Below are 144,179 nucleotides of genomic sequence, written 5' to 3' on the forward strand. Positions count from 1 at the left end.
AAAAAGTTGATGAAAATAGCTAACTTTTTATGTCAGTGAAGATTTGGTAAAATGGGTATCAGATCAGTTTACTTCCAGTAAAATGTAAATTGGAAAAATACATGTGTGAGTGTATGCTCACTCGCTTCAGTTGTGTCTGACTCTGTGTGACCCTATGGACTGTAGCACCCCCCACCCCCATCCCCAGGCCCCTCTGTCCATGGGGATTCTCCAGCCAAGAATTCTGGGATAGTTTGCTATGCCCTCCTCCAGGGGATCTTCCTGACCCAGGGATCGAACTTGCGTCTCTTATGTCTCTTGCATTGGCAGGCGGGTTCTTTACTACTAGCACCACTTGGGAAGTTACGCCATAATTTAATATGCAGTATAAATCTATAAAATGAACTACCTAAGCACCAAAATAAGTGGGGTCTAAATATGTTCACCTTATGAAAGCAGTCTGGGCAGGGAAAAATAGATCTGGTCTATTATCCCTGATTTTATGCAATCTGCCTCTCTTTATGCCATCTCAAGAGATGCTCTTGTTTCTGAAAGGCCTGCCACAGTGTTGATTTGCATTGAGCTGGCTGCAGTCAAATAAACTCCCCAGGATTCTGCCACAGGAACGGCTAGAAAGTCAAGCCTTGACTGTCCTCCCTTACCTTGATGACAGAGTCCCTGACAGCAAAGCGAGGGTTACATCAAATTGGGTTGACTTGCTTGGTTCTTGAGGGAGGGAGAGACCTAGAGGGAAAGGTGCCAGGAATGCTCAGAGGAACAGAGGAGCTGCAGGAAGCACTTTATTTGTGTTCCTCTGGGCAACAGGAACCCAGGGGAGAAGCTGTATATACAACACAACATTTGTAGCCAACTAACACATGTCTCTTTTTTTTAAATCATTTCTGAAAAGCAATAAGCAAAGGGAGAATAAGCTTTGCACTCAATTTTTAAGATACTTTGAAAATCTCCAATCCAAAGCAAAAGAATGCTAAACTGAAGCTTTGTGCTAAAGGCCCTATCTCCCCGGAGCCTCCCTTCCTCTCCCTATCTTCTAATCCTCATTTCCGGGAGGTCATTTTAATTAGCAGGCTGTCATGGTGACTCAGCCTGCTGCTTCACAGACAGGAAGTGAGCCGACTCCCCTGGACCCATTCATCATGCAAAGGCACTTTACTCTGTAGAAAAATGCACACCAGTGAGCTGGCCCTGCCTTGGGAATTGCCACTGTGGTGGTTGTACTGTATCAACCCCACCTGCCTCGGAGTGCTTTCTTTCGTCTTTTGCACCTTCTTACCTGGCAGTTAGCCTCCTCCCCTCTATGGCAGATTTTTCATATCCTCTTCTTTACTGGTCCGTTTTGATCTCAGATCCTAGGATCTAGAGATCTTAACCATGAGAGAGACCTTCTGGAATGTGCAGCTAATACTTTTTGTTTTAGGAGCTAAGGTTTCAATGAAACTACCCAGGTCGTTGGGACAAAGCTCTCAGGGCAGTTCTCTGAAGTTGCATGCTGGGGTTTAGGGGAGTCAGGGAGCATGCAGCTCATAGATAAAGTGACTGTATGTCTAAGCCCACTGTGACCTCAAAAATTCTGACCCATTGTTACCGAAGGTGCATTTATCTTTTGTTTTGTGTGTGTTGATGGTATGGTTTTGGGTCAGCAAATATGGACACTGCATTTCTAAAACAGTAAACAACTGTGGCCTAGTCTAAAAGGTAGCCACCTATAGTAACTGCACAACTTAGAACAGTAAAGGGGCTGGAAAGCACTGACTAGAGAGGAGATACGGGGGTTTTCTCTTCCTGTGAGGGTCTCTGTGTTGTGGAAATTAGCATCTGTACTCATCTGGTCTGAGTCTCCTATTTTGTTCCTGAGCCTTAAGCTGAAGGCTCACAATTGATTTTCAAATGGTAAAAAGGAAAATCGATGATGAAATTTCTCATTTTTCCCCCCTTCCCTTTCACCAGCTTATACATGTTCTCACAGTCATTATCTTGGAAACTAGAAAAGGGTGATTAATTTCATGGCCCAGCAGAAAATGCATGCTCTTGCCACCACAAGACCTCCCTGGATTCCACATCCTTAAAAAGAGTTTGAAGGGTCTTTGTGGTTCACTGAGCTCTTCTTGTCCCCTTTGCCGTTGGGGTGGTTGCTGGCCGGGCCCCGCAGGAGTGAGTGCTTGTAGGAAGGGGGTTTTCCTTTCCTGCAAAGGGGGAGATAACAGAAAGAGAGAAGAAAGACAGCACATATACACACTGCACTGGAATCATCTGTGTGTATGTCTATCTCCCCCACTGGACTGTGGGCCGTGAGTCCACCACTGGACTAGAAGCGGTGGCCTTGGCTGCCTCATCCAGACATCTCAGGAGCCCAGCCCAAGGCCTGACTGAATGAACGACTCTTAGATGAATGGATGGCTTGGGTTGGATCATTCTGGTTCTGAAGAAAACCTAACTCCCCTATGGTTGTAATACTTCCACATTTCTACCTTGATTCTAACTCATTCTATCCATTTCACGATGGGCTGCGGATGAACACAGAGACGAGCTGTAGATCGGCAGAGCCAGGGGCTTCATGCCCTTCGGGACCATCATGGGCTCCAGAGTCCCTCTATATTTCTCAGCATAACCTAATTATGGCGTTTCATGGTGGGACTGACTCCCCTACAAGCTTGGGGGCTCTCCAAAGGCAGAGATGTGTCTATTTTACCTCTGTATCTCAGTGCTCAGCACCCAATGTAATACCCTTAACGTTACTCTTCAACAGTTGTTCACTTTCTGTTCTGCTCCTGGTGAGCAGGAACCAAGTTTTATCCATGTTTGCGTTTTTCTTCATATGGGGCCTTCTTCATTACATTTTGAGTAATAAATTGATGTGCCATTCATTCAAGCATTGGACTATGATTTATATGCAGTGGAAAGACAGGCCAATCCAGAAAGAAGTGAACCGAATTCTCAGGCCAGCTATATGTGAGAGGTATAACCTTGAGCAAGTTACTTGAATTCTCTGAGCTTCGTTTACAAAACGAGGACAAAATATTCCAATTTCAGGGTGATGTGACATTAAATGAGACGCTTTAAATAAACACACCTAGTGTCTTCCTTTCCCTACTGTAACTTACAAAGGCATGCTGCTACGTGCTAGGTATGGTCCAATGGCCTCTGGAGGTGACAGAGGTGAATCAGACATTGATGTTGCCCTCAGGCTGCTTACGGTGTAGTAGAGGTCATAGTTGTGTGAAATAACTACGCAAAATAATAAATAACTACAACTCCTGGCAGCAAATGGTAACGCCACAAATATGGGAATCTCTTGGGCTGTTAGATTTAGGATTCAAGAAGTGACTTCTTAAAACCCATGCTGCTCTGATTCTGGATGATCATTTCCTTCATTGCTGATGAGTCATGAATAGGGTAAAGACAAGACCAGGTGGCAGCATACAAAAAGGGACACCTCGCCCTCATGCAGCTCCTCAACCAGGAAAACTCACAGACTAAGATTCCACGCTCCTGAAAGACCTTGCTAACACAGCAAGATCATCTAGCATGGCTGAGATACGTCTAAGTCTTAATACCCAATAACGGCCTGGAACACACACTCGGAATGCCATTTACAGGCGATGTGATCTTGAAGAAGACCTTTCTCTTCTCTGGCCCCTGTTTCTTCTTTTGTAAAATAGTAGCGCCCATGTCCTTCCTGCATTCTAGGCTTTGGTGAATGAGGGTTGGGGAAGAGCTTTGCCCATTACAAGGTGTCATTCACGTGTCACTGAGAGAGTGGATCTTTATTCCCAAAGGAAGCATGGGAACCAAGATGGATTTGTTTCTTTGGAGGGGAAAGAGGGTGTGCAAGCCCGAGTATGATCACAGGTGGGGTGGTCCCAGGTAGATGGCGTGCATGGGGAGCAGGGTGTGTGATAGCCAGGGAGGAGGGTGGACATGCAAAATGACTGTGGGGTCCTTACAGAGGCAAAAACATCCACAGCTCCAGATGGGGGCACAGAGAGAGGCATCAGAAGCAAACCTCTCACCTACGGGCCCCACAGAGCAACTCTTCCTCCTACAGGGCCTTCTTCCAACTATCTAGACTCCCTCCTGTGGAAAGCCGACTCCCACAGCATTTTGGGCTTCATCTCTCAGCATGCCATTTTCTGGGGAGTTATCTGCCCAGCTGTTTTTCTCATAGGACTGTTAGTTTGATGCATCTGATTTTTCTCCATAATTCCTGAATAGTATAAAGTATGGCTTAAGGATTGTTTGATGAATTAAATGAACTGTTAGTCCCATCTTTACCATTTCTACTGTCCTCAACATCCAGCCCTGTCATTACCTTAGAATGTGCCATTTCAGCTTCTGCTTCCTGCCTTCTATGCCATTTCCCCCAATCTGAAATGCCCCTCTTTCCTCCATTTGAATTCTACGTGTCCCTGGAAACCAAGTTTAAGCCCCACTTCCTCCATGAAGCCTTCCTTGGATACTCCTGATGACTGCCAAATGTTTGCCAGTAGTTGTGGGAGAGTAATTTCTGGTGGGGTCTCACTTTTCTATAACACGAAGGTGTTGAAGTGGATGATTCTTAGGGGATGCTTCAGTTCTACTATTTCGTAACTCATATATTCAGAGCTTATGTCAGACTTACTCCCAACTAGGCCTTGAATGTGCACTGAGGATCCAGGAGTGATAAAATAGTTCCTTAAGGAGCAATCCATCTAGCGGTGGAGTCAGACACACAAAGATGCTATGACAATATGCTATGGGATGTACCATGCAGACGTGTGTGCAAAATGCAGTTAGGGGTTCAGCAGAGAGAAGGAGCTCTATCTCCAGCGGAGAACAAGGACCAAGAAACAGGGGTGCAATATCCAGACTGGGCTTTGAAAGATAAGCTGGCACTCTCCACCTAGAGACAGACAGGGAGAACATTCCAGGAAGAGGGAAAAGGATGAACAGGGAGCAATGACTTCCTTACTTGGGGTATAAAGTGGTAGCAAACAGGTAGGGTGGAGACGGTGCTCACAGGGAAAGGTGTGTGCTAGGAAGCTGCATATGAAGTTTTCAATGAAGGCCAGGGCTTTGACCAGCAGGAGGCGGAATTGAAACATTACTGAAGATAATGGAGGAACCATGGAGGTTTTTGGAAGAGGGCACGAGGTGCTAGGTAGCTGAGCACATTTATACGTTACTTGGTATTGTTTGTGATCTTTGCATGTGGACATGCCTTCTCCTCTGTGAATCTGGGCTCCTGATGGGCAAACATTATCTATGTTCCCCCAGCATCACGTTCAGGGCCTGCCACTTAGTGGGCTCCGGTGAGATGCAGAGCTGATGATTCCCCCCCTGCACACAGGCGCGCATCCAAACCCCACCGTGGAGGCAGCCCTCACTGTCACTGAGCTGAGCCCACCTCACACTCAGAGGCCTGCCCACGCTCTGTGCTCAGCTTCATCTCCCCAGAGTCTCACCTGGCCTGTTCATCTTCCTTGTCTAATTTGTATCCACCTTGATGGGACATTTTGTGTCCCTGTGGTTGAGATAAGAGTGGGGTCTCAGCTCGGGTCATCGCTGCCATGTCCCTGAGCCTAGACTCTCAGGCCCACAGCTTGTCTCTTCCCCCTTCAAGGGACCTCCTCAGGGACGCTGACAGCCTCCTGCCAGCACATGGGTAGAAACTGACAGAGTATAATTATCCATCGAGATGAGAGAAAACAAAGATTAATTCTGAGTCAAAACATGTAATTTGCCTTTGAAACTAGAACTGCTCTTTCATGTATGTTATTCAATGCTTGGGTGGAAAATAATACAAAAATGGGGATGCAGTAAAGTCCCAAATCAGAGCAGTGTATCCTCCTGAGATTCATGTTTTCAAGAGTTGCTGACAAATTGAGATCTAGGTGATATTCAAAGTTTGATGAGGGGGAGATGTGGGGATTGGAGAGGGTGTTTATTCTATTTTTCTTGGGTTAAGGGTGGGTGCCTTTACTGTGAATCCTCAAGGCTGTGAACTCTGAGGAAGAAGTCCTTCAGCTCTTCTCTAATGAGGGATCCAAAGCTCAGGGCAACGGGGGTTCCATGAGCAGGGCCCTGAACTCCCCTGTAACCTTTAGGCCCAGTTTCAGGGTCCTGCCTCCCCTATCTTGAGGAACTCTTCACTAACTGATGCTCAGAGCATGAGGCTGGGGATAGGGATGGTGGGGCCGGGCTACCTGGCCCTGCCTGTGGCCAGTCCTGTCCACTCCCGGGGCCTTGGAGGCCGTATCTGCACACGGCGATCGTTACTCTGCGGATATCAGCACTGACAGTGCGACATGCAAAATACAGTGGGAAAGGATCAAGTTAATTTATTCAGGCTGACAGAGGACCTGAAAGATACAATCCCCAAATTAACTTGTAAATGGGATTCTATGAATTCTTTCGAGTGTATAAAAGTGAAGTCGCTCAGTCATGTCCGACTCTTTGTGACCCCAGGGACTGTAGCCTGCCAGGCTCCTCCATCCGTGGGATTTTCCGAGCAAGAATACTGGAGAAGGTTGCCATTTCCTTCCCCAGGGGATCTTCCCGACCCAGGGATTGAATCTTGGTCTCCCCCACTGCAGGCAGACTCTTTTCCGTCTGAGCCACCAGGGAAGCCACCAAATGCACCTTCTAAAGGCTAATCCACCAGGATGGGGGTGAACAACTGAGAGCATAAGTTTATAAAACTTTAAATTTTTAAGAACTTAACCCCACCAGAATGACTTCCAAGGATTAACTGAGCACCTTCGTCTAGAGGTGAGCTCCTCAAGGTCAGGGTCATGCTTTAATCATTTATTCATTCAAGCATCCCCTTCCCCACTAGGGATTTGGCATAAAGTGTTATTTTCCTAAGTGAATGAATGAAAGGATATATAGATGCGTGCATGCTCCATACAGCCAAGGAGAACAGAGAAGGAAAAGACATGCTCCTTCTAAAGGCTAATCCACCAGGATGGGGGTGAACAACTGAGCTAGAGTACATTGTGGTGCAGACTCCTCGTGGAGCTGGGGCTCAGAGAGGAGGGACTCCCAGCTGGATGGGATGTGGGTTCTGAGAGATCAGCCAGCCCAACTAGATAAATCCAGGGACTTGCCCTAGGCTGTGATGAGCTGTCTGGAAACCTGGGCCTGCAGCACAGAAACCCCAGGAGATGGAAACATTCATTGAGCACCTCCTGGCTGCCAGGCACCAGACCATGCTTGTATCTAATCTTTAAAACCACTCTTAGAGGTTGCCATTATTACCCTCACTTTAGGAAGGCAGAAAAAGGTTTCACAAAGCCAGGAAATCTGTCTCACATCCCACGAGCTTGAGACAGAATTTGAACCTACACTGACAGTGAGAAAGGCTTCCTGCTGGGGGTAGAGCTTAGCTGGACCTCAGTCCAGATTTGGAATAATAAATGCCTAGGATCAAATCCTGCCTCTACAAAATGTCTTTGACCTCAGGAAATTTTCTTTACCTTTCTGTGCTTCCTTTTCCTCATTTGTAATATGAGGAAGAAAACATCTATGAGGAATGAATAAGACCATGTACAAAAAGTACTTGGCTTAGAAAATAACAGTGATTAACATTGTTTTTGTTAATAACAGATTAGGGAGGAAGGTGCATCAGTACAAAGGCCCTGAGACAGCAAAGCATTTGGCCAAGGTCATGGGCAAGTTCAGTGGGAAGATTTGGTCTGGCAGGAACCTTTTAAGTTGATACCATTAAGTCCTTCAAGGAGGCTGGACCACTAGGCAAGTAGGAGATGAGTTCAAGGCATAGGGTGAGGCCAGCACATCCCAGATGCCACTGGGTGTCCCTGCCCAAGTGCTCACTGGGCTCATAGCCAGCAGGCATGGGAATGCCCAGCACTCTGGGCTCTGGTCCAGCGCTCAGGAAGGACACTCATCACCTGACCTTCTCTCTTCACCAGCCCAAAAAGCTGACCACGGCAGAGGACCTGAGGGGAAGCTTCTCAGAGGTGTGTCCTCTAAGCACTGAGCCTTTGCATCTTGACGGCAGGGAACTATCATATGTACAAGGTACATACATGCCTGGCACTTCAACATGTGCCAGGGTTCTCTAACATCTCTTAATAGTCTTATGAGTGAGAACCACTGTCCCCACTTTACAGATGATGAAACTGAAGGATCAGAGGCCTTATGAGACCCAATGATACAGGAATCCTGGAGGTTGAGGTGTCAGATGCAGTAGCACATGGATGTACCCAGACCAGCTTGGGACAGTGGCTGGACTCAGCCTCCCAGCAACTCCCAGTCCTGTGGCTTCCCATGTCAGATCCAGAAATGTGACCACCCCCTCACTGTCTCACCCCATAGTGATAGCCCCAACTCAGGAAACTGTGCTGTGAAGCTCTTCGGCCCCTACAGTCTCTGCGGCAGGGCTGGGATCATCTTTCTCATGCTGCCCAGGGCCAGACAGAGGCTAAAGGAAGCTGCCCCTGAACAAGAAGCCAGTTAAGCAGGACACAAGCTCTGCTCAGCACTTACCGCAGCCTTGGCATGGGGATCGCCACTTTCTCGACCATGGGGTTCAGCCGATAATAATCCAAAAATGTTCTCGCCACATTCCGCCCCAGCTTCATGTCTGCGAGGGCGGGTGTTAAGGAGCAACTCTGGACTAGTAAGAAAAATGACCACAGTGACAAACAGCATCTCCCCTCACTCTTCTATGCGTTGTATGTACTGGCTTCTTGATTTTCACAAATCCTTAGATATTAGATGCTATTATTTTCCCTTTTTTCCCAGGTGAGAAAATTGAGATGAAGGGAAGTTCAATAATATGCTCAAGGTCATAGAACCTGGAAGGAGTCTTACTCTGAAGCCTGTGTTCAGAGACTTTAGAACCTACTGCGTTCTTTTGAGAATCACTGGGCTTCCATGGTTTGACAATCAGGTGGCTCAGCGGGAGGCAGATAAGCAAGACCCAAGGGCAAGAGACCTTCTGTTGTATAGAGACCAGGGCCTGCTTGACCTTCAGGGATTAGTCATCTCCCTTGGTAACCTTGGGGACAATGATAAAACCTTCTCACCCTAAATAGTATCCCTGGTCCGCCTTGAGGTCTACCAATAATGAATCCTTAGGGTAAGCACTTGTGACCTGGTAAATACAAACTTCCCAGGGAAGGGGAAAGGGTCAATTCCATATTGACCAGTAACACTTTAGTATAAATTAGCACAACAGTCATCTATTCAACAACATGGAACATAGGCTCTGTGCATTATAGTTCATAGGTCTGGACCTTCACATGAGCTATTTCCTCTGCCTCACTTTTCTTCAGCTAATTTGTAACCATCGGCTTTCCAGTTAGCTGATGTCTCTTTAGTAAGGCACAATGCTCTTCTCCCAGGACTATGACTGGTGCTCTTGCCCTCTGCTCCTGTGGCTTCTGAACTGACTTCATTCAAAGCACTTATCTTTTATCTCATGTCCCCCAGCTCTGAACATCCAAACCATCACCAACTCTTACCCAGGGGAACTTCTTCCCCAGGCCCCTGCTGTCTTCCTAGAAAAGGCCAGCATCATCTTTTCCTTGAATTGCCGTCATCCTGTCCTAATGGCCTCCCAGCCATGACGCTGCCTGCTTCTGCTCCATTTTCTATAAAGTTGCTGGTGGGGTGGGGTGAAAGGGTAGTTGTTCTAAAGCACAGATCTGCCCAAGTCATCCAACTGAGAAAAACCCTTCAGTGGCTCCCAGTTGCTTTTAAAATTCAAATTTGGAACTCGATTTACTGGGTCCTTTGTAATTGGGTCTCAGCTTCGTGCTTGCTGCCTCCTGCCTTCCACCCCTCGGCCTTTACGTTCCAGTGATACTGAGCTTCCTTCACCTCCAGGCCGTTGCCCATTCCACTCCATCTTCTCAGACCACTCTCCCCTTTGCCCACAGGCCTTACGGGGCCAACGCACCTTCTCAGCCTCCAGACACCTCCGTTTAGTTGTCACTTCACTGGGACCATCTCGGCCACTACTCTGTCCGGGGTCATGGAGCGGGCCAGCATATGTGAAACAGTCAAGCAAGTTCTCACCCCTCACTTCGAGGTGTCTCCAGGCTGGGTTCAGACACGGCCCTGGACATGAACACCATGAACACCAGCATTTATGAAGCCCTTGCTGTGTGTCTGGTACTGCACTGACCCTTCCACGTCATTATAAACAACCCAGGGAGGAAGGAATTCCTATCTCCTTTTTGCTTTTGGAAGTTAAGAAACCTGTCCAAAGCTAAAAACTGCCAGTGGTAGACTTGAGACTCCAATCTGGGACTTTTTGATTCCAGAGCAGTGAACTTTCTGCCACTCTGGGTGGTTGCCCAACTGGAAGGCACCTTTTCTGTCAAGGGCTGAGGCACCCCAGGCCAGTGCCTGGTGGGAGAAGGGAAAACACCAGGTGAGTTGTTTACGACAGTGAGATCTGCGGCTGCCAGCTGCTTTCTTCCTCTGCTTGTGACCGCCCTTCTTTAAAAAGTTCACAACTTGAAAAGCCCTGGTGTTGGGCATGGGCTTTCTGACCAGTGGACCCCAGAGGTAACCTCACTGCCAAGGCCTGCAGAGGTGGCTGCCCACCTCAGTTCAGTCAGGCTCCAGGTGGCTTGAGGAAACTGAATCACCACTATGTGCGTCGACAGTAAGAGCTACAGGGGCGCAGAGGCAGGGAGAGGTCCCCGTGGACCAGGCTGAAAGGCTGTAGCAGGAGTTTTGGAGCCAAACGCATCTAATTCTAATCCTGGCTTGGCCACATGCTGTGTGTGGCCAATGACACTTTCCAAAGATGTCTGCCCAGTGTCTCCCGTCTCACCTGCCATCCTGTGATGTGATCTGACACCCCTTCCACCGGGAGGTGGAGTCTGTATCCCCTCTCTTTGAGTCTGGGTGGGCTTATAACTTACTTGCTACCTAAGGAATGCCAAGAGTGACACTGTTCAGGAAAGCAGGTGTAACTCTCACCTTGCCTGCTGGAATGCCCCAGCTGGGGTTCTGAACCTCCAGCGAGCAGTCTGACTGCCCTGAGGCCATCCTGCTCTGGGGAAGCCCAAAGCCAGCTCACAGAGGGTCTGCAGGCAGAGGCCCTGAGATTTTGGGGAAAGGCTACTTCAGAGAAAGACTCCTGGCCAGCCCACTGCCCCTCCAGCACTCTGCCGCTCCAGCTCCAGTCAGTATCTCACTGTTACTGCATCAAAGATGCCAAGCCAGACCCACTCAGCCGAACCCTTTCTAAATTTCTGACCCACAGAAAACAAGAGAGAATAACTATGGTTTTAAACATTAACTTTGGGGAAATTCATTATGTAGCAGAGGAGAGCAAGAACACCACGTGACCTTGCAGAAGTTCTCCCATCTCCCCGAACCTTCTTTCCTCACCCGTAAAACATGAGTACGATGCCTGCCTTGCAGGTTGTGGTGGTGAGATAAGCAACCAACCCATGACTGCTGACTAAGTAAGTGCATGAATGTGGCCAGAGGGAAGCCCTGAACCCTTTCTCTAGACCTGCAGTGACAGCCACACTCACTCAGCCCTGGAGCAACCCTAGGAGATCTCCCTGTAGGTCAATTCTCCTGAGCTCTATAAGGCAGAGGAGTTGGGCTGTTGCAGTCAAATGCCGACTGTGAGGTGTTGATCATTTCAGACAAGCTGTTTAAAAGACAGTGTTTTGAATGTGGGAATTGTCTGAGACAACCCTGTTTCTTTCTTACATATTCCCTAAGCCCTGAGAGCCTCGCTCCAGGTTATTCACTGCACTGGCCCTGCTGGAGCCAAGAAATGGGACGTGGGTGGGAGGAGGGAAGAGATTGATTGAACATTTTCAATTAAAACAGGCTGTCTTTGAACAAAGATTTAAGATCCAGGCAAGGAGAAAGCAATAACTCTCTTGGCTGGAACCTTCTCTAATATATTGCAGAATTAAGAGAGAAAAAAATTGGGGTGAAAACTCCCAACCCTTCACTGCCAACAAAAACCTCAGAACGGCCTATATGTTCAAAATGTCATTCTCCTCAGATTCTTCTGTCGCTCCTGATGGGTTTCTAGCCAAGAGCAGGAGCAGACAGCAGGGGGATCAGGACCCTGGAGTCAGAGAAACAGGAGTTGGCTGGAGTTGTCCGAAACTCAGACTGACTAGGTGACTTTAAAGTAAAGGGTGGGTGTCAATAGCTCCAGTACATGGTGGGACCCTTTAACAAGTAACGAGGGTTGGCTTATTCACATTCGTTTGTTCATTCATTCATTCTAATTTTGGGGGTTCCTCCCACGTGTGTACTGCTATGAAGAAGGGCTGAGCCTAGGTTAGATAAAGAGGAATTAGACACAGTCTAGAAGAGGCAAAGACTCTGATGCTGGGAAGGATTGAGGGCAAGAGGAGAAGTGGGTGGCAGAGGAGGAGATGGCTGGATGATATCACTGATTCAGCAGACATGAGGCTGAACAAACTCCAGGAGATAGTGAAGGACAGGGAAGCCTGGCATGCTGCAGTTCATGGGGTGGCAAAGAGTCGGACATGGCTTAGTGACTGAACAGCAACAGGAATACGACCCTAACATATCCCAAACAGCTGCGTTACCAAACAGGCTGTTGCCCGGTCACCTTCACAAAAGCAACTACCGTGTTTTTCCGGCACACCCTGTGCACCGTACAGTGTAGTTATTTACTATCGATAATCCCCGCCACATCCCTGTGAGGCCAAAGCATAATTTGACACATCTTTTATAGGAAACTGAAAAAAGGAGAGTTTGCATAATTGACCCAGCGTCTCGTGGCTAGAAAGTGATAGAAGTGGCATACGAACCTGACTGTCTTTTTAACACCATGCATGTTTTCTCCTTTCATGAGTGTGGTCATAAATTCAAACACAAATTCTGTGGGCATATGGCAGATTTAATTCCAAGTGGAGGAATTGTGAAAGGCTTCAAGGAAGTGGACTATAGCAAAGATTTGAAGGACAAAGACAAATCTGAAATGGGGAAGAAGAGATAAATGAGCATCAGTACAAGTGGGGAGTGTGGCTGTGGGCCACGATTCTGTGCCAGAAATAAGACAGAGAAGGGCCCGCAGGCCCAAGGAGCTAAAGTGTAGAGGGGAGGTAGGTCTGCAATGGGTAGGCTGGCGACAGATTAGTGAAGGCTCTGAATGTCAAATTATGGAATTTAAACTTCTTTTCTGTTGGCAATAAAAACCAGAGTGTATATATTGTATTCATCATCTGTTCACTCAATCTATGCTTGTTGATCACCTAGTATATTTAACTTCTCTAGAAGGCATGGGATATACTTTGCTTAAAAACAAACAAAAAACAACCAACCAAGACAACAATTCTTAAATCTATACGCAGAAACAGTAAAAAAAAAAAGAATAAGAAAATTAAAAAAATCCTAAATAAATACATAATTGTGGTTTTAATAGTGCTAGGAAGAAAATGCAGAGTCTATAACTGAGGGCAATGTGGGTGCTGCCTTAGAGAAGGGGTATGGGCAGGCTTCTGCAAACTGAGAGTGGGCAGTGGGTAAGCGTCTATGAAGGAGGAAGGGTGGGTGGGAACAGTCCTTGGGTGGGAGAGAGGGGCTGAGAGAGGGCTGGTGTGGAGAGGCAGGCAGGGGCTAGATACTGTGGCACCTTATGCTGGGTCACCTGAAGGAATCTGGATTTTCTAAGTGAATGGGAAGAGTCTAAGTGAATGAGGAATTTTAGGCAGGAAAATGAGATGATCTGATTTAGAATTTTAAAAGGTCATTGTTTTGCTAAAAAATAAGAAAGCACGAGTGGGAGCAAGCACATCAGCCAGGTGACTACAGTGTTGGTCCAGGGGAAAGAGGGGACCCTGGAACAGGACAAGCACAGTAGAGGTGGAGGATAGGTCCTTGAGGGAAGAACTAGCAGGACCTGCTGACAGCCTGAAAGAGAAGATGGAGTGAAGGGTGGTAGCTGGGTAGAGGGCGATGCTGGGCTCTGGAAGGTGAAAGACTGAGCGAAGAAAAAGAATCAGGGGAGAGGTTAGGAGTTCAACCTGACTTCAAGATGCTTATGAGACATTGGGAGCCCTGATCCTGCGTCAGCAATATGAAAAGGTCGGATAATGGAAATGGTTTCTGAACCATCAGCTCTTTAGGACTACTCATGCCAAAATGCTTGTGGCCTGAGTGGTCTGTCCCCTGCTGCTCGCTCTCCACCCTCTCACCCCTGGCTCTCAGAAGGCATCCAAGGTCCCTGGGATAAAGGCAGTGACTGAAGGACCCTCTGTCCTCATGTCTCAGGGCCTTGGATCTGGAGCCCTGAATGAGCCCCTAAATGGGAATCAAGAGACCAATCTGGGTTCAGCCAGTAATTTGTCATGGGGCCATAGCCACTTCCTTTCTCTAGGCTTAACTTTGCTGTGGGTAACATGTGTGCTCTCTCAAGTTCTTTCCAGGGTTAACAAAATATATTCAAGCAAAATTCTCAATACCATAAGCTGTTGAAAAACCCCATCCTCATTCTTTCATTCAACAAATATTTATCGAGAACCTACCTACTCTGTGCCAAGTGAGTTTTAGGTGCTTGGCACAGCAAATAAAACTGACCAAGATCCCCATCTTCATCAGACTTACACTCTAGGTGCTGGGGACAAACTGTGAATCTAGTACATTCGTACGTTATCAAGATGCCAGAGAGTGGTGAGTGCCATGAAGTAAGGCTAAGCGAAGGGCAAAGGGGAAGCTGGGAGAAAGGCGGCAGGTCATAGCAGAAAGCAGAGGGCACAGAAGGCCTCTCTGGTGAAGTGGGGCTTCAGTGGGCTTGGAGGGGGTGGGGGAGCTAGACAGCATGGGGAATGAGTGACCTTCCTTGTCTAAACAGGACCTCTGACCAGTCACTTCCTAACTGGGCTCCTGCTAAGTCCAGCCCAATCCTACCACTGGGGATAACAGTCAACCTTGGGCATGGGTTCTCCCTGGTAGAATTCAGGAACATCTCCTTCTTGTCATGTGGCAGTTTCCTGACTGATTGAAGGTCCTCCCACCTCCCAGGGCAAAGCCAGAGGGGATGCCTCTCATATCCTCCCACCTGACCTGTGACCTCCCTTTCCTGGCCTGCTCCTTCCCAGACCCTCATCTCTGAAGCTGGCTTCATACTTCTCTCTCCCTGCAGCACCTCCAGAACCACCAGCAAGCACTTGTAGCCTCCCCGCCCTGCTCTGCAGGGAACTAAGGGGCCGCCCCATGCAACAGATCCCATATTTCACTTCTTCTCTCCCCACAGTTGTGTGTTGCAGGGAGATCTGATGGCTATCCCCATTTTGCAGATGAAAAATCAGAAGGAACATGTCCATTGGGTCTCATCAGATACTAGCACAAAGAGGACTGGAGCTCATTCACTCCTTCATTCATCTACTCAGATATTCTTTAAATGCCTTCTACGTGCCAGACCCAATTCTAGAACCTATATTACAGTGACAAGAAAAACAGATATAGCCCCTGTCCTCATGAAGGTCTTTCTTTGCCATCATCCAGCCTCCAAATATGAAAATGTAACTCCTACCTGCTCCCTGCTGGGAAACCCCCACCTAGAATTCTTTCTCTGTTCACACTCCCACCCACGCCAGCAACAGATGAGCGTCATTAAGGGGACTGATTAATTCTGCAAAGGAGTAGGCCCAGGAAAAGTGATCCCTCTTTGGTAAGGCTGACAGCACTGTGGGAATGTTAAGAGGCAACTGTCCAGGAGCCTCTGGGTAAAGCCGGAAGAACAACGTGATATGAAGGATCTTTTGTGTCTGCCTCCCTCACCCATCCTCCCACGGCGTCGGACAGGTGCATGGCTAAACAGATGAGTCTGTCTCTCAAGGGCAGTGTGAAGCCTGCGGCTGTAATTGCAGAGTCCACTCTGATCACAGGCAACTCCTAAGGCACTTCCTGAGGTAAGGAGGCCGGCAGAAAAAGACAAGGAAGACGCAGCGGGGGTGGGGTGGGGGCGGGGAGGATGAGACAGAGAAAGATGCAAACAGGCGGGAAGGTGCAGAGACAAATGGGTCAGGGTGGAGCAGAAAGATAAGTGAGGAGAGAAAGCTCATCAGAGGGGCTGAGAGAAAGTCAAACTTGAAAACGAGAGAAAGGACAGAGGGGCAGAGAGAGAGAGAAACCTAGGAAGCAGATGACGGAGTGAATCGGAGAGACAGAGAGAGTGAGAGAGAGATGCAACTGTAGACAGGGAGGGTGAGAGAGGGAGGGGACGGGAGAAAGGCAGAGGATGAGACAGAAAGAGACAAAAGGAGAAAAGCAAGTTTAAGAGGCGAAGATGGTAAATGAGATGCAGCAAGACTGAAACGGAGAGGCAGGAACAGAGAAAGAGAGGCAGAGAAGGACAGAGAGAAGGAAGGGAAAGACTGATGGATGGAAGGAAGACCTCCTCTTTGATAAGTGAGGTGCAGCTCAAAAGGGTAGGGTATATTCTGAGAGGCTCACTTCAGAGAAGAGGGTACAGGTAAACATGGTGGAGAGGTGTCCAGGTCACTAAAGAATGCTGGATGTTGGGAATAGCTGTGAGGCTCTATATATGTGTTTCCAATGGTTACTGTAACAAAGCACCACACACTAGTGGCTTAAAACAAAAGAAATTCAGTGTCTCACAGTCTGGAGGCCAGGAGACTGAAATCCATTTCAATGGGCCACACTCCCTCTTGAGGCTCTAGAGGAGAAACGGTTCTGGCCTCTCCTGGCCTCTGGTGGCTGCCGGCATTCCTTAGCTTGCGACCACATCATTCCAGTCTGTATGATCACATCTCCCTCTGCCTTCCTCTTAAAAGGATACATGCGATTGCATACAGGGCCCACCCAGATAACCCAGGACCATCTCCCACCCCAAGATCCTCAACAATGACATCTGCAGAGATCCTATTCTACATAGTGAAAGTGAAAGTGAAGTCGCTCAGTCGTGCCCGACTCTTTGAGACCCCATGGACACCAGGCTCCTCTGTCCATCGAATTTTCTAGGCAAGAGTACTGGAGTGCGTTGCCATTTCCTTCTCCAGAGAATCTTCCCGACCCAGGGATGGAACCCAGGTCTCTCGCATTGTAGACAGACACTTTACCGTCTGAGCCACCAGGGCCCCGATCTCTAGGTTCCAGGGTTTGGCATCTAGACCTTTTGGGGGGCGGGGGTTGCATGTTCCCTGGGTTTATCTGATTGGCAAGAGCTGAGGAGGAAGACTGTCAGTGTCAGAAGTGGAACCCTGGCTCTGTGCGGGGCACTCAACCCACCCAAGTGACACTCAGCATCACTCAAAGTTGCCCAGCACCTCCCACATAAGCAGCAAGTGGATTTGTAGGATTTGGACCCAGGACTTCCCTGGTGGCTCACATGGTAAAGGGTCTGCCTACAATGCAGGAGACCCAGGTTCAATCCCTGGGTCAGGAAGATCCCCTGGAGAAGGAAATGGCAAACCACTCCAGTATTCTTGCCTGGAAAATCCCATGGATGGAGGAACCTGGCAGGCTACAGTCCTTGGGGTCGCAAAGAGTCGGACACGACACAGTGACTTCATTTTCACTTTCAAGCCTAACTCCAGGACCCTTTTTCTCTGCATTGTTTGCGACCTCTCAAGGGCAGGGAATGCTTGCACCGGACCGTGAGCTGCTTAGTGGACTTCTCAGTTCAGCCCAGTCGCTCAGGCGTGTCCGACTCTGCGACCCCATGAACCGCAGCATGCCAGGCCTCCCTGTCCATCACCAGCTCCCGGAGTCCACTCAGACTCACGTCCATCGAGTCAGTGATGCCAGCCAGCCATCCCATCCTCGGTCGTCCCTTTCTCCTCCTGCCCCCAATCCCTCCCAGCATCAGAGTCTTTTCCAAGGAGTCAACTCTTCGCATGAGGTGGCCAAAGTACTGGAGTTTCAGCTTTAGCATCATTCCTTCCAAAGAAATCCCAGGGCTGATCTCCATTAGAATGGACTGGTTGGATCTCCTTGCAGTCCAAGGGACTCTCAAGAGTCTCCTCCAACACCACAGTTCAAAAGCATAAATTCTTCAGCACTCAGCTTTCTTCGCAGTCCAACTCTCACATCCATATATCACTACTGGAAAAACCATAGCCTTGACTAGACGGAACTTTGTTGGCAAAGTAATGTCTCTGCTTTTGAATATGCTATCTAGGTTGGTCATAGCTTTTCTTTCAAGGAGTAAGTGTCTTTTAATTTCATGGCTGCAATCACCATCTGCAGTGATTTTGGAGCCCCCCAAAAATAAAGTCTGACACTGTTTCCACTGTTTCCACACCTATTTCCCATGAAGTGATGGGACCGGATGCCATGATCTTAGTTTTCTGAATGTTGAGCTTTAAGCCAACTTTTTCACTCTCCTCTTTCACTTTCATCAAGAGGCTTTTTAGTTCCTCTTCACTTTCTGCCATAAGGGTGGTGTCATCTGCATATCTGAGGTTATTGATATTTCTCCTAGCAGTCTTGATTCCAGCTTGTGCTTCCTCCAGCCCAGTGTTTCTCATGATGTACTCTGCATAGAAGTTAAATAAGCAGGGTGACAATATACAGCCTTGACGTACTCCTTTTCCTATTTGGAACCAGTCTGTTGTTCCATGTCCAGTTCTAACTGTTGCTTCCTGACCTGCATACAGATTTCTCAAGAGGCAGGTCAGGTGGCCTGGTATTCCCATCTCTTTCGGAATTTTCCACAGTTTATTGTGATCCACACAGTCAAAGGCTTTGACATAGTCAATAAAGCAGATGTAGATGTTTTTCTGGAACTCTCTTGCTTTTTCCATGATCCAGCGGATGTTGGCAATTTGATCTCTGGTTCCTCTGCCTTTTCTGAAACCAGCTTGAACAGCTGGAAGTTCATGGTTCACGTATTGCTGAAGCCTGGCTTGGAGAATTTTGAGCATTACTTTACTAGCATGTGAGATGAGTGCAATTGTGCGGTACTTTGAGCATTCTTTGGCATTGCCTTTCTTTGGGATTGGAATGAAAACTGACCTTTTCCAGTCCTGTGGCCACTGCTGAGTTTCCCAAATTTGTTGGCATATTGAGTGCAGCACTTTCACAGCATCATCTTTCAGGATTTTAAACAGCTCAATTGGAATTCCATCACCTCCACTAGCTTTGTTCGTAGTGATGCTTTCTAAGGCCCACTTGACTTCACATTCCAGCATGTCTGGCTCTAGATGAGTGATCACACCATCATGATTATCTGGGTCGTGAAGATCTTTTTTGTACAGTTCTTCCATGTATTCTTGCCACCTCTTCTTAATATCTTCTGCTTCTGTTAGGTCCCTACAATTTCTGTCCTTTATCGAGCCCATCTTTGCATGAAATGTTCCCTTGTTATCTCTAATTTTCTTGAAGAGATCTCTAGTCTTTCCCATTCTGTTGTTTTCCTCTCTTTCTTTGCATTGATCGCTGAGGAAGGCTTTCTTATCTCTTCTTGCTATTCTTTGGAACTCTGCATTCAGATGCTTATATCTTTCCTTTTCTCCTTTGCTTTTCGCTTCTCTTCTTTTCACAGCTATTTGTAAGGCCTCCCCAGACAGCCATTTTGCTTTTTTGCATTTCTTTTCCATGGGGATGGTCTTGATCCCTGTCTCCTGTACAATGTCACGAAACTCATTCCACAGTTCATCAGGCACTCTATCTATCAGATCTAGGCCCTTAAATCTATTTCTCACTTCCACTGTATAATCATAAGGGATTAGATTTAGGTCATACCTGAATGGTCTAGCGGGTTTCCCTAGTTTCTTCAATTTGAGTCTGAATTTGGCAATAAGAAGTTCATGATCTGAGCCACAGTCAGCTCCTGGTCTTGTTGACTTCTTAAGTGTGCTATAAACCAGCCACCACTATCTGTTTAATTCAGATCCTTATTTCTTATCTGAACAATTGCTTCAGCCTCCTAATTGGTCTTCTTGCCTTCAGTTTCTCCCCATTTTCATTGAGAGTGACATTATCACAGTGGTTACCTCATCACTACCCGACTTACAACCCTAAGCTAATTCCTGTACAAGACCTAAACCCTGAAATCTGGCATTTTCAGCTTTCTATAAACTGGCCTAAGCCTTGTCTCTTGACACTGTGTCCTGTGATACCATTAAATGTGGGTTTTAGGATCTGAAAGCATTGGTTTTAATCTTGGATGCTTGGGTAAGTTACTTACCTTCTCTGAGCATCAGTTTTCTCATCTCTGAAATGACCTACCTTACAGTACAATTGTGCTGATTAGAAATTATATACCCAAAGCACTCAGCACAAGGCTGCCATGTAGCAGCTTTAAAAATTATCATTATTTATAGGCCTGTCATTGCCAACAAAGCATGAGCTCTTTAAGGACAAGGGTGTGTCAGGTTCAAATTTGTTTCCAGAGTCATTTAACACGTTAGGCCTATTAACGGAGGCAGGGAGAAGACAAACAAACCAAAAAGACAAGATTAAAGAAGGAGAAAAAGAACAACAGAGAGGCAGAGGGACAGAGAGATGAAACAAGTATTTAAAAAATTCTATGTTCGAGGGCGTCCCTTGTGGTCCAGTGACTAACGCTCTCAATGCAGGGGCCCAGATTTGATCCTTGGTTGGGGAACTAGATACCACATGCCACAACTAAGAGTCTGCACGCTGCAGAATAGAATTAGAAATATTTGTAAAGCAAAACTGATATGATTTGAGAGTTGAATGTAGGGTGCTTGCAGAGGAGGCTGGACTAGGAAAGGTGTCAAAGCTAGCTCACCAGATTCATGCCTCGAAGAACAGGGCAGCTGTGTCCCTGTTTCTTCTGGACAAGTTGTCTGAGCATGACTCCTAGAAGCCAGGAGCTCTGTGCTCCCCAGAGTAGCCTTCTCGGCTCCCTTGTGACCTGATTTAATTTTGCTGCACGGTTGTGCTAGGCGACTTCCCTGACTCCCAGAGCGAGGCTCCACTGGAATGTCTGGTTTCTGGCGTCTCCTGGCATCTACTGCTCACTGGGGGCATGTCTTGCTTTCATGTCAGGCAAAGCTGAAGGTTTCTGACTCACGAGATGGGGAACAAGCTGGGCTTAAATGTCCCGTGAGACTAACACATTTATCCAAACTTTGGGAGAGAATGTATTTTCTCTGGAACTTTTCTGCTCTCACTCTCCCACACCTCTGTTGGGCCAGCTGGCCTGTTGGTCTGCCTGGCTGCCTCCCTCCCTCTGACAAATGCTAACCAGGATCTGCTCAGTGTCAGGCTATCAAACATGCCTGTTACACATCTCATTCAGTCCTGCTCTGTTTTAGCAACAATAAGACAACAAGTCATGCTCTATCCCATGCTCTCATCTCTCCATTGGGCAAGAGGATTTCTTAGACCAGTCATGTGCCAGTTCACACTCCGTGCATGGCAGACCTCCTGCCTCACTGGCTCTGGGTAACTTCCACCAATTCTTTAGCCCTCAGCTCACCTGCCACTTCCTCCAGAAAGCCTCCCCTGACCTCCTAGCCATGCCGGTGCCATGGTCACACACCCTTCTGGACCTGCTGGCACTCCTTCATGGCGCACTCACACTGGCACCTCTCCCTGTGTCTATGATACTGTCTCCACTGCAGACCACTGTGGGGATGGAGTTGCCCCTTTCCTGGCCAGCAGAGCACTGACTTCCTCTGGCCACAGTGATTGGTCAGTCATGGCATAAGCCCAGTGAGACTCAGTCTGGGGCTTGTGAGAGAGAGAGTCCCCTTTAATGTGGAGAGGCTGGGCTAGGCACCAGGAGATGACATTTTGCTTCCAGAGGGAAGAGAGCCTGTAAGAGATTGGAGTCAGTGTTCAGGTGGCAGCTTGACACCAAGATGACCTTGCTTGAGTCTCTTGGTTTCATGTCAGGCAAAGCTGAAGGTTTCTGACTCACGAGATGGGGAACAAGCTGGGCGTCCCATGAGACTAACACCCAATCTTTGGGAGAGAATGTATTTTCTCTGTTCCTTCAGATCTGAAAATTTTGTAAGCTAAGTAATTCCCCTTTTTACTTAAGTCAGTTTGAGTTGTTTTTTTTTTTTTTGTCACTTGCAACCAAAGGAATTCTGCTACCACAGGACCTTGGAGTTTCCCTCATCAGACGTCCTAAACTTACAGACGAGGAAGAGACTTACAAAGTCACAAAGACTTTTTTATACACAATCAATTTTCCAAATAAATGTATTTCCTCACTTGCTTTTATCTGTTTCTTCCTGACCAGAACAGGGGCATGTTGTCCTCCAACCCAGATAGGGTCATAGAACATTGATCTTGGTCAAAGCATGCCTAATCTTTCTCCACCAGAGAGAATTTCTTAATCCAAGTCCTCAGGAACCTGTTTTATTTTCCATTACAATGTTTTTATCCTCCAGGTAGAATTGCTGATGACTGTCCTTTCTCTTCTACACAGAGCAATCAGCGGCAATTAATTCTAATAACAAGGAGACAGCAAGAATGAACAGAGCATTAATTGGACGGAAGTAATCAGAGCTTCCCTTGTCCACAGTTGCTACCTGTCTGCAGGAAAATATGAGCAAGTGCATGCGTGCATGCACAAGCACACACACGTGTACACAAACATACACACAAACACACACATGCACTTCTCCCAACCCCGTCAACCAAGGCTCAAGGAGAGGGTACAGAACAAGCATGCTGTCTGATCAGCATGGTGCTGTATAAAAAAGAAAGTCAAGGACTCTGGAGCCACAGAGACCCCACTGCTAACCAGTCACTTAAACTTGGCCTCCTCATTTGTAAAATGGGGATACACAGACCTACTTCAAAGTGGTTTAGAAGATTAGATAAGAGTATTGTACGCAAAGCGCGTTTCACTGGTGTGTCGCAGGAGCTCAGTCAGTGGCTAGTTTCCTTTCCTTCCACATCAAACACTTTTTTATGCTGGTGGAGAATAAAGGCCTAATGTGATCTGAAAGTTTAGATCCTTTGAATGCTCTTGATCCAACCAAACCTCTAGATCCTCCCCTTAATCCTGTGCCCCTGTCTTTCCCCAGTCTATACCAACACACACAGAGACACACAGACACCCACACACTCATTGGCCTGCCACTCTCCTTTTTGGGATGATAAATTCTGGGAGAGCAGTTTAGTACCCTCATTGCTCTCACAGTACCTGGCACACAGCTAATGCTGAGTGGATACTTGTTAAATAATCACCTATGAAGCCTGTGCCTTTGCTCATGTTTGCACCCCATCTTAGTCTCCTTCCTGGTCATCTTTCAAGGCTTAGCCTAGACCCCACCACATCCTTCACAAAGTCTTAGAAACTTGTTCTTGGAAGTACTCCCTTCTCCTCTGAACTCCATTCCTCTTTTATAATACCTACAGCTTTCCACCATATGATGTAAGATATACATGGATGACATAAGATATATATGGGTATCTTTTTCTCTGTCTTCTCAAGTTCCTTCAATCAATCATTCAACCAACTCCTTGAGTAAATGCTGAGTACCACGGATACAGAGAGACACCCATTGTGTCTATGTCTTGAGATGTTTAAGCTCCGACTAGTCCTTGAGCACAGCCACCATGTCTGACTCATCTTCCTTTTTCCCAGGCCTTAGACCATGGTAGGTGATCCTTAAATATTTGATAATGGCACTGGGTTTCCCAGGAGAGTACCTCTGGAATGGGACATCAGTGGGTCTTGGGAGGTCATCCAAGGCAAGTGAGCTTCTTGAGGTTGGTCACAGATGTCCCTGGGCTTTCTGAGGGAAAGGATTCTGTATTATAGAAGAAGATCTCGGTGGGGGGCGGGGGGGGGGTAATTAGCCCTGCCCCTAGATGATGTCACACAGATGCATTCAAATCCTAAAACCATGAATCAGCTGAGACTTGGTGCCCAGGGATGTATGATTTAGTAATAAACCTGCAGAAGCTGTGGCCTGAGGAAATGCCCATCTTTTCCACCAGGTTTCACAGTGATGTTGGTCAATTCAATTGCTCAGTTGTGTCTAATTCTTTGTAACAGCATGGACTGCAGCATGCCAGGCCTCCCTGTCCATCACAACTCCTGGAGTTTGCTCAAACTCATGTCCATTGAGTGGGTGAGGCCGTCCAACCATCTCATCTGTTGTCCCCTTCTCCTCCTGCCTTCAGTCTTTCTCAGTGATGTTGTATGAGTCATTCACCCATTCTGGATCCACCTTAATTTTATTCAACCAGATATTATAAACAACTACTATGTTCCTGGCAGATACAGAGATCAATCAGACAGGAGTAGCCCCCTTTGAGAGTTCATAGTCTACCAGACATTATGCAAAGGACCATCATAGAGAGATGGTGCAACACCCCTATATTGTGCAGTCCTTTGTTTTCAGAACCTGAAGAAGGCTCCTCACTGCGTTCAGGATAAATGTCCAATCTCTATCTGGAACAACAACCTTTTATAATCTGAAGCCTGCCTACCTGTCCAGCCTCTTCCCCATACCCACCCTGTGCCCTGGCCATACTTTAATGCTAATCATTTCCAAGGCTCCATTATCATTCATGTCTTTGTATGAGAGATGCTCTTCCAAAATGCTCTACCTGATCAACTTCTGATGATACTTCAATATGAAGTGAAAGTGCCAAAATAGAAGTATGCACAGGAGTATCACATTTGTAAAGTGGAAATAATTCAAAATATTATGGTCATAAGAAAGCTTCCTTTTTTCCTTTCTCTCTCTCTCTACTCCACTCTCTTTCTTCTTCTGTCAAAAGGGCAGATTAGATTAGATTAGCTCTACCAACACTTTTGAAACTGAAAGTGTTGCTATGGGTATAAAAACCCCTCCATATCCCCCATTTCTTGCTTTTAGAAAAAGATTTTAGTCTCCTAGGTCTTCCCTGAGTTTCAAAGAGCAGACTCAAGCAGTTACTAATAACACAAGTGAGGAAATGCAGAAACAAAGGTAAAATAGTCAAGCAAGACAAGTGATATTAGCTTGAGCAATAGTTTGGTGATAAAAGAGTTCTAGTTCCTCCTTAAGGGATGTATATGACGATCCCACACACATCTTTGAGTTGTTCCGCAGGAACTAAGACACCCCCTGCACTCCCCTTAGCACATCCAGGTGGAGGATGCTGACTATATATTGAACACAAGCACGAAGACTGGTTGGAACCAGAAGGTTGATGATCGACATTACTGAAACATCACTTTGTTACCTCACTACCAACCACTGAAATTCCATGAGCTGACCCTGCAACCTACAACCTTCACCCCAAAATTTGCCTTTAAATACCCTTCTCTGAAACCTGTCAGGGGAGTTTGGGTCTTTTGCTGCATATTCTCCTTGCTTGGTGCCTGCAATAAGCACTGTACTTTCCTTCACCACCACCCAGTGTCATTAGACTGGCTTTGCTCTGCGGCGGGCAAATGGACCCCACTTTGGTCTGGCAACACTTTTAAGATGCAGTAATCACACGTTAATCTTTGTACTGGGTCTTTGGAAGTCATGATCAATCTGGCTGAGCTATGCCTTTCCTTATGGGTTTTGAAAACATCCCAAAAGCCAATTAACTAGACTGTAGTCTTGGTTTCCTGGAGAAAATTCCTCCGAATGGTAAGTGAGATGGCAGTTTTCCTCCACACTCAAAATCTTTCCCTTCCTAGATCTTGTTCCTGCCCAGGATTACAGTTTTCTCCCTTAAAAAATATTCTAAGAGATCACGACGGCCTCTTATTTCAGAGCAGTGAGGGGCTCATGCACGGCTCTGGGCTCTCTGACCCTTGTGGAATGTCTTGCTCTTCTTCCCACTCTTGCTTTGTCTCTTGGTGAATGTTTAATCATCACCCTTGTAGCCCCAGCTCAAAATCTATCCTATCAAGGAAGTCTTCCCAGATCCCTTGAGGCTGAATTAGTTGCTTAGTTGCTCTGTTCGCTGTGTACACACAGAATTCTGTATCTATCTTTTCCTTAGCTTTAAGCACATTGTTTTATAATCTCGGCATAGATCGTGAGGTAGGTTAGGCAGCAGGTACCGGCTACCATTTTTGTTGAGAAGAAAAAATATAGCTAATTAGAATTATATTTGTCAGAACTTTCACTAATATGTGGTTGGAGGGAAATCTGAGACCCAGGGAGGGTCTCAGATTAAATTATCAAGCTAGAAAGTGATTGAACTGAGATTCAAATCTGCCGACTCCCAAATCAGTGCTCACTGAGTTATTCACTCAATCACATCTGTTAGCAGCTAACTGTGTATGAGGCACTGTCCTAGGCACTGAGATGCAAAACTTCAAGCACAGCTTCCCTGTCTCATGGCAGGTAATGACAGAGCAGAGGCAAATCCCTCATGTTGGTCTCTGGTCTCCAGATTTGAGGCTCTCCTGTTCCACTGTGGGATTTCACCACTAGGAAGCTCCATGGCCAGCTTCCCAGCCTTGCCCTCTCCCTGGGAAATAGCAGGACTTCCTCAGAACAACCCTTGCCTCTGCACCGAAATCTTTGGCTGTGCCCTCTGTGGAAAGACAGCCAAGGCTGCTGCCAAGTTCATTAATAATTTTGGCTTTCTGGAGGAAGGAGTTGGATTGCTTTGCTCTTCAAATATCAAAACATCCAATTAACACAGCTAATTAGCATCACTAGTAGCAGTCAAAAGAATGGCAATTTAGATGCAGGATTTCAAAGGTTTCCTAGTTGCAGGCCAAGGCAACCCATCTCTTGCTAATGACAACAGTTCCTTGTTTAGGCAATTCTACAGCAGCCATCAATTAGCTTAGCCACTGGGCAGAGACTGGCCACATCCCCGAGTCATTTGTCTAATCAGAACTGGGATAGAGAGAAAGAGACAGAATAGGGTAAGAGAGAGATGGAGGGAGAAGGGACTAAAAGAGAGAGAGAGAATGAGAACAAAAGGGAAATACAGAGAGGGAGAGATGCAGAGAGAAGTAACACACAAAGAAACTGTTGAAACAAAAAGAGAATGAGTGAGAAAGAGGTAAATGTGAAAGGTGACATACAGATAAACAGACAGCAGTAATATAGGTACAAAGAAAAAGACATAATTTCCTAAATATAGAAAAGATATTATAAAAAAAATGTTTGACCACCAATAGCTTTGGGAAGGTCGCTGTTCATTGGGAAACCTAGTGTTCGGATCTGTAAAATCAGGCTTAGCTGTGAGTTCTGATTAAAATTTGTCAAAGTTCAACTGCTATGGTGAGATCCAAGAGAAGAGAGATTAGGAGACCGAAACCAGGGCTTTCTCTTCCCTTCTTATACTGGATGTTGGTCTTGCCGTGTGCCTTGGTTTCTCATTAGACAGTCAGGTGTGAGGCCAGTATTCCTCTACTTGTATACTTTCTCCTGTAAACCCAATGGGCCCGGCAGCCAGGGCTCCACCCAGCCAGGAGCAGCGCTGTCTTCCCCAAGGAAGGAAATCAGTGGATCTCCCATGGTGTGCACCTCAGAAATGGCTTTCGTGGTTGCTTCCGCCCTGGTTCAGGCCTCAGGGCTGTGTCTCAAGGTGACTGTAACTGGTCTCTCCTTGCTGCTGTCCAGCCCATTCTCATCACTGTTGCCAGAGTGACATTTCTAAGATGCAGATATGACCCTGTCTCTCTCTAATTTAAACCTCCTTTTAATGGGTTCCTTACTTTCTCTAGATCAAGTCCAAACCCATTAAGCATGATATTCAAGGCCCGCCTCTGGGTTGTTTCTGGCTGTCTTCTCTGTAGCTTTCTCTTGACCCATACCTCCCACTCCCTACCCTACACTCACATTCCAACTACACAAGATGATGTGGGGTCACCTGGGCGATCCATACATCTTTACCTCTGGGTTCTTCTTCATACAGTCTGGCCCCTGCAATGCCTTAACTGATCCCAGCAATTTCTCTGTGGATTTCTATGTCTACGTTTCTGTTTATACACATCCCCTGCCTATTAACTTGTTGTTTTTACAGCCTCACCTCTTACCCATCAGGTACGCAAGGGTCACAAGCTCAAATGTCTTCAGACCCTGGGCTTATAATATAAATATGTGCAATGACAGGTGTGAAACAATAGGGGGCGTGGTGTCAAATCGGACAGTGAAAGCCATGCTCCAAGACCTTCAAACTTCAACATTAAACCAACCACCGGGCACCAAGCATTCTCCCAGCCAAATCTACCATCTGCAGGAAGGAGTCAGTGATGGGCCACCAGTTGGTGATGCACCATCTGTAAATTAGAGCTCAGCTTGCCTACAAAGTCCTCCGTGCTCAGACTATTTCCATCTCCTTGCATCTGGTTCCCTGGGGCAGGGGCATTTCTACAGCCTCCGCTGTCTCCTCCCTTTGGGCCCAGCAGGGTGTTAGCTGTGTGTAAACAGCTGCAAAGAACACTAACATTTACAGTGACTAGGCCAATCCCATCATGTATCTGGCCCAGGCAAGATGTAATTAATCAGCATTTTAATGAAGCCTAATTACTGCAGATGATGCCTCCCACCAGGTAAGACAATGGTTACAGATGGGAGCAAACCAGGAAATCACTGTCCTGTCCTGGAGCTGGCCTCACTGCAGCACCAGAGGGTTAACTCTGGGAGGACTGGACAGCTGAAGTGAGGAGAGTGCAGCAGAGGGCTTGTTCTCAGTAAGAAATGACCTTTCTCCCCAGGGCCTCCAGAAACACTGTCTGGACTGTGAGTGGAGCTGAGCTTATAGCTCGGGATTAATTTTTTCAGCAAAGGATCACCATCTCTTCTGAGATCTCCCTCATCTGACACTCTGTCTTTCCAGATATGACTGGGTCTCTATTTCCAGCATCTACTTGCTAGTCAGGCCTTGGTGAGGACTTAGAGTCAAACAATGGTCTCTGTTTCCTCAACTCTGCTTTTTCTCTCTGTTCCTCCATTCACTCGTCTCTTCTCTCTACAGCACTCAAGCACCAGGGACCCTCACAGTCCCAGCCTCTGTCGCTGATTAGTGAGGGGTTAAGAGTACAAGCTGCGGATCAGATAGTGCTGGTCCAGACTCTGACACCTGCATCTATCTGCTGTGACCTTGGGAAGGTTACTTCATCTTTCTGACCTTCAGTGTCCCATCAGCCACAGGAGAGCAATAATCTCTGCCCTGTCTTCTTCACGTGGCTGTTTTGAGATTATGGAAAATTCCTAAGGCAGTGCCTGACACCTAGCCAAGTCCTTTCCCTAACTCTGAAACTTCACTGATAAGTCAGTTGGTGGCAGAAATTCCCGGTCCTTGCTGGACATTTTCTTTCTTGATTGGAGAATGAAGCATGGATTTTACAATGCTCCCAAAATCATACCAAGAGGACACTCTCACTGGTATAGGGTAAAATGACCTGACTCTGCTTCTCTGTCTCCTCCTGTGTACACCACCCAGTCCTCCTGTTAATACAGTGATTTCTTCATGCAACTCTGCTACTCAAGAACCTTCTCTGGCTCCCTGTTGCTTATAAGCTAAAACCTCATATTAGTACTAGAGCATCCAAAGCTTTCTCTGATCTTGTCCCAAAGGACTTTTCCAACTTCAGCTCCTAAGCCTCCTTTGAATGAACTCCCCAGTCAAGATAGGCCAATGTCTTAACATGCTTAGTTCCACCTTTATTTAGTTCTCAGTCTTTATTCAGGATAATCTACTCTCCAGAATGCCTTCACTGTTTCACTTCTAGACTGTAAATTCCTTCACTGGACTATTGGAGACAGATGCTATTTCATTTTGAATCTCAGCATCAATAGAACTAGACACAATGAAGACCCTCAATATTTTTTAAGGTGAACTAAAGACTACTCTTTCGAATTCTGCTTTGAAGTTCAGAACAGATCCATTTGGATGCTCTGATGTAGCCAAGTTCAGAATCTGAAGCCAACAGACCTGGGGTCAGATCAAAGTCCTACCACAGTAATGGTTAATTTTATATATCAACTTGTCTGGGACACAATGCCCAGAAAAGTGTTCAAACATCATTCTGGGTGTTCAAGTGAGGACAATTTGAATTAGATTATCACTTAAATAGGTGAACCTTGAGTAAAGCAGATTACTCTCCCTAATGTTGGTGGGCCTCATAAAATCAGTTGAAGGATCCCATGAGAATTCAGACCTGAACTGCAACACTGGCTTTTCCCAGGGTTTCCAGCCTGCTGGCCCACTCTGCAGATTTTGGACTTGCCGGCCTCCATGATCACATGAGCCATTTCCTTAAAATAAATTTCTATATAGGCACACATCCTATTGGTTCTGTTTCCCTGGAGAACCTTGACTGACTTATACAAGCACTTACTGGCAATGCACTTCTGTCAAGTTATTTTACCTGGCTGAGCCTTTGTTATCTAAGCCAGAAAATGAGAATAATTGTTCTTCCTTCACAGGGTTGCTGTGATGATTCATTGAGACCCTGTCTGTATGTGAGAGCCTTGTAAACTGTGAGCTACAGCACCTTGCTAAATCTTGTTATCAAGGCCCATCACCTCCAGGAAGATGTCCCCACCTGCTCCAGCCCTCTTTACTCTCAGACATTCCTGAGCTCCAAGGCAGTCTGGACCCACATCTCACCATCTCTGTCTTTTCTTCTGGCATCTAAGTACACCTGATGCCCAGCACTGGATGGGAGACAGAGAAGGTGGGGATGGGGGCCCAATGGAGACACCCAGTATAGACAACCTGGGGGCAGCTGACAGAGCTAGAGCAGAGGCTGCCATGAAGGATTCAGAGGCAGCACTGCAGTCTGTTGGGTCTTGAATTTAAATGCAGCCCATTGCTCTTTGTCTCGACAGGGTAATAAAAAAATCCTCAGACAGTGTGTTATGGATGCAAAGGTGCAACACTGGATCTCTGCTCTCTGCCCACCATCCGAGAGAAGGGAGACACGTCTGGGGCCTGAAGGAGACAGACCCTGTGGGGTGGGAAACAGATCAGAGCAGACAGCACGTCCTTGGCAGGGCAGGGAGGGCCTGGACCCCGTGTGCTAAGTCAGTGCTTTCCAATCTTTCATGCTGTGACACACAGAGTAAATGATGATATTTGTTTGCACATTGAAGGAAGAAAGGTGGGACTGCCTTTTGCTGGAGGTTACTGGCTCCAGAGCAGTCCTGGGCTGCTTCAGGACTTATAAGGCTGTGAGTGGGCGATGGTATCAGTACCTGGTGGGAACCTCCAAGGTATACTTCGCTCAACAGCTGGGAGCACAGAATATGCTGTGGTACTCCCTGGCTGACCTGATGGAAAGCTCAGCTGGGAAGACTATTGGCCTCCAGCTCCAGTGGGTCTTGTGGTTGCTGTCTCTCTCTATGGGTCAAGAATCCTGCAAACTTGATAATGTCATCACCCCTCATTCAGAATGACTAGTATCTGTATTTCTCAGGAGAGCACATAAAACAAGGACTTCACCCCTCTTCTCATTCCTGTCTCCAATAGCTGTATCTTTTTAAACAACATCCATTTTTTCCGCATTTTCTCTCTCTCAAGTCTACACATGGCTATCTTGACCAATGTAGGATAAACTCAGCCAGAAGGCAGGGCTCCAGGCTGGCTCAGCAGCAGGGGGGTCCGCAGTGTTCATTCTGGGGCCAGACTGAGGTGGAAGTGTCTCCCTGTGGCATCTCTTTTCCTGGTGGATCACTAGAATGGCCAGTGCTGAGCCAAACTTCACTGGCACACTGGGGACCTCCATCCGGGTCATTTCTCTTAGCCTCCCATTCACCAAAGCTGGTCACCCAGATACACCCAACATCAGTGGGGCAAGGGAGAGTGCTCTGCCCATAGTCCTTCCTGGCACTTGAAGCTCCAGACATTCAGGCTCCTGAACATATGTGGTATTGGGTCTCAGGCCTGACCCCAGAATGTCCATTATTTATAGTATCTGCACATCAACTAATCCATCAGATTGTACATACCATCCTGGAATATAGGGACATCCTCTGACCTATTTCTGTGTTTCCAGGAACCCAGTATGAGGCCTGACACAGAAGCAGTGCTCAGAAACACTTCCAAAAACAAATTAGTAAATACTTGAACAAAGTAATGGTCGGTTTCTGGGCCCTTTTGTTTTCTATGCACTCACTTCCCTGTCTACTGGATGTAGGGGTCTCTACATATGTGTGTGGACCCTGGACCCACTGGGGCATGGCTCCAAATCCTGGGTCTAGGTTCTAGTAGATCTAAGACACACTGTACAGGGTCAAAGTCCCTTGACCTTGTGACTGAATTTGAGTTTACAGAACGCCCAAATAGGGAAGGACGTTAGAGACTCCTTGGTTCAACTGCTCCCTTGAAGGAATAAGCAATGTTGTATTCCTCTTTAATACTCAGTGCCAGGCACAGAACCTGGTATAAAGTGGGTGCTTAGTTAAATATTTGATTTTGCATGAATCCTTTTAATACTTTTATAAATAAGAAAATGAAAGCCCAGAGCGGGAAAAAAAAAACCTCTCAGTCACATAGTAATTTTCTATAAGTCTAGTTTCCAGCTTGGCTCCTGACTTCCAAGAAGCCAGAATCCGGTGAACTTTTCCTAAGGTCTTGTTTCTCATCACAGATCAAAGGTTATATGAAGTCAGATGTTAATTACTTGTTCCAAATTTATCTTAGGTCATTGGTGGATCCAACGTGGATGAGTTCATGTTGCTTTAAATCCATGAAGGCAAAAGGCAACTGACGCAGCAGCAATAGAGCAGACTTTTGAAACTGACAGGTTTGAGCCTCAGAATCTGCAGAGGCACCCGCCAAATGCATGACCTTGGGCAGATCTCCAGATTGCCCTGAGCATCAATCTCCTCCCCCACCTCTTGCTCCAAACAGGGACCATAATGACTGTCTTTCAGGGTTGCAGTAAAGATCCCCACTAATGTGTGCCATTTGGCTGGAACATCTTAATCTTAGATGGTCAGTCACTTGATGACGTTGTATTTTCAGTTTGTACTTCAAAGCTGTCCCGCAGCTCCAGCCATCATCACCTTTGGAGATTGTTTGCCCTTACAAAGGCACCCAGTCTCCGTGCCCTGCCATCCTGCTATTTTAATTTTCACAGTGCCACTGCTCACTGAGGAACAGCCACTGACCATAAAGTTTGACATTTTCAAGATTAAAGTGCTTTGAATTAGTCATGCACATGTGAAGTCATTGTTCCTGTTTGTCCTGCTCCAGAATCTAAAAATGACTTTCAGCAGAGCCCAGTAACTTTCCTCCCAGTCACCTTCTGGTGAGGAGGTATGGAGGAGTTTATACCAAGGGAGAACTCTCTGTTGCTCAGAAGAAAACCAGAGAAGAGGAATGGCATGAATCAGCATGATTAGGAGAGAGGGGTCTGCTCTGCCAAGGCTTGGTGGTCCTCTGCCTCCACAAGGAGAAGCGGGGGCCCAGAGCTCTGGGAAGGATGGGATGAGGCAAAGAAATCTCACCTAGTCTGCTTGTGAGCACAGGAGCAGAGCAAGTGCTGTGCAGTCACAGGGCTCTGGGTTCAGAACCCGCCTTTGTGAGCTGTGTGACCTCAGGTACGCTCATACCTTGAGCCAATATTTTTCTCATGTGTAAGATAGAAATAGTGCTTCTTTCATAAGGCTGCTGTGGGAATTGAATACGCTAACAAGGCCCTTAGCATAGTATCTGGCAAGTGGCTGGCAATCAGTAAATATTTTTTGTCTCTCAAACGCTTCCCAACTTTCCACGAGTCAGATTATCTTCAGAGTCTTTTAAATGCTGAGCATTTCCAGAACCCCAGAGAAGCCCACCTGCAAATATTACTGAAATGCTTAGCCAAATGGAAGTGAACTTGGGATTTCTCAGTCTGCCCTTAATGCATGTAAGTAGGGCGGACCACAGCCACAGTTTTCTTGGGGAGAACTCAAAAGAGGACTCTTTGCTTTATACCTAGTTGCCTGGCTGCACATCTCTGTGGGGATGCAGATGGTTCTCCATCCAGGCAAGAAGTCTGGTCCTCAACCAGCTGGCGTCCTGACCACCTACTCAGCCAATCCCCATGAAGTGATCACATAGAATTGTAATGTGTAATAATAGCTACCATTCCTTACTAGGAGTCAGTCAGGGTGTTAAGCACTTACATTCTCATTTAACCTCACAAAAACCCTGGGAAGTTTGTATCATTTTCTCTATTTGGTGGGTAAGGAGTCTGGCGTCCAGAGAGCTGAAGCAACTTGCCCAAAGTTGTGCAGGGCTCAGAAACGGCAGGGCTAAGGTTTAAAACCAGATTGGTATGATTGCAGAACCCCGGGCTCCTAACCACTGAACCACAGTGGCTCAAATACATCCAGTCCTGGCCCTTGCCCAAGCCTGGACCAGTTGGCTGTCCTGGTATCTGCATAGCTTGGCTGAGAGACGAGACTTTCCCCAAGGGAGGTGTGGAAGACACAGCCTGTGTTGGTGCAGCAGTCAGCTAGCCCTCAAATAGCTGCAACCTGTGACTGCCCTCAGGTCTCCCCAGGGGATGCCATGAGTGGCAACCTCCTGACACCGGTGCTGGCATCGGCTGAAGGAAGGCTTACCAGGCCACAGGCCAGTTCTCCCAACGTGGGTCCCGGGTTGAGAGGTTTCCTGAAGAGTTCAGTGCTGGGAAATGCTCCGTGTGGCTTTAGCGTGGCCTGGGCTTTTGTTGGAATTAGCACACACGGTAAATAAATGAGCAGTCTCATTAGAATAAGTGGCCCACGGACATACACACCAGGGCATCATGTGGGGCCTCAGGAGATGACTCCTCCCCACAACCAAGGACAGCCTTACACCCTCTGCTTGTCCCTTAGTTTGGTTCACAGGCCCAGATCGCACACTTCGTCAGAAAATCTACTCTTCTCATTTGGGGAAAAGGCAGATGGTGATCCTTGAAAGACATTTCCTTCAAGGTGAAAGTCAAGTCCCCACTTTTCCAAAGAGCTCAATCAATGGTATGAGAATGTGAACCTGTACTGAGCTGCAAAGAGAAGGGAAAGAGGAAGAGGGAGGGAGGACCCGTGGGGGATGAGAGAAGAGAGGACGAACAGACAGACACATGGGGCTACCTGGAGGTGGGAAGGGGAGGGAGTGCTGAGGCCACCCATAGTTCCCTCCCTCCGCATCCAACACCAGCTCCTTTAATCTTCATCACCAGGTCAGTTAAGGGATCGGGGTTCTGCACACCTGCGCAGGATAGTGTAAATGGAGGACAATAGAGTCCAGTGCAGATTTTGGTGCAAAACATTTCCACTTAAGAGAGGAAAGGAGCTAAGGAAAAAGGAGAGAGAAAGGATGAGTGAAGGAGAGGGGAAGGGAGATGGGAGGCTGGAGGAAGGGGAAGATAGCAGGTGGAGTTGAGTGAGGGCACGCTAGACACATGTGTGAGTGAGTGTGTATGTGTATCAGGGACAGTCTTGCAGGCCTACAGATAAGAAGAGAAGCGGGGGATCGGAGGTGGGGAGGTGGGAAGAAACAGGCAGGAGGGTGGATGACCACATGGGAGGGAAACCTGGGAGAGGTGAGCTGACTGCCCCTCCCTTCTCTGCCCCTCAAGAGGTGGCTCAGGCCCCCAGAGCTCAGCTCCTGGCTCAGACAAAGGACCTGGCAGCCTCCCAACCTCTGCAGGATGAAGGCAGACTTTCCAAGGCAGCCATGCACCCTGGGGGCCAGGAGAGGGCACTTCAGCTTCAGACAACAGCAATGAGCCTCGGCCTGTGGTCCCTGCCAGCCAGGCAGAGAGAGGCAGCGATGAGGGAGGGAGGGGAGAGGCCAGCCTCCGGTTCAGGTCAGGGGGTTACTACCAGCACCTCTTAGTGGAGCCAGGTTACTCTGCACATCCATGCAGACACAGGGTGGGCACTGAGCTGGTTTGGCTCCCCTAGGGGCCTCTGTGCCAGCCTAGTGTCTCCTCTAGCCCTGCCCTGCCCCTAACTGATGGCAGATTTCTGTCCTGAGGGGCAGGGTGCCTCCAGCTTCTCGCTATGCTCCCTCTCTCCCCCTTCACCAAAAGCCATCCCTTCCTTGAGTACAGGGCAGACTAGATTTCAAAACCATTTCTTCTCTCCTCTGCCATCTGATTTGCACAACCATGCAAAAGGTAGGCAACAGCAGGGAGACCGAGGCACCGAGACGGAGCGTCACTTGTCTGTGATCACATAAAAAAAGGAAAACAAATAACGGCACTTTCCAGTCTTTCCTTCCATGAGAAGAACCCAAACGTGGTACTGTTTCCTCAACATCAGGATTAAGGAGCGCTTACATAGGGTTGGGCTTCCCTGGTGGCTCAGAGGTTAAAGCATCTGCCTGCAATGCAGGAGACCTGGGTTCGATCCCTGGGTTGGGAAGGTCCCCTGGAGAAGGAAATGGCAACCCACTCCAGTATTCTTGCCTGGAGAATCCCAGGGACGGGGAATCTGGTGGGCCACAGTCCACGGGGTCGCAAAGAGTCGGACACGACTGAGCGACTTTCACTTTCACTTTACATAGGGTTGTGTGTTAGTCGCTCAGTCACGTCTGACTCTTTGCGGACCATAGCCCACCAGGGCCCTCCATCCATGGAACTGTCCAGGCAAGAATACTGGAGTGGGTTTCCATTTCCTTCTCCATGGGATCTTCCCAACCCAGGGATCGAACCCAGGTCTCCCACATTGCAGACAGGGTCTTTACCATCTGAGCCACCAGGGAAGTCCATGCTGGCATATGTTGTCTCCAGATGCCTCACCTTGTCACACGCTGAGTCTTGCTCTCAGTCCCACATCCTGACCACAGATAAGCCTCACCAGCCGTGATTTTGTCCTGATGAAAAGTTCTTAACTGTACACATGAGTCCAGATGATGAAGTCTGACTCTGTTGGGATGTGTGAGAACTCCAAACACACTTTTAGGAGGACTGCTATTTAAGAGTCTTAGGAACCTTTTTAGAATCTTAAGAACCTTCATGGAAGTTTCCATGAAATGTCCAGCCTGCACTGATGTCACCTTTTTCCTTATGGCCCAGATGCTCATTACTTAGAATTCATGTAATTCAGTACTTGATTAGAAACAGTAATGATAACATTTATTGAGTACATACCATGTTCCAGGTAGTCTACTATATGAGGCACCTGAGAATTTTTTGTTTCTATCTACTTGAAACAACCCTATGAGGTAAGTAGCATAGTCATCATGGTTATAGACAGGTAAAGTCAGGCTCAGAGAGAGCAGGTCTCTTGCCCAAGGCCACACAACTAGTAACAGAGCCAAGATCTGCACCCAGGTGAGTCTGGCTCCAAAGGCCAGGCTCTTTTCATCCTCTTACGGAACAATGGTCATCTCTTAGTTACATCTCAGCTGTAATTAGCTCCTTGATCACATGGCTGATTTCATCAGAGAAACTGTACTCTAGTGGGGCAATAAGGTTTGAATTTGATATCAGGAGAAACAAATGCAAGCTTCTGGGAGTGGACTGCTCCATCTCCTATAGACTGTCACCCAAGCAGGCTTCTTCCATCTGTTTCTGTACTTTTAGAGCCGGGGACTGGTCATGGCTTAGAATAAGCACTCAAGGACAGCATGCTCCCCTCTTGTTTATAAAAGTAATAATAGTCATCTCTCTGAATTGCTGGTGGAATCAAGCAAGATGATGTTTCTGAATGTACTTTATACACGGGTAAGGGTTGTTCACTTCCTGATGGTCTAATCAGAGCTTAGCATCCTGAAGGAGCTCTGTAAATGCCGTAAAAATATTTTGCTTTGAACTAAAATCCTAGCATACTCTGTCTTCTCTCTCATCTCCACTGACTCATGGCAAAATCTGCATAGACTCAGAGCAGTGGTCCTGACCTCCTCCTCCCTCTAAGTTCCGTCTTTCATCTTCCCAGCCACAGCTCCCACCTCCTGCCTCTCCAGACACATCAGCACGCCAGGCACGGCTGCGACTTCAGCTACAGGCCCTGTCTCAGACAGGGTTGGCAGCTGCCTCCTCTTATTGGCAGGACATTTATCATCTTGAGGAAAATATTGACGGATAAGAAACCCCAGACAGGCAGCGTGTCCCGCCGGGCATGCAGCTTTTGCTGCTTGGGAAGTGAGAGTTGAGGTACTGGTTCCAGGTCTTTCTGGAAGAATGGGAGGGTTGGTGGACCTGTGGTAAATAGCCTATGCCCACAGGGAATTGACAAAATCCTAGTGATGGCTGTGTACTTGATAAACGTGAGTTAGACCTAAGTTCAACAGGTCCTTTGTTGAACCCTTCATTCCAAACCCTTCATTCCACAGATGGGATAATGGGATGCAGGGAGGGCTAGTGATCTGCTCAGCTTCACACAGCAAATGAGTGGCAAAGAGCAGATTAACAAAATCCATGGCTCAAGAGTCTCACATAAGAACACTGTCACTACCCAATGATGCCAATAAGATAACCCCCAAACCTCTAGTCAGTGGCAGTGAAAGTGTGGGTCACTCAGTCACATCTGATTCTCTGCGACCCCATGGACTGTAGGATGGCATCACTGACTCAATGGACATGACTTTGAACAAACTCTGGGAGATAGCGAAGGACAGGGAAGCCTGGCGCACTGCAGTTCATGGGGTCATAAAGAGGTGGGCACGACTTAGCAGCTGAACAACAACAAGCCTCTAGTCAGGTGAAATGATCAGAGAAACTGGGACTCTTGGTTCCCTTGGAAAATCAGGAAAAGGGAGGATTCTTTGACTTGATTTTCTTTCACAGCCCGTGTCCAGGGGGGCACATGCTTTTAAAGATGAAAAGAGTGGTGGGAAGCTGGGCAGAGCATGTAACTTGATGAGGTAGTGCACGTCTCAGTAGCACTTGCCTGCCTCCCCTGACCATCCCCACACCCCGCCCTGTCATGTCCTCTCCCTGCAACCCTGGTTTGCCTTTCGCCGGCTGGCTCCTGCAGCCCTCTCCAGCCTCACTGTTTCTCACTCCCCAGCTTGCACCCCAAGGCCTGGACTTGTCCAGAGGAAGGAAGCAGCTCTCCAGGTGCCTGGATTTGGTACACATCACCCGTGCAGTCCACAAGTCTCTTTCAGGTCAGTGCCCCTTCTTGCCCCCCTGCACCCCCTCTGTCACAACACAAGTGCTACAGTTACTCGCTATTAATGCAGCCAGTTGGCATCAGTTTTGGCAGGAGGGCAGTGAGTGGTGGGTGTGGGGGCTGATACATCTGCCTTGTGGACTAATACCAAGCTTAATAGTATTAATTAAGTGTGAATTAAGATGCCTAAACCATCTTATCACACAGGAAATCTCATTCCCCCAAATCAGTACTTCTACAACTGTTTTTGTTTTCTTGGTTTACTGTAAAGACAGATTTTTTTCAATACCTTTGTTCTTAATATTGCCTAAGCCCTTTAAGTGTGCTAGGCATTCATCCATTCAACAATTATTTATTAAATACCTACAGTGTGGCAGATAGCCCCACTCAGTGTCATTAGGGCTGGTCAAGACCCAAATCTGCAAATAGTTGGAACAGATTTAGGGTAAAGTCCTTCTATTTTGGTTCCTCTTCCTACATTTGTACAATAAGATAATAGAAACACAAGTAAGTGTGTATATAAGTGTGCAAGTGAACATGAATAGAAACAAACATGTTCAAGTTACTTAAGAACCAGCCAGGATTTCTCCAGCCATTAGCTAACAGTCATAATCCTGAGACAATATCAATTCTTTTTATCATCAACTTGGTTTCCATGGAGCCTTGCAGTGCTGCTAGTGAAGGCTGACAGTTATCACCATAAAGTAACTTTACAACTTTGTAATTTGTAGCTCTCTGCTGTCAGTAATATTAACAGCATTTCGAATTATGACTATAAACTTGACAACAGCAGATAAAACCCTTAGAAACCTCATTTAGGGGGATGAGGGAGGCTGGGGGAAGGTAGTGACATTTAGGTTTTCCAGCCTTGGGCAGAAGGTGCACTTGACTCTGCAGGTGGGAGGCAGAAGGGTCAAGGAAGGATTCATGAAGAGTAAGGCAGCTCGGCTATTGTCGTCCAGGTGATGGGAAACTATAAATATGTCAAGCCTGGGGGTGGGAGGGGTTACATACAGTGAGGCTATAGGGTGGGTAAGAGCTGGCTAGCGGGTCCCAGGCTCCGTAGGGTTTTGTCCTCCTGGAAGTAGAGGGAAACTGGGCTGATGGCAGAGTAGGGGAAAAAGCAAGACAAAGTCTACCAGGCAGAATTGAGAGAGCAGCCTGGGGCACATTATTTGACTTTCCTGGGCTTTACTTTTCCTATATGTAAAAGGGACTTATCTCAAAGGTCAAAAATCAAATGATTCTTTCTGTATCTGACTGTCAGTCTGTCTGTCTGTCTGTCTGTCTGTCTGTCTATCTATCTAGCTATCTACCTACTTATTTACCTACCTACTTACCTAATGGTTTGGAAAGAAACTTGGAGATCTTCAACTTCTAATCTAAAGATAGAAAAATTTGAACCCAAAGGGAAACGAATTCCCCAAATCTACATGGCAAGTTGGAGGCAAAGCCAGTCCTCCAATGCAGGGAGCCTGAGCCATCTCTAAAGCACATCTCAACATTATGATTTTCACCATGATTACTACTACTGGTAGTCATTCGTTTACTCTGCCAGCCATTCAGTAAGCATTCATATTTAAGGACCAGATTCTATTCCATGTCTGCACGGAGGGGGAGAAACAAACCCAACCGGTTTCAGTCCCATTTAGTCTCCTGTTACCAAAGCCTTCTTGTTGAAGTGTTTTCTGTTTGTTTGTTTATGAATCTTAACAAAGGCTTGACCTTGGCCATCACAAAAGGGAACTGAGAAGTACCTGGGTGTGTTTCTGTGCCACCCATCAAGTCAGACCTGACTGCTTCCTATTCTTCTGCTTAAAAAATGAAGCCTCATCCCCAAGAAAGAAAATTAAGGCAGTACCCCTCTCCTCCTGCTAACCACCCCAGCCCACATACATATTCTGGTAACTCATTGTTCTCTTAGTGAGCCAACTAGCAGATGCTGGTGAGGTCTGCTTCCATTTCATTCATTCTCTCATTCATTCACTCACTGAGGGTCTATCTAGCACAGGCTTTAGCCAGAGAAGTAAAGTGATTTAACCAAGGCCACACAGCTTTATGAGAGCAGGGAGAGGCAGAAGCCATCCTGGAACTGGGATCGTGACTCCCAGCCCAGCATTCTTTTTACCAACTTAACGGAAAGTCCACCTTGCCTGTGCACACCAAGAAAGTCACTTCCTTCATTATAACTCTACAGTAGCTTTTGAAAAGTCTGTCTGAAGCTCAGGTATCTCCCCAGAACATTTGACCCATAGACCCATCTGCCTATCAGACGTCTCCATTTGTATGTCACATGAGCTCCCTACACTTCAGTTCAGTTCAGTTCAGTCGCTCAGTCGTGTCCCACTCTTTGCGACCCCATGAATCGCAGCACGCCAGGCCTCCCTGTCCATCACCAACTGCCGGAGTTCACTCAGACTCACGTCCATCGAGTCCATGATGCCATCCAGCCATCTCATCCTCTGTCACCCCTTCTCCTCCTGCTCCCAATCCCTCCCAGCATCAGAGTCTTTTCCAGTGAGTTAACTCTTCGCATGAGGTGGCCAAAGTACTGGAGTTTCAGCTTTAGCATCATTCCTTCCAAAGAACACCCAGGACTGATCTCCTTTAGGATGGACTGGTTGGATCTCCTTGCAGTCCAAGGGGACTCTTAAGAGTCTTCTCCAACACCACAGTTCAAAAGCATCAATTCTTCGGTGCTCAGCCTTCTTCACAGTCCAACTCTCACATCCATACATGACCACAGGAAAAACCATAGCCTTGACTAGACGGACCTTAGTAACATAGTCCAAACAGAGCTCAGAGTATCCGTCTCTCCAACCCCTTTCTCTAATACTCTGCATTTAAATGATTGGCCCCACCATGTACCATGTTGTTCAAGTCAGGAAACTGGGCATCTTCCTTGATTTCTTCCTTTACCCAGGCAATCAATAGAAATTCTACCAGTTAGATATTGGAACATGCTATTAAGATGGAACTGTACTAGTCTTGGTTTTAGCTGAGATCTCAAGTCTGTAGATACCACTTTTTTTTTTTTTTTTGCTGACTCTTTTTTATAAATTTTTATTGGAGTATAGCTGTTTCATAGTGTTGTGTTAGGGTCTACTGTACAGCTATGCGTAACATCTATATTCAGCTATACGTCACATATATCCCCTCTTTTTTCAGATTTCCGTCCACTGAGTAGAGTTCCACGTGCTCTACATGTGCTTATGCATGTGCTTAGTCACTCCATCATGTCCAACTCTTTGTGACCCCATGGGCGGTAGCCCACCAGGCTCCTCTGTCCATGGGGATTCTCCAAACAAGAATACTGGAGTGGGTTGCCATGCCCTCCTCCAGGGGATCTTTCCAACCCAGGTATTGAACCCAAGTTTCCCGCATTGCAGGCTAATTCTTTACTGTCTGGGCCACCAGGGAAGCCCAATAGTTACACATAGTATCAATAGTGTATATATGTCGATCCCAATCTCCCAATCAGAGAAGGCAATGGCACCCCACTCCAGTACTCCTGCCTGGAAAATCCCATGGACAGAGGAGCCTGGAAGGCTGCAGTCCATGGGGTTGCAGAGGGTCGGACACAACTGAGCGACTTCACTTTCACTTTTCACTTTCATGCATTGGAGAAGGAAATGGCAACCCACTCCAGTGTTCTTGCCTGGAGAATCCCAGGGACGGGGGAGCCAAGTGGGCTGCTGTCTATGGGGTTGCACAGAGTCGGACATGACTGAAGCGACTTAGCAGCAGCAGCAATCTCCCAATTCATCCCATCCTCGACTTCCCCTTTGGTACCCATGTTTTTTTTTTTCTTCTATATCTGGGTCTCTATTTCTGGTTTGTAAATAAGATAATCTATACCATTTTTTCAGATCCCACATATATGTGAAATTACCAGGCAGGACTTGGAAAATGAATCCAGAAAACCAGGTTTGTAAACTTCAGCTCTCCTTTAGACAAGAGGGCCACTAGAGGGCACAGTGTCCCAATGGAGGTGAACCACTAGATCACCAGACTGAGGTGTGGTCCATGACAACGGAACCCTTGCCCTCATCAGCAGCTTTCTAGCCCTGGGGCTGATGTATCTGAGGAATCTCATAGGCATTGCCCAGGCCCTCTCTGGGAGCATTCATCCCCAAAGACCTTCCCTTCCCTTTCCCCCTTTCCCTGATCCTGCTCAACCTCAGAGGGGTAAACATCTGGGGTTAGCCAGATTGGGTAAGGGTCTGGAAGTCAAGCCAGGGAAACAGGAGTCACTTTGAGCACCTGTCTGATGCCTGAGCTAGAGGATGGGGAGGTTTTAGCTTTGAAAAGGTTCAATGACTTTGATTGCACCAGACATAGTCATTGCTGAACTGAGACTGTCTTGTGACCAGAATTAATTAGAAAACTTTGAATTTCCTGAGAGTGACTGGGACGTCACAGGATCTGCAAGAGCTGTTATATCTCTGGATCTAGATGTAGAATACACATGCATCTATCTGCAGGGTCAACAGGAGACAAAACATAATTGTGCCTTGTGTGTACAGCTTGTTTAATATTCCTGTTACACAGTTCACAAATCTTTTTCCTTCTATTCATGGTCTGGTTCTGCCTGTATTTATTTATCACCTGCTGTTTCTAGCCCAACCCAACTTCCTACCTTCCAGTACTATGGAGGCACATCCTCTCTCTGGCATCTGGGCCCTCTCCTTTATGTCTCCCTCTGCCAGGAAGGCCGCTTCACCCTCTTCTGCCTGCATCACAGCCACTCTGGAGGTCTGAGACCTAGTTTCTTTCCCTCCAGGAAGTCTTTCTTCCCTCTTCTTCCTCAACACTCCTGCATGGTTAGAGAGCTCCCATGGGAGTCCCCAGCCAGCAGAGCTTCCCTCTGGCTGATCATTTACCCCTCTGTGCTGCTTCCTCTCCTCTCAAAACTGTCTCCTTTTTGAAGGCAGGGACCACGCCTTATTCATCTCCCTATTTTTAGTGTCTAGGGAGTTTCACGAGATGGATGAGTAAATAAATGGTATCTCCAATGTTTGCTATATGCTTCAGAGGACATGTGCAAGGCACAGAGTGGGCTGTGAATTGAGACCAAGACAATTAACTGAATTCTAAATCTCTGCATTTTCTCTTGGCTACACAGCCATTTCCTTCTCCTAGAGCCAGCATTTTCTGATTTCAAAGTGCCCACAGCTATAAGTGTGTGTGGAAAACAGTCTACTAAGGACCCTCGGTCTCTGTTCCCAATGTTTCTCTCATCCATATGTCAAAGAGCTATTTCCTTTTGGCTTGAAACCAGACCATAAACAAAGGCCAGAGAAACTCTGGGTTATTTTATGATTCCAGTTTAGCCTTTCTCTCTCTCTTTTTTAAAAAATTGTTTGAACAGAGCATTTTTATTACTTGGCAGGCCAATAAAATGTAAATAAGGTTTGCTGAAGAATGGCCCCAAATTCTCAGGAATTTAACATTTCACAACAACAAAAACAACAAACCATGGGAAGGGAGGCGAGGGAACTAATATTTAACAGCACTGAGTAAATTCCCTGTTATTTATCTGCTTTCTCCCATGTAGCCCTCCAAACAACGCTAGAGGGTAAATAATCATTATCCTCACTTTCCAGATGAGGGAACTGAGGTTAAATAACTAATGAGGGCCCTCAGCTAGAGAGATCCGAAGCAGAACTCACACCTGCACCACTGACCAGAGCTGTGTTCTTGCCACGGCCTGGACAGAGGCCACCAGCCAGGCCAGCAGACGCTAAGCATGGCTTTCTTTAGATTCTGTTGAAAGTTGTCAATCTTCCTCCCAGAAAATGAACTCTGCATCTTTACTCACAGTTTCGCATAAATTTTAGACAGCTTATAAGCTTTTCTTAAAGCCCATCTATAAACCCCTCAATTAAGAGCCCTTTAACTAAAGAATCGGAGAAGGCAATGGCACCCCACTCCAGTACTCTTGCCTGGAAAATCACATGGACGGAGGAGCCTGGTGGGCTGCGGTCCATGGGGTCGCGAAGAGTCGGACACGACTGAAGCGGCTTAGCAGCAGCAGCAGCAACTAAGGAATGAAAGCAGCTGTCGTCTTGATCAATCATCTAGGATGCTTTCGTACTGATTTTCCCTGTGGGATTTAAACTCATGCCTAAGGAGTCACTCAATCTTAAGACTCACATATGTCACAACTGTTGATTCTTGATATCAAGAATTCATCTAAGCAGAGAATTATAAAATTTTAGTTTTAGAATCAGCAAAATCTTAGAATATCAGGGCTGGAAGGGACCAGAATAGAGGCAAGTCCACATATAATTTCATTCTGCAGCTCAGACAGGTTGGAGATATCAGACACTGAGCCTAAGAAAAAGGACAGGGCCTGCTTGAAGCTACCCAGTAATATCGATGGAATCAAGATTCAAACCAACACAACATTGTAAAGCAATTATCCTCCAATTAAAAAATTAGTTAATTAATTTTTAAAAAGAAAAGAAAAGATTCAAACCCTGGTTGCTGGCTTTCAAGATCATCTGGTTAAAGGATAATCTTTGGAAGCAAACTCATGTAGTCTGCATGGGGCTGAGAAAACTGGGGACAGAAGAACATTTGCTGAGTACCTATCAGGTGTCAGGCAGGCCAGGGGATTTGTATCATTGCACTCCTCTGATAATTGTGCAAAATTAGTATTATTATTTTTATATTACAAATAGGAGGACAGGCTCAGAGTGGTGAGGTAACTAGCCCAAGGTCACACAGCTAGGGAAGCATCAGTGACTGTGTCCATTGCTATATTATCCTGATATAGTAGAGGAGGAGAGTCAGAGAGCAAGAGCTTGGTAATGTTTAGCTGGGGCTTTTCCAGAGAGAAAAATTAAGCTGACAGATATATATGCCCTGGGCTTCTCTGGTGGCTCAGATGGTAAATAACCTGTCCGCAATACAGGAAACCTAGGTTTGGTCCCTGGGTCAGGAAGATCCCCTGGAAAAAGAAATGGTGACCCATTCCAGTATTCTTGCCTGGAGAATTCCATGGACAGAGGAGCCTGGCAGACTATAGTCCATGGATTTGCAAAGAGTCAGGCAAGACTGAGTGACTAACACCGATCAACACTGATGCATATGGTCTGGAGTGTAAGGAGGTGGACACTGCTGTGGGCCTGGGTGAGATATCCTTCAGGATTCCCCGCCTCCCCCAGCCCTTCCCTGATCTTTCTCTCACTCAGCATCTTCTGATAGTTAATGTGGCCTCTGTGGTTCCCAAGGCTGAGAACGGGACACTCTAGATGACAGACATAAAAAACTTCACCATGGGAATCGCACATGCCCACTCACTGTGTGAGTCAGATGGTGTTCTGAGGTCTAGGTTCTCAATTGTGGTGACCCCACCAAGACCCTTTGCCCCATGAACCTTACCAGCACAACCCCTGGCCTCTTGGTCTAACAGCCCCAACTATTTTCTTTTACAGAAATGTGAGTCTTCATTTTCAGTTACAATGCTCTAATCAATTGTTGTTGTTCAGTCACCCAGTTGTGTCCGGCTCTTTGAGACCCCATGGACTGCAGCCAGGCCTCCCTTTCCCTCACCATCTCCCAGAGTTTGCCTAAGTTCACAGCCATTGCATCAGTGATGTCATCCAGCCGTCTCATCCTCTGTCGCCCTCTTCTCCTTCTGCCCTCAGTCTTTCCCAGCATCAGGGTCTTTTCCAATGAGTTGGCTTAATATTTAAAGCCTAAGGTGCACACTCCTGCACATTACTTCATTTAACATCCATGCAACTCAGTGAGGTTAAGTATGAACTAGGTCCTCCTGCTACAGACAGGGCACTGAGGTGCAGTGAGGTTACATAACTCACCCAAGGTGACACAACCAGTGACCGTCTGAAGCTGGATTCAAACCTGATTTGTCTAAATGGAAAGTCTGCTCTCTTTTCACGAATATCTGTTGAGCTCCCATTGCAGGGGTTAAGAAGGCAGGAAGGCTCTTGGTGCCTTTGTGAAGGAGACACGGCTTGCCTCAGAGAGCTTGGAGGACTTGCTGAAGGGCACGCTCGGGGACGATGCTGGTGTTGTCATCAGATCCAGGTCTCCTGACTCCCAGTCTGGAGGACATCCTCCCAGACCATATTGCCATTCCTATCAGACCATGTAATTTCTTTTTCTGATTGGGACACGAAGCCAACAGCCAACAAGGATCACAATCTGTCTGCCTGAAGTCTCCCTCTGTTAGGAGATGAAGGCTTTAAAAAAACACATTTCAAACAAGAACTAGGTTAAATCACGCTTGTGTGTGTTGACTCGGCCGGCACGTCCTTGGAGAAACTCCAGGTTCCTCTTCTCCTCCCCTGGATGGCAGACGAGACTGGGCGGCTCCAGCAGCACGGTGGCCTGCTCAGCTTCTGCTCTGCCTCACTACCCACCGCCCTGAACCCCTCCCAGTCACTAGCTCCTGGTCCCCACCAACATCCCCATCCCAGTGCTGACCAAGTCTTCCCAGCTCCACATTCTAAACATTGCACGGCAACCACTCAAGTCTAGTCCTGAGTCATCTCCCAGCTGGATAGTCATAACAGCTCCCAGCATGCCCCTGCCTACAGCCTTCTCTAATCTGTCCTTCCCACTGCAGCCAGAGGCTTCCCACTGCTCTTTAAAGCCCTTCTACTGCTCTCCATCGCCTCATGCTCCCTCTAGTTCCGATTCCTCACAGGCTGCCATTTGGGTCTCATCTCCTGCATCTGCAGTCCTTCGGCCATAATGTGCCTGTCACAGCTCCTACAGCCCACCTTCCTTCCTTCCCTCTCTGTCTGAGATGCCCTCCCTTCAACAACCCACCCCAGGCAATCTGCCCAATTTCTAATCGATTTAAAAAAGTCAGTTTAGATGTCACTTCTGCTGTGAAGACTTCCCTGACCTACTGAAACTGTGTGTGAGCCTCCTCTTACCTCTATGGGTAGATATTTTTGTCTTCGGGATGTTCACTGCTATTAATACAACCCCTGTGCTTAGAACTTTACCTGGCTTATGGCAGACACTCACTGTGTATTTATTTTTTAATAGGAGTACAATTACTTTACAGTTTTGTGTTAGTTTCGGCTGTACAACAACGTGAATCAGCTATGTGTATACACATGTCTCCACCATCTTGCCTTCCCCTCTACCCTATCGCATCCCTCCAGGTCATCACAGGGCATAAGCTGGACTCCCAGTGCTATACAGCAGCTTCCTACTAGCCATCTGTTTTACACATGGTGGTGCATATATTTTTAAATGGACATTTCTCGCGGCTCTCTGGGGTTCCTCCACAACAGGACTTACTATACAGACTATAAGTGCCCCTTTTCTTTATCCAGCTCCCAAGTAGACCAGAAGTTCTGTGAGTCAGGGACCATGGCTTCTTGGTCAATATTTTACCCCAGTGCTTAATAGGATTCCTAGAATGCACTAATGGTGTACTAACATTTGATGAACAAGGGTTGGGTGTTGAGAGGAGGAAACCTTGGGTCTAGGCCAAGGGAGGGACATTCTGCCAAGAAATTCATTTGCTTCCAACACAAAAGCATGTTGGAGGTGCTGACATAGAATAGGAGAACCCATCAAACTGGACATCAGACGCTGGCCACAAACTAAGTACAGGCCACCTCTGGAGGGACCCTCACGTCACTGAGATGAGTCACATGTGGGATCCCTTAGGTGCAAATGCTCAAATTCTTCTTCCAGGCAACTCCTTCTATTTCCTTTGCCCTGACACCAAAGGTGAGCTAGGCAGGGGCAGTGGCGAATGTGTCTAGGTGTGGAGCGCAGCAGTTAGCGGATCCTGGGGAAGCCGTGTGCTGCACACCATCAAGTTGTGTGTGTGTGTGGTGGGGGGGAGGGTTGCACTGTGGCACACAGAGATGGCCAGAACTTTGGAAAGCCAGGGTCTTCTGATGTAGAGCAGAGCCTACTCCATTGGTCTGTGAGTCAGGTGGTCATTAAAGCAGACTTCAAGGTGACTGTAAGGGGACTCTCCCCCAGTTCTTACCACGATCTCTACATTGTTGTACTGGATCTAGAATACTGGTCTAACACCTGGTCTGCCAACAACTTTCCCCTCCCTCTGAGGACATCACCCTGCCCTCCATGTTCCCTGCTAGGAAGACACACACACATGTGTGTCCATCCCTGAGCCATGAGGGTGCAATGGACACCAGAAAGGAAGCTTTCCTGCGCAGAGTGTGGTGAGCACTCCATGAACTCTCCCCATGGTTGAAAGGAGGACGCCCACTTCTGGGTAGACAGAGTCTGTACACAGAGAGTTAGTATCATCCTTTTCCTTTCTTCTCCATCAGCTATAATTCTTTCTCCGAGAAACTAAGTGTTCAGAAAGGAGACATGGATCAATCCAAAACAAAAGGGTAAAGATAAACAGAAACTGTCAAAATCAGTCACAACCCCTTATGTAGTGACCTTGAAATGAAAATCAACACTCAGGAACCGAGAATTACTAAACAATTCCTAAAAAATCAAGCAAGCTAGAAGGCGACCTCTAGTTTGATCATGACACACTTGGGGGTTCTTGTGGACATTTTATGAGTAAGCCAAGAGGAAAAGTGAGTCGGCAAAGGAAGTGAAAAGGCAGAGAGAAAGATATTTGGAGGCTGAGTGGGAAGGTGGCGAAGGTGGAAGGAGGCTGAGGGGAGAAAGACAGGAAAGGAGGGTGGGAGGGGGAGAAAGTAGAGAAGGGAAGGGAGGAACACATCAAATGAAGCATGAGGGGGAGACAGAAGGAAATGGGACAAGGTGGGGACAGGCAAAAGCAAAAGCAGTGAGTGGAAAGGAGAGAAGGGGAGGGAGCTGCAGCACAGAAAGATGGAAGGGGAAAAGAGGTTTGTTCTAGAGGCCAGACTTGTGGTTGCCAAGAGGGTGGAGGAGGGAGAGGGACAGACCGGGAGTTTGGCATTGGTAGATGCAAGCTATTACGCTCAAAATGGATAAGGAACAAGATCCTACTGTATAGCACAGGGAATTATATCCAGTCTCTTGGGATAAGCTATAATGGGAAAGAATACTTTGAAAAAGAATGCATAAATGTGTATCTATACAAGCCACTTTGCTGTATGGTAGAGATTGGCACACATTGTAAATCAACTATACTTCAATAAAAACTAAAACAAATTTTAAAAACCTAAAAAAGAGATATATTCAGGGTGAGAAAGAGGAGATCAAGACCAAGTCAAGGTCTTCCTCAGCAGGCTCGGGATAGGCTTCTGGCCTGTGTGCTTACATACCTTAGAGGATGGAAGACTCACTCTCCTGTTGGGGGCAGAGGAGAGAAAGAGAGATAGGCCAGCACAGGTATGGATGGGTCATGGGTCCAGGTGCCTGAGGAAGACTTGAGGTGTAGCAGAGGCATATGGGGAAGGGTGTCCATTAGGAGGGCAGGAGGCAAATAGAATAATCCAGAGATGATACCAGCAGAACCAGCCATGGCTACCCTCACCCCAGGATCTCAAACCTCACCTGAGCTGGAGACCAGATTCCTGAGGCTTCTGGTAAATCCTGGCAGACCTGGGTACTCTCAGCTGGATGTGAGCTGGCCCAGGGCTGGGGGTGGGGGGAAGGGGAAACTGCCAAGGATACAGGCTTCTTCCGTGTAGGGCACAGCAGCTGTGGTGCCGCCGATGATGTAGCTGTAGAAGGAAACCTCGAGGGTGTAGCAATAAGAAGTGTGGTCCAGCAGCCCACCGAGGAAGCGACGGCCAGTTCCTGCCTTCACGGCATCCCGGTTGAAGGACGTGCTAGACTGTGAGAGACAAAAATTGGAGAAGAGAATCAGGCGGGACACCTGCAGGCTATGGGACCTTGAGCGAATCTTACAGCAACTCTGAGTCTCAGCCTCCTCATCAGAAAAGTCTGATATGAATCCCAATTTGCAGGATTACTGTAAAGATGGGTTACACAGACAATTAAATGAAAGCATCCAGCACGCTTCTTAGGTTAGTAACTGCCATTTCCATTACTCTGATGACAAAGGCGCATATAGTCAAAGCTATGGCTTTTCCAGTAGTCATGTAGGGATGTAAGGGTTGGACCATAAAGAAGGCTGTGCACCAAAGAATTGATGCTTTTGAAATGTGGTGTGGAAAAGACTCTTGAGAGTCTCCTGTAGTGCAAGGAGATTAAACCAGTCATTCCAACCCTGAATATTCATTGGAAGGACTGTTGCTGAGATCCAATACTTTGGCCACCAGATGCAAAGAGCAGACTCATTGGAATAGACTCTGATGATCGGAAAGATTGAAGGCAAAAGGAGAAAGGGGTGGCACAGGATAAAATGGTTAGATAGCATCATTGACTGAATGGACATGAAGCTGAGCAAACTCTGGGCTATAACGGAGGACAGAGGAACCTCTTACAGTCCATGGGGTCACAAAGAGTCGGACATGACTTGGCAACTGCACAACAACAACAAAGAGAACAAACACCAGAGGTCCGTGAAAGCAGACACCGGGGCCAGGGCCTGACTCTGGGCGGTGCTCAGTGAGTTTCTTCTCTTGTTAAAACTGGAGTCAGATCAGCTAAACAAAGGCCAGCTCCTCAGACAAAGCGAGTGCGGTCCTTTCCAAGAGTCTCCCTCACTGACAGGTGACGAGCTGCTTGCAGGCATGGGCAGAGCTTGTTTACGTCTGCCTTTATCACCCACACAAGACACAGCACAAGTAGGTGTTCTGTGAATGTTAAAGCAAATCTAACTCAGTGAAAGACAGGGTGGCAATGGGAAGGAGGGGGTGGTCTGGGGAGGGGACCTGGGGCTGGCTGACAGCCAACTCTTGACTCACGTAGGAGAAGTCCTCGGCGTTCTGGCAGAGGAGCTTGGGGAAAACCGCCTGCCTCTGGAACCGCTCTTCATCCTCAAAGATGTTGCCATACATGAAACCATTCATCATGGTGGAGTGGGCGTGGATATCAATATAAAACTCCAGGCTTGTTTTCTGTTGAGAGAAAGGATAACAAATGAGATGTCAGGGCCCCAGAGTTTGCCTTAAACACGTGCGCACATGCACGCACGCACACACACACACACACGCACACACACACACGCACACAATTTCCTTTTGAGCTGCCCTCTGTCTACTTGGTTGTAGCAAGTGAGGGATTGAGAGCAGCGAGGATCAATTTCTCCTTATTTTGAACACCATCTGTTTTCAAGGTCTCAGAGCACTACCATTAGCAGTCCTCTTTCGAGGTCTTCTGAAGTAATGCTACCTACCCAGAACAGTAAATACATTTGTAACTAAAGGCTTTAGCCGAATTTGTTTCTCTAATGAGAAATACCTTCAGGTAACATTATTATATTTATATTGGGCCTGCTAATGGTTTTGCCCCAACTGGGTCAATTTCTAGCAGAGGGAGTCTGGGGTAAACTAAATCATGTACCCTCTTTGAAATTTTTATTTTCAAAATGGGTATTTTAATTCCAACCCCGGAGAGTTAGAGTGGGAATCCAACTCAGCAACAGCCATTCCTATCATTCACTGCATGGTAATGCATGCCAGATGCCATTCTGGGGGCTTCACATAGGACATCTTAGTTCATTCTGCTATTTAACCTCATTTCATGATGCCACACCTACTCCACAGTAGTATACAGTGTATGCGAAAAGTAACCTTGCAATTTATAAAGATGATTGTAACTAGTCTTTCTCTGCTCTCTGCTCACACTCCCTATTTAAGGGACTCCCTACCTTGATACAGTATTATTTATTAACCTTCTCATTTATGAGCTCCCTGAAAGTAGAAAGAGTGTCTGGAAAGAACCCAGTGTCTGTTCCTGAAGGATGCTCAGTAGCCAGATGCAGAATGACTAAATAAACCACTCAGAGGGATAACTTCAGACACTGGAACAGACTGGCAGCAACTGGGGAACTCGCAGGCCCTCAGAGGGCTTCCCAGGTGGCTCAGTGATAAAGAATCTGCTTGCCAATGCAGGAGATGCAGGAGACTCGGGTTGGATCCCTGGGTCAGGAAGATCCCCTGGAGCAGGAAATAGCAGCTCACTCCAGTATTCTTGCCTGGAGAATCCCATGGACAGAGGAGCCTGGTGGGCTACGGCCTGTGGGGTCACCAAGAGCAGGACATGACTTAACAACAGAGCACGTGTGCAGCACACAGGCCCTTAGAGCTGCAATGCCTCTCAGATCTGACTTTCTCTTCCTGTACATCAGTCTGATTTATACCTGCTAATCATTCCTGAGAGTAACAGGGCCTCCACTGGGGAAGGGACTTGTCCAAGTTCATGGCCTAACTGGGACTGAAACCCAGGTCTCCTGACCCATTTGCACAGTTAATGTAATACCATCAGTGAGCACCACTAAAAACAGGCAAGGCAAGACCTGGCCACTTTTCCATCCACTTTCTAGCATTCAGTCCTGGGAATGAAGAAAAATCCATGCTTAGAAGAATTCTCCCTCTGTGGGACACTTTCAAACAAAGTTAAGACCAAATGAAAACCATGTTGCTTCTAGAATGTGGGCCTGATGATTGTCATTTCATTTGCCTCAGACTTGGAGTGAAAAATTGTGTCTTGCCGAGCTCCCAGTTCTCTGGGTGGCATAAACTGCCTTCTGAGAGATACAAGATGCACAGCTCTGTGTGATATTAAACTCATCATTTTCAGCTTTGAAGGTGGAATACACAATGATTCAACAGGAGCCCTATAAAAGTCATCTTTGCAATTTTATTTTCTTCAATTGTCTGTTTTTTCCTCTGAGCTTTTGATGAGCTGCCGAGGAAAGGAGGCGGTAGAGAGATGACTTAAAAAATGTGGAAGGAAAAAACGCAGTTTATAGCTCTGGGTATGGGCTCTATTGGAAACCAGTTTCTCTGACCTTTTGCAGATCAGCTCAGGGTGGGGAGGTTGCCTGATTAGGGCTGGGAGTGAGTTAGTGAAGGAACAAGAATTAGAATCTGGATCTTTGGAAAACCATTCTGGACTGGCTGCTACTGCCCCATCCCGACACCTAGAACATGATGTGATTCAACTTTAAATAAACAGAAATGAATAATATTGATCGATTTTCATGCTTCAAAAGTTAATAAGAGGGACCTCTTATTCTCAAGAAGCAGGGGAAAGGCTAACAAAGCTTTGCCAAGAGAATGCACTGGCCATAACAAACACTCTCTCCCAACACACAAGAGATAACACTACACATGGACTTCACCAGATGGTCAACACCAAAATCAGATTGATCATATTCTTCACAGCCAAAGATGGAGAAGCTCTATACAGTCAACAAAAACAAGACTAGGAGCTGATGTGACTCAGATCATGAACTCCTTATTGCAAAATTCAGACTTAAGTTGAACAAAGTAGGGAAAACCACTAGGCCACACTAGACCAGGTATGACCTAAATCAAATCCCTTATGATTATACAGTGGGAGTGACAAATAGATTCAAGGGATTAGAACTGCTAGATAGAGTGCCTTAAGAACTATGAACAGAGGCTGGCAACATTATACAGGAGGCAGTGATGAAAACCACCCCCAAGAAGAAGAAATACAAAAAAGGCAAAAGGGCTGTCTGGGGAGGGCTTACAAATAGCTGAGAAAAGAAGAGAAGCAAAAGGCAAAGGAGGAAAGGAAAGCTACACCCATCTGAATGCAGAGTTCCAGAGAATAGCAAAGAGAGATAAGAAAGACTTCCTCAGTGATCAATGCAAAGAAAGAGAGGAAAACAATAGAATGGGGAAGACTAGAGAGCTCTCATGAAAATCGGAGATACCTGGGAACATTCCATGCAAAGATGGGCACAATAAAGGACAGAAACAGTGTGAACCTAACAAAAGCAGAAGATATTAAGAAGCGGTGGCAAGAATACACAAAAGAACTATACAAAAGATATCTTAAGGACCCAGATAATCATGATGGTGTGATCACTCACCTAGAGCCAGACATCCTGGAATGTGAAGTCAAGTGGGCCTTAGGAAGCATCACTACGGACAAAGCTAATGGCATGATGGAATTCCAGCCTAGCTATTTCAATTCTGAAAGATGATGCTGGGAAAGTGCTGCTCTCAATGTGCCAGCAAATTTGGAAAACTCAGCAGTAGCCACAGAACTGGAAAAGGTCAGTTTTCATTCCAATCCCAAAAAAGGGCAGTGTCAAATAATGTTCAAACTACCACACAATTGCATTCATCTCACATGCAAGCAAAATAATGCTCAAAATTCTCCAAGCTAGGCTTCAATGGTACGTGAACTGAGAACTTCCAGATGTTCAAGCTGGATTTGGGAAAAGCAGGAGAACCAGAGATCAAAATGCCAACATCTGTTGGATCATAGAAAAAAAATGAGAATTCCAGGAAAACGTCTACTTCTGCTTCATTGACTACACTAAAGCCTTTGATTGTGTGGATCACAACAAACTGTGGAAAATTCTTCAAGAGATGGGAATACCAGACCACCTTCCCTGTCTCCTGAGAAATCTGTATACAGGTCAAGAAGCAACAGTTAGAACTGGACATGGAACTAGACTGGTTCCAAATTGGGAAAGGAATACATCAAGGCTGTATATTGTCACCTTGCTTATTTAACTTAAATGCAGAATACATCATTCAAAATGCCGGACTGGATGAAGCACAAGCTGGAATCAAGACTGCAGGGAGTCATCTGTATGTCTTCTTTGGAGAAGCGTCTGTTTAGGTCATTTTCCTACTTTTTGATTGGTTTCTTTGTTTTTCTGGTATTGAGTTGTATGAGATGCTTGTATATTTTGGAAATTAATCCTTTGTCAGTTGTTGAAAAGATGCTCATTATTAGAGAAATGCAAATCAAAATTACAATGTGATACCACCTCACACTGGTCAGAATGGCCAGCATCCAAAAGTCTACAAACAATAAATGCTGGAGAGGGAATGGAGAAAAGGGAACACTCTTGCACTGTTGGTGGGAATGTAAATTGATACGGCCACTATGGAAGACAGTATGGACATTCCTAAAAAACTAGGAATAAGCCCACCATGTGATCCAGGAACCATGCCAAGGCATATACCCTGAGGAAACCAAAATTGAAAAATACACATGTTCAATGTTCATTGCAGCACTATTTGTAATAGCTAGAACATGGAAGCAACCTAGATGTCCACTGAAAGATGATGGATAAAGTTGTGGTACATATACACAATATTTAGTTCAGTTCAGTTGCTCAGTCGTCCGACTGTGACCCCATGAACTGCAGCACACCAGACCTGTCTGTCCAACACCAACTGCTGGAGTCTACCCAAACCCATGTCCATTGAGTCAGTGATGCCATCCAACCTTCTTGTCATACCCTTCTCCTCCTGCCCTCAATCTTTTCCAGAAGCAGGATCTTTTCAAATGAGTCAGCTGTTTGCATTAGGTGGCCAAAGCATTGGAGTTTCAGCTTCAGTTCAGTTCAGTTCAGTTCAGTTCCGTCACTCAGTCATATCTGACTCTTTGCGACCCCATGAATTGCAGCATGCCAGGCCTCCCTGTTCATCAACAACTCCCAGAGTTCACCCAAACGCATGTCCATCGAGTCAGTGATGCCTTCCAGCCATCTCATCCTCTGCTGTTCCCTTCTCCTCCTGCCCCCAATCCCTCCCAACATCAGAGTCTTTTCCAATGAGTCAACTCTTTGCATGAGGTGGCCAAAGTACTGGAGTTTCAGCTTTAGCATCAGTCCTTCCAATGAACACCCAGGACTGATCTCCTTTAGAATGGACTGGTTGGATCTCCTTGCAGTCCAAGGGACTCTCAAGAGTCTTCTCCAACACCACACTTCAAAAGCATCAATTCTTTCGTGCTCAGCCTTCTTCACAGTCCAACTCTCACATCCATACATGACCACTGGAAAAACCATAGCCTTGACTAAACGGACATTTGTTGGCAAGTAATATCTCTGCTTTTCAATATGCTATCTAGGTTGGTCATAACTTTCTTTCCAAGGAGTAAGTGTTTTTAAATTTCATGGCTGCAATCACCATCTGCAGTGATTTTGGAGCCCCCCAAAATAAAGTTTGACACTGTTTCCACTGTTTCCCCATGACTTAGCCATAAAAAGAAACACATCTGAGTCAGTTCTAGCGAGGTGGATGGACCTAGAGCCTATTATACAGAGTGAAGTGAGTCAGAAAGAGAAAGATAAATATCGTATACCAACGCACATATATGGAATCTAGAAAAATGGTACTGATGAATTTATTTTCAAGGCAGCAGTGGAAAAGCAGACACAGAGAACAGATTTATGGACACAGGGAGAGGGGAGGAGAAGCTGAAATGTATGGAGAGAGCAACATGGAAACTTACATTCAGTTCAGTTCAGTTCAGTTCAGTCGCTCAGTCGTGTCCGAAACTTACATTACCATATGTAAAATAGATAGCCGATGAGAATTTACTGTATGTCTCAGGGAATTCAAACAGAGGCTCTTAGCAATCTAGGGGGATGGAATAGAATGGGGAGATGGGAGGAAGGTTCAAGAGAGGGGACATATGTATGCCTATGGCTGATTCATGTTGATATTTCACAGAAAACAACAAAATTCTGTAAAGCAATTATTTTTCAATTAAAAAATAAATAATTTTTTAAAATGTGTAAAAACAAAGATTGCAGAGAGAAATATCAATAACCTCTGATATGCAGATGACACCACCCTTATGGCAGAAAGTGAAGAGGAACTAAACAGCCTCTTGATGAAAGTGAAAGAGGGGGAGTGAAAAAGCTGGGTTAAAATTCAACATTCAAAAAACAAAGATCATGGCATCCTGTCCCATCACTCCATGGCAAATAGATGGGGAAACAATGGAAGCAGTGACAGACTTTATTTTCTTGGGCTCCAAAATCTCTGCAGATGGTGACTGCAGCCAGAAATTAAAAGCCACTTGCTCCTTGGAAGAAAAGCTATGACCAACCTAGACAGCATATTAGAAAGTGGAGACATTACTTTGCTGACAAAGGTCCGTCTAGTCAAACTATGTTTTTTCCAGTAGTCCTGTATGGATGTGAGAGTTGAACCATAAAGAAAGTTGAGTGCCAAAGAATGGATGCTTTTGAACTGTGGTGTTGGAGAAGACTCTTGAGAGTCCCTTGGACTGCAAGGAGATCCAACCAGTCAATCCTAAAGGAAATCAGTCCTGAATATTCATTGGAAGGACTGATGCTGGAGCTGAAGTTCCAATACTTTGGCCACCTGATGCGATCTGACTCTTTGGAAAAGACCCTGATGCTGGCAGGGGGAGAAGGGGATGCATAGGATGAGGTCATTGGGTGGCATCACTGACTCGAAGAACATGAATTTGAGCAAGCTCTGGGAGTTGGTGATGGACAGGGAAGCCTGGCGTACTGAAGTCCATGGGGTCACAGAGAGTTGGACATGACTGAGCGACTGAACAACAACAATCTTATTGTATATACTTAGTAACTTTATCTCCTCTTTCTAAGTTTTTATGCTTCTAATTTCTTTTTTTGTCTAACTGCATTGGCTAGTACCTCCACAACTATTTTAAAGGATCATCTATTTTCTCTAATTTTTTTGGCCATGCTGCATGGCTTGTAGGATCTTAGTTCCCTGACTAGGATTGACCTCAGGCCACCACACTGAACACACTAAGTCCTTACAACCGGAGCATCCGGGAATACCCAGAGTTTATCTAGTTTCTAAGATCTCTTCCCACTCTGAGAGTCTAGATTTTACCTGGAGTAGAAAAGGGTCTAGGAAATTAACCTGCATGGAGTCTGAGCTTGAAGTTCTAGTTCTTTTTCTTCTTCATTGCACATATTCAGCACTTTTCTGGCAATACCAAAGACCACAGATACTAATTTCATCACCATCCTACTATGTTTTGTGCCTAAACTGGCACTATGGGCTCATGTTGGTCCATAACAACAGAGGAAGGAAGGCAAGCAGAGTTCCTAACTCCGGTTCTAATGTTCCCATATCTATAACCATGAACAGTAGCAGCTGTTCACTGTACCTCAAGTGGCTGTTGGATGAGAGAAAAGAGATACAGCTTTCTTAAACTTTCCATGATTTCTTCTCACATTCTGTTAAAATGGAAATGGCAACCTACTCCAGTACTCATGCCTGGAAAATCTCATGGATGGAGGAGGCCGGTAGGCTATAGTCCATGGGGCTGCAAAGATTTGGACACAACTGAGTGACTTCACTCACTTCTGTTAAAATAAATCTCTTGATCTTCTGCAAAAAGCTTCTTGCTTGGGCCTTGATGTCAGTACTTGTTACTGTATAGGTATCCTTGTGTACCGTATAGGTATACTTATATACTTGTTACTGAAATATGGCTAGAAAGTATGTCTGTCTGCCTATGAGCATATTGAGGACACGAACCAAGTCTGACCCCATTCCATCATTTCTTTCTTGTTTTACTACAATAGCTTCTGACCTGATTTCCTTGCTGCTTCAGAGCAATCTTTTAAGATGTAAACAAATAATGGCACTTCTTTGACTGAAACTGCCCTATTCCTCCCTATCTCTCAGAGGATAGACTCCAAACCCCTTCATATATTATAAAAGGCCCTGTGTGATCTGGCCTTTGCCCCCTGCCTACTCTCAGCTCTCACAACTTCTGGTCTGATACTCTGTACTTCAGTCCATAGAGCTGCCTGGAGTACTTAAAATCTCTAGGCTTGTGACTTTCACCTCCATATTTACACAGAAAGAATATCTCCTCTGCCTGAAATACAAATTCTCTTTATCTGAGTAACCCTGAGACAACCTTAAGACTTAAGGCAAACTAAGGAGATGCTCACCATTTCCATATCCTTTTCTGGACCCTGGACAACATCTCTCAGTTTCCCTTGGTATTTGGTTGGGATCAAATGGGATGTGGGCAGCGGTAATAAGTGCCACTTCCAGGCCTGGTCATCAAACACATACGCAATTGCCCACATTCTCACTCTTGGGCAGGGAAGCTACATGTAAAATCAATGGTATCGTAATAGGGAAAAAGGCTAGTTCACCAAGTCAACACTGGGAGGAAAACTGCCAGACAAGTCACTTGACCTGCATCAGACTGTAATGAACCTTTACTATATTAAGCCATTGAGATTTGGGGACTGCTTATTATAGCATCTAAAAGTGTTCACCTGACTCGTACAAAAAGATAAATTCAAATAGCCATTTTTATCCCTCAGGGATGAGTGAATAGCCTCCTGTGTGCTCTCACAATTCTCTTTCCTGGCACTGACCACACGGCATAATCATGCTTTGTTTATTTCCATCTCCCATTAGAATGTGAACTCTTTCAGGGAAGGGACCATACGTTGTTGGTTTTTTAAATTCACAGAACCAGAGCAAGCCCTGGTACATAGTGGGTTATCACTAGAGGTTTAGTGGGAGAATGAATAGGAAATGAATCAATGAATGGCTAGGAGAATGAATGAATTAAATGAATGAACAGCTGCGTCTGAACTTTTTCCCAGCAGTCAAATGAGGTGCTTTTTTTGTGTGGCTATGTCAGAGCAGGGGGTGTGCTGCTAATGCAGGGCCATTAATTACAATTTGGGGACTGAGAATAGAATGAGGGGACAGCATCTTTGTTCTTCCCTTCCAAACTTACAAACCTTAATCAAAACCAAGTGATGAAGGGCTGTCCCCTTGCCAGCAGCCAACAGCTCATTCTGCAACAGGGGCCTAAAGAGTAAATTAAAATCAGTGCCAATAAAATTAAAACTACCTTAGGGCATATTTGGAACATAATTTAGTGTGGAGTTTGCTTCCTCCTAGACACCAGGGAGGAAATGAGTTTTTCCTTTATTCTATATTCTGAGCTGCTCCACCTAGGCTGGCACAAGCCAGAGTCTGAGCCTGGTGCTGTGCTGTGGGGCTGCCTCCTCCACCTTAGGGCAACACTTCAGGGCTTACCACATATTCAGTCTGATGAAGGAAGGGAAACCCGATCTAGGAAGGGCGGAGGGATTTATCTTAGATTTGGAGATGAGAAAGAAACTGATGCTTAGGCAAAGATGAGGGCAAGTTGAGGAGGGACAGCAGCTTACTCTTCTCTTTGTACAGAGGAGGGAACCAAAGCTCAGGGAGTTTAAGTAACTTGTCCAGAGTGATGCAACAGGAAGGGGCAGAGACTCAAACCCAGGCTCTGGTTACAAGCCCACACCCGTCATCCTGCCATGCTTGCAGGAGCTCCAGTCCAGCAAGGCAGTTGCCCTCATCACAGGAAGGAAGCCCCACATAACCCCCTTCATCTCTGAGCTGGGGACTATGATCCTATCAGGCTTAGCCTCTCAAATAGGTAGGGAATGAGGGAGCAAAGAGGGTTAGAGAATTTCCAGATGACTCCCGCTAAACTCTCATGGCAAAGGCAGCTGTTTACCCATGGACCTCAGGCTGAAAAACCCCAAATCTATTCTTTTTATTATCAACCAAAATATCTCCTTATCTATTCAGAAGTTAAAAGTAGATATTTATGGAAGTCAGGGTGCATGTCATAAAGAAGCAAGGAGAAATTTTCAGAAAAATACAGAATCTTTCCTTAAAAACAACTGAACAACTCCAAGAGACAAAACAATGTCTTTTATCACACAGAGCCTGCCTGGATCTCTGAAGGCTTCCCTCCTCGCCAGGAGTGTGGCCAGACTGAAATTCCTGCTGCAAGAAAGCATGCAATGAATCGATGCAGACAAAAAGAAACACAAGACACCTAGGCAGCCAGCCCAGAGCACCCAGGGGATGGACTGTGGCCCCTCTCCTCACTCTCTAGCCTTGCAAACCGCCCCAGCACACACAGGTCCTTCTCTTTGTGCTTCTGTGCCTGTATTCCCACAGGCAGGTTGCCTACTCTCCCTCCCTTTCCCCTCCTGGTAACTTCTTGCTAATCTTTCACTGACAGGCCCAATGGGCCCTTGTCCATGAAGCCTTGCTTGACTCTCCCAGGGAAAATAGCTCTCTTCTTTGGACTCCTACAGATTTTTAAAATACCCTTCTATTAAGGCATTTATCAAGATTCCCAGGTGGCAGTAGTGGTAAAGAACCCACCTACCCTGCTGGAGACTTAAGAGATATGAGTTGAATCCCTGGGTCAGGAAGATCCTCTGGAGAAGGGCATGGCAACCCACTCCAGTATTCTTGCTTGGAGAATCCCACGGACAGAGGAGCTTCATGGGTTATAAGTCCATGGGGTCACAAAGTCAGACACCACAGAAGCGACTTGGCACACAAGGCATTTATCATCCAGCTTATTCATTCATTCTGGCAAATATGTACTATGAACTTACTATGCTCCAGGACTTGGGGGTTAATAAGAGAGATGAGGTTCCTGCCTTTGAGGAGCTGGCATCCTGGTGGGGATGACACACCCGGAACAGCAACTAGGCAAGGAGATGGTGGATTGTAATGCATGCTAGGAATGCAGGAGGTAAGCCGCAGGATGGTGAATGAGCTAGTGAATGGAGCAGGGTCTATTTGATATAGTGTGATCAGGAAGGGCTTCTGATATTTGAGCTCAGCCTTGAAGGATGATAAGAACAAGCCATCCAATGAGAGAATTCTGGGCAAATAAAAGCCCTAAAATGAGGACTAGTATGACATTTTCAAAGACCGGAGGGCAGGCCAGCGGCTGGATTGTGGTTAACACTAGAGGTGAGACTGGAGAAGCTTAAAGGGTCCAGCTCACACAGGGCCTTGAAGGCCAGAGTCAGAGTTTGGAGTATACCCCGTGTCCAGCGGAGGCCATCTCAGTAGGGGAATGCTGTGAAAGGATCGCCTTGCTCATTGTGTTGTTAATGGATTTTAGTGGTGCACAGTTGGCAGCGGATCAAGTGATCTAAGAGATCACACTAGCTTGAATCGGAGTGATGACATAGAGATGAAAAGAGACAGGCATATTTGATAAGTATTTTGAATACAGCTCCATAGGACCTGTACATGGTTTATGTGCACGAAGAATCAAAGATGGATCAAGGGTTTGTGACTTGAGCAACTGAGCAGATAGCGGTGCTGCAGAGAGATGGAGGAAACTGGGATGCAGACCAGCTGGGAGAGTGGTAAGGAAATCAGGAGTTCTGCACTGGGATGACCCGGAGGGATGGTGTGGGGGTGGGTGGGAGGGGGGTTCTGGATTGGGAACATGTGTACACCCGTGGCGGATTCATGTTGATGTGTGGCAAAACCAATACAATATTGTAAAGTTAAAAAAAAATAATATATTAAAAAAAAAGAAAGGACTATCAGATACCAATAGGCAGTTAAATACATGAAAATGGAGCCTCGGGGAGGGGACTGGACTAGAGCTTTAAAGGTGGGCATCATTAGCTTGGTGATGCTACTTAATATCACTGGGAGAAAGTGTGGATCCAGAAGAGATCCCAAGACTGAGCCTAGGACCCACTAAGACTGAGAGTTTGGGTAAAGGAAGAAGCTAAGGAGGGAGACTGGGAAGTGACCAGAGAAGGAGGGGGAGACAAGGACAATGTGGTTTCATGAAAACCAAGAGAAAAAAGGGGGAGAAAAAGAGAAAGGATTTAAGAAGGAGGGAGTGGTCTATGAAGGCTGGGGCTATCCCTGGCTCACCTCTGTACCTTCAGGGTGTCTTACAGGATCTAGCTCTTAGTAAGTCCTCAGGGGGCATTTGCTGAGTGACAAAAATCAGTAAGTGAATGAAGGAACCAGGTATCCTGGACTCAGAGAAAGGGGTCGGGAAGGATGTAGTGATAGGAGTTTGGGGCCTAGATTCTAGCCAGGGGAGCTATGGAGGGAGGATAATAATAAAAAGACGGGAGACTTTTCTGGCAGTCCCGTGGTTAGGAATCCACCTTCCAATGCAGGGTATACGGGTCTGATCCCTGTTCAGGAAACCAAGTTCCCACATGCCATGAGGCAACTAAGTCCACGTGCTGCAACTACAGAGCCAGCTCACCTCGATGAAGATCCCAAGTGCCTCAACTAAGACCGAATGCAGCACCCCTCCCCGCAAGAACAACAACAAAAAAGAGAGATGGTACTTATTACATGCCAGACACTCCGGAACTCTCCCACAACTGTATCTGATGGAAAGATCATTTACAAGTAAGGAAACTAAGAGAGCTTAAGCAGCTTGCAAGGGAACCGCTAGACCACACAGTGGTAACTGGTAGAAACCAGTCTGTTTCTGCCGCCTGTGCTGTTAACCATGACCCCAGCATTGGAAGCTAGCAACACGTATTAAGTGCTTCCTGTGTGTGCTGCTGCTGCTAAGTCGCGTCAGTCGTGTCCGACTCTGTGCGACCCCATAGACGGCAGCCCACCAGGCTCCCCCGTCCCTGGGATTCTCCAGGCAAGAACACTGGAGTGGGTTGCCATCGTCTTCTGTGTAGGGTCTTGTAATAACAACCTTATGTGGTAAACACTGTTATCACACCGAGGCAAGGAGCTCACAGGGGGCAGAACTGAAATTCAAATCTTTGTCTTTCTGACTGTGAAATGAAAATATCTCCTGCCATATTAATAAACAAGAAATGTCACAGCCATCAGCAATTTCTGGCATCCAAATGTGAATGAGGGCTCCCAAAACTGCGATCCAGCAGATGCTGCCGCCCCCCACGGTGATTGCTGAGGAGCTGGGGGAATGCAAGAAGCAAAGTGAAGAAGGAAACAGGATTGGCCCCAGACAGCTGAGGTGCACACAAAAGGGATGAATTCAGTGAGCCCAGAAGCTTGCGTCTTCCCATACACAGAATGCTGACTTTCCTTAACTTGATACCTGATCTTTGATGTTCAGACTGTCTGCTCCTTTTGTTGCAAACTTGTTTATAGCCTCCTGCCTCCTTGGAGCAGTTTTCTCTCCCCATGCTCTGAGTCCTAAACATTCCCACCGAATAAAATAACTCTACTTTCAGATTGTGACTATATTTTTAGTCGACATGACTAAAAGTGTCTAGGACTAAGCTCTCATCTCTAAGCCACTCTGAATGCCCAGCTTCTTCGGCCTCAGCAGAATAAACTTCAGGACAAAGGAAATTGGTGAGAGTAAAGCTTATGTATGGGGGGAAAGCATCTGTAGCAGCAAGGTAAGGAATAAAAATATTTTGTCCACTTCCAATTTGTCTTTCAAAGAGGTAGAAATTGTTAGGCAGTACATGTAGGGTTGGGGCCTTGGTTCTGTTTTTCTAATTTCAACTCACTCCCCCACATTAGTGTTTTGCTCCATTAACCTAAAGCTATACTTGTTGCTCCAGTTTCTAGGCATTCAGAGGAATGCCTGCCTGGCCTGCAGGGTCATAAAACATCCAGACCCATAACAAGACAATCAGTAACTGCCATCCAATTTATCAAGGAGAAAAACTTCAGGTGAATCATTAACTTTTAAACATACAGTTCAGTTCAGTTCAGTTCAGTTCAGTCACTCAGTCATGTCCCACTCTTTGCGACCCCATGAATCGCAGCACTCCAGGCCTACCCTGTCCATCACCAACCCCCGGAGTTCACTCAAACTCATGTCCATCGAGTCGGTGATGCCATCCAGCCATATCATACTCTGTCGTCCCCTTCTCCTCCTGCCCCCAATCCCTCCCAGCATCAGAGTCTTTTCCAATGAGTCAACTCTTCGCATGAGGTGGCCAGAGTACTGGAGTTTCAGCTTTAGCATCAGTCCTTCCAATGAACACCCAGGACTGATCTCCTTTAGAATGGACTGGTTGGATCTCCTTGCAGCCCAAGGGACTCTCAAGAGTCTTCTCCAACACCACAGTTCAAAAGCACCAATTCTTTGGTGCTCAGCTTTCTTCACAGTCCAACTCTCACATCTATACATAACTACTGGAAAAACCATAGCCTTGACTAGACGGACCTTTGTTGGCAAAGTAATGTCTCTGCTTTTGAATATGCTATCTAGGTTGGTCATAACTTTCCTTCCAAGGAATAAGTGTCTTTAAATTTCATGGCTGCAGTCACCATCTGCAGTGATTATGGAGCCCCCCAGAATGAAGTCTGACACTGTTTCCACTGTTTCCCCATCTACTTGCCATGAAATGATGGGACCAGATGTCATGATCTTCATTTTCTGAATGTTGAGCTTTAAGGCAACTTTTCAATTTCCTCTTTCATTTTCATCAAGAGGCTTTTTTGTTCCTCTTCATCTTCTGCAATAAGAGTGGTGTCATCTGCATATCTGAGGTTATTGATGTTTCTCCCGGGAAACTTGATTCCAGCTTGTGCCTCTTCCAGCCTAGCGTTTCTCATGATGTACTTGGCATAGAAGTTAAATAAGCAGGGTGACAATATACAGCCTTGATATACTCCTTTTCCTATTTGGAACCAGTCTGTTGCTCCATGTCCAGTTCTAACTGTTGCTTCCTGACTTGCATAAAGGTTTTTCAAGAGGCAGGTCAGATGGTCTGGTATTCCCATCTCTTTCAGAATTTTCCACAGTTTATTGTGATCCACACAGTCAAAGGCTTTGGCATAGTCAATAAAGCAGAAATAGATGTTTTTCTGGAACTCTCTTGCTTTTTCCATGATCCAGCGGATGTTGGCAATTTGATCTCTGGTTCCTCTGCCTTTTCTAAAACCAGCTTGAACATCTGGAAGTTCACAGTTCACATATTGCTGAAGCCTGGCTTGGAGAATTTTGAGCATTACTTTACTAGTGTGTGAGATGAGTGCAATTGTGCAGTAGTTTGATCATTCTTTGGCATTGCCTTTCTTTGGGATTGGAATGAACACTGACCTTTTCCAGTCCTGTGGCCACTGCTGAGTTTTCCAAATTTACTGGCATATTGAGTGCAGCACTTTCATAGCATCCTCTTTCAGGATTTGAAATAGCTCAATTGTAATTCCATCACCTCCACTAGCTTTGTTCATAGTGATGCTTTCTAAGGGCCACCTGACTTCACATTCCAGGATGTCTGGCTCTAGGTGAGTGATCACACCATCGTGATTATCTGGGTCGTGAAGATCTTTTTTGTACAGTTCTTCTGTGTATTCATGCCACCTCTTCTTAATATCTTCTGCCTCTGTTAGGTCCATACCATTTCTGTCCTTTATTGAGCCCATCTTTGCATGAAATGTTCCTTTGCTATCTCTAATTTTCTTGAAGAGATCTCTAGTCTTTCGCATTCTGTTGTTTGCCTGTATTTCTTTGCATTGATTGCTGAGGAAGGCTTTCTTATCTCTTCTTGCTATTCTTTGAAACTCTGCATTCAGATGCTTATATCTTTCCTTTTCTCCTTGGCTTTTCTCTTCTCTTCTTTTCACAGCTATTTGTAAGTCCTCCCCAGACAGCCATTTTGCTTTTTTGCATTTCTTTTCCATGGGGATGGTCTTGATCCCTGTCTCCTGTACAATGTCACGAGCCTCAGTCCATAGTTCATCAGATACTCTATAAACTGCTTCCTTGTTCAACAGAACATCTATTGACAATGCTTGTTATCTAGCACATAAAAACTATTCTCACACCAATTAGCTCATTTGATTCTCTCAAGGACTCACTGAAGTAAATGGAATAGTGATCTTTGTTTCTCAGAAGATGTTCAGAGACCGACCTGTGAAGATCTCATGGCAGGTTAAAGGCTGCACTGGGACTCTAATTTACATCACATAGCCTCCAGAGCCTCTGTTTGATTCTCACCCTTGGTGGTCACCCAAGTGTTATTCCTGCATCTAGAATGGACACAGATGCAAGTGGAACAGTCAGGCCTTCCTGTGGAAAGCTGCAGTCTGAGCAGGAAGATGAGACAAACGGAGAAAAGCACTGAGATATAATATTTAAGGCTGGGAGAGCTGAGGGACATTTTAATTTCATAATTAAAAGTTAATGTTGCTTCATTATAAATCAAAAGCTGATGAAACTAGGGCACCCCCAGGAACATGTTAAGAGCTCAATAAATATGTGTGGTCTGAATGCTTGGAGATGTCTCCTAGAGGAGTTTGTTAGCTGATCCAGAGAGGTAATAAATGCAGGGCTAACTGCTGAGCTGGGGCTGTGGCAGGTCCTCAGGAAATGGTAGTTCTTTCCTTCCCAGCAAGTTCATCTTGGCTCTTCTAGTCTCATGGTCTGTGACTCTGGAGAAGACCCCCTCCTCTGCTCCACTCAGAAAGCAGATTTGGTGACTTTTCTGGGCAACCCACTCCAGTGTTCTTGCCTGGAAAGTTCCATGGACAAGAAGAGCCTGGAGGGCTACAGTCCATGGGGTCACAAAGAGTTGGACACAACTGAACATGCACACACGCAGGGTCCGTTATGCCCTATTTTAATCATCTCATTTTCCTGCCTTGCACAGTTTAATTTTTTTTTTCTTTCTGTGACCTCTAAGGACAGATTCTGCTAGCCTTTCTCACATGATCTCCTTTAAGACTTGAGTTCATGGTCCTCATCTTCGGCATGACCCTGCAGGGAGACAAACACTGCAGGACAGTAATGCAGCCCTGTCCCCACGCTAATGTGGTCTTCCTATTCAGCAGAGAAGATGTCACTGATTTGCAAAAAAGTATTCCAAGATGCCAGCATTCATGCTGAAATTATGCACTTTGTCACAGAGAACAACAAGATGGTCCCTGCCTGCTGTATTCAGTATAGGCAGCAGGGGGAAAGGGCAGGGAGGAGAAGGTGTAGGCAGGGGTTCCAGTCTGTTCCTTGGCTCTCCCCTCCCCTCCCCTCCTCTCCCTTCCTGCCCTTCTCTCTTCTCTCTTCACTCCTCTCTCCTCCTGTTCCCCTTCCCCACCATTCTCTCTCTCGTCATGGTATGGTGGGGGAAGACAAAGAGACGACTAAGTGCTCATGAGCCTTCCAGGTGCTCTGGGAGGTGTGTGAACATGGGGTGAAGTCACAGCTGAGGGAACCTTGGACTCACTGGGTGGTCAGGGAAGACTGTGGGAGAGGAGCTGCTGAGCAAGGTGCTGGAAGGCCAGAAAGTTCTCACTGAGTAGGTGAGATGGCGAGGGGCTGCTAGCTCCTAGGAGAGAATGGCATCCTAGACAGAGGGAGGAGAGTGAGCCAAAAGCCTGAGAGCAAAACCCACCCAGTCTGTTTTGGGAACTATAAGGTGTTTAGTACCATCGAAGGGTACGAGGTGGAGGGATGGTGGGGTGAGGAGAGGAACTGGAGAAGCTTTCAAGGACCCACTCATGGCAGGCCTTGCAAGCCACTAAGGCATTGGGACTTGTCCCGCAAAATAGAAAATAGAGAGCTAGAGAAGTATTTTGTGGAAGTACAACACAATTACGTGTGCCTTATGAAAAGACTGTTCTAGAGGCTGTGGTGAGGGAGAATTGGAGGTTAGAGGCTCAAAGGCATAGAATGGTTAGAATGTTTTTGTCATAGTCCAAGTGAAGACTAACTAAAAAAAGATAAGATTGTGAATTAAAGTAGGGGGGTAAGGACGAAAATGTGGGTACAGATATGAGGCACATTATAAGGTATAAGTAAGATTGCCAGTGCTCAGTATGGGATCAAAATAGGTCTGATTCCCAGGCTTCTGGCTTGGGCAGCTGGGTGAATGGTGGGGCAATTCCCTAAGACTTGGGGGTGGTATCATTTTACAAGCTTGAGTTGGATGTTTGCCCCCTAGGTACTTGTCCCCAGTTAGAATAAGATGCTATCACATGGTCTGTGGTCTTAGGTTATGACATTTTGATACAAACCAGTTGTTTTTCCCAAAAATGGCTATTAGAGAGAAGAAACATGTTTCCTAAGCAATCATTTGTTTCCTATAAAAATAGAGCTCTTTATTAATGTAGTTAAACATATGTACTATTGCACATTTTTGAAAGGATATAGAATGAGAATATGATTTAAAAAATCATAAACCACTCAAACACCTGGGCTCCCTTGTTGTTCATCAGTTGCTCAGTCATGTCTGATTCTTTGTGGCCCCATGGGCTGCAGTGTGCCAGGGTTCCCTACTGGAATGCAAATGGGATGAGGACAAGGGTTTTCTCAATCCATTACTTTGTTACAGACTCTCTCTCCAAAGAGAAAAGATTAATTGTTGTGGACGCATCACTCATCCAGGAAACAGATGGGAGTGAGGGAGCCGTTGTGAGAGGTGAGCAAGGGTTGGATGAGGAGGTGTAGGGATGAGTTAGGCTTTATCTCTTGGTTTTTAGGGAAGTCCCAAGACATTTCAGGTTTCATCCACATCCATATCAAAACCTTCATCAATAGCCAAGATACGGAAGCAACCTAAATGTCCACCGACAGATGAATGGATAAAGAAGATGTCCAATACACATGGAATATTACTCAGCCACAAAGAGAGTGGAATCATGCCCCTTGCAGCAACATGGCTGGATCTAGAGATAATCGCACTAACTGAAGTTAGTTATCAACTATACTCCAATAAAAATATTTTTAAAAAACCACATAGAATGAGTTTGTGACTTCTCTGACTCTTGGAATTGTCTGGAATTCAGCTCCCCCATCCCTTTTCCTTTTTTTAAAAAATATAAATTTATTTATTTTAATTGGAGGTTAATTACTTTACAATATTGTGTTGGTTTTGCCATACATCAACATGTATCTGCCACAGGTATACATGTGTTCCAAAACTTGTTCACAGTCATTATTTTATTCTTACTGTAACCATTTTTAACATCTTACACAGCTAGTAAGTAGCAGAGCCAAGGGCAAAACCTAGATCTTCTATTCAGAGTACAAGTTCTTCCCCCTAGGCCATTCTGCCTTGATCCTCTAATTTTGGACTGGTAGTAGGGGAGTCATGGAAGGTTTTTATGCATGTATTAGAGTATTAGATCCTCAGTGGCCTGCCTCCATTTCCAACCTCATTTCCTACCGTCTGCTAACAGGCATCTGATGGTTTCATCATGCCGCGTTGACAGTTTCAGACCATGCTGTGTGACTTCCAAGGCTTCAGTTGTGCCATTCCCTTGGCCAAGAAAGCCTTGCTTTACCTAGACATTCTCTAGGGCCCAAGTCAAGCATCACTACCTCTGTAGAAGTTTCCTTAGCCCACCTGAGTATGGTGCACCATGCCCTCTTTCGCTTATGTTTTCACTCAGCCTTCTGTTTTTGTTATACGTATCTCCCTGCTTCATTATTATTGCAATGTGTGTCCATTGCCTCCACTGGAACCAGCACTGGCAGGACCTGAAATTTTGGTATCTCCAACACCTAGCACAATGACTGGCACATAGGAAGTGCTGAGGAAATCCTTGTTGATTGAATAAACGGATGAGTTCAGATGGAGAAGGAAACATCCCTGAGCAGAGATGATCTCCATCCTCAACCTGCTGATGGAAATGCTGGCAAGGAACAGGGAGAGAGAAAGGCAGACATCAAAGGGACATGGCAGGAAAAAAATTCTTCCCTGCTCTGCTTTTTTTTCCTTCTTGCTATTGGAACAAAAATGAAGAGTACATCATATGCGAAGCTGTATTTTCTGTTTATTGCCACCAGGTTAATAACAGTAATGGTGCGAGAAGAAAATGAGGTGTTATGTAAAATCCTGCATTGCAGATTTTGCTGCTGATGTAAAGAACTCAATAAAGTGCAACACTTTAATCATAGAGATAAAAATCACACAGCAGCTTCACACAGGCTCCCAGAGCCTTAAGACAAAATAGTTGTGGGGAAATGAGAGATGAGAGAAGAACATTATCAGGCATCGGAAAAGTTATGTTTGGGCTTTTGTGGGCTTTTTCCCCTTCATTTCTAAAAAAACAGAATAAAAATTTTCTATTTTCTTCCAAGTCATTGTCTATGAATTCCTGTGTTCTCTAGAGGACATGCTCAGACTTCTGGGGAAAGATTTGTTCATTCTTTGTTAAAACTTGATTTGTTTAGGGAGAACTGAATTCCTACCTTTTAGGTGGGTCAGTGGCCTTTAAGAAAATAGGGGTTGTCTCTAAAAATGAAAGAAAGATTGGATTGGAGGTTAAAAAAAAGTAAGTTGGTTGTAGTAAAACCTCTGCTTTCATGATGGCCTTGTGATGCAGGAAAAAGATCATAGCAGCCAAAGATCATATCAGGAGATGGGAGCTCTTACACCAACTCAGCCAGCCTTGGGAAAATCGCCTTCTTGTCTCCAGGCCTCTGTTTCATCATTCTTCAAAGAAGGGCTTACACCAGATGTTCTCAAAGGTCATTCCAGCTCTGACACTTAGCAGTCTGTGAGGCTCTGGGTAAGGCTATGGCTTGGTTTTTGACATTGGATGTTGTGGTTCTGCACTACTGCAGGAGCCACCCAGCTGACCTCTGTAATTCTACTCAAAATACCTCCTTCTCTCCCTCACCACCCAAATTCACTCTCCATCCTGCAGCTGGAGTGATCAGACTGGAGCCAGGTGAGGAAGTACCTGTAGGAAGACCCTCCAGGTGAGAGCATCTCTTAAGAGATCATTGAAAAGCAAGGAAGCTGGTATGTAGAGCAGAGTGAGGGAGGCAGAGGGTCATGGGAGAGGAGGTCAGAGAGGTCGTTGAAGGGCCGGATCAGGTGGGTCTCACTGGCACTGAAAGGGCTTCACTGCTCCCAGGCACCACCCCCTGAGTTCTCCCTGAGGGAGTCGCTGCTTTGGCAGACAGGAAACACTTCTAAAAGGCAGGGTGAGCACAGGTCACGAAGAGAGAAGGGCTTTGGAATTGGAGCTCTAGGCTCAGACCCTGAACTGGCTGTGTGACCCTGAAGGAGTCCCTCTGTTTCTCTGTCTCAATCTCCTTGTCAGCAAATAGAAAGTGGCAATAAGGTCAGTCCTCTCACAGGGCTGGCATGGGTTTAATGAGCTAGTGAATGTCCAAGTGCCTAAAACATAGCAGGTGTTCGGGGGATTTTTTTTTTTTATCCCATAATCATTATCTCAGGTGTCATTAGAAACACGGGCATAGTCTAGGGTTGCATCGTCTCATATAATAGTCACTTGTAACTATTTACGTTTAAATTAATTGAAATTAGTTTTAAAAAATTTAGTTCCTCAGTTGCACTAGCCACATTTGCAAGTGCTCAAAAGTCATGTGTGGCTGGTAGCTATTGTTAAACGGTCAGTGCAAAAGAACACTACTATCACAGAAAGTTCCTCTGAGCAGCGCTATTCTGGTACTTAGCAGGCGTAAGTTGTGCACTGAAATTTAAAACAGCCATATATAACTTCAACTGCACAAGGACACATCTGCTTTCAGACACAGAAGCACGTACCCACATACAAAACCACAGAAACAGGATGTCAAGGTTAGTGACAGCGTGCTTCATTACTAAAGGAAAAACGAATCTGAGTCCCAGCTCTGGGTCAGTGCACTGACCACACAGAGTCAGGCCTTGTGTTAAACATTTCACACTGGGCATTAAATTATTAAATCCTTACAATAACCCTAACAGGAAGTATTATCTTCCTCTTGTTGATTCTGCCATCGAGGACGAGAGTGGTTGAGTAACTTGATTGAAGTCACAGAGCTTATAAGTAGTAGAATGGGACTTGCTCCATTGTACGAAGCTGGTTCTTAATGGACATTTCAGAGACAAAGGGCTTACAGGACAAAGTCACCATGAGCTCTTTTATGGTCTTTGTTAAAGATGTGGATGTTTGGAACTGCCTCGGGACTATCTGGTAGTCCTTGGTTAGTCGCAGAGGGACTATAATTATATAAAACCAGTCTCTCAGGGCTTCCAACCTAGCTTTTTTGATTTATAAAGTATGGTAGGGTCAGATATGTGGGATCACCTCGCATCTTCAGGAAAGTGCCTGAGACACATGAACGGGAAGGAGTAGAGAGAGTTCTAAAGCTGTGAGGAAGGAAATCATCTAATACAGGTCTTTTCATTTTTCTCTCTTATTTTAAGAGCATGGTTCTCAAAAATTGCACGTTGAAAGGTGGTCTGCATATGAGAGGGCAAGTAAGGGCCAAGGTGACTTGGATGGTTCTGCCTCAGATGTAAGCACAACCAGAGTCAGAGAGAGAGAGATGGGTGGATAAACAGGTAGGCAAAGAGACAGACAGACAGCAAATTAGGAAAATATGACAGAGGCTTCTGATCTCGTTTTCTGTATACTTCTGCTTTCGTCCCCCAGAAGGCTGATATTGTTTTTGATTCATTGTAAACTCACTGTATTACTAGATAAATAGCAAGATACCTAGCCTGTATGCTCAATGAATGCTTGCTAAAAAACAAAAACAAAAAATAATTATACGGAGTAAAGTAGGTCAGAAAAAGAAAAACAAAAATCATATATTAATGCATATATATGGAATCTAGAAAAATAGTACTGATGAACCTATTTGCAGGGCAGCAGTGGAGATGCAGACACAGAGAACAGACTTGTGGACACAGTGGGGGAGGGAGAGGGTGGGACAAATTAAGAAAGCCCATTACCATATGTTAAAATAGATAACCAGTGGGGATTTGCTGTATGAAGCAAGGAGCTCAAACCAGGTGCTCTGTGACACTCTAGAGGGGTGGGATGGGGTAGGAGATGGGAGGGAGGTTCAAGAGGGCCATGTGTATATGGCTGATTCATGTTGATGTATGGCAGAAACTAACACAATATTGTAAAGCAATTATCCTCTAATTAAAAATAAATAAATTTTAAAACCCCACAAAACATAATACCTGGAAGAACAGTAGCTAGATAACAATAATCCTTCACATTTGTATGGTACTTTGTAATATGTAAAAAGACCTCCCATGCAGTATCACACTTAATTCCTCATCTAACCTTTTCAGGCTGGCATTATGATCCTCATTTTATTGATGAGGGACCCTTGTCAGAGTGGTGATGTGTCTTGTACAGAGTTATATAGAGAGGCTGAGGGACCAGATGAATAATACAGGTCAGAGAGAGGTAGAGACTGATAACTAGACAGATACAAGCAGAGAGAAGACAGGAGACCAAGACACGGATAAATGATGGAGACAAATGGAGATGGATGGATAGATGCTGACCCTCCTATCTTCCCTCCTTCAACTCATCCTCTACACATGGCTGGAGATAACTATTCCAAGCACGAATTCAACCATGTCACTCCTCCATTTAATAAACCTCCATTGCTTCCCCAAGGACCTGAGGATAATGCTCTGTTGTGAAAGCTGTCATGATCTGGCCCTACCTATTTCTGGGGCCTTGTTGTATCTTATCACATTTCTATAGCATCAGTCACTTCTAGGACCCTCTTGAATTTCCAAGAAAGTCACGCCGTTGTCATACTTCATGTTTATCAGGTGATCTTCCCCATCCCCCACACTCTCCTCCCCCTGCTTGTGGATGCCTGGCCAACTCTACTTATCCTCTGAGACTCAGTACAGCACTGAGTCTTCCCAAAGACTTTCCTGACCACCCTCCCAGGATGGGTTTATTTTCTGTCCTCCTAGATCACTTTCTTCTTCATTACAGGAGCCAATAGAGTAGAAAAACCCAAACTTTGAAATAAGAGAGGCCTGGATTTAAATCCTGTTTGTCAGGCTTCTCTGGCAGCTCAGTGGTAAAGAATCTGCCTGCCAATGCCAGGAGATGCAGGTTCGACCCCTGGTTTGGGAAGATCCCACATGTGGCACAGCTACTAAGTCTGTGCACCACAACTGTTAAGCCTGTGTTCCAGAGACCAGGAACCACAACCGCTGAAGCCTGCATGCCCTAGAGTCCCTGCTCTGCAACGAAAGGAGCTGCCACAATAAGGAGTCTGTGCACTGTAACCACAAAGTAGCCCCCACTCGCCACAATTAGAGAAAAGCCCTTGCAGAAATGAAGACTCAGCATAGCCCCAATAAATAAATATACAAAGTTATTTTACAAATAAAAAAATCCTGTTTGCTCTCCCATCACTGACTGGGTTAGCCCTAGCTTCTTCATCTCTGCAGTAAATCTGACAGCATCTGCCCAGGACCCATGCTGGGATTAGGGATCATGCAAACGTGCCATGATTTAATAATACTAAGATGGCAGAGTAGAAGGACATGAGCTCATCTTCTCCTGTGAGAACTCCAAAATTGCAACTCGCTGCTGAATAACTGTCGACAGGAGAAAGTTCGATCCCACCAAAAATGATACCCCACATCCAAGGGCAAAGGAGAAGTCCCAGCAAGATGGTAGGAGGGGTGAAATTGCATTGAGAATCAAACCCCATACCCACCAGAGATGCTCGGAGTGCTCAAACAAATCTTGTGCGCACCAGGACCCAGAGACTCCACAGAGACTGAGACAGAATTGTGTTTGAGTGTCTTCTGTGGGGGTACGAGTCAGCAGCGGGCTGCTGCAGGGGCAGGAGCTCTGGGTTCAGTAGACCTGGTTATGGCATAAGACCTCCATTAACCCCACCATAGAGCTGCCAGAACTTACACAGGACTGGGGAAATAGACTCTTGGAGGGTACAAACAAAACTTTGTGCACACCAGGACCTAGGAGAAAGGAGCAGTGACCCCATAAGACCCCACAAGTCTGACTCAGACTTGCCTGCGAGTGTCCAGGAGTCTCTGGCAGAGGTGTGGGTCAGTGGTGGCCTCCTGTAGGGTCAGAGGCACTGAGTGCAGCCTATGTGGGACCTTTTGAAGGAGGTCCCCATTATCTTCATTACCTCCACCATAGTTTGGCCTCAGGTCAAACAACAGGGAGGAAACAGAGCCCCACCCATTAATAGAAAATTGGATCAAAGATTTACTGAGCATGGTCCCACTCATCAGAACAAGACCCAGTTTCCCCCTCAGTTAGTCTCTTCCATCAGGAAGCTTCCATAAGCCTCTGATCCTTCTCCATCAGAGGGCAGACAGACTGAAAACCACAATCACAGGAAACTAATTAATCTGATCACATGGACCAGAACCTTGTTGAACTCAATGAAACAATGAGCCATGCCATGTAGGGCAACCCAAGATGGATGGGTCATGGTGGAGAGTTCTGACAAAACTTGGTCCGTTGGAGAAGGGAATGGAAAATCACTTCAGTATTCTTGCCTAGAAAACCCCATGAACAGTATGAAAAGGCAAAAAGATACGACACTGAAAGATGAACTTCCCAGGTTGGTAGATGGCCAATATGCTACTGGAGAAGAGTGGAGAAACAATTCCAGAAAGAATGAAGAGACAGAGTCAAAGCAAAAACAACACCCAGTTGTGGATGTGACTGGTGATGGGAGTAAAGTCTGATGCTATAAATAGCAATATTGCATAGGAATCTGGAATGTTACATCCATGAATCAAGGCAAATTGGAAGTGGTCAAACAGGAGATGGCAAGAGTGAAATTGACATTTTAGGAATCAGTGAACTGAAATGGACTGGAATGGGTGAATTTAACTCAGTTCAGTTCAATTCATTTCAGTCACTCAGTTGTGTCCGACTCTTTGTGACCCCATGAATCGCAGCACGCCAGGCCTCCCTGTCCATCACCAACTCCCGGAGTTCACTCAGACTCACGTCCATAGAGTCAGTGATGCCATCCAGCCATCTCATCCTCTGTCGTTCCCTTCTTTTCCTGCCCCCAATCCCTCCCAGCATCAAAGTCTTCTCCAATGAGTCAACTCTTGGCATGAGGTGGCCAAAGTACTGGAGTTTCAGCTTTAGCATCATTCCTTCCAAAGAAATCCCTGGGTTGATCTCCTTTAGAATGGACTGTTTGGGTCTCCTTGCAGTCCAAGGGACTCTCAAGAGTCTTCTCCAACACCACAGTTCAAAAGCATCAATTCTTCAGCGCTCAGCCTTCTTCACAGTCCAACTCTCACATCCATACATGACCACTGGAAAAACCGTAGCTTTGACTAGATGGACCTTAGTCGGCAAAGTAATGTCTCTGCTTTTGAATATGCTATCTAGGTTGGTAATAACTTTTCTTCCAAGGAGTAAGCGTCTTTTAATTTCATGGCTGCAGACACCATCTGCAGTGATTTTGGAGCCCCAGAAAATACAGTCTGACACTGTTTCCACTGTTTCCCCATCTATTTGCCATGAAGTGATGGGACCGGATGCCATGATCTTCTTTTTCTGAATGTTGAGCTTTAAGCCAACGTTTTCACTCTCCTCTTTCACTTTCATCAAGAGGCTCTTTAGTTCCTCTTTACTTTCTGCCATAAGAGTGGTGTCATCTGCATATCTGAGGTGATTGATATTTCTCCTGGCAATCTTGATTCCAGCTTGTGTTTCTTCCAGTCCAGCATTTCTCATGATGTACTCTGCATAGAAGCTAAATAAGCAGGGTGACAATATACAGCCTTGATGTATTCCTTTTGTTGTTCCATGTCCAGTTCTAACTGTTGCTTCCTGACCTGCATATAGATTTCTCAAGAGGCAGGTCAGGTGGTCTGGGATTCCCATCTCTTTCAGAATTTCCCATAGTTTATTGTGATCCACACAATCAAAGGCTTTGGCATAGTCAATAAAGCAGAAATAGATGTTTTTCTGGAACTCTCTTGCTTTTTCCATGATCCAGCAGATGTTGGCCGTTTGATCTCTGGTTCCTCTGCCTTTACTAAAACCAGCTTGAACATCAGGGAGTTCACGGATCACATATTGCTGAAGCCTGGCTTGGAGAATTTTGAGCATTACTAGCATGTGAGATGAATGCAATTGTGCAGTAGTTTTAGCATTCTTTGGCATTTCCTTTCTTTGGAATTGGAATGAAAACTGACCTTTTCCAGTCCTGTGGCCACTGCTGAGTTTTCCAAATTTGCTGGCATATTGAGGGCAGCACTTTCACAGTATCCTCTTTCAGGATTTGAAATAGCTCAACTGGAATTCTATCACCTCCACTAGCTTTGTTTGTAGTGATGCTTTCTAAGGCCCACTTGACTTCACATTCCAGGATGTCTGGCTCTAGGTGAGTGATCACACCATCGTGATTATCTTGGTCATGAAGATCCTTTTTGTACAGTTCTTCTGTGTATTCTTGCCACCTCTTCTTAATATCTTCTTCTTCTGTTAGGTCCATACCATTTCTGTCCTTTATTGAGCCCATCTTTGCATGAAATGTTCCCTTGGTATCTCTAATTTTCTTGAAGAGATCTTTAGTCTTTCCCATTCTGTTGTTTTCCTCTATTTCTTTGCATTGATCGCTGAAGAAGGCTTTCTTATCTCTCCTTGCTATTCTTTGAAACTCTGCATTCAGATGCTTATATGTTTCCTTTTCTCCTTGGCTTTTCGCTTCTCTTCTTTTCACAGCTGGGTTTCCCTGGTGGCTCAGAGGTTAAAGCGTCTGCCTCCAATGTGGGAGACCTGGGTTCGATCTCTGGGTTGGGAAGATCCCCTGGAGAAGGAAATGGCAATCCACTCCAGTATTCTTTCCTGGAGAATCCCATGGACAGAGAAGCCTAGTAGGTTACAGTCCACAGGGTCGCAAAGAGTTGGACACGACTGAGCGACTTCACCTTCACCTTCACCTTATTTTCACAGCTATTTGTAAGGCCTCCCCAGACAGCCACTTTTCTTTTTTGCATTTCTTTTCCATGGGGGTGGTCTTGATCCCTGTCTCCTGTACAATGTCACGAATCTCATTCCATAGTTTATCAGGCACTCTATCTATCAGATCTAGGCCCTTAAATCTATTTCTCACTTCCACTGTATAATCATAAGGGATTTGATTGAGGTCATACCTGATTGGTCTAGCGGTTTTCCCTGTTTTCTTCAATTTCAGTCTGAATTTGGTAACAAGGAGTTCATGATCTGAGCCACAGTCAGCTCCTGGTCTTGTTTTTGTTGACTGTACAGAGCTTCTCCATCTTTGGCTGCAGAGAATATAATCAATCTGATTTCAGTGTTGACCATCTGGTGATGTCCATGTGTAGAGTTGTCTCTTGTGTTGTTGGAAGAGGGTGTTTGCTATGACCAGTGCATTTTCTTGGCAAAACTCTATTAGTCTTTGCCCTGCTTCATTCTGCATTCCAAGGCCAAATTTGCCTGTTACTCCAGGTGTTTCTTGACTTCCTACTTTTGCATTCCAGTCCCCTATAATGAAAAGGACATCTTTTTTTGGGTGTTAGTTCTAAAAGGTCTTGTAGGTCTTCATAGAACTATTCAACTTCAGTTTCTTCAGCGTTACTGGTTGGGGCATAGACTTGGATTACTGTGATACTGAATGGTTTGCCTTGGAACTCAGATAATCATTATTTCTACTACTGTGGGCAGGAATCCCACAGAAGAAATGGAGTAGCCATCACAGCCAACAAAAGAGTCTGAAATGCAGTACCTGGATACAGTCTCAAAACTGACAGAATGATCTCTGTTTGTTTCCAAGGCAAACCATTCAATATCACAGTAATCCACATCCATGCCCCAACCAGTAACGCTGAAGAAGCTGAAGTTGAACAGTTCTATGAAGACCTATAAGACCTTCTAGAACTAACACCCAAAAAAGATGTCCTTTTCATTATAGGGGACTGGAATGCAAAAGTAGGAAGTCAGAAAACACCTGGAGTAACAGGCAAATTTGGCCTTAGGGTACAGAATGAAGCAGTTCAAAGGCTAACAGGGTTTTGCCAAGAGAACGCACTGGTCATAGCACATACCCTCTTCCAACAACACAAGAGACAACTCTACACATGGACATCACCAGATGGTCAATATCGAAATCAGATTGATTATATTCTTTGCAGCCAAAGATGGAGAAGCTGTATATAATCAGCAAAAACAAGGCTGGGAGCTAACTGTGCCTCAGATCATGAACTCCTTATTACCAAATTCAGACTTAAATTGAAGAAAGTAGGGAAACCCACTGGACCATTCAGATATGACCGAAGTCAAATCCCTTATAATTATACAGTGGAAGTGAGAATTAGATTCAAGGGATTAGGTCTGATAGACAGAGTGCCTGAACAACTATGAATGGAGGTTTGTGACATTGTACAGGAGGCAGGGATCAAGATCATCCCAAAGAAAAAGAAATGCAAAAAAGCAAAATGGTTGTCCGAGAAGGCCTTATAAATAGCTGAGAAAAAAAAAAAAAAGGACATGAAAGGCAAAAGAGAAAAGGAAAGATACACCCATGTGAATGCAGTTCCAAAAAATAGCAAGGAGAGATGAGAAAGCCTTCCTCAGTGATCCCTGCAAAGAATTAGAGAGAAACAATAGAATGGGAAAGACTAGAAATCTCAAGAAAGTTAGGGATACCAGCGAACATTTCATGCAAAGATGGGCACAATAAAGGACAGAAATGATATGGACCTAATAGAAGCAAAGATATTAAGAGGAAGTGGCAAGAATACACAAAATAACTATACAAAAAAGATCTTCATGACCCAGATAACCACAATAGTGTGATCACTCACCTAGAGCCAGACATCCTGCAATGCAAAGTCAAGTGGGCCTTAGAAAGCATCACTAGGAACAACGCTAGCAGAGGTGATGGAATTCCAGTTGAGCTACTCCAAATCCTAGAAGATGATGCTGTGAAGGTGCTGCACTGTATATGCCAGCAAATTTGGAAAACTCAGCAGTGGCCACAGGACTGAAAAAGGTCAGTGTTCATCCCAATTCCAAAGGACGGTAATGCCGAAGAATGTTCATACTACTGCACAATAGCATTTATCTCACATGCTAGCAAAGTAATGCTCAAAATTTTCCAAGCCAGGCTTCAACAATATGTGAACCATGAACTTCTAGATGTTCAAGCTGGATTTAGAAAAAGCAGAGCAACCAGAGATCAAATTGCCAACATCCACTGGTCATTGAAAAAGCATGAGAGTTCCAGAAAAACATCTACTTCTGCTTTATTGACTATACCAAAGCCTTTGACTGTGTGGATCACAATAAACTATGGAAAATTCTTCAATAGTGGGAATACCAGACCACCTGACCTGCCTCCTGAGAATTCTGTATGCAGGTCAAGAAGCAACGGTTAGAACCAGACATGGAACAGCAGACTGGTCCAAATTAGGAAAGGAGTACATCAAGGCTGTATATTGTCACCCTGCTTATTTAACTTATATGCAGAGTACATCATGAGAAATGCTGGGGTGGATAAAGGACAAGCTGGAATCAAGATTGCCAGGAGAAATATCAATAACCTCAGATATGCAGATGACACCACCCTTATGGCAGAAAGTGATGAAGAACTAAAGAGCCTCTTGATGAAAGTGAAAGAGGAGAGTGAAAAAGTTGGCTTAATTCTCAACATTCAGAAAATTAAGATCATGGCATCCGGCCCCATCACTTCATGGCAAATAGATGGGGAAACAATGGAAACAGTGACAGACTTTATTTTTTGGGGCTCCAAAATCACTACAGATGGTGACTGCAGCCTTCCTTGGAAGAAAAGCTATGAACAACCTAGACAGCATATTAAAAAGCAGAGACATTACTTTGCCACAAATGTCCATCTAGTCAAAGCTATGGTTTTTCCAGTAGTCATGTATGGATGTGAGTGTTGGACTATAAAGAAAGCTGAGCGCTGAAGAATTGATGCTTTTGAACTGTGGTGTTGGAGAAGACTCTTCAGACTCCCTTGGACTGCAAGGAGATCCACCAGTCCATCCTAAGGGAAATCCTAAAGGAAATCAGTCCTTAATATTCATTGGAAGGACTGATGTTGCAGCTGAAACTCTAATCCTTTGGCCACCTGATGCAAAGAACTGACTCATTGGAAAAGACCCTGATGCTGGCAAAGATTGAAGGCAGGAGGAGAAGGGGACGACAAAGGATGAGATGGTTGGATGGCATCACTGACTTGATGGACATGAGTTTGAGTAGCCTCCTGGTGATGGACAGGGAAGCCTGGTGTGCTGCAGTCCATGGGGTCACAAAGAGTCGGATCCCACCGAGCGACTGAACTGAACTGAACTGAAACATGCCTGGAGTAGAGTATGTGGCCTCCGTGCGGAAGCTGCTGCTGCTCCAGCCTGACTCTGCTGCACCACTATAACCCAATACTGGGTCTGCCTCCCCCTTTGCACCAGGAGTCGCCTGAGCATGGAGGCCTCATCCCCTGTGCTCAGTGCCTGGCTCATGACAAGGCTTGTTGAATCCTTCCTGCCCACCTTGAGGCCATTGGTTAGGGTAGTTTTTGGAGCACCAGAAGGCACAACCCGTGGCCATCCCACAGAAGCACTGTGGGGAGGGTGGCTAGAGCAGTAGGGTAGTGGTACATCCGATGGTGAGAATAAGAACGGATTGACTGAAACCTAGTTGGGACTTATGTTACAGATTTAGGTTGTGTGCCTTTTGAAGATAAAAGATAATGTTTAAATCAATTTTGTAAGGGGCTATTTTGTCCTTCCACCTCAAAACCTCTAGAATTCTTCAGTCAGTAAACACATTTAGGTGGAACAGTGTCAGATTAAGTCATCTGAGATAGTCTACGTACTTTCTTATTTTCCAGGGTGCCTTCACTTCCCTCTTTATTTCTCAGTGGATTCAGAGTCTTTGTCGCCTCCTCCTTCTTCTCCCCTTCTCTTCCCATACTCCTTGTTTGCTGGACCCTTCTTGACCCCAGGGAACCAGCTTCTTGGTGAATGAGGAGTCCTTCTTTCTCTATTACACACACACACACACACACACACACACACACACACACACAGCTGAATGGCTTTCACCATGGCTGAAGACAAGAAACCATCTAATCATTGGAGGCGGGGGGTAGGGGTTGACAGCTGGGCCCCAAGCCTGCAATATTTACTCTCCTCCCCAGCTGCCAGGGCAGGGCTCCCAGGTCATAAACACATACTATAGGTTGGGTGAAAGCCTTCATTGAGATTCTGTTCATAGCTGAAGCTGTTGCCAAGCCTGCCCAGCTCTGTCAGCTGCCCTGATAAAAGCAGACAGGCTGCCCAGCCCTCTGGCAGCCTGACAGGTTGTTTAGAAGCAGACTGAGGCTCCCCGACAGAGGTCCAGGGCTTTGGGCTATAGCAAAGGCTGGGAGAGAAGGGATTCTCATGTCAGGTGGCCTGACTTCCAACTCAGGGGGTGCACAGACAGCAAGAAAGAGCAGGAGATGAGGGGAGGGTAGTCAGGGAGGGTCCTGGCCTCAGCCAATGCCTGTCTCATCACGGGGGTGGAAAGCTGTAGGGACTAAGAATACACATTCTGCTCACACTCTCGGGGGCCAGTACTGTCTGCAGGATTGCACAGGCAATTACTTTAATTCATTTCTTCACTCATAGAATGAGGATGATAATAATAACACCTATCTTTCAGTGGTGAGAACTATTAGAGATAATATAAATAAAGTGCTTCTGAAGACAGTGTCTGGCCTTACCAATGTTATGGCTAGCTTTTCTAACCCAGAAATCTTATTTTGATAAGACTGTCAGGCATGGCGCTATGTTTTACATGCATTATCTCATTTAATTTTTCCATAAGCCAGAGCTTTACATAGTATCCTCATTTTAGCAATAAAGAAAATGTCAGAGAGGGTGTGTCACTTGCCCAAGGTCACACAGCTGAATAACAGAAAGGATGGAAGCCCAACTGCATTACTGCAAAACATATGCTGTTTACCTTGTGGAACATAATTAGTATCGAGGCTGCAAAGAGCAAAAAGCTTTATTTGGAATTTTATGAATTGTAATTTGGGAGACACAGATTCAGGTAAACTCAAAAGAATATTTGGAGAAGAGAGAGTCAGGGGCTTATAAAAATAAAAAGCCAGGAGTTTATTAAAGTTACCTGGTAAAAATTGTAACTGATTCTGACACAGTCAGGAAATATTTGTCCTGAAGGAATCACAGGTTGTTTTAGGGTGAGGGTCCAATAAGAAGATGGGCTGCCATGAACTGCTTTAGAGGTCCAATAAGTAACTTGAGTTTTTGGCACATCTTTCTGTATGCCTTTCTGGACAATAAGTGGACAACAGATCAGATTCTATCCAGGCTGAGACGTGCTTAAGTCTCACTTCCTCAGTGGCCTCTTAGCTCCATTTGAGAGAGCTCTGGTAGCAATACTGACCCCATTTTTAGTTTCCTTCCCCAGCCACTAGGTCATAGTGTAAATGAGCACTTTGTGGGTCTCTTTGTCTGTATAAGACTATCTCTGTTGGTATGAAGGAAGTGAGTTTTTTTTTTTTTTTGAACTCCCTAGTCAGAAAGAAATATTCAAAAGAAAAATCAATCTCTTTATTTTTAAAGTTTTAAGTGCTGTAACATTCCACAATTGGAAAGAGAAAAATTAACAGGTAGGCTTAGAGATGGGGAGCTCTCTTGGCCCCGAGGGGAAGAAGGAGGCAGGGACTGGAAGCTGCAGAGAAATCAAACCTGCCGAGTAGAACTGAGCAAAGGCATTTGCTCACCCTTTGCCAGAAGGCTGGAGGGCCTGCCCCTGGGCCACGGCTAGGCTTTGCGGGAGTTCACGGCTCGCTCAGATGAAACGCAGCCAAGTTTATTAGCTTATTCAACAGTATCCACTGAGTATCTATTATGTATCAGATCCTGTGCTGAGTGCTGAACTAAGAGAGAAAAATTAGCCCCAGCTCCTGTGTCAGGAGGAATTTCATACTCTTCAGGGAAGACAAAGGCAGAAATCCAGCAACTCCCATGCAGAGTGACCACGACTGTGACAGAAACAAGCATAGGGCTTGTGAAAGAGCAGCAGAAGGGAACCTAACCCCTGGAGATGGCTGGGCCAGAGAAGGCTTCCTGAAGAAGTGCGGTCTGCAGGGAGAGCTCAGGGTCCATTGAGTCATACAAAGAAAGGTGGGGAAAAGCAGGAGTGTCCATTCCTATGGAAGCTTAGAACCAAGGTCTGGATATTGTTTTAGGTCAAAGGTGAAAATGAAACACATCACTTGAAATCCTACAGCCCAGAAACAATGACCATTTAAAATTTCCTGCACATACAGACAAAGCATAGCTGGCTGGCTAGATAGATGGCTATATAAAAAAATCCTTTTATAAAAGCACAGTGTGCTATAAATATTTCTCTTTTAAAAGGCACTGAATTCAATATTTCTTAAGTTTAACAGAACTTAAAAGAACCACATTTTTAAAAACAAAGTTTTCTCTCAAGAGACATATTTTTCTTAAAAGATAGTTCTAAGGTGAAAAAAACCAAAGAGTTCATGAGAAACATTAAGAGGTTGAAGCTGTTCTGTGTTTTTCAAACTATGGGACTGAATTTTAGAAAAAAAAAAAAAAAGATGAGAAAAGAGAGAGGTTAAGTAACTTACCTAAGATCACACAGCTAGTCTGAGATACAACTAGAACTTGAACTCAGATATATCTGATTCTTTCGATTGTATTAATTTGTTCCCCTAAGCCAACTTCCTTATTTTAAAGATCAGAAACAGGGACCCAAAAAGGACAAGTGACTTCCCTGAAGTCATATTCTGATTCAGCAACAAGGCAATTTGGTGGATCAGATAATTTCTCCTAACTATTCTTTCTTCCTTTCAATGAAGGATCTCCTACTGTCATTTTGCTTGCCCAAGAATCCAAGAGGAGTATATGTATTCTCCCTCCTCACTGACTTTGACCTTGGCATTGGCCTTGGCACATGCTTGGCCAATGGAAGGTAAGCAGTCGTGGTATTTGCTGCTTCTGTGTGGCAGCTTTAAACAGCACGGCATTGGGAATTCCCTGGTGGCCCGGTAGTTAGAACTCGGCACTTTCACTGTCAAGTGTATGTGTTTAATCCCTGGACTGGGAACTAAGATCCTGCAAGCCATGTGGTATAGCTGACAAAAAGGAAAAATGGGATGGCATTCCTATACCTTGCCATGAAAAAAGCAGATCTCAGACAGAGCTGCATGTTCAGCTTGGACCCAGATAAGAAGATATGTGTGCGGAGCTGCAGGTGACTCGCTCACAGCCCTCATAGAACATGAGCATGAAATAAATATTTGCTGTTATCATCTACCGAGCTATTGGGGTCATTTGTTACCATAGCAAATGCCAAATAATACAGCACATTTTCTTGCAGAAATGTCTTCTTTGTTTTTCTCATGCTCAAAGTTGTATAACTAAAGTTATATGATAATTATGAATTCAGGCCATGAGGATAATTGGTTATGCACATTTTAAGTACTAAATACATAAGAAATAATTAGACAAGGTACAGGAGGAAATGCCAGGTGTCAGAGGTCTGGATTTCCAAGGTCACCTTCTGATGAAAAGGAAATTGTGGGGAAAGCCCACTTTGTAGGCAGAGACCACAGTGAATCAGAGGGTTGTAGTTTCTTTCTTGTATTTCTGCCACATGAAGAACTGTGGGTGTTAACTAAATCACACCTTTACCCAGAAGCATGGAAGATGCTAAGGAAAAAGGTGCAATAAATGCCAAATGAATCCATGCCACTAAATCACTGTGTGACCTTGAGGAAGTCATTTTCCTTCTGGAATCAATTTTTTCATTTGTAAAATGACGAGGGTGAACAAGAACCTCTCGTTTTCCTTCTGGCTCCAACATTCTATGATTTGATTGCCTCTAACTCATTAGTCTCAACTTGCTTGAATGGGACCCAGTGGTACTGAAGATAATCATAGGAATCCATCAAAACATAGCCCAGAGAAGGTAATCTTGAGACTTGAAATAATGTAGGGAAAGGGCTCTGCACACTGTTCAGAGTCTGTTGTGTACTTTTCTGTCAAAAAGAGGTGGGAAAATAAGCTCCTTGTTCCCCAGTTTACATCGCTCGGGCAGCTTTCCTCTAATTCTGACATCCAGCAAATCTTTCAGGCTGTTCTACCTCACCCTCTTTACCCAAGAAACTGTTTTCTCCTCTCAACAGAAATAAAAGGAGCTCTAAACCAAAAGAGTATGTCATGATACCCATAAAGATGTACAAATAGCATGTTTGGGAAAGCAGAGGAGCGAAAGAAAGAACCCAGACTTCAGAGTTCAATAGGTTTGTATAAAATTGGGGTGATACTTACCTGGTACAGCTGTTCTCAGAGATAAGTGATACCAAAGTTTTGTGATGATGACAAAAGGCTTCCTGGAAGTGGTGGCATGAAGACAAACCTGACTGCTATGTGGACTTTTGAAGGCTGGCCAATGAGGGAGGAGGCATAATAGTCCAATCAGATGGCAGTATGTGGGGGTGAAGGTGCAGGGATGGATATGAATGTAAGAAGGGCAGCATTGTCAATGTCGGTGAGACACATGTCTTTTGGGGAGAAGAGGAGCAGGCATTTAGGGCAAGAGTAAAAGTCTCATGCAAGGGAGTATAGAGAAATGAGCTTAAAGCTTTAAATGACAAGCTGGAATGTCTTCAGCCATTAGGTAATGGGGGTCCTTGAAGGGCTTTTGGAAATTAGCTTTAGGAAGTTGTGGGTGTGCTGATGCACCTTGGGAAAGAAGCTGCACCCCTCCTGCACCCACACTAAAGTGTGGGGAGGGAAAAGAGAACTGCTGCTGTGTTCATCTGAGATAGAAATCTGAGCTACGGGGAAAACATCAGACAGCACCTTAAATTAAAACATGTGATTACGGTGAAAAAAATTTCTTTGAGACTTTAAAAGTTCAATTTTCTTCCTTTTAATCTCTTAAGAGAATCACAGGTTTTCAACCCAAGATAGTGAAAATCCCAGGTAATAAAATGAACCCAGAACTGTATTTGCCAACCAGATCTGAGTCAGATCGCTTTTATTGCTCGCTTTCAACAGTCTTAAACCGACATCCTCAGTGGATCCACCCTGTACCCCAAAGTTTGCTCCTACCACAGACTGAGCCCTTGCTGCTCAAAATGGGATTCTTGAATTAGCAACATCAGCATAAGCTGGGAACTTGTTATCAATGTAGATTCTCAGATCACACTTCAGACCTGCTGATCAGAAGCTGAACTTTAATGAATACTCAGATATTCTCTGCATGTTACGGTTTGAGAAGCACTAGGTTATAGCATGCCCTCAGACCCCAGGAGTTCCCTACAACCAGGGGAGGTCAGAGCTGGTCCAGCCTCTTCGTTGCACCAATGGGGAACTGAAATCCAGAGAGAGGAAAGAATTGGCTTTTCCAGGGTCATGCAACTAGTGAGCGTAATTGGTATAGTGAAGTTAATAATGAATGGCATACCATGTGGTCTAATAAAAATATTATAATTCTCTACCTAATCAACATTTCTCCAAAGAAGACATACAGATGGCTAATAGGTGTGAAAGGATGTTCATCATTGCTAATGACTAGAAAAATGCAAATCATAACTATAGTAAGGTATCACCTCACACTAGTCAGGATAACCATTGCTAAAAAGTCTACAACAATAAATGCTGGAGAGGGTGTGGAAAAAAGGGGAACTCTCTTACACTGTGGGTGGGAAATAAGTTGGTACAACCACTATGGAGAAGAATATGAAGGTTCCTCAAGAAACTAAAAATAGAGTGGCCTTCTGATCCAGCAATCTCACTCTTGGACATATATCCAAACAAAACTATAACTTAAAAAGATATGCTTATATTAGCGCTTTTTATAATAGCAATGCCATGGAAACAACCTAAATGCCCATCAACGGATGAATGAATAAAGAAGATGTGGTGTGTATACACAATGGAGTATTGATCAGCTATAAAAAAAGAATGAAATAATGCCATTTGCAGCAACATGGATGGCCAGATGTTATTATACTAAGTGAAGTAAGTCAGAAAGACAAAGACAAATACCATATGATATAACTTATATGTGGAATCTAAAATACAAACAAATGGACATATTTACAAAGCAGAAACAGAATGACAGACATAGAAATAAACTTGTGGTTGTCAAGGGAGGAACGAAGGATTAGGAGGCTGGGATTAGCAGAACGCAAACTATTATATATAGAAGGATAAACAGCAAGGTCCTACCGTAAGCATGAGGAACTATATTCAATATAATGGAAAAGAATATGAAATATACATATTAACTGAATCACTGTTGTACAGCAGAAATTAATACAATATTGTAAATCAACTATACTTCAATAAAATTCAAAAAATTCTCTATAGCTAGCTGGATATGAAGCTGGGACTAGAACCCAACCCAACCCTTCAGAACCCTAGCTTCAGTCTTGTCTCCTAATCACAGAGTCAACCCAAGTCCTACTACAGGGCAGGCTTCCTAATTTAACAGGAGTTCCTTCTGCAGAACAGACAGCTCCTTCCCTTAGCTCAGGTTCTTTCCTGCTATGACAATTAGATACACCTTCCAAGGTTGATTTCCTTTTCTATCTTCCCCACTGGAGTGTGCCTTAGAGTAGGGCTGTGCCTTTACCTCTATTCCCAGAACACATCACAATAGATGTGCAGGTGGATGGAAGGTGTGAGGGAGGAAGTGAGAATGAAAGAGAGAAGGGAGGAAAGAGAGAGGAAGTGGGGGAGAGAGAGAAGGACAGAGCTGGGCAGATGCTGGGTCTTGGAAGGCAACCATTTTTACAGCATGATGGATTCATTCAAAGAAATCGCTTGACAGTACAGAATTCATCTTTTTATGGCTGTGACAACACTAATACATTTATTTCCCTTCTGAAATTAACTTTCTAATATTAAGAAAGGTCACAAAGAACTGCAACAAAATGAGACATTTTGTCATTTTTAACAAATCATACCAAAGCAGACTGTCAGATTAAAGGGCTCACCATTTTGAGGTCTAAACTCTGGTACTGATTGCATAATCAGAGCTAATGCTTGTCATTCTGTCCTTTCCTTGCCCACAGATCTAGTTCCCTTTGGCCCAAATGATAAAACTTCAGCCTGTATCCTGAAGCCCTTTAGAATCTGATCACTTTTTAAAAAAGCCATTCCTTCCCCAAAGGGACACTGTACATCTGTCAGACCCACCTCCTTCCTTCTGTCCTCTTCCTGCATGACTTTAATATGGTGTCTCCTGTATTTGCTTCCATCGCTTCCACTGTATGCCCATGGAAAGAACCAACTCGTTGGCTGTCCCTTCATTCCTCAGGATCTGACTTGTTTTGACCTGGAGTCTGCCACTTCTGGTCTCTTAGCCTTGAGTTGGCCTTGGCCATGGCTTGGACCCTGAGTTCCCTCTGTCTCTCCACACCTTGCTCTGTCCTACCATTAATTCCCTCAGAGACATTTGGGAAAGGCTTGGTGAACTGGGAGGAGACATTGACTTGGCAGTACTTTGTTAAAGGGAAAAAAGAAGGAAAGGAAACAGTGACGACCTTCTGTCTTCCTCCTATCCTGGTCCTCCCTTCTCTTGACTCATCCATCTGTGTGCTTGGCCCTAGGCTGGACAGGAGGACACCTGCAGCCAGAAGAACAAAGACTGAACCTTGACTCTGTTTCTTGGGAAAGTTTCTTAATAACGTTTCAGGCTTAGTTTTCCCATCTGTAAAACAGAACAATAATCTCTATCTCACAACACTGCAGTGAGGGTCAAATGAATGTGCATGTGTGAACATGCTCTGAACACTACACATCTGTGTAATCAATTAGTAAAAATAATTATGAGAAGACCCATGCATTAGTGATACATCCCCAGGGCCTACGTGACGTGCTCTCATCTTATGGAGGTGGTAGGGCCTGAGGGTGAGCCCAGCTCTATAGCACTGTCTCACCGTGTAGTCTCAGCCAGGCCGGCTTCCTGCCCTGGGCTCACATGCTCCATGGTCTCTGTGAAATGGTAGTTTGGGGTACCTCTTCAGTATTTCCAGCTTTGAAGTTCTCTGGCCCTGCAAAGTGAACTCTGAGACTCCAGAAGGCCAGAATTAAGTCATAAATTCAAAGCCAAAAGTGGTCAAGTCAGAGGTTAATGATGGACAAGTTCTTAGTCTAGGAATAAAGAGGAGACATCCGGAGATGCCAAACTCTTGATTGTACTAGTGTCAACTGGCCCCAATCAAGACTCCAGCTCCTAATGTGCCTGGTCTGTTCCATCTCTGATTTCACTCCAAGTGTTCCTTACAGTGGGGGGCGGGGTGGGGGCAGGGTACACAAAGTAATGGAATTAAGTTGGTTTATCTATTTAATTTATTTATTTTTAAAAAAAATTTTAAAAAATATAAGTTTATTTATTTTAACTGGAGGTTAATTACTTTACAATATTGTATTGGTTTTGGATGGTATGGGGAGGGAGGAGGGAGGGGGTTCAGGATGGTATATCTATTTATAATGTCAGTTGAACTCAAACACTATGGGGGATATTCTGAACATTTGTTATTCAAAGGTATCATCAAACTCAAGGACAAGTCAAATATACGGAATCCTTCTTTTCTATACTGGCTGTTTACATGTCTTTTAGAGATAAAAGGGGAGACTCCTGAGGATCGTAGAGGTCCTGTAAGCTGCTTGACTCCCAGCGAGCCTGCGAGCCTGACCAGCATGGGAGCAGGCAGCTCTGACTTGCAGCTCCGCTCCCACCATCCATATGACCTTGTGGGTTCTAATGCTTTTCATTTGGTCCTTCTTTTAACTGACATTTTACTGATGTGTTAGGAACTATGCTCTGGGCAAGAGAATGCAGAGGAGACAGAGACATAGCTTTATCCCTCAAGGAGTTCACAGTTGGGTAGAGAAAAACAAGCGCATAAAGCAATCAGCGTGCTGCGGAGTGATAAACGTGAGTGCTGGGAGAGATTACGGTGGGGTGGGGGTGGGGGTGTCCTTCACGCTGAGCCTTAGTTTCCTGAACTGAAGAATGGGGATAATGACAACCCAGTTCATAAGGCTGTTTGATGGATTAGATGAGACAGTGCCTAACACTTAACAGATACTCAGTAAATATCTGTGCCTTCCCTCTTCCTCGGCCCCGCCACCCACCTAGGATCCTGAAGAGTTCTCTCATTTGCCCCGTGTATAGTCATGCGAGAAGGTCCAGTCATATAACAGAAATATACATTAAAGAACATGCATTAGCAGCTGGAGGAGTTTTCAAGGTCACAGCGCAGAGCGAAATTCTAACAGGAAAGCAAGTGTTCTCTTGCAACTGGGAGCCTGAGGAAGTTAACTCTTTCAGCTGCTGAGTGTGCACTGGTGTTGCTAGGCATTTAAAGAAAAGCTTTGGCCTTGACATGCCCTCTCAGTGTAGCCACTGAAAGGCCATTTCTGACAAGTGAACTTGGCTGCAAACTAGCATACAAACTCCACTTTCCAGAACCTGCGCTAGTGTAGTGCAGCCCGCCCCACGCCACACCTGGGGTCTGCAATCACCCCAGGGGTCTACAGGACCACACTCACTGTACAGTAATCCCTCTACATATGAAAGTTTCAAACTTGCAAAGATGCAAACGTGACCCTGTGTGCCAGCTGCCCTATTGTACTACTGTGCTTTTCAAGGTACTGTAAGATTTAAAATGTTTTCTTTATTTTTCATGTTAGTTTTTTTGTGTATTATTTGTGTGAAAAGTATTTGGAACCTGTTATAGTGCAGGACAATATAGCTGATTATATTAGCTGGGTACCTAGTCTAATTTTGTTGGAATTCGACTTACAGATGAATTTGACTTACAAATGGGCTCTTTGAACAGAACTCATTCAGATGTAGGGGACTTCACTGTACTCACTTCAGAACCATGCTTGCTGGAGTCAGCCCTTAGGGCTTACAGCCAGTTGCCCCAATACACACATGCACATATACTGAAACCCTAGGAACAATGGAAATTCACTTCCCTGCCAGATATTAAACTGTGAAACCCACTCCGAATGGATCAGAACAGGCAAATACAGGAAGCCGTAAGAGAGAAAGGTTCGGTGCCTGAGACTGAGTTGAATGTCACCCAGCTAAGGGTTATTAGCTCAGCTGAAGAGAACCTGAGTCACAGATGGAGGGTGGGGAGAGTCAGAGAAGCTATGATATAGCCTAGACCTGTTCCCAGTCTATCATTTAGGACCTACTTGCAATGTTCTTGCAATAACCAGAGCTGTAGCTACTTTTTTTTTTTTTAATGCTACAGTTTAAAGATAGCGATATTGTTCTGAAGATTGAAATATCAGTTATCATATGTTACTAGATTTGAGTTTATAGTAAAAATAAATGCTAACATTTATTGAGTGCTTACAATGTACCAGTCTTAGGAAATACCACACTAACTTCTAAGCTGTTAACTGCTAACTTTCTATACAGGGTGTCCTTTAATCCTCGTAGCATCTCTGTAAGAAAATGCTACTACCCCATTTCATAGATCAAGCCACAGAGGCTCAGAGGGGTGAGGTAGCAGATAGAGGCAGAATTGGAAGTTGGAGGCGATTTTTGACTGCAGAGTCCTTGCGCTTCATCCCTAGGAGAGGAAAGGATCTGCCTCCAGTCCTCAGCTGCAATTCCATCACCTCCACTAGCTTTGTTCATAGTCATGCTTCCTAAGACAAGTTGACTTTATACTCCCAGATGTCTGGTTCTGGGTGAGTGACCATGCCATTGTATTTATTCAGTCATTAAGACTTCTTTGTATAGTTTTTCTGTTTATTCTTGCTATCTCTTCTTAATGAAGGTGATGGAATTGCAGCTAAGCTATTTAAAATCCTAAAAGATGATGCTGTGAAAGTGCTGCATTCAACATGTCAGCAAATTTGGAAAACTCAACAGTGGTCACAAGACTAGAAAAGGTCAGTGTTTATTCCAGTCCCCAAAGAAAGGCAGTTCTAACTACTGTACAATTGTGCTCCTTTCACATGCTAGCAAGGTAATCCTCAAAATCCTTCAAGCTAGGCTTCAGCAGGATGTGAACTGAGAACTTCCAGATGTACAACTGGATTTAGAAAAGGTAGAGGAACCAAAGATCAAATTGCCAACATCCGTTGGATCATAGAGAAAGCAAGGGAATTCTAGAAAAAGATCTACTTCTCCTTCATTGACTACACTAAAGCCTTTGACTGTGTGGATCATAACAAACTGTGGAAAATTCTTAAAGAGATGGGAAAACAAGACCACCTTACCTGCCTCCTGAGAAACTTGTATGCCTATCAAGAAGCAACAATTAGAACCCAACATGGAACAACAGACTTGTTCCAAATTGGGAAAGGAATACGTCAAGGTGGTATATGGTCACCCTGCTTACTTAGCTTATGTGCAGAGCACATTATGCAAAATGCCAGACTGGATGAATCACAAGTTAGAATCAAGATTGCTGAGAGAAAAATCAACAATCTCAGATATGCGGATGACATCACTTTAATGGCACAAAGTGAAGAGGAACTAAAGAGCCTCTTGATGAAGGTTAAAGAGGAGAGTGAAAAAGTTGACATAAAACTCAACATTCAAAAAAACTAAGATCATGGCATCCGGTCCACACACTTCAGGGTAAATAGATGGGGGAAAAAGTGGAAACAGTGACAGATTTCATTTTCTTGGGCTCCAAAATCACCATGGATAGTGACTGCAGCCATGAAATTAAAAGACATTTGCTCCTTGGAAGGAAAGCTATGACAAAACTAGACGGCATGTTGTGGGGAGGGAGGTGGGAGGGGGGTTCATGTTTGGGAACGCATGTAAGAATTAAAGATTTTAAAATTTAAAAAAAAATAAAAAAATTAAAATTGAAAAAAAAAAATAAAATAAAAAATAAAAAGCAGAGAGATCACTTTGCCAACAAAGGTCTTTATAGTCAAAGCTATGGTTTTCCAGTAGTTATGTATGGATATGAGAGTTGGACTATAAGGAAGGCTAAGCAATGAAGAATCGATGCTTTCCAATTGTGGTGCTAGCGAAGGCTCTTGAGAGTCCCTTGGACTGCAAGGATATCAAATCAGTCAATCCTAAAGGAAATCAGTCCTGAATATTCATTGGAAGGACTGATGTTGAAGCTGAAGCTCTAATACTTTGACCACTTCATGTGAAGAGCTGATTCATTGGAAAAGACCCCGATTCTGGGAAAGATTGAGGACACGAGGAGAAGGGGGCAACAGGGGATGAGATGGATAGATAGCATCATTAACACAATGGACATGACTTTGAGCAAACTCCAGGAGATAGTGAAGGACAGGGAAGCCTGGCGTCCTGCAGTCCATGGGGTCACAATGAGTCAGACATGACTTAGTGGCTGAAGAACAGCAACTAGTCCTTCAGGCTGACAGGGCAGTGTTTGAAGGCCAAAGATTTAGCAGATCAAGAAATAGCCAAATTAGGAACAAATGGCACAAATCTGAAGTTTGCTCCGGGGAAGGAGAAGTGAGGAGTCTTTGTTATGCTTACAAAGAGGGCACAGAGGAGTTGGCAGATTGCATAGGATGTTAGGAGCCTGGATATAGGTATCTCTGCAATAGGCATTTGAGCACAGTAGAGGTGCAATGGATGGATAGTTGGATGAAAAGCCAGATAGAAAGATGGCTAGTTAGAGAGATGGACGCATAGATGATATTGGTTGCTTCCAGGTTCTTTCTATAATGTGGGCTGAGCTGGCTTCATGAGGTGCTTACCCTAGTAACTAGCCCAGAACTGCGCAATTGACTCTGATGTGTTTGGTTCTGTTTTATAAAATAAAGTCTGTCTTCATTTCTGGGTAACCAGGTCCCCTCCTCCTTCCGTAAATTTCCCCCAGTTTTAAAGTCAACATATATTTATGGAAAATTGTTGGGAAATATATATTTTTTTAAATAGGAGAGAAGAAAACAACCCTAGTTCCCAGAAATACCACTGTTAACATCTAGTTTGCGTCTATTTGTTTTGCGTAACTTTAAACCTGGTTGTTATATACATCTTAACGTATAATACACGTGCAACTTTGTTCTGTTTCACTTAAAATTATAGCATAAACATTTTCACAATATTATAACATTCATTACACGAATGCATTGTGATTTACTTAATCAGTTTCCCACTGTTAGGCATTTAGATTTTTCTGTTTTTCACTATTCATAAATAATGATTCTGTGGAATTTTTCCTTTGCATAAATCCTTATTTACACTTCAGATTATTTTAGTCTAGGTTTCTAGTACTGCAACTGCTGGCTAAAGCTACAGACACAATATGCCGATATATTTTAAACCCCAGAAAGTTATAGTAATATCTCTTATCCCTCTCTTTTAAATTTCATATCTTCCTTGCTCCCTGAAGGAAAGTTCCCGTGTCTTTCAGGATCAAGTCCAAGCTTCCTGGGGTAGTCCACAGGGCTCTTTACGACCAGCCTCTGCATACCACCCAATCTTACTTCCAGCCCCTTCCCCCTGGGCTCCTACCAGTCCCGTACACCAAACTCCTTGGAATTATCTGAATATATTCACCAGTCTGGTACATGTGTCTTCACACACACTGCTCCCCTCTGCCTGCAATGCATCCCCTGGATTTTGTCTAAACAACTCCTATTCTTCCTTCAAAACTCATCACAGAGGTCATTTCTCCAGCAAACCTTGCCTGACCTCATGTCCGGTTGGGATGACCTACTTTTCCCACATGGTAACGAGATCCCTTGTCTACCATCACACTCACCACCTTGTCAAGCAATCATCCGTTTACTGAGTCTGGAATGCTAGACCAGGCGTTTGCAGACTTTCTACGGCCTTGGAATCAACCCTGGAATCCTTTATTCAAATAAAATTTTTAAATACTTACAACAGTTAAAATCTTTTGAGAATAAATGGGTCTGGCACAGCACCTCAAGCAAGACACATGAATTACTTCACTTAATCCTCAGAACAACTGCTTACAAACAAGAAAACTTAGAAAGGTTAAAGGACTTACCCAATGTAGTGAAGCCATTGAAATGCTAAAATGAGATTTAAACTCAGCCAGGTGTCTGAGCTCTTAGCCACAAAATCATACAGCGCTGGTTAAAATGGAGAGGAGCCACATGGGAGGGGGGTCCTCAGACCTCTTGTAATTTTTCTAAAACCAGTTTGAAATCCACAGCTCTATTCTGGATAATCAGTTCCTTGAGGGGAGGGACTGTTTCTTATTGGCTTTTGTATTTCAGCATATAGGGCCTGAGCTCAGAAAATGCATGTTGAATGGATAAATGAATTTTTTTTTTTTTTATGAAGGCTATGGGGAAGTTACTCTTTTAAGTATACACTTTTCTAGCTTTGTAGAAAAAGCAAGAAATAGGAGGCTAGAATGGCTTGTTGAGTGGGGGAGCATCAAGGCTCATTGGCCAGGAGGTCAGTTGTGTCCAGGCTGATAAGACTTCTCACAGCCAGACACACCTGGGACCAGTACGAGTCTTGGGAGGCGGGCATTAGTACTTCAGGAGGATGGGGGCGCTTCTTGATGAAAGGTTAAACAGTTCAGTTCTTGCTGGAAGCAGTGATTAGTCTGGTCCCTTTCATCAGAATTCAGCTCTCTCCACCACGGTAAATAATGGACTAATTAGGCATCTGGCTTACTTGATTTCCCATGGCTAAGGCCAATTTCTGAAATGCAATATGCTATTTGATGTACCAGCATGAATTCATCCTTGGCTCGAGAGCCTCCCGACAGTAACAACCAAAAATAACTCTTGGAAAAGTTTCGCACATGGTGAACACAAAACACCTTCAAATGTAACCTGTGCTCTGTCATAGGCCAGCTGGGCTGAGTCCCTGACGTGGGGCAGGCTGTGTGTGGATCCCAAGCTGCTCTGGACCAGGGGCCCCGGAAGGGAGAAGGGGAGGAGTTTGGAGGAGGGGTGAGAAATGGGTGGGGTAGGTCAATAAGCAAAGTGCCTGGAAGAGAGGGCCTGGAGGTAAGCTGGAGTGGTCAGGTAAGTGTGAAGAGGTTATTTCCAGTGTCAGGCTGCCCACAGAGACCGCTTTTTAATTTACTGAGGTCGGATAATTGGGTGTTCTTGGAATAGGGAGAAAAGAAAAGAAAAGCATCCTTGGTCTAACCTAGAAACCAGAGTGTGTGGACCAGATACGGGCAGCAGAGAAGGGTGAGGATAATTTTAGAATTTGCAGGTTTGTGATGGAGATCCTACGTGGCTAGATTCTAACATTCTGGAATTTCCAAATTTCCATGTTATCTCATCCTGAAATCTCTTCGAGATGGGCATTGTTAACGCCAATTTACAGATAGGGAAAATAAGGCACAGCTTTTAATGGATTTGACTCAAAGGGAATTTCCCAGAAGCTTTGTGGGGCCTCCTGCAGTTGAAACAGTATGTATCTAGTCAGTTGCTGAGAGGTATTCAGAGTCTTTCAGGATGAAAAGATGTTAGAAAAATTGAAGGAAACAACCAGCTTGATGAGAATATTGCTCTGAGGTGACAGCTCCATCTCTCCCCTCTACTTGCTGCCAGAGCCAAAGCTATAATCTAGAGAGGAAGAAAAACCATGTCTTTTATCATAAGTGAGAGAAGTTGCCCTTTAGAAAAATAATGATTTCTCTTAAAATTCCTTAAAGTTTCATAAACCACCTCTAACTGTTGTAGGAAAAGCTGTAAAAATTTCATGAACTCAAAGCACCCTATGTTCGCAGAGCTCCCTGGACGATATCACATTTACTTTCAGACTTTATTTCCACCTTGAGCCTTTCCCCTGGTGGCTGTTTACTGACTTCTCGGGCCAGGATGCTAGGAGTGGAAAACCTGATGGTGGGCCATTGCTGCTGTTCAGTCTCTAAGTCATGTCTGACTCTTTGTGATCCCATGGAGTGCAACACACCAGGTCTCCCTGCCCCTCATCACCTCTCAGAGCTTGCTCAAGCTCATGTCCATTGAGTCCATGATGCCATCCAGCCATCTCATCCTCTGTCGTCCCCTTCTCCTGCTGCCTTCAATCTTTCCCAGCATCAAGGTCTTTTCCGATGAATTGGCTCTTCTCATCAGGTGGCCCAAGTATTGGAGTTTCAGTTTCAGCATCAGTCTTTCCAATGTATATTCAAGATTGATTTCCTTTAGGATGGACTGGTTGGATCTCCCTGCAGTCCAAGGGACTCTCAAGTGTCTTCTCCAACACCACAGTTCAAAAGCATCAATTCTTCAGCACTCAGCCTTCTTTATGGTTCAACTCTCACATCCATACATGATTAGTGGAAAAACTGTAACTTTGACTAGAAGAACTTTGTGCATTGAATCTAATCCTCGTGAAGCCTCCAGCAGCTGGGGGCAGCCTGGATATTTTCACGGGGTATTCCTCTCCATACCACCCCATGGTGATCATCCTTCTTCACTTTACAAAATGCTTCACAGGCATATAGTGGGCATATTTCTCTCCAACTTATGAGGCAGGCAGGTCAGGGACCATTCTCACCTTTAGCAGAAGGACAAACTAAAGCTTAGGAAACTGATATTTATGGAGTTTCTGCCACGTGCTGGGCACCTTCACAGGTGTTCACTCCAGCCTTTACTTCCTTGCAGCAGCCAGGACTTGTGTGCTTTGTTATGAAATTCAGTGGTGGAGTATCCATAACCAAGGAACAACTCCACGATGACACAGCCTTGGAGTCAGAACGGCCCTCCTGTGATCTTCCTTCAATCCCTACAGTGTATAGAGGGAGGGGGCATGAAAGGCCCAGAGAGGGGAAGAGACTGCCTAAGAGCACCAAGCAAATCAGTGCTTCAGCCACTCTGGTTGAGGAGTTATGTTTCAAGCAGGGCCTTCTTGCTGCCACAGAGATCAGTCCACATAGTTTGAGCTTCTCCATGCGGAGGAGCTCTGGGATAATAAAGTCAGAGATGTGGGGCTAAAACAAAAGCTTGCAAACCCACAGCCCAGAGTTCTGGAGGCTTCAGTGAAACAGTCTGAAAATTCCCCATCAATGTAGTTTTCACCGAGAGTGGCATTGCCTCCTCTAAGGGCCTGACAAACATCCTGCCATGGGGACAAAGAAGTATACCACCAAAAATGCCATGGCTGAGCCTCCTGGTCTCCTGGTTTACAGCTAAGTGTATGTTGGGGGGACAGGGATGGGACCCCCCAACCTTCTCTCCTGTCCTCTCATTCTTCCCTGGGTGGGTTTTCCCTTCCACTAGCATGGTTCTCCCCAAGGCTGTTGGGTACAAACATGTAGGTACCTGGTTTCTAATAAGAGTCACCATCTCAGGACCTTCTGGTCTAATGACCAGCAAACCCTCTACTCATCCTAAGAACAGACCCCATGGGCCATTTCTTTCCTTTTTAGCTGAATGTGAAACTGTCCTGGCTGTGCATTTGTGTCTGTCTCTTATTTACCATGTTTATGTTTTTACATAATAATGTTTCCCGATTTAGGCTTCCCTGGTGGCTCAGTAGTAAAGAATCCGCCTGCCAGTGCAGAAGATGTAGGTTTGATCTCTGGGTCAGAAAGATGCCCTGGAGAAGGGAATGGCAACCCACTCCAGTATTCTTGCCTGGGAAATCCCATGGACAGAGGAATTTGGCAGGTTACAGTCAATAGGGTCGCAGAAGAGTCAGATGTGACTTAGCGGACTAAACAACAGCAACAAGATTTTCTGATTTATGCATGTGAATGTGTGGGTTTTCTGCCCATTTCTATGTTGTGTGTGTCTGTAGCAGGAGTGAGCACTGGTTCTACGTTATGTGACCATGTCGCCGACTGCTCTGTTTGCACGTACGTGTGTTATAATTAATTTATTTATTTGACAGAAAGAGAGCAGCTTATCTTGAGGACTAGAGGAGGCAAGCAAGGAAAACCCCCCAGCCCTGTGTTGCTCTATTTGCAAAACTGCTCCATGTTGTTATGGCAGCTAATTTTCCTTAAATGATTTAAGGAAATGGATCTGTCTAAAAGAGCTGCAGCCAAGTTGTTATAGCAACACAGGCCTTTCTCCTCTAGGCAAAGGAGGGGAATCATCCCAGAACATAGAAACCTTTCCACAAAGCAGCCCTGAGGCTCTGAGGGACTCAGAGTCAAGGTGGGGGTCAAGGAAAGGACTGCAGGGGACCTAGTTGCTTCCCATGTCCATTCCCGGGTGTCCTTCTTGGCAGCAGCCCTGGCCACTCTCAAGTTCAAGGCACATCACATTTCCCCTGGCCCACTGCCATCAGCACCTAACAGGGTGGTCTTCTGCTTCGTCTCCGTGCTGTGGCCTTAGGCACTTTCTATCCTTGCACATAATATTCTCTCTGGTGCCGTGTTCAGTGCTCAGTCCTGGATATAAATAGGGAATGTCCTTGAATAGCATGTTAGGGACATTGGCCTTTATTCCACAAATAATGGAGAGTCGCTGGAAGGTTTTAAGCAGGGGAGAGAGACTAGGCCAGATTTACATTTTAGGGTATCTCTGGGGTTTCTAGATTGGGTGACTGAATGGATAGAAGTACTGTTCCTCGACCTCTCCCCCTTGCTCAAACATTTTTGATGGCTCTTCACTGATGATACTGATTCTCAAGATTGAGAGAGCTTGTGTGCCGGAATATTACCGACAACATCGTTTTGTTCTCCTGTTTAATTTTTTTTTTACAGTTATTATATTTAGTTCAACTAAAAATCAGGTTTAAAAGGGCCTAGGTCTTTGATGTTAATGAAAGGCAGAACACTGGACTACAAGAAGAAGCCCAGTTCCTTAGCCCAGTGTGCAAACTTGCCCAAGGGCTTCCTCACAGCTGCCCTGTTGTGCGCCCTGCACACCCACCCCTGCAGCCGAGCTATCCCATCTCCACTCGGTGGCTCAGCTGGCGCTGGCATGCCCTCTCCCCTTCCCTGTCACCTCCCTCACCCTTGACCATAGCCACCTGGTAATGTATTTCCCACTCCTAAAGGCTCAGTCCAAATTCCTTGGAAAAAACCTTCCTTGGATTGCCCAAACACACACACACACACATACACACACACACACACACACACACACACACACACACAGGATTAATCTCCCCTCAGCCTCCATCTTTACAAAGCACTGTATTTTCTGTATTATAGCTCACATTCCTCACTGCCTTGAATTAAAATTGTTCATGAGGGTCTGGCCTTCCTATTAGATTGTGAGCTCTTCCTGGCCTGACATCCTCTGCGGTTACCAAGATCTTGAACATGGAAATCTACTGAGATTGTCCTAAACTGTTAGGTTCTGTCCCTAGAAGTTTAGGACCATCTCAGCAGGTTGTAAGATAACCAAGGTTTGTGTGCAAGGATCAGAGCCTTGAGTAAAGAAAGGCACCGTTCTGGTGGCGGCAGAATCAAGGCCACTCCGAGGGGGAGGGGAGACTGCAGAGGGGTCTATGGTCCAGGATGAGACGGTTGGATAGCATCACTGACTCAGTGGACATGAACTTGAACAAACTCCAGGTGATAGTGGAAGACAGCGAAGCCTGGTGTGCTTGCAGCTGATGGGGTTTCAAAGACTTGGACACAACTGAGCAACTGAACAACTGCGGTCCAGTCACTCCTTTTCATAAGGAGACTCATAAAAACCAAGTCACGGAAGCTCTGGGTTCACCTCATCATTTGTTTGGCATTTACATGGAAGACCTGCTCAGAGCCAGGTCCCTGATGGGCACAGGTGGCTGAACCAGCTAGGCTCTGCCCTAGGGGACAATCAATCACAACTGGTAAACAAGGGCCACACTGACCACAGGGCGCTGTCCTGGGGGTGGGATACTACATGCTTTGTATCTGACAGTCGGTGCAGTCCTCTGGGCTTAAAGACTCCTTTATCAAGGTCATCATTCAATATCCAAGTCCTGGAGAGGGGTGGAGGCTGTCGTAAGCACAGGACTAGGAAAGCAGCTTTGAAGCCAACAATGTCATTAACACAAAGGCAGGAGGCCCTTGTTGCCAGGTGAAGACCCAGAAAAACTCACTCAGGAGACTCACTCCTGCTCCACTTCAACACCAGCACATCTAAAACTTGACCCCAAGCTTACTGGTCCTCCTGGGTTCCCATCCTAGGAGGGGCACCCCCTCTACTCCATTGTCCAAGCCAAACTGTAGGCATCACGCAGCTCTCCTTTCTCTCCCATCAGTCTCTACATCATCTGTATGTCCCTCCATCATATATCCAGATTCCTCCTCCTCTCAGCCCCCCAGCAGCAGGCACTAATGGTCTCCAGCCTCTGGCCTGGTAGCCTCTGAACCCATCTCCTTCCAGGCACCAGAGGGATATTTATGAGATGCAGACCTGATCCTGTCACTTTTCTTCAGTGGTTACCCATTCTCATGAGAATATAGCCTGTATTTATTCTAATAAAGCCTTATATTGTAATGCCCTATCACTATCTGCCCCCAGTACCAGCCACGCCAAACAACTGGCAGCCTCCTGAGGAAGCCGCCCCTCTAGGCAGATGCTCAGATGTCTTTTCTGCCTAGAAAGCCCTCCCTGCCCAGAGCATCCCTCACTCAGCAGCTCAGGTGTGGCCTTCTGGTTTGGGCTCCTTCTATGTCTCCCACCACCTGCATGCCTCCCTTTGCAAACGCCCCTAGCACATCTGTCTAAAGTGCCTGTCTCCACCCGGTTGTGAACTCCTTAAGGTCAACACCAGCTCTGACTATTCCCAGCACCCAACACAAAGTTCCTCCCTCACCAGCTCTTTGAGGAATGACAGTGCTCATAGATATAGACCCTGCCCATCAACAAGGGTCTTCCTGATTCTCTGCTTGTTGAGTGTGTGAGCAGAGGCTGCCAGAAGAGAAGGAGGGAGGCTGTGGGCATTTAGAAACAAGGTAAGAAGCTGTTCTGGCAGTTCAGATTGCTCTAGGATTGAGTGGTTCTGATGACGTCTGCGCCAATGAAGGTCCAGGATAGACATGCATTTAAAGCTATCAGGGCAGATGCCTGGGGCACTGTGGTGTTTGCAGCTGGCATGTTAACTCTTGAAATCGTATGTGAATTTGAATGGGATATAAATAATGTTTGTTGATCTGCAACACACCAGGTACTGTGTTGGTACTTTCACATGCCTTTTAAGTATGGAGAGTTTGTGTAATTTATCATCCAAACAGGGACATTTTTGAGAGGAGAAAGGATCACTATTAGGAAATATTTAAGAATAGGTATAAACAGAACTGCCCCAGACAAGCTGAAACTTTTAACCATCCTACCTATAGATAACAATGCAATCTCAAAGACAACAGAATGATCTCTGTTCATTTCCAAGGCAAACCATTCAATATCACGGTAATCCAAGTCTATGCCCCGACCAATAATGCTGAAGAAGCTGAAGTTGAATGATTCTATGAAGACCTACAAGACCTTCTAGAACTAACACCCAAAAAAGAAGTCCTTTTCATTATAGAGGACTGGAATTCAAAAGTAGGAAATCAAGAAATACCTGGAGTAACAGACAAATTTGGCCTTGGAATACAGAATGAAGCAGAGCAAAGGCTAATAGAGTTTTGCCAAGAGAACACACTGGTCATAGCAAACACCCTCTTCCAACAACACAAGAGAAGACTCTACACATGGACATCACCAGATGGTCAACACCAAAATCAGATTGATTATATTCTTTGCAGCCAAAGGTGGAGAAACTCTATACAGTCAGCAAAAACAAGACTGGGAGCTAACTGTGGCTCAGATCATGAACTCCTTATTGACAAATTCAGACTTAAATTGAAGAAAGTAGGGGAAAACCACTAGACCATTCAGGTATGACCTAAATCAAATCCCTTATGACTTTAGAGTGGAAGTGACAAATGGGGTCAAAGGATTAGATCTGATAGACAGAGTACCTGCAGGACTGTGGATGGAGGTTCATGACATTGTATAGGAGGCAGTGATCAAGACCATCCCCAAGAAAAAGAAATGCAAAATGCTTGTCTGAGGAGGCCTTACATATAGCTGAGAAAAGAAGAGAAGTGAAAGGCAAAGGAGAAAAGAAAAGATATACACATTTGAATGCAGAGTTTCAAATAATAGCAAGGAGAGATAAGAAAGCCTTCCTCTGTGATCAATGCAAAGAAATAGAGGAAAACAATAAAATGGGAAAGACTAGAGGTCTCTTCAAGAAAACTAGAGATACCAAGGAAAATTTTCATGCAAAGATGGGCACAATAAAGGACACAAATGGTATGGATCTAACAGAAGCAGAAGATATTAAGAAGAGGTGGCAAGAATACACAGAAGAATACAAAAAAAGATCTTCATGACCCAGATAATCACGATGGTGTGATCACTCACCTAAAGCCAGACATCCTGAAATGCAAAGTCAAGTGGGCCTTAAGAAGCATCACTATGAACAAAGCTAGTGGAGGTGATGGAATTCCAGTTGAGCTATTTAAAATCCTAAAAGATGATGCTGTGAAAGCACAGGATGCCAGCAAATTCGGAAAACTCAACAGTGGCCACAAGACTGGAAAAGATCAGTGTTCATTCCAATCCCAAAGAAAGGCAATGCCAAAGAATGCTCAGACTACCACACAATAGCACTCATCTCCCACGCTAGCAAAGTAATGCCCAAATTTCTCCAAGCCAGGCTTCAACAGTATGTGAACTGTGAACTTCCACATGTTCAAGCTGGATTTAGAAAGGGCAGAGGAACCAGAAATCAAATGGATCATCGAAAAAGCAAGAGAGTTCCAGAAAAACATCTATTTCTGCTTTATTGACTATGCCAAAGCCCTTGACTGTGTGGATTATAACAAACTGTGGAAAATTCTTCAAGAGATGGGAATATCAAACCGCCTGACCTGCCTCCTGACAATTCTGTATGCAGGTCAAGAAGCAACAGTTAGAACTGGAAATGGAACAACAGACTGGTTCCAAGTCGGGAATGGAGTCCATCAAGGCTGTATACTGTCACCCTGCTTATTTAACTTATATGCAGAGTACCTCATGAGAAATGCTGGACTGGATGAAGCACAAGCTGAAATCAACATTTCTGGGAGAAATATCAATAACCTCAGATATACAGATGACACCACCTTTATGGCAGAAAGCGAAGAAAAACTAAGGAGCCTCTTGATGAAAGTGAAAGAGGAGAGTGAAAAAGTTGGCTTAAATCGCAACATTCAGAAAACTAAGATCATGGCATCTGGTCCCACTACTTCATGGTAAATAGATGGGAAAACAGTGGAAACAGTGACAGACTACTTTTTGGGGGGCTCCAAAATCACTGAAGGTGGTGATTGAAGCCATGAAATTAAAAGTTGCTTGCTTCTTGGAAGAAAAGATATGAGGAACCTAGACAGCATATTAAAAAGCAGAGACATTACTTTGCCAGCAAAGGTCAGTCTAGTCAAAGCTATGGTTTTTCCAGTAGTCATGAATGGATGTGAGAGTTGGACTGTGAAGAAAGCTGAGAGCTGAAGAATTGATGCTTTTGAACTGTGGTGTTGGAGAAGACTTTTGAGAGCCCCCTTGGACTGCAAGGAGATCCAACCAGTCCATCCTAAAGAAAGCAATCCTGAATATTCATTGGAAGGACTGATGCTGAAGCTGAAACTCGAATACTTTGGCCACCTGATGTGAAGAACTGACTCATCTGGAAAGATCCTGATGCTGGGAAAGATTGAAGGCGCGAGCAGAAGGGGATGACAGAGGAGGCAATACTTGGATGGCATCACCAACAAAATGGACATGAGTCTGAGTAAACTCCGGGAGTTGGTGATAGACAGGGAGGCCTGGCGTGCTGCAGTCTATGGGGGTCACAAAGAGTCGGAGATGACTAAGTGACTGAACTGACCTGAACTCATAGATAACAGTCTGTAGGTGGTTTTTTTTTTTTTTTAACTCCTAACAAAATCTATGAGGCTTCCCCAGTGATTCTGTGGGTTAAAGAATCCTCCTGTATGCAGGAGGCACGGGAGACTCAGGTTTGATCCCTGGGTTGGGAAGATACCCCTGAAGGAAGGAGAGCCCCTGGAAGGGGAAATGGCAACCCTCTCCAGCATTCTTGCCTGAAAAATCTCATGAATAGAGAAGCCTAGTGGGCTAAGGGTCGCAAAGAGTCAGATATGACTGAATACATACGCATTTCATGGAGTTCCCTCTTGGTCCACCCTCTAGGCGGCTGAGGAGAAGGGGATGAAAGAGGATAACATGGTTGGATTGGCATCACTGACTCAATGGACATGAATTTGAGCAAACTCTGGGAGATAGTGAAGGACAGGGAAGCCTGGTGTGCTGCAGTCCATCAGGTTGCAAAGAGTAGAACACGATTGAGCGACTGAACAACAACAACAACAACAACAACAACAAAATTTATAAACCTATAATATTTATCAGTATTTACTTGTTCAATAGGGCTTCCCAGGTGACACCAGTAGTAAAGAACCTGCCTGCCAATGTAAGAGACACAAGAGATGTAGGTTTGATCCCTGGGTCGGGAAGATCCCCTGGAGAAGGAAATGGCAACCCACTCCAGTATTCTTGCCTGGAGAATCCCCTGGACAGAGGAGCCTGGCAGGCTATAGTCCACGGGGTCGCAAAGAGTTGGACACGACTGAAGTGACCGAGCATGCATACGCTTTTTTAATGTCCATTTCCCCACTAGATTGTAAGGGTTAGTGTTGTGCTCACTATTTCAACTACAATACCTGGTATTTAGAAACTACTTGATAAATATTTGTGGGAAGAGGAAGGGAAGACTGGAGTAAGATTCTGGGCACAGGGAGAGAGAAGGGAGAAGAGAGGAAGAGACAGAGGGAGCTGGGGTCCTGGCCCAGTTCAGTTTGGGTCCCACGTTAGAACCCCACCCACATTCTGGGGGAGAAAAGGACTTTCAGGAGAATGCAGCTCCCACAGCTCGCTCAGCTTCCAAGTATGTTGATCATCAACCTGCTGATGACCAACCTACTCACGGCACAAAAAATATCCTAATACCCCCGAAACTCCTGATCGTGTTCTGTAACAGGATCAAGTGCCCAGTTGCCTGAGAGCAAATCAGTGACTTCAGTTGATGATGGTCTCTTCTCTTTAACAAACCTGACACCCTCCCTTTGGTTGCACCCCTAGTTCTCTCCTTGGGGATTCACCTAAAACACCACTTGTTTCCGTGGTCCCCACTCTGTCATCTCTTCTGTCTCATGTATTTTCCTTGGTCATATCTCTTTATCTCTTCTGTGAATAGCTGTTTGGAATCTATAAACCATATTACAGTAGGCCTAACAGGATTTACCGTGTTCAATCCAGTTCAACTAACACATAGTTATTGAATACCTATTATTAACCACATCAGAAAAAATGTGGGGGCTGTTCACTTCAAGAAGGAGATGGCAGAAGAAGGAGGTGTGGTGATTCTATCACAGAGGTTGCAGTTAACACTGAGCTCTGAGGGGAAGAACTCAGTTGAGAACAGACACTTCCTGCAAAATTTAGAAGCAACTTCTCTCTGCCAGGAAAGCTCATCAGGATGGATCAAGAGTTCAGGGTAATAACGGAGTTTGGTGAGCACAGCTAACAGCTTCTTTTGTAGACAAGGAGGGGTGAGTTGGAGAAAGAAGCAGATATGCTAAAGCTGTGGCTATGTAAGCCCTGACAGCAGGTGGGCTGTACAAGATCTAGGGAGGCAAAGCTCCCAGAGAAGGATCAAGATGGCTGTTGAGTTAACTACCTTTGCACCTAAGCACTTACTTTTTCATGAATCCTTGCTTACAAAAACAAGATAAAATAGACTTGCTTTTATGTACACATTTTCGTCTGGCCAATAAAGACTGCTCTTTAATTTAGGGCATTCTTATTGGCATCTTCAAAGAAAGCAAGCAAAATGTGGTACACAGGTGTATCGCTGCAATACCCCAACTCTGGAAACTTTGCCGTTTTAGCAATCACGTCTGTCACCCGAAGGCAGCCAAGGGTCATAAGGCACGGTCATCAACGTTGGAAGAGACTTGGATGTAATCTCACTATAATGTCCCCCAAACAATTGAGTCTCCTCCATGCACTATTTTTGACAGTGTCATTTAGCTTCAAGTTGAACACTTTAAGTAAGGCCAGGTTCACAGATCACATACCCGTTCCATCATTGGGCAACTCTAATGGTTAAAATGCTCTGTTTCTCTATCGGCCTTACCTCTTGCTTTGGCTCCAAGTGGAAGACATCTGTCCTCTCTCATAACACTCCAGAGAGTTCTCTCAGCTATGAAACCCCAGTATCTTCTCCTATTCCTCACAAAGTCTTGCCCCTGTGAACAAACTCAGTGTGGACCTCCCTGTTCCCCTTCTTCCTGGAATAGCAGGTCCTTTTATCTGGAAATATGTTCATCACTACACCACACACTGCAGGTTTGGCTACATGACTCCAGTGAGGCTCTCCTGTCCTGACAGATCCTCACCTCTTGGGCCAGAGTTCCCTTGCTTAGAGATAGCCATGTCCTCCCAGTCAGTTCCAATCCACTTGGAACTGGAGCTAGAACATGAGAGTGAGTCATTCTCTCTTGTGGAAGAAGTGCTGGGTGTGATACTTGGCACATGTTCCCTACAGGTACAGGAGGCCAGACTGCAATCTTTGCCTATATGAGGCTTTGGGATTCTTCTAAGAAATTCTCTCTTCTTTGTAAATTAGCACAACATGTATTTCTTTTGCTTATAACCCAAGAGCCCTGACAAATGTAAGTGGGTATATTGCCTTCATCCCATGAGATCTCCACAACTGAAGCTGGTGTTTGTGAGGGGTGGGGAAGGCACTTGTCCAGTTCAGAGAAGAGACCAGCAGGCCTAGTCCCTCCCTGACTTTGACCCTGAATTCCTCCTTTGCAGCCCCTGGTGGACTGTCCCAGTACCACATCACCCCTTTCCCAGATCAAGCCGTCAGATGAGCAAAAGCTGAGGAGGTTCAGTTACTCACGGGGTCGTTGTACATCTGAATGATGAGCTGTTTCACCCCATGCAGGGTGGGGTGGGCCCACGGAGAGGGATCCAGCCAGTGGCGGTTCAGGTCGAACCCCATCAGAGAACACCTAGGCAGTACCCAAAGTGAGAGTCAGTACACAGAGGATAAGCCCAGCTCCTGCTTCTCCAAAATAACAGTTAGGAGCGGGAACAGTCATTATGTCACTTACCTAGTGCACTTTTTTTTTTTTTTTTTTTGCCAGAGACAGCATTGAGCATATTTTACATGTATTAATTCAGTTACTTTCAACAACACTGTGAGGACACTGCTATTATAATTCTCACTTGACAGGAAAAGAAACTGAGTCATGGAGAGGTTCAAACGTATTTCTGTGGAGCCGTCTCACTTCCGTGTTCATGCCCTGAGACCATCGACACATGTGCTTCTCCTATGCAGGGCCAGAAAGAAGGCTCAGGCCAAACCACTGGCATCCCCACTGTTCCTCCCTGTCTCACACTCACAGCCAGTCCATTGTCTACCTTCAAAATATACTCAGAACCGAGCACTTCTTTATCACCTCCACTACTGTCACTTTGAGCTTGGACCAAGCTCAGTATTGTAATACTCTCTTACCTGGTCTTGTTTCCACCCTCGTACCTCCCACCCTACCTCTCATCCTAGATACCCATCCCCCATTTCCCATACAATAAACAGGGTGATCCTATTAAAGCGTAAGTCTGATTATGGCCCTTCTCTGCTAAAATGGTTCTCTAGTGGATGCAGAGTAGAAGCTGAGGTCCTTACCACCAGCTACAAGCGACCATGTGGCCCCCTCTGTTATTGCTATGAGCTCAGCTCCTACCACCACCCTCTGCTGCTTCCATGCCAGATTCTGGCCTCCTACTGTGCCTCCAGCACACTGGGTACTTCCAGTCCCAGGACTCTTGCACAGCTTGTCCCCTCGGCCTGGAAGCCTCTTCCTCCAGATAGGTACAGGACTCACTCTCACTTAGCACCAATCTTAGCTCAAAGGTCACCTGCTCAGTGAGAGCTACCCTGCCCACCTTCTCCATGACCTCCCTTGGGCACATTCATTACTTCACTAGGACAAGTGACTGTGACCTCTGATCTCCCCATCTCCCTCTTCCTCCTGCTCTTCCTCCAGATTGACTCAAAGCCCTGCTTGTCCTTGGGAGGAGGGACCTTCCCCAGGTCTCTGGGTCTGTGCCTCCAACTGCTGGACCTTTGCATGCTGTAGGCACTCTCCAGGCCAGCCCAGGCTGAGGGACAACTTCAGAAACCCTGTGCTTGCTCACAACTCAAATGACTGTACCCATCCTTCTCCTGTCTCCAGAATGTCTCCCACACAGATCTGATGATCGTGCTTTCTTGATCAAGATTCATCTATGATTCTCCATCACCTGTAGGATAAAATTCTGCTCTTTGCAGATTTTTTAATCAGATTTAAAACTGATGATGGCCTTTCTTTCCCCAAATGTCCCTGTATTTCTCTCTGTCTTACTATTTAATCCATCCCATCTTGTTTCCTGAACCCTGCCCTCTATTCCTTAAGTAATAAAATTTAACCCCGCTCTCAGGTGGCTCAGATGGTAAAGAATCTGCCTGCAATGCAGGAGACCTGGGTGTGATCCCTGGATTGGAAAGATGCCCTGGAGGAGGGCATGGCAATCCACTCCATTATTCTTGCCTGGAAAATCCCATGGACAGAGGAGCCTGGCGGGCTATATTCTATGGGGTCTCAGAATTGGACACAACTGAGTGACTAACCGTATATTACTACTACAACTTATTACATATACATTCCACCTCTCACCTTGCTCAGATAAAAAATAAAAAGGACTCTACCGGGGACCACCAGTGGGACCACTAAGACTACCTCTCCTTCAAGGCGGTTGGAGAGTAAATAATAATAATTTCCTTTCTCACTTAAAATAAGCAGGCTGGGAACCCCATGGGGGAATAATTAATGTTTCCTGGGGACACATGGGGAAAGGCTTCATTGAGGAGAAGCCATCTGAGTTGGGTCTTACTGCACATGTTTGATGGTGTGGGGGCAGAAGGAAAAGTGTAAGCAAAGAAAGGAACTATGAAGCTACCCAGGCTTTTGGAGGAATGGTGGGCAACTTGGTGTAGTGAGGAGGTGGTGACAGTGAATTATGAAGGGAGTGGGAGGGGAAATGTAAGGGCCTCCCGTGCCTGGCAAGTAGGTTCACTGTTTCATCTTCACATTTCTGTATTTAGATGAATCAAGTGCTGGTATTGGCTTCTCACTGACGGTGGAGTGGAGACAGAGTTTTATATGCATGTTACAATATCATTACCATCGCAATCAAGCGGTCACAGTCAACAGAACAGTTACTGATATTGTTTGTCTCAAAAATTAAGTACTTTACTAAGTGTGAAATCCTTCATTAATGTCGACCTTATGAGGGAGTGCTATTATTATTCCCATCTTGCAGATGTGGAAACTGAAGCACAGAGAGGCTACAAATAACTTTCCTGAGAGAACAGGTGAAGTCATGATCCGCTTATGAACATTCTCACAGTTCCGTGCTCACAAGAAACAGTCTAACATAGACTAGAGAAAGAAGACCTGCTCACAGGCTCATGTCCATTTACAATTCAGGGCCCTGTGATGAGGATTAAACGAGATAATACCTGGAACAAATTTAACTTCACACGGGCTCTGGCACGTGGCGGCAATCAAAAATGTTACGTTGTCGTCTCCTTGTGCTACATGCTGTTACTGATAGATCTGCGATCCATCAGGGGCTGGCCTGGGCAGTGGACAGTGGTGGTCAGGGATGACCTCCTGGCTTTCGCCCCCAGTCTGGAAATAAGGCAGATCTGAGTTCATATCCATGCTTTCTTCCCTCCTAATGTTGTAGGCATCTGTCCGTTTTCTTCTGCCAATGCCAGCGTCTGACTGTGATTAGATGGAGCAGAGTTGGGGAGAGTTCATTCCTCTACCATTACAAGATGCTGAGACTGTGGTGGTGCCTTTTCTTTCACCACACAAGGGAGATGGGCCAGATGACCTGGTAGTCAGGGGAGCAGCAAGAAGCCCAGACTTAAGCCACAGCTACTTCTGCCCAGGACTTAAGCTTGGATCAGGTGATGTGAAGCTGGCAGTCGGGTCATATAGCAGTGCTATGGTGGAACAGAGGCAGCTTATTCCTGCCAACAGCCATTTTTGCTGTCCTCCAGAGCTACTCTGTTAGTTGGTTGTTTTCCAAATCTGGACGTCCAGCTTCTGCTTCATTCTGTTAGCCCCTTCCTATAAATTTCATTTTTTTTTGTTTAAGTGGAAGGGTCAGTTCCTACTTCTTTAACCGAAAGCATCCCTAACTGTATGGCTCTGTGGGCAAATTTATGGAAAACTCCAGCAGGTCCTTCATATTGTCTGCTTCCCAATGGCTGGTCACCAAGCAGGCGAAACCATTGATCTGGGTGTTGTTCCCACAGAGTTTTTCCAGCCTTCACTGAGCACCTAAAAATTTGGAAGGGAACACTGTCATTGATAACAGGATTTAATGATAAACAACTGTATCCTTAGAGATGGTTAGCTTACTTATTTCTCCCTCTTCCAAATAAGAATGCCTTCAGCAAAGTCTTGGCCGAGTCACTTGTTCCATGACACCACCAGGCCCTGGTACTCATCATCCCCCCAAACAACTTATCCCATTCTTGGAAAGCTCTGTTAAGAAAACCTTCCCTGTCTTTAGCTGAAATTTGTCTTCCAGTGACTTTCTCCATCAGTCCCAGCCTTGCCCCACAGAATAACACAGAACAGTGAGGTTATGTTGGGAAGACTAGAAGCTTTGGAAGTCAGTTAGGCATATGTTTTGGCTGTGCTCCTTACCAGCTATGTGACCTTAAAATTTCTTTTTAAAAAACCCCCCTGGGTTTCTGTTTTATCATATGTATAATGAAGATAACAACCTTGACCTGGATTGCAACATGAGCAAATGTCTACCAATGGCCCAGCAGAATCCTCGGACAGAATGAACGTTGAAGAAAGGGGAGCCAGTGATGACAGTGGCCCTGGTGGTAACCGTGGTATATTGTGGAAATTGTCTGAGCCTAAATATCCTCTCCTCCAGGAAGGCTTGCTGACTTACTCTCTGCAAACACATGGTGGGTGTTTTTCCTCTGCTCCCGAGGCATCCACTGCCCCCCATCAGGGTGGCTACCACATAAGGCATAGTCATTGTTGAGTTGTCCTCCCCACTGGACCATGAATTCCTCAAGTGCGAGCATGATGCCTTATTCATTTTTGTATTCCTGTGCCTGACAAAAAGCCTGGACTACAGCAGACATTAAAAACGTAGTTGTTGAACAAACATTTCATTCTTTCTCAAGCATTTTCCTATGTTCTATATAGTTCTCAGAAACATCCAGCCACACAGGAAGATTGCACTTTTTTCAAGTGAGAGCACTGAGGGCCAGAGAAAATAAGCCATTCTTCCAAGGGCAGCTAACCAGTACTCGCACGGGGCCCAGACTGGAATCCAGGAGGTGTCCTGGCCCTGGACTCCATGATCTTCATACTTGGTCATGCTGCTTCCTGGGAGCCTCTCTGATTCAAAAAGTGAGATTCAAAATGGAAGGAAAAGTGTCATTGCTGAGAGATCCTGAAAGATCCACTCCTTCATCCAACGTTCAGATGCAAGCAGAGTATGGCTGGGGATTCAAAGGCAACTCAGTCCTCAAGAATCCTGGAGTGCTTTAGAAGCTAAAGCATTCGTGGAACTCTTAAATCAGCAGTAGCTGTGCTGGGTTCTTTCTGAGCTGATTTTTAAAGAAAGCTTCTATTGGCAACCAATCTATCAGTAGAAAGACTGATATATATTGAAGAAAACATCTTAGTAAAGTTGCAGGAGCTCTGCCTAGGGGCCAGGGGACAGGCTTCACCTCTAATGTCTATGTCACCTTAGGAAAGTCATCTCCCTCTCCTAGGCTCCATTCATTTTGTAGAATGAGGGGGCTACATTTCATGCATAAAGGACCCTTCCAGCTCTCTCATTAAATGATTCAAAGGCATCAGTAACTGGGCTTTATCTCTGAAGCTAGGGAGTTGGAAGAAGCATACATTTTGAATAAGGTTAGGTTGAAACACAAAGAGAACAACATAGTCTAGGAAAGGGATTGATTCATTTCATTTAAATGAAATGCCAAATAATAAAGAATTATCAATATCTTAACATTCAGAAAACTAAGATCATAGCATCTGGTCCCATCACTTCCTGGCAAATAGATGTGGAAACAGTGTCAGACTTTATTTTTTTGGGCTCCAAAATCACTGCAGAGTGATTAAAAGACATTTACTCCTTGGAATGAAAGTTATGACAAACCTAGATAGCATATTCAAAAGCAGAGATATTACTTTGCCAACAAAGGTCCGTCTAGTCAAGGCTATGGTTTTTCCAGTGGTCATGTATGGAGAGTTGGACTGTGAAGAAAGCTGAGCACCAAAGAATTGATGCTTTTGAAGTGTGGTGTTGGAGAAGACTCTTGAGAGTCCCTTGGACTGCAAGGAGATCCAGCCAGCCCATCCTAAGGGAGCTAAGTCCCGGGTGTTCACTGGAAGGACTGATGCTGAAGCTGAAACTCCAGTACTCTGGCCACCTCATGCGAAGAGTTGACTCACTGGGAAAGACTCTGATGCTGGGAGGGATGGGGGGCAGGACGAGAAGGGGACGACAGAGGATGAGATGGCTGGATGGCATCACCAACTCGATGGACATGAATTTGAGTGAACTCTGGGAGTTGGTGATGGACAGGGAGGCCTGGCGTGCTGCGATTCATGGGGTTGCAAAGAGTCGGACATGACTGAGTGACTGAACTGAACTGAACTAACATTTATTGCATGAGTTTTCCAACATTTGAGATTTGCATCAGACCCAATCCTTACCTCTAGGAGTTCTCATGTTGCTCAGAGCTTTGAAGAGGAGATGGGAAGTTTGTCAAAGTCAAGACAAGTGAGAACATTCCAGAGTTGGTGGTATGTACAAAGTCAGGGAAATTCTACACATTCCTAACAGTGTTATGCTTGTGTCCTTCACTGGGTCACAGGCACTAGGAGGTCAGTGCTGGTACAGGTTCTTTCTCATCAGTGGTTTCAGGACCCAAATCAACTGCCTAAAGACAGGGGAATGAACAAGATGATCTCCAGATGCCTGGCTTTCACCCCTATGATCACCACTTTAGAGTCACTGTGTATGAAAGCCTACTCTGGGCCTGTGTCTCCTTGGTCCTCTATTATTTTTTTACTTATTTTCAAGGTAAAATTTCTGAATGGGCTTAAAATCAGGACCCAAGTTCTGACACAAGTGGGGCTATTTACGGTACCAATGAGATAGAATATTCAACATTAGGACCATTCTAAAAAATACAAATTTATGAAAGTCAAGTTTATAAATAACTGTGTAATATGTGGCTTCCCTGGTAACTCAGTTGGTAAAGATTCCACCCACAACGCAGGAGACCCAGGTTGATTCCTGGGTTGGGAAGACCCTTGGAGAAGGGATAGGCTACCCACTCTAGTATTCTTGGGCTTCCCTTGTGGCTCAGCTGGTAAAGAATCTGACTGCAATGTAGGAGACCTGGGTTTGATCCCTGGGTTGGGAAGATCCTCTGGAGAAGGGAAAGGCTACCCCCTCTAGCATTCTGGCCTGGAGAATTCATGGACTATTCATGTAATATGTAACATCTTTCTCTTGAGCAGGAAATACTCTTGGGTATCTTTCCTTTTTTCTTCCAAACTGCCAGCCCAGTGAGGGTGGGGACTATGTCTGTGTCATTTTGCCCACCTCCATTCCAACTTCGTATACTCAGACCCAAGTGCAGAGAAGGTTCAATATATCTATTGAATAAATGAGTAAATTAATAGATGAACAAATGCCCTGAAGGTTTGCAAACAAGGTCCAGATAATTACTTGAAGACAAATATTGAAAAGTATTTAAGCACTTGTTACATGCCAGATACTCTCATGATAACCCAGTGAGGTAGGTAGAATTTATCCCCATTTAAAAAAATGAGCAAATAAAATCCAAGAGAGATATGACCTTGAGAAGGTCATTTGACAACCACTAGAATATAGAGCGGAGAAGGCAATGGCACCCCACTCCAGTCCTCTTGCCTGGGAAGTTCCATGGATGGAGGAGCCTAGTAGGCTACAGTCCATGGGGTCGTGAAGAGTCGGACATGACAGAACGACTTCGCTTTCACTTTTCACTTTCATGTACTGGAGAGGGAAATGGCAACCCACTCCAGTACTCTTGCCTGGAGAATCCCAGAGACGGGAGCCTGGTGGGCTGCCGTCTATGGGATCGCACAGAGTCAGACAGGACTGACGTGACTTAGCAGCAGCAGCAGCAGAATATAGAGCTGGGATTCAAACCCAGGTCTGACTGAAGCCGGTGACCCTTTGCAGTCCCTCCAGCCATCAAGGAGGTTATGTGATCTATGAAAGAGATGCTAGGCCACTCCTTTGTCTGCTCTTCCTGTACTGCGTTCCTCCTTTTCTGCCCAACGGCAGAGATACAATGGTTCTGGAGAACATTATTTAAATGGCAAATAAACAGCTCCATCTTGTGAAGGATACCACACCTCATCCCCGTTGCAACAATGGCAACTGGAATAAGAGCGATGATTTTAATTCCCCTCCATATGATTTCCTTTTCATCTCCTCTAAAGGGTAGAGACGAAGGCAGCTTGGTGGCTCCAGATCAACCTCACCCTGAGCATGTGGGGCTGTGTGATCCTGGAAGGGTGGCGTGGACAAATGGAGATATATGGGGCATGCACACAATTGTCCCCCAAATGCAGCAGTTTTTCAGCATTATCAATGAGCTGAATTGGATTAAGCATATTTGCACCAAAAGCAAAATAAATATTGCTTTATTTAATGCCACTAAAAGGTTGGGATTCAATTGCCCTTGGCCCGAGGCAACTTCCAGCTCTATTGATTGGCCAGTGTCAGAATGCCAGGCAATCTATCATCAACAGCTGCTGCAAAATGCTTAGCAGGTGGTCTGGGCCCTGCTGCAGTGGAAACAGGAGGGTAGTAGGCAGTGCTCTTTGTCCCAAACACGCACACAAGGAGCAATTATATCAACCCATTCCCCATCACCACCACTGAGATGTTTAAAGCATTTCCCTCATGTTCCTTCTTACATGATCACAACATGGATGTGGCCCAGGCTGTGGAAGCAGGAAGGATAGATAATTACATAGGTTCCAGCTCAGAAGAATTTGGGTTTGAGTCCCAGATCTACCACTGAGTTATTTTATGATCTTGGACAAATTCATGCTTTTCTCAGAAATCTAAAAGCACTGGGAGTGCAGAGTTAAATCAGTTTCATTTGCCACTGAGTCTTCAGTGTTAGCCCAGTGTCAGGTACATAGCCAACTCACAGAAATGTGAAGAAATGGAAATAAACAGAAAGGTTAAGTAATTTGCCCTTAATTACTAACCTTAATTTTCCTTAATTTTGCAAGGAAAAGGGACAGAGACAGGACTTGAACCTGGTGTGCCCAGCTCTAAAGCCTATATTCTTTTTTTTTTTTTCAAAGCAGATTTTATTTTATTTATTTTTTAAATATAAATTTATTTATTTTAATTGGAGGTTAACTACTTTACAATATTTTGTGGCGGCCCTGGGAGTCAGTTCAGTGCCTGACAGAGGGACTCATATGAGCTGAGGGGGGGATGAAATACCCTTAGCGTTCACATGGAGAAACTGGGCCTCAAGCAGGAAAGGTACCTTTATGCGAACGGCCAAACTGCCTGTCATTGCTGGTTGACAACTTAGAAACAGGCACCCATCTGGGTGGGCACTTGCTCTGGCCAGATGGGAGCAGAGTCGCAGCCCACCTTGACCCCTGGACCAGGAGCCTGTGTGCAGTGCGCAAACGGCATGTCTGTGGGAGGTGGCCCTGCGTGCCCAAGGTTCACAGCAGAGCCAGGATGAGCACTCAGGGTTCTGACCTCCATGGGTCAGCAAGGTCTTGACCCTGTCATGGTGGTTCTTCTGGCAGGTGGTAGGACTGGGGAAGGGGGTGCTGAGACCACACCTGGGAAAAGGGTCATCTCTAACCCTAGGGGCACCCTCAGGTGCCCTGTCTCCCAGAACTTATTCCTAGTGGACAAGGAGAAGTGTTGGAGTGCCCTTTCCTTCCCTGGGGAGAGCATGTGCTCTGGGGTTCTGCAGCCCCCCTTCTAGGCTCCTGCTGGACTTGGGGGGATTTCCACACTGAAACTGAAAGCAATTCTGAAAGCCAGTCACCAATCAGAAGGATCTGAGATTTCATAAAACTCAATTTCCATATTTCAAAGATGGGAAAACTAATGCCAAGGTCACACAGCTATGTAAGGGTAGAGTTGAAAGTCAATTCCAGAACTGATGGATTATTTTTCTCTATATAAAGAACACTGACAAAGAGTAGAGAACCATTTTAAAGGCTCAAGAGGGCACATTGTCTAAAGACCTTTGAGGCTTGTTGTTTAGTCACTAAGCTGAGTCTGACTCTTTGTAACTCCATGGACTGTAGCCCACCAGCTCCTTTGTCCACAGGATTTTCCAGGCAAGAATACTGGAGTGGATTGCCGTTTACTTCTTCAGGGGATCTTCCCAATCCAGGGACGAAACCCACATCTCCTGCGTTGGCAGGAAGGTTCTTTACCACTGAGCTACCTGGGAAAAACCCTGGCCCTTGGGGCTAGGAATTAGCTATTTCCATTTCTTTACTGAAAAGGGGCAGAGGAAGAACTGGAGGGAAGAAAAGTCCTTTAGCTCTTCACAGATCTGGAAACTGCCAAGACCCTTGCCCACCTGGTCTGAACCTGAGAAGTGGCTTTGGTTGCAAATGTGGACTCCAGAGCCATGTTGCCTGAGTAAGATTCTGGTGCGGCCATGGGTCAGCTGGTGGTTTAACCTCTCTGGGCCTCAGACCTGATCTGCAAAATATGGATTCTGCCTGCCTCAGAGGGTTGTTTAAAGGATTGAATGAGATCAGCCATATAAACACTGGGCATACTGCCTTGTTTGAGATAAGGGCTACATACATGTTAGCTGGTCTTCTGGTTTCATTCTTGGTGTGACACTCAGGATCCTCCACAAACTGGTCCCTACCCATTCCTCCAGCTTCTTTCATCATGTCCCCCAGTTTCTACACACAAGCCTTGCACATTATATGTCTTATGAGCTCGTCACAAAATACAGCCCCTTCTGCATACTGGTGTAAAATCCCCAAGTAGCTAGGCTTGTCAGCTTCCTCCTTCCCCCTTAGCCTTTGTTCAGTGTGTGAACATACACTGTAGGTTCAAGGGACTCACAAGAGACTTCTCCAGCACCACAGTTTAAAAGAAACAATTCCTTAGCACTCAGTCTTCTTTGTGGTCCTACTCTCACATCCATACATGACTACTGGAAAAACCATAGCTTTGACTAGATAGACCTTTGCTGGCAAAGTGATATCTCTGCTTTTTAATATACTATCTAGGTTTGTCACAACTTTCCTTCCAAGAAGCAAGCATCTTTTAATTGTGGATGGTGGGGAAGTTGAATTTTGGAGTGAAGTATAAGAAGGCCAACTTTAGCTACAGATACAAGCTATGCCTTCCAAATCCTACTTCTATCAATAATAAAGCTAACATTCTGACCTCTATCTTTCTGATCCCTGTATCTCCTCCTACATGGGTGGTAGTAGGCTGAGGGTGGGAGCAGAAGCATGATGAGTTATCACGCCTACATCTTCAGGGGGGATAATCATTAAAAATTATTAGAATAGGGTCTGACAACTTATAAAATTCCATTCATGCTTATATTATTATAATCACGTTTGTTACTTAACAGTATTATTCTTTTGGTTGAGAATGTGTTGCCAATCTCTCTATCTGGCTAACACCCACTCACCCCTCAAGATCCATCTCACCGGCAGCTGCTCCCCTGAGGGCAAGCATGGGCCAAGCCCATCACAGGTCCCCAGTTGATGCTTGGGACAAAGTACTTGCTGAGTGAGCATTTGAGCATGGGGCAAGAGAGACAATCAAGGACAGGGAAGCCTGGCATGCTGCAGTCCAGGGGGTCACAAAGAGTCTACCAAGCCACTGAATACCATCAAGGGAGACAGTGGGAGGTGAAGCTGAGGAAGAGCTTCCTGAATGCTGTGCCCACCTTGAAGACAAGGCTGAAGAGTACAGGTTCCTTCTGATGGTATATAGGGAGCCCCCGAAGGATTGCGCATGGAACTGATGCTATTCCATCAGTGGTTTCGGAACCAAGACTGGGACCCGTGAAGTTCTTGATTCTATCACAATGTTTTGCTCCCCTGGACTCCTCAGCCCCTAATTCTGGGTAACTATCCCACAGAGGCCTGTCTTCACTGTAGAATCAATTATTAAAATCATCTCACTATCAACTCTAACTTTGAAAGGCTACTTGAAGGGACAGAGATGGGGAGCAGTCTCCACGGACGTCTAGCCATCTGGCCTTTCCTGCGGAACCTGGCTGGGAAGCTCATTTGAATAATTGGTTTCGGCGGTGTGCACTCGTGGGTTAGACACCTGATTACGCTGCCAGACCTGGCGTCCTTTTAGCCTCTGTAGAAACATCGCTCAGGTTATGTAAAATGGGAGAGAGTCTCTGGGAAGTGAGGCTGTCTGGCCCCTGTGTCACTTGTGCTTCATCTTGGAAACCTATGTGACTCACAGACTGTGTGACCTTGAGCAAGTTACCCAGCCTCTCTGTGGCTTGGTTTCCTCTTTGTTCAAAGGAGCAGTGTGATTTCTGCCCAGTCTATGCTTTCCTGTAAGGTTCTCAGAGAAGGAAGGGTGGGGGAGGCGGTTGGAGTGCGGGGGTTGTGACTCAGCAGGAATGCAAGTGGAAGGACTGAGGTTGACAAGAGGTCAGTGTCAGATAGCGATGGGCAAGTAGGCCCGGGAGTATGTCCCCAGAACTAGGCTTGTGATGATTCCTTCCTTCTCCTGTGCCACTAGCTAGCTCTATGAACTTAAGGGAGCTACCTAATCTACCTATGCCTCAGTCTCCTCATCTGTAAAATGAGAATAGTAATACAGTTGTTCTAAGAATTAAATAAAACAATACATGCAAAATACCTAGAATAAGGCCAGATCCAGGAGGTTCAATAGTCTATTTATCATCACCATTATCATCGTCATCACTACCACCGTCATCTACTGTCATCATTACTGTCATCATCGTCATCGGCACCATCATCGTCATCAGCACCACCATCGTCATCAGCACCACCATCGTCATCAGCACCATCGTCGTCATCACCATCGTCGTCATCAGCACCATCATCGTCATCAGCACCATCGTCGTCATCATCACCATGACTATCGCCACCATCATCATCATCATCAACACTCATCATTATGACTTTTCCATCCTGCACAAGTGAGTGAAGTGAAATCGCTCAATCGTGTCCAACTCTTTTTTTTTTTAATTATTTTTTTTTTTTTCGTGTCCAACTCTTTGTGACCCTGTGGACTGTAGCCCACCAGGCTCCTCCGTCCATGGGATTCTCCAGGCAAGAATACTAGAGTGAGTTGCCATTTCCTTCTCCAGGGGATCTTCCTGACTCAGGGATTGAACCCAGGTCTCCTGCATTGCAGGCAGATGCTTTAACCTCTGAGCCACCATCCTGCGCACCATGTCTCAAATATAGACCGTGACAAACATCTGGAGCATGTTCAGAAGACAGCAGGAAGGACGGGGAGAGGACTGGATTTCAGATCACATATGAAAAGCTGTAAAGCTCTGGGGATGTTCAGCCAGGAGAACGGGAGCTGACGGTGGTTGGAGTGAGGAGTGGGGAGACGTGGGGACACACAATCCTCAAATAGCTGAAATGCTACCACGTAGAAGATGGGTCGAACCTGATTAATCCTTCAGGGGCAGAAAGCAGAAATGATGGCTGACAGGTTTAGCGTGGATATGCTGTTGCTGCTAAGTTGCTTCAGTCGTGTCCAACTCTGTGCGATCCCATAGACAGCAGCCTGCCAGGCTCTGCTGCCCCTGGGATTCTCTAGGCAACAACACTGGAGTGGGTTGCCATTTCCTTCTCCATTAGCGTGGATATAAACACCCTCTAATAGTCAGAGCTGGCATCAGTGTGGCGCTTCTCAAGGTTCCCTTGCCCTAGGTGGGGCCCTGGATAAGCTCTCTCTGAGGCCCCATCCCACTTCAAGGCTGATGAGGCTGAGAGAGGCAGCAAGGTGGTGGTGGTGGTGGGGGGGGCGCTGCGGGCATGTGGCCTGTGTAGGGAAGGAGGCAGAGTGAGAAGGGGCTGGCAGATACCAATTGGTGAGGCAACTTGCAGTGGCTCTTTGTGCTCACTTCCCATTGATGAAAAACGCACAGTTTTATGCTTGTCGAAGAACAAATAGAATACTGACGCACATTTTTTACGTAGCTAATTTTGTTTTCCATTCTATTTTGGACAGTTAAGAACGCTTCCTTCTTTGGCTATTGAGGTGAGTGGGGTTGGTTGGTTACAGCGTCTGTGCATGCACGTGTGTGTGTCCCTATGTGTGTATCTATATGTGTGTTGTTTGTAAGTGTGTGTATGTGTATGCTGGAAATACCTCCCCTGGTGTTTTACCCTCTGCCATATGTAATGATGATTGCTGTAAAAATCTCTCTTTATATCCCTTCTATGTCTGGTGGACTGTATACATTCTTCAAAAACCTTCCCTCATCACCCCTAGTCAGAAGGAAGCACTCCCTGCTTTCACGATACAGTGTAGCCATGGATTTAATTTGTAGCAGGCTAGGCCTGGCCAGCTTGGATTCATAAACCTGATCTGACCCTTCCTGCTAAGGGACCCGGGGCAAGTTCTTTGGTATCTCTGGGCCTCAATTTGCTTCCCTAATTAAAATGGGGCCATAATACTACCTCCACCTCAGGGTTGTTTTGAGTGTTACCAGGGATGATATATATAATGTGTGGTTAGTAGGCACTTAGACACTAGCTCTGATGATGTCCAGGCTTCCGCAGCATGACACACACCCCTCTAGTACAAATACTGGGCCTCTTATTGCCAAAGGCTGCCTCTGATCTCCATCTGCTTCCCTAAGGCGCAGCACAGGGCTTGACACTCAGCAGGCCCTTGACAAACCTTAGTTAAATTGGATTTACTGTGCTGGAGCATTCTTTGCTACGTAAAGCTCACCAGGGCCAACAGACAGAATGCGTTGCATGTCTGCGGGTTGTAGCAGCATCCGTTTCTACTGCGGGGTCTGCAGAGCTGTGCGATAAAGCTGAATCATTTCTGCACCACCCGTGGAGGTCTGCTCCTCTCCCCCATCTCCGTACTCTCAAGAAGCACTGAGGCTTCCCAAAGATGAGAAATTTCACAGCATCCTAATATCTTTTGGGTAACTGTGTATTTTATGATGACTAATAGGCAATTACTATGGTAATATTGCAATTCAGCATGTGTGAGGTTTGGGAAATGAGAAATTATGGGTAACTACGTTGGACTCATTTCTATGGTAACAAAAAGTAATTGTCATTAAATATCAGTTATACGGAGGCTGTACCTGGTAATTATAGATTTTTATGCCCAGAAACATAAATAAAACCAATAAATTTATTCAAAGGTCTACGACTGTTTACTTATACGTGACTCTATGGAATACACAATGACAGGCACCTAATTAAGAAATGCAAACCTAATGCAGAGTTTCATATTGTCATATAGAGATGGAGAGTCTGTTTCTCACCTGCAAGGAAAACTGCACATCACCCAGGCCCCATGGGGTACAGGTAGGGATGGAGGGGGTCTCCTCTGCAAAGGAAGTGATGGGGAGGAGGAGGTGATGGAGAGAGAGAATAAGGGCCGCACTGTGTGGGGATGGCCAACCTACTGCAGGACGGTGAGAGCCACCAACAACCATAGACCTACTCAGCCTGTCACCCTGGACACCAAAGGCCTGCCAACCTCTGCCTTGTAACTCTTGACTCTATAAGTACCTGAAGTTACAGTGTTTATCCCTCTATCCTTCCAGGCCTGAGATTCCCCTCCTAAACCTCTCCAAAGATGCTCAAATTGCATTGATATGTTATACCACTATTTTTACATTGTGATAAAATGCACATAACATAAAATGTACCATTTTAATCATTTTTAAGTGTACAATTCAGTGGTATTAAGTATGTTCACAATGTTGTGCAACCATCACCACCAGCTATCTCCAAGCCTTTTCCTCTCGTAAAACTGAAACTCTATATCCATTAAACGATAACTCTCCTCCCCCAGCTCCACCAGCCAGCCCTTGGAAATCACCATTCTACTTTCTGTCTCTATGATTTTGACTACTCCTAAGTACTTCATATTAGTGGAATCATAAAATATCTGTCTTTCTGTGTCTGGCTTATTTCGCTTAGCAGAACGCCCCCCAGTTCATCTGTGCTGCGGCTGTGCCATTCTTGACAGAGCCCATCTCCAGCGCCTCTGCTAAATGATAAGTATCCTGCGCTTCGTTTTCCTCTTCCAAGAGGGCAGGGGGAACTGAAGCTGGGGAGAGAAGGGTCTGGCCTCAGGATGAGAAGGCTCCGGAGAGTAGGGAAAGCTAGCCTGCTAGTTCTCCGCTTCTGTCTCCAGCTTGTAGGACACAGGCAGTGTCTGGCAGTGTAGAGAGCCCTGAACACACCAAGGGACCTTAAACACAGCTCTTCACCTCTGCAGACTTGGTTTCCCCTTTGCTCAAATGGATATAATAAAAACTGACTTTCCTTTCTCAAACAGTTGTGGTAATGATCCAAGGTGGTTTCTCAGTGTAATGCCCTGTACAAGAACTAAGTGTGGCTCTGAACCCAAAGTTCACTAAATCATTAGAGCAGCTCATTATAGTGTTTATGTCACAATAGCATAAGGTCAAAACAACTAGGGTTAGGAGGCTGAGTTGCTGAAAGTAAAGGGTTGGGAGCTGAGGGCATCTGGTGATGATTGCTCTACCTGTGAACACAGCTCCAGGCAAGAATACTGGAGCAGGTGGCCATTTCCTGCTCCAGGGGATCTTCCCAACCCAGAGATCAAATCCATATCTCTTGCACTGCAGGCAGGTTTCTAAATGTCTGAGCCATTAAGGAAGCCCCTGTGCCATTACCTAGTTACTAAGTGCTGCTCTGGAGTTTATTGACTCATTTGGATAGTTATATGTCAAAGGCTGGTTCTGTCCTGGAAACTGTGCCAGGCTTTGGGGATAAAGTCCTGACTTCGGGGAGCTTACGGTCTAGAGGTGGAGACAGTCATTCAATAAATAAGCACATGATTACAAACTGGGGCAAGGGCTCTGAAAGGATAATTAAGAGTGCTCTGAAAGAGTGTAATGGGAAACCTGATTTATATTGGAGAATCTAGGCAGCCTTTCTGTGTGTGTGTGTGTGTATGTGTGTGCTTGTGTATGCATACATGTGTTTGTATGTGTGTGCATGCGTGTATTAGTCACTCAGTCATGTCTGACTCTTTCTGACCCCATGGACTATAGCCTGCCAGACTCTTCTGTCCATGGAATTCTCCAGGCAAGAATATTGGACTGGGCTTCTATTCCCTTCTCCAGTGGATCTTTTTGACCCAGGGATTGAACTCATATCTGCCGCATTGCAGGCAGGTTCTTTATCTTCTGAGCCACTAGGGAAGCCTGGCCTTTCTGTGAAGTGGCATTAAACCTCAGACCTAAACTAAAGAAAATGGCCAGTGTTATTAGAGTGTAGTAAGTAAGACAGAGACAGCAAACAGGGTTTCCCTTGTGACTCAGTGGTAAAGAATCCACCTGTCAATGTAGGAGACAGAAGTTCGATCTCTAGGTCAGGAAGATCCTCTGGAGAAGGAAATGGCAACCCACTCCAGTATTCTTGCCTGGGAAATCCCACAGACAGAGGAGGCTTGTGGGCTATAGTCCATGGGTTTTCAAGAGTCAGATAGAACTTAGGAGCTAAACAGCAAAAGAGAGACAGACAGTATAGTTGGCCTGTGTTTTTATTAGATGCCATAATACTGTTGCTATCTCCTGTTACGCCAGCTCCTGTTATAGAAGGCTGCCAGAGAGTGTATTGTGGCTGCTATAACTCTGGTTCTCTCTACCCCTCCCATAATCCAGAGTCTGGGAGCACACATAGGAGTCTAGTAAGTAAACATTGCTGCTCTTTTACATAAAGTACATCATCTATCATGGGACAGGTGTCATCATTGCCCATTAAGTGCTAGAGTGCACCTTGTCTATTTTACTATAAATACCATGGTGTTGGTACTTGTATTATTAAATATAGGGCTTCCTTGGTAGCTCAACTGGTAAAGAATCCACCTGCAATATAGCAGAGCCCAGTTCGATCTCTGGGTTGGGAAGATGCCCTGGAGAAGGGAACAGCTATCCACTCCAGTATTCTGGCCTAGAGAATTCCATGGACTGTGTAGTCCATGGGGTGACAAAGAATCAGACACCTTTGCATGGTCAAAGCTGGGAAATCTGATGCCTCTTTCTAGATTCGATTACATGGTTCTTTAGCATAGGAGAAGAAAAAGAGAAGGAAAAAGAGGAGGAGGGGTGGGGGGAGAAGAGGCACTTGGAGGGCAAGGAGTAGATTTTTATTATTTGCAAGCATAGAAAGCTTCACAAAGATCCTTCTTCACAGAGTTGCTGCTAGCATTGAGACAAGTGTGTGAGTGCCTGACATGGCACTGGGCACAATTCTTGGACTGGCATTTTCCAGGTGTTTTATAATCCCTAACCTCCCTGGGGACAGGGTGGTGTGAGGGTGGTGGTAGAGCATGTGAGGGGTGGTGGGGAAAGAGGTTTTCTTGGGAAACACTGAACACTATATTCCCCTCTTGGGATTCCTGTTAACTAGCATATTCAAAATGGAAAAAGCTTAGTGTAGAAGAGTTTTTAACTTTGCCTAGGTATATGTACTCCTGCCTGGAAAATCCCATGGATGGAGGAGCGTGGTAGGCTGCAGTCCATGGGGTCGCAAAGAGTCGGAGACGACTGAGTGACTTCACTTTCACTTTTCACTTTCATGCATTGGAGAAGGACATGGCAACCCACTCCAGGGTTCTTGCCTGGAGAATCCCAGGGATAGGGGAGCCTGGTGGGCTGCTGTCTATGGGGTCGCACAGAGTTGGACACGACTGAAGCAACTTAGCAGCAGCAGCAAGTGTATGTTTTCCAGATTTACTTGAGCTCCAAAACCATTCTTCCCCTATAATGCCTGGGCAAGTCCCACCAAACCACGGGACACTGAGCTGTGGCTGGTAGGGTAGCTCTGTGAGGGGCTGGCCTACAGAACCTCTAAGGTACCTTGAAACTCTCCTTTTGCAGACTTGATTATTATTTTTCACATCCCCCAAATATTTAATGGGGAATTTTCATGATTGACAGGCTTTTTGTTGCTACTCAGAGCTGTTCTGGCAACAGGATTAATGCCTGTGGTTATAGATTTTCTTCAACTCTTGTAATGAGAATCACATACTCTCGCTGGGAGAAGGCTGAGATTTTAAACTTCAGTACAGGACCATTTCTGAGGGGGTGGAATTCTTTTATCCTGAAAGGCCCAAATCACAAAACTTGGACAGCTTGGGGACATATAAAAAGCAGTTACCTCCCCATCACCACCCCCACTGGCCATCTGAAGCCCAGAAAGAGAAGGCATTTTGGCCAAGGTCAAAGACCTCTTTCCAACTGGTCATCCCAGGACAGCAGATGATGACATAAATAAGTATGTGGAATGGACAGTACTGACCTCTCTCTGACCATGGCTGCTCTTGTAATTAAACAGAAACGTTAACATCAATCAAATGGTCCTTCCACCACCATTATCGCCAATATTGCATTCTGTCCAGGAAAGGTGGAAAGGCACTGCTCCCAGGCCTGCAGCAGCCATAAAACCTGCCAGTGCTAATGAACCATTACTTGAGCCAATTAAGAGGAAGCAAAACTGTCTTTAATTAAGGCATCATGAATCCCATGGGTTCTGTCTAACTCATACCCAGGGGTACTAGGAAGCTTCTGTGGACCCAATTGCCACACTCTGGGAAAGCATTAAACCAGCTCTGTTCCAAAAGGACCTGATGGGATGTCAGGAAATGTTGTTCTGGTCTGAGCTCTGCCACTGACCTTGGGCAAGTCCCATTTGATCTCTGAACCCCCGTGCCTTCATCAGGAAAGTCATCTCTGTTTTTTTGTACTTGTATCCACCAAATTCTTTTTGAGCATCTACTATGTGCTGACCCCTGATGATAGGCACTGGGGAACACAAGGACAATTGAGGCTCAATGTTTTCCCTCTGGTGGTTTTAGGACCGTGGGGTCCTTGCAATGGGGGAAGACACATTCAATAGCCAGGCCTGTGGGAGCTCAGAGAAGGGAATGGCCAATTCTTTTTGGGGGGCTGGGGGATGTTTTTCAGAAGGAAAGGTACAAACTGAGTTGCAAGGAAGGATTAGCGAGATGGGGGCTCGTCCCTGGTAGTTCAGAGAGTAAAGAATCTGCCTGCAGTGCCGGAAACCTGAGTTTGATCCCTGAGTTGGGAAGATCTCCTGGAGAAGGGAATGGCTATCCACTCCAGTAGTCTTGTCTGGAGAATTCCATGAACAGAGAAGCCTGGTGGGCTACTGTCCATGGGGTCACCAAGAGTCGGATACCACTGAGCAACTAACACAAAAACACACAAAGTGAGATGAGGACGGGACTAGGAAGCCCTGGACAGAGGGCCTTTATGAAGGTGAGGTATCAGGCCCCAACAGGACCTGTGTAAGGAACCAGGCCTTCCTTAGAATGGCCAGAGCAATGATTCTAAGGCTAGAGGGTGGGGGGTTAGGCAACAGGTCACACAGAGTCTTACATCAAAGCTGGGGAGCTTGAATGTTACCTTAGGAATTCTAGGACCAATCAGCTCTCAAGCTGTATAATTAGGGCAGTGAAGTTAGTCAATGATTTACTGGTTGTATGACTTTGGCCCAGTCTGTTGCCTCAAAGGTGAAATAAGGCTAATAACACGCTCTCTCTCAGAGGATTCAATGTTCTCTCAGCAGATGGTTCCCCGGGCAGTGGAATTTTCAGCTGTAAATTATGCGGCTAAGCCAGGAGAAAGGGTTCAAGATGTAAAGTGCATGAGTGAGTGTGGGGCCAGCCAGTATGCTCACACCAAAGAGAAATGCTACCCACATGAGGCAGGCTGCGGCTCTCCTTCATTAATAATCTCCAAGAAGAAATCCAGAAACAAAATGGTAACTGTCATCACCACCATATGCTCAAAAGCACATTCATTGCCACTGTTTCTTTGTGAGCACTGATGCTCACAAGTGCCCTGCCAGGTAAGTAATTATGATCTTAATTATGCAGTGCACCAGAGAGGGAAAGTGAATTCCCCAAGGTTACACAGGAAGTAGGCACCAAAACTGATACTAGGTCTCCTGGTTCCTGATCCAGCAAACTGCCCAGGAAACTCCAGCAAGTGACCTCACATGACTGCATGAACTAGCCAAGACCAGCTCATCACATCCTCAGGAGCTGGGGTGAAACTGCTGATGAACTCATGGGTAGTCTGAAAATTCCTCCTCAAAAACATAGCCCCTTTTTCTTCTTGCCTTCATACCACCATCCAAGCATTCTCCCCCATCCCTCACCTGTAATTGCCCAGGTAGACACCATCAGGGTTGAGCATGGGTGCAATTTTGAAGACCAGGTGTTCCCGTAGGACACGAGCAATAGGGTGCTGGCTTATGAGGAAGTCAATGATCCCTGGGAAAAAAAAAAAGAAGCATCTGGGTTAGTGTCAACATATTTCAGGAAGGAGGGAGCACCTTTCGTCAGCTGGGAAAAACAGTGAGAGATCAATAGGTGATTTGGGGGCCTACGTTGTTAGCCACTGTGGGTACATGGCTATGAATTAGGTATTGCTCAGGGAATTTTACAAATAATCTCTGTTTCCAGGACATAGCTCAAGATGTAATATTGAAGTTCAAGGCCTGGAGGACAGCATGTCCTGCTCAAGAGCACAGGAAGGGCCTCCAGGAAAAGACAGCATGTGAGCTATGCCTTGGAGTCTTGACAGACAGAGATAGGGGAGAGGCAGGATAATTCTGAACAATAAAAGCAGAGTTGCTCCCTAATGGGTCCACTACTAGCTAAAGGCTGACATTAGTTTGGATGATTGTGGGGCCGAAGACCTTAAGAGGTCTCAGTCCTCATGAGGCTGATGGATACACCGGGAAACAGAGAGAAGTCACAAAAAGAGAGGGAGGTTTTGTTGATACCACCAACTCTACTCCTTTCCCCACTTAAAGGGTCCTCTGTTTCCAGACCCCAGGGCTGGCTGCCTTCTCAGCGTCTCACTAGGACAAATACTACCTTGCCTCCTGGTCACCAGATTTAGGACTGTCTCCTCCATGACTCTTTTCCTATAGTCAGGCAGTCCCTGTGTCTCTTCTTTGAAACTAGCAAATCTGCCCCTCATCTCCATCCCCCTGCCTCTCTTCTGTTCTAGGCCACCATCAAATCTGGCCTGGATGAGAGCAACCAGAGCTGGCCTAGGTGACAGCGAAAACCTCTGGAAGATGCCCTTATCACTACAGATAGAGGGATTGTCCTGAAGCGCAAACCTGACCCTGTCACCACCTTTGTTGATGTCCTGGCCATGGCCTGCACACATCTACAGGGGAGGAGGTAAGAAAACAAGAACAGAGTCTTTTCCCCAACCCTCTTTTTCTCCATGTTTCTACTTATTCCTCGGAGACCTGAAAAATATAGACAAAATGGAACTCTGGCATTCCATGAGATGCCTGACATGCTGGAAAGTGACAGGAGAGCACACAACCCTTCCAAAAGCACAGAAGGAGAACTGAGAGAGCTCTTCCCCTGCTGGAAAGAGCAGAAAATGTATCAAGGAGAAAGAAGCTTTGAGCTGGGCCCTGACAGATAGGTAGGTTTTGACAGCCAGACAGGAGGAAGCAGCGGGGTAACTAAGAACAATCCATGTGCCCAGTGGCAGGCCCTTAGCTCTTGGAATGATAAGTCACTCTGTGGCACGTTCCAGAGCTGCTGTGACCAGGGAGGGATATCTTGGGCTGAGAATCCATTGGAAGCCGAGAGCCAGTTGGACGTCATTTACTGCACAGCTGACATGGCGGTAGACCAGATGCCCTAATTTATTTGTTGGTTTTCATATGAAAGCTGTGGTTTGCCAGTAAATAGGCAGGGTAATGATGCCAAGCACCCTTGTTAGGGGCTAATAATCGCTTAATCTGTCCACTAATTGACCCCAGCTCCCGGGGCAGCCCTCCATCAAGGAGCCAGACAGTGCTCAGGGCCTGGCCATGCTGCCTCAGAGAATGGCTTCTGGAAATGGAGCAGTTCATTGTGAGCCATCCTCCTTCACAGATGAGCAGATTAATTGTGCTGCTGATTAGGCAGCTAATAAGGGGATGAGAGGAAACAAAGCCAGACTGGAGGCTGCAGCCACCCAAAGTGAGCATGGGGCAAGGAAAGCAGAAGTTTTAGACTCAGCTCTTGGCTAGAGGTCAGACTCAGTTCAACAGGAATCTTTCCCATTGAGGAGGAAATTGGGAGATCTTTCACTTTTATTTGGTGTGGGGAGGGGGTGGTAAGTGAAGCGGAAAATGAGGAGAAATGTCAGAGCAAGAGTGGAGAGGAAATGCTATCCCCCAGTATGGGCCAAAAGTATGGAATGGACCAAGGAAGCAGACAGTGTGCAGACTTGGAGATCTGCATGGACTGGTTGTTCGTTTTTTCTGACCAGTTTCCTCATCCTGACATAGAGGTAATGATCTGGAAGAATTCTGCGGGACTGACTTAGAACTCCTGCATTTTGACTGCTGGTCTCAGCACCTGAACATTGTAATGTGCTCTCATAAAGTCACTTAGATCAAAGGTTGAAACGCAGTGGGGGTAATAAAAATCAGAATGCAGCCTAGAAGTAGGTGTTGTGGTCTGTGAAGCTGACTGACTGTGGGATCTGGGAACAAGGATACTGAACTGGAGAAGCCGAAAAACCAGGACTCAGAGAACCTGGGATCTAGTTTTGGCTCATCTTTAAAGTTAGATGAAAGAACACAATAATTCCCAAGAATGCATCCCACAATGACAGGTTATGATTCCACCTACTTCATTCCTTTCCCTCAAAGTACCAGGATCCTCATCTGTCAAATGAGGAGAGTACACTTCCTCCTTCTGGGAGACACAATCCACCCCCTGAAGATCAGTCTCTGCCCCTTCAGTAAACAAGGTTGCAGATCCTTCATCAGGAAGGTGGAAGAAAGCAGGACTGGGGGCTAGAGAGGGTGGAGGAAGAGGAGGAAAAGTGGCAGAGTTTGGAAATGGAAGCTGGGTGGCCGACCTCACTGCCCTGTGCCAACCTCACCTGGCCACGATGACCTGCACCAAGCAAACCACAACTAAAGGCTCAATATTGCTATTTCTCCTGCTGTACAGAGCCAGGCATCCATCAGATGCCCAATAAATGCCCATTGGTAGATTAGCCCCAGGAATTCATTTGACCTGGACAAAGTAGAGTGTTAGCTGAGCTGATAATTCCTCATTCTATAAACATTCGCAGGGTCAGGTCCATGCCAGGAGCAGCTTGGCATTCCAAGATGTGTAATAGGTTCCTGCTCAGAGAGGTGCATGGGGGGAGAGCAGCTCCTACCAACAAAGGCTCTGATGGGAACAGCACAAGGAGCCCTAGGAACCCAGGGGTCTCCTGACCCAGCCTGGGAGTCAAGAAGGGGTTGTGGAAACTCAAAGAATGAGTAGAGTGAACCAGATGAAAGAGGTGCCAGGACATGGTATTCCAGGCAGGGGAAGTCTTACACAGAGATTAGGAGATGAGACAGAAGACAACCTGTTTCTTAAGAGAGCTCTTCAGTTCCAGGTGGCGTAGCTTCATGACTAAAGGCGCAGATACTGAAACTGGACTAAATCTGTGGCCGTAAACTCCCTGTTTCTCAGTTTCCTCATCAATTAAGAAGAAGAACAGTATTATAAGGATCTGAGTTAGTTAATGTGAGCAAAGTATCCAGCACATAGGAAGTGTGTTGTTTACTCAGTTGCTCTTATTTGGTTTGGCTGAAGCTGTGGGGTGGGAGGATGTTGAGAGAGAAGCAGGAGAAGTAAATGGGGGCTTGTTGGTCCTGCTGGAGAATATGAACAGCTCAGGAGAGCCATTGCCAAGGTCAGGGTCAGATCTGGCCTTTGGAGATAGTTTCCCCTGGCTGCAGCCTGGAATGCAGTTTGGAGGGAAGTAATAATAATAATGGATGGATGTCCTGAAGGTGGAAAAGGCGGTAGTAGGGGCACAAACCTAGCAGAGAGCCAGCAAAGATAAAGAGGCTTGCAGTCAGGAACCAGGGTCTGGAGTGGTGGTGACCTGCAGGGGCTCTGCACTGACCAAGACCCAGAGGGTCACAAGGATGCCACTGATGGAAGGTAAGCATAGCAGATAGATGATGACACTGGTGAGAAGCCTATTTGTCCACCACCCCCAGGAGCAGCAGAAGTCTTGGCTTAAACCATACAACCTTGGGGAAGGGTGACACCAAGATTACAGAGGTTAAGTTTCTGGCCCCTGGCAGAATGGGCCTCGAAATGGAAACTGAGTTCAGTTTTAGAAACGTAAGGAAAGTTGTAGTTTCAGTACCTCCGAGTGTGGGGGACTGAGGCTGGCATCTGCTGTGCAAATCTATCTTCCGTCCCAGCTGTGAGCTCTAGGAGGACAAGGACACAGCTCCAGCTCTTGGCCAGGATTTTGTCAGCGCCCAGCTCAGCACTGGGGCAAGGCAAATGCTCAGTAGATACATGTGAAATGAATGAATAAAGATGGACCAGGGGATTTCCTGGCCATCCAACGGCTAGGAATCCATGCTTTCACTGCTGAGGGCACGAGCTGAATCCCTGGTCAGGGAACTAAGATCCCACAAGCCGTGCGGTACAGTTGCAAAGAGAGATGGTCCGGTGACAGGTACTATGTTCAGTAGCTGGATTAATTCCATGTTTCAGACAGAGAAACCAAGTCAGGGTGGCGACATCATTTGCTGAGAGTCTCCCAGGGGCCTGACTGGGATTCAGGTCCAGTTCTACTGGTTTCAAAGTGGTAAAAAAATCCCCATCTTTTCCATGAAACTAAGATGGGACGAGCCAGGAGTCTATTTGCATGGGATTTGCAAATTATTTGGATATATGCCTGCATGATTTTTCTCTAGAGAGTTCTGTGTAAAGTATTGCTGCTCTTCTCTGCTAAGAGGAAGGATACACAGTGGGACGAGCCCAGGCTTGAAGCAGGACATTTGGGGTCGGGTTGGGGGGGGTTGGGAAGAGCCCAGGCTTGAAGCAGGACATTTGGGGTCGGGTTGGGGGGGTTGGGAAGAGCCCAGGCTTGAAGCAGGACATTTGGGGTCGGGTTGGGGGGGTGTCTCTGCTGGGCTGAGTGTGGGTCATGTGACAGGAGTCCTCTAGGCTCTACCCTGACTGCCCTTAGCTGAGCCCAAGGACCCAGATTATGGAATCCCAGGAAGGCTGGCCCCGAAGAGCCTGACGTTCACAGAGTCTAAGTTCTAACCCTCCCTTCTCCAACTCCGCCCATCTCACCAGTGAAAAGACAAGCTTGGGAAAGCAAAAGGCCCCATGACAACCCCTTCCTGGATCTAGTTTCCTGCATATATGAGGCTGTATGGGAGAGAGCGGGGAGGATGAGATAAAGAAGAGGTGCGGGATAGAGGAGGGAGGAAAATAGTGAGAGAGAGGAGGGAGGAAGGGGCAAAGGTCACCACTTCACTGTGGGCAGTCTTAGCTTGTGCTTGGTCCTGGTGTCCTGGTGGTTGTGTGTGTGTGTGTGTGTGTGAGTGTGTGAGTGTGTGTCTTGGTGTCCTAGTGGTTGTGTGTGCGGGCACACACATGTGTGTTCTCCCCATCCTTTGCCTGCCCCCACAGGACACCCCTGAGGAGTGAGCTTCCAAGGGAGGGCCTGGTGGGCCCCTTGGCAGCCGGAGCGGGGCTCCATAAATCCTCACAGCAGGCCCTGGAGGGCCAGGTTGGTGCCACTTTATAGGCAGAGAAACAGGCTGAGAGTTAAGGACTTGATGGGGGTCCCAGTGAGGGGATGAGAGCAATAGGACTCTGACTCAGGTGTCCTGGTGGCCGTGCTCAAGTCTGAAACTTCAGCTATGCCCACTGCCCAGCCACCTCCAGAGGGGTGTGTACCTCTCCATGGCAGCCTTTCACACAAGTGGGCTTAAGGATTCATTTACAAAGGGCCTGGAGTGCACAAGTGCTCTGCAGATGGGACTTTGCAGTGAGCCATGTCTCACCAACTCCAGGAAGCTTCAGGGCAAGAACACTCCCTGGACCTGAGATCAAGTCCTGGCCAAACTTCTGACTTGCAGCCGGGCCTCCCAGCAGGAAATGCAAGGGGTGAGCTAATGGCTCTTTTGCGGAAGGAGCCGAGGAAGGAAGGCAGCACACCTGGTACAGGAGTCATGCACCTGGGCTTGGGTTCTCAGTGAGGATCAGAGGAAGCACTCCGGGCACCTGGAAGATGCCCCATTAATGCTGCCTCCCTCCCTATAAAGAGTACTTACTCAGCGCTGACTGCACCCCAAGCATCATCTCACATGTTTTATGGACACTAGCTCATCTCATCTCCACAACAACCCTCTGAGGCAGAATTCCTATTATTATTTCCCTTTTGAGAAAAAGGGACTGAGACACGGAGAGGTTGTGGAACATCCCCAAGGTCACTCTGTACCGAGTGGCAGGCTGAGCTTTAGTTCCAGGCAGCGAGGCTCCAGAGACTCAGCTCACACACACGCTCATACAGGACCATACGGGAGTGGCCTTGACCTCTCACATCGGAGCTTCAGAGGGAGGACAGTTCAGCTGCCCAGAAGCCAAGAGTGGGGGTTTGCAGAAGCAGCCCCCCCAACCCCAAGCAGAGCCTTGAGAAAGTCACAGCCCTGCCCCCTAAACGCCACCCACGCCGAGCTCTGCCACAACAGGACTTCACTGTGCTCCCAGCAGCAGGTGCAGCAGCAGCTCGGCTGCGGAACCGAGGTCCCAGCCAGATGGGGATGACCAGGCCTCGCATGTCTGTCCTCTGCTCAAGGTCACTGAGCCAGTTAATGGGGAAAAAGAGTTAACAGAACCAAAGGTTCTCATCCTCCCAGGCCTTAGATTCTATTGCCCTCCCCAGAACAAGGGAGGCTGGGGAGGGGTCCAGCTGTGACCTGGGTCTGGGGAAGAGAGCCTGAGCTGAGCCCCGTGCAGCTGTAGTCTGGGGTGTCCCCAGGGGGCTGGGAGACCCTCAGGGAAGACCCTGCCTCCGTTTCTCACTGGCGAAGTGGGGGAATGCTGCTTGTGTTCAGCTGTCTCAGAAGGATGAATTGTGTGTCTCAAGGGACAGTTACAGAGATGGGGACAGAGGAAGAGCAGGACCTGGGAGACAGGCCCCAGGGCCACATCCGCCATGAATTAGCTATGTGGTCCTGGGTGAGCCACCTCACCCCCTGAGCCTGTGTAGTCTCACCTGCACACGCACATTGGATGCTGTGGGGCAGCCTGAGCACTGAGTTCTTCCAGGTAAGAAGCTTGGCCTTCTAGTGCTTCCCACCCCTGAGAGGGTAAAGGCTTGGGAGACCCAACTTCAAAGCTCTTCCTGCACTTTGCTGACTGTGTGAACTGGAGGTTCCTCTTTCTGAACTCAGATTTAGTATTCTAAGCCAAGACAGAGTTTGCTCCTCAAACAGTCCCACGAGGGACAATGCCCATTTCACAAATGCAGAAAATGGCACTCTAAGATCCAGCCCTGGGCCTCAAAAAGCTCAGGTTTAAAGGGAGAACAAAAAAAATGCAAAACAAACATGCAACAAATCAGGGTGAAAAAGATGACCATTGAGCAACCCACAATGCAGACTCAAGGCAGGGGGCTGAAGAGAGTGGGCCAGGGGTCCCAGTTCAGTTCGGTCGCTCTGTCATGTCCGACTCTTTGTGACCCCATGGGCTGCAGCACGCCAGGATCCCCTGTCCTTCACCATCTCCCAGAGCTTATTCAAACTCATGTCCATTGAGTCGGTGATGCCATCTAACCATCTCATCCTGTCATCCCCTTCTCCTCCTGCCTCCAATCTTTCCAGCATCAGGGTCTTTCCTAGTGAGTCAGTTCTTTGCATCAGGTGGCCAAAGTATTGGAGCTTCAGCTTCAGTATCAGTCTTTCCAATGAATATTCAGGACTGATTTCCTATAAGATGGACTGGTTGGATCTCTTTGCTGTCCAAGGGACACTCTAAAGTCTTCTCCAACACCACAGTTCAAAAGCATCAGTTCTTTGGAAATCAGCTTTCTTTATGCTCCAACTCTCACACCCATACACGACTACTGGAAAAACCACAGCTTTGACTAGATGGACCTTTGTTGGCAAAGTAATATCTCTGCTTTTCAATATGCTGTCTAGGTTGGTCATAGTTTTTCTTCCAAGGAGCAAGCGTCTTTTAATTTCATGGCTGCAGTCACCATCTGCAGTGATTTTGGAGTCCAAGAAAATAAAATCTGTCACTGTTTCCACTTTTCCCCTATCTATTTACATGAAGTGATGGGACCGGATGCCACGATCTTCGGTTTTTGAATGTTGAGCTTTAAGGCAGCTTTTTCACTCTCCTCTTTCACTTTCATCAGAAGGTTCTTTAGTTCTTCTTTGCTTTTTGCCATAAAGGTGGTGTCATCTGCATATCTGAGGTTATTCATATTTCTCCCAGCAATATGGATTCCAGCTTGTGCTTCATCCAGCCTGGCATTTTGCATGATGTACTCTGCATAGAAGTTAAATACTCAGGGTGACAATATACAGCCTTGACAACCTCCTTTCCCAATTTGGAACCGGTGTGTTATTCCATGTCCAGTTCTAACTACTGCTTCTTGACCTGCATACAGATTTCTCAGGAGGCAGATAAGGTGGGCTGGTATTCCCATCTCTTGAAGAATTTTCCACAGTTTGTTATTATCCACACAGTCAAAGGCTTTGGTGTAGTGAATAAAGCAGAAGTAGATGTTTTTCAGGAACTCTCTTGCTTTTTCTATGATCCAGTGGATGCTGTCAATTTGATCTCAGGTGTCTCTGCCTTTTCTAAATCCAGTTTGAACATCTGGAAATTCTTGGTTCATGTACTGTTGAAGCCTGACTTGGAGGATTTTGAGCAGCTAGCATGTGAGATGAGTGCAATTGTGCAGCAGTTTGAACATCCTTTGGCCCAGAGCAGGTACTTGAAATGAACCTTGGGAGAGGAGTGGGTGTTTGCCAGGTGGCAAGGAGTAGGCACAAGACCTCCTAGGCAGAGAAGCAGCAGATGCAGAAGCCCAGCAGTGGGAAGAAGAGAGTTCTTCCAGGGATTAGGTTGTGTGTGGAACTGGCATATAGTGAGATGTGGCAAGAGCCAGGTCATGGAGAATTGTCAATGTCATGCTGAGGAGTTTGGAGGTGACCTTGAAAAGGTGGTGGAAGGCATTCAAAATCTCTGCCAAAGACTAAAGATCTGGTTGAAAACCTGCAGTACAGCACAGCACCGAGTCCACTGATACACTCAGCACCACTCAGACCCCTTTGGGGGGAAGGCAGGGTCAATGGAGAGAGCACTTGAGAACTACAGACTTCTGTGCTTCAGGCCTCATCTGTAAAAGGGATGGTGACTCTGCCCTCTGTCTGCTGCCCAGAGAGGGAGCAGGTATGGGAGTTTGGGCTGCCAGGAATAAAGTATCAATAGTAAGGCTATTGTCTTTTCACAAACAAGGACAAAATTGTTGCATCTGATCAGCTGGGGGAATAGGGCTGCTGCCAAGATTAGTAACTGACAGATGGCTGCCAGTAAAGGAAGTGGTACAATCCGGATGGCACTGGGAGAGGTTATTGCAAGGACGGGGGAAGAAGGAAGCTGGAAGTGAGATGCCAAGCAAGCAGCTAAGGTGGCTGACTGGGGGATCCAGAACCACTAGCCAAGCCTCTGAGCTTCTTGTCTTTGGGTGATCACTCCCTCCCTCTGAAGCTCAGGCTCCTTGTCTGAAACAAAGAGGGAGGCAGTGGTGCCTGACCACGGCCCTGTAAGAACTTGAACTGGGAAAAGAAGACCCTATGTGTTTGTAGAGTGCCTTATAGTCTGCAAAGCAGATTACCTGCCTCCTCTTCTCAGGTCCCCAGGAGGAAGGGGTGACCTGCTGAGGGTCTGCTGCGTGCCAGGCATAGGACTGGGTGTTCGTTTACATTAATCTCATGCCAACTTCATAACAGCCATTGCAGATAGGTATTGGTATATTGGGCCGCCCAAAATGTTCATTTGGCTTTTTCCATGAGATGTAATGAAAAACCCAAATGAACTTTTGGGCCAATCCATTATTATTATTATTTACAATAGAGGAAACTGGACTGCTAGGAAGTGGCAGAGCCAGTATTTGATCCCAAGACTGTCTGATGGCAAGTAGCCATTATTTCCAGAGCAGCATGCTGCCTCACCTTTATTGGTTTTATCATATCCTTTTGACCTCATGCTCATTTTGAGACAAAAATGAGATAAATTACTTAACTTTTCCAAAATTCTGTTTTTTCATATGTAAAAATACAGCTAATATTAGTTTCTCTGACATAGAAAACTTAATATAATCAAATGAATCCAAAATATTAGGTTAAATCAACGAAATAACATAAAATATGTAAAGTGCTTAGAATAGCACTTGGCCAAGCTTCCCTGTCCTTCATCATCTCCCCGAGTTTGCTCAGATTCATGCCCATTGAGTTGGTGATACCATCCAACCATCTTGTCCTCTGTTGCCGCTTTCTCCTGCCCTCAATCTTTCCCAGCATCAGGGTCTTTTCCAATGACTTTTCGTATCAGGTGGCCAAAATATTGGAGCTTCAGCTTCAGCTTCAGCCCTTCCAATGAATATTCAGGGTTGGTTTCCTTTAGGATTGATGGGTTTGATCTCCTTGCAGTCCAAGGGACTTTCTAAAGTCTTCTCCAACACCGCAGTTCCAAAGCATCAATTCTTTGGCACTCAGCTTTCTTTATGGTCCAACTCTCACATCCATACATTACTACTGGAAAAAATATACCTTTGACTATATGGACCTTTGTTGGCAAACTGATGTCTCTGCTTTTTAATATGCTATTTAGGTTTCTCATAGCTTTTCTTCCAAGGAACAAGCGTATTTTAATTTTGTGACTGCAGTCACCATCTGCAGTGATTTTGGAGTCCAAGAAAATAAAACCTGTCACTGTTTCCACTTTTTCCCTATCTATTTGCCATGAAATGATGTGACCTGATGCCATGATTTTAGTTTTTTGAGTGTTGAGTTTTAAACTGGCTTCTTCACTCTCCTCTTTCACCCTCATCAACAGGTTCTTTAGTTCCTCTTCACTTGTTGCCATTAGAGTGGTATCATCTACATATCTGAGGTTGTTTATATTTATATTGCTACTAATTGATACACACACACAGACACACACACACACACACACACACACATATATATATACACACATGCATGTATATATACTGCTGGCTAAACATATATTTTATATGTTAACAGTAGTCATGTATGGATGTGAGAGTTGGACTGTGAAGAAGGCTGAGCACCAAAGAATTGATGCTTTTGAACTGTGGTGTTGGAGAAGACTCTTGAGAGTCCCTTGGACTGCAAGGAGAGCCAACCAGTCCATCCTAAAGGAGATCAGTCCTGGGTGTTCATTGGAAGGAATGATGCTGAAGCTGAAACTCCAGTACTTTAGCCACCTCATGCGAAGAGTTGACTCATTGGAAAAGACTCTGATGCTGGGAGGGATTGGGGGCAGGAGGAGAAGGGGACTACTGAGGATGAGATGGCTGGATGGTATCACCGACTCAATGGACATGAGTTTGAATGAACTCCGGGAGTTGGTGATGGACAGGGAGGCCTGGCGTGCTGCAGTTCATGGGGTCGCAGAGTCGGACATGACTGAGCGACTGAACTGAACTGAACTGAACTGAACTGACTAATAAATAAAAGTTCAATCTTAAAAAGATATATTTGAGAAGAGAAATCACCTCTGGTTGTCTGATATGAAGCATGCATTCCTGTTCATGATAAGTATTTCAAAAGTCATTAAGTGACTGATCGAATGAACAAGTAAATAGATAATCTTCAATTCTTACTTTCCCAGTCTACCACACTTTTGTCAATATACACATTGACCTGGGACCAGATTTTGTTTTCTTTTTTCTTTCTGGTGGTGATAGCAGGTGGGAGGAGGCCAGATTTTTAATTTTTGTAAACTCCTGGAGACTAGTGAAACCAAGCTAGGCACTGCGACCACTCTGTAACTCATCCTCAGTGTAGCAACCACAGGAGAACTACACTGAGTCCTTCCTATTCGTCTGCACATCTGTCTTTTCCTTCACCCCTTCTTCCACGCGTACATGTAGTCCATAAACATTTAGTGAAACAACTACTAATGGGGATCAGGCGTAGCCTCTTGAGAAGTGAAGTCAATTTTCATCCAGGATAAGGACCCTGCATGTGGCCACATGGTCCCAGAGGCCATCGGTGCCCCTGTTGGAGGCGGGGGGAGGCACAGTATGCTCATGAGGTCTTGCAACTCACCTTGACACACAAATGAAGAGGGTGTTTCCCCTGGGTGGACTCGTCCTGTGATGAATACCACCTTCTGCTCTGCCCCCTCCCGAAGGTTGTCTGGAAGATAAAGTGGAAGAAGGTTGCTAAGGAGGAGGGGAAATTTCAGAGAGGAGTTGTTATGTGGGGCAAAGACGGAGGAAAACGGTTCTCTCCATTTCTCTCATAAATCATTGGGTTTAATGATTCGGGTTTGCTCAATCTCTAAGGCCTAGCCATTGCTGATGAATTATTGTATTATGTCCCTTGTTACCCAATGTTAAAAACCACATTCCTGTTCTTTTGTGCAGTTGACCATATTAGTAGTACAATCATCTAAAGAAGTCCTATGAGCAAAATCAGATCCCAGATGCACTGACTGTGAAACTAGGCAAGTTATGTATCCTGAGATTCAGTGTGCTACTCTATAAATGTGGATAATAAGATTTTCTTCATAGGGTTGTCATAATTAAATAGGTTTACATTTTGCTGAGTACACAGTAAAAATTCAGTAAATGATGGAGTAAAGAAGGTAGCTATTTACATTAGTAATAACAGCTGCCATTTAATTAGCAACTGGTGTTAGGCAGGTTGTATACATTATTTATTATCCTTACAGAAACATGGCAATCAATATTCCTTTTATTAGGGCAGAAACTGAGGCTCAGACAGCTTATATAATTTGTTCAGGTTCTATCTACACAGCTATATAGAGTAGATCTGAGATTAGAATCCAATTCTATTTGGCCTTGATGAAATAAAAGGGCCCAGATTTCTCTTTCATCTTAAACAACTAGAAGTTTGTACAAGATACACAAGACAACTGTTTTCGGACATTGAACAAGAGTCAGTGCAAGACTCATTCCCGAGAAGAGGGAAACCAGTGAGGTGTACCTATGGCTGTCCCAGCTGTTTGCCTGGAGGCCCACCCCAGGCCAAAGGGCAGAGAGGCGTGTCCTGACTGAGCAGAGACATCTCACTCAGATGGAAGTCAGGGAGTCTGAAACAGGTAGTAGTTGCGGGGAAACTGTACATTTCAGAGGAAAGGGAGCACTGTAGAGAAAAATTCCAAAATCCATGAAGAGCTCCTCAGGAGCCTTTGCTGGGTCCCAAGATGTACATAAATGAGGTGAATCTCCATGGCAACGATGCCATGAAAAAATGATCAGGGAGTGGTGAACTGCACATTCTCAGGGTTCATAGAAGGGTGGGAGCCATCTGAAATCCCACCTTCAAAGTAAAAGTCTGCATTAACCATTCAGGACATTCAGAATCCAGAAGGGGCCACTCCTTTGTGGTGTGGCTAAACCACTCTAGACTCACTCTAACAAAATTTTAACGTAAATCTCAAAAGGATTGAACTGAACAAAATGATTTGACCATCTGCTCTTTAAAGGAAGACAACTAAATCTAGATAGTCAACAATGCATA

The 144,179-nt window shown here is 45.7% G+C and overlaps 1 protein-coding gene across 1 annotated transcript; it reads right to left on the reverse strand.

The window, feature by feature from the left end:
• On the reverse strand, positions 1,935 to 119,967 carry LOC106501960 (cytosolic carboxypeptidase 6-like). Its single transcript, XM_018046495.1, has 6 exons — positions 119,915 to 119,967; positions 110,072 to 110,183; positions 51,647 to 51,799; positions 50,448 to 50,610; positions 8,488 to 8,584; positions 1,935 to 2,183 (listed from the first exon to the last, which is right to left on the reverse strand). The coding sequence occupies exons 1-6, from the start codon at positions 119,965 to 119,967 to the stop codon at positions 2,063 to 2,065; spliced, it is 699 nt and encodes a 232-aa protein (XP_017901984.1). The 3' UTR covers positions 1,935 to 2,062.

This window comes from Capra hircus, chromosome 3 (genome assembly GCF_001704415.2).
Source record: "Capra hircus breed San Clemente chromosome 3, ASM170441v1, whole genome shotgun sequence".
NCBI lineage: Eukaryota > Metazoa > Chordata > Mammalia > Artiodactyla > Bovidae > Capra > Capra hircus.

Coding starts and splice junctions, on each gene's coding strand:
- LOC106501960 (XM_018046495.1), bottom strand. CDS start 119,967: ATGGCTCTGGAGTCCACATTTGCAACCAAAGCCACTTCTCAGGTTCAG. Junction 110,184..119,914: donor ACTTCTCAGGTTCAGACCAG/GTGGGCAAGGGT, acceptor GGTACTGCCTAG/GTGTTCTCTGATGGGGTTCG. Junction 2,184..8,487: donor ATCCCCATGCCAAGGCTGCG/GTAAGTGCTGAG, acceptor CCCCCTTTGCAG/GAAAGGAAAACCCCCTTCCT.